The sequence below is a fragment of the Loxodonta africana genome, chromosome 3, assembly GCF_030014295.1.
Source record: "Loxodonta africana isolate mLoxAfr1 chromosome 3, mLoxAfr1.hap2, whole genome shotgun sequence".
NCBI lineage: Eukaryota > Metazoa > Chordata > Mammalia > Proboscidea > Elephantidae > Loxodonta > Loxodonta africana.
This window is the reverse complement of record NC_087344.1, coordinates 70,437,953-70,582,131: the sequence shown is the minus strand read 5'-3', so window position 1 is coordinate 70,582,131 and position 144,179 is coordinate 70,437,953.

Genomic DNA, 144,179 nt, shown 5'->3' with positions numbered 1-144,179 from the left:
CAGCTGGTTGACTAGTGGTCAAGTAAATATTTATGCAGTGATTTGCATTTCAAAGTGCCTTCTGTAAAAGGCATAAGGAACCCAAACCCAGGAATGATTATGGCAGAGCTCTGTCTTTTAGAATGCTGAAGTCTAGTGAGAGGGCTAGACCCAGAAATGGGATCCAACACTTTTGAATGGCTTATTCCTTATATATACAGTATTATGATATTTCACGCCTTTGTTCCTTTGCTCATCCCAGTTCTTCTATTTAAAATTGCTTTACCCGCTCTCATCTCCTTCTCTCATCTTCTTTGTCCCTCCTTCCCACTGCAGCCCCACCTTCTCCAGGAATCATCCCCTCACAGTGGGCTTCTCTGTACTGGAGCAGTGCTGTGTACAATGTGATCAGAACCCTTAATCTCAGTGCATGGTAATTTTCTATTTGCCTGACTGTCTCCCCCAATCATTGTGAGCTACCAGGGTGGGGGAATTCTTATGATACATACCTCTGTGCCTCAGTGGTAGAAGGCAGCATTACCTGCCTGGTGAGCTGAACTGCAGCCCACTTTGCTGGGAAGCCCAGCAACTCTAGTCAATGGCCACTTGACCCATTGGAGCAGGCCAAATCAAGCTCTGGCCACCTCGCTACCCAGACACTGTGACCACCCCTCAGGAACCTGCTCAATAGCCATTTCGTGTCCTAGTCTTGGTGTGGCCCCCACAATGGAGTCAGACTGTGGGAATCCAGTAGGGCTGAAAATTTGGCACCCCTTCAAATCAATGTTCTTTAAATGTTTGTTCAGTTTCCAGAGAGAGGAGAGGACGGAGGAGGGTGGAGGAGAAATAGGGGAGTGCCTGGTCTCTCCTGCCTTGTCCTGAGCAGTTCTGCTCTTGCTCAAACTTGCATACTTCACTTAGCAAAACAAAAGTGCTGCAGTTAACCAGACAAAGCCTCCTTAGAAGGCACTGAGGCCTCTACCCATTATTTCTTATTCAAGTGCCTTAAGGCCCCGCCCCATAATGGGCTTATCAAAGTCCCCTTTTCCAAGCACAGAGAATATTCTCTCTGAGAGGAGCTCTGTGAATACCATTTTCCCCATATCATTGCATATCCAATGAGGTCTCCATGTCTGTAATGCATTGGACTAGATGTGATTAGCTACCCACGTCTTCATTTTCCCTTCCTTTGCACCTTGGCATTGATTGAGTCTCTGCTGTTAGTTTTGGCTTCAAGCTGTGTTTTCTATGGAATTGTGCTAAGACAGGAAAAACCAAAAAAAAAAAAAAAAAAAAAACGTTGCTGTTGAGTCGATTCCAACTTATAGTGACCCTGTAGGACAAAACAGAACTGCCCCATAAAGTTTCCAAGGCTGTGATCTTTACAGAAGCAGACTGCCACATCTTTCTCTCGCAGAGCAGTTGGTGGGTTTGAACCATTGACCTTTCAGTTAGCAGTTGAGCACTTAACCACCGCATCACTAAGGCTCCTTAAGAGATAAGACATGCCCATTTTTTGCCCTCAAGATTCCCAATATCTTGCCTAGTGCCAGGAAATAGCAGGTACTCAGTGTATACTTGTGTTTATAATCCAGTTTTGGTATTGGGGAATCAAATCAACAGTTCGAGACGCATTCTAGGGACTGGAAGGCTTTGGAGGGAAAGGATGGAACAGACCCCTGCTTGGGGAAAAAGTGACAAAATGGAACTCAGAACCCTGTGTAAGGCATACTTCAAAAGGAATTGATTACTAGTAGACGAGCTTCTAACTTACCGTGTCCCTAGGCCAACCTTACGAAGGAGAAGTAATTTGTTTTAAAGTCTTTGCTTTTGCCATTTTCCTTAGCCTGCAGGAACCTTCCCAGAACCCATCCACCTGAGACAGCCATTCAGCTTCACAGCATGAACACAGGGGCTCTCTGGGCCTCAGCTCTCAGCCAGGGATGTCTGCCAGGTGTTGTCATGGCAATGCCAGAGTCAGAAGTCGCTCACCGCAACTCTGGCATGACCGTAAAAAGTAAATTCCTTCTTCACTTGTCCTAAAGTATCAGGCGAAACCTTATTTGCTGTGGGGTGAAGGTAGGGAAAGTACCTTCATTGGTGCAGGTGATTGGACACGAGCCACTTCTGAGCTAGCTCGTGCGGGCTCCCAGGGAGGGAGGTACTCAGAAAGTGTCACCTGCCAGGGCCAGGAAGTAGGGATTCACGCAAGTGACCAATCAGGTCCTGGCCCAAACTGGGGATAGTGCAAATTCTCAGTGCCACAACTAAGTCCCACCTCTGATATGAGGGTGAGTTAGGAACTTATAGAATCAATTTGTCTAGTCTGGGCCAATGAGGGTTTGCTTGGGAGTTCATCGGGAGCCCCTTTTTAACAGCACCACCACCACCAATCAAAAGAAGATGGAAGGAATATACAGAATCACTGTATGAAAAAGAATTGGTCGACGTTCAACCATTTCAGGAGGTAGCTTTTGATCAGGAACTGATGGTAGTGAAGGAACTGGTCCAAGCTGCACTGAAGGCCTTGGTGAAAAATAAGACTCCAGGAATTGACAGAATACCAACTGAGATGTTTCAACAAACAGATGCAAAACTGGAAGTGCTTACTCGCCTATGCCAAGAAATTTGCAAGACAGCTACCTGGCCAACTAACTGGAAGAGGTCCATGTTTATGCCTATTCCCAAGGAAGGCGATCCAGCTGAGTGTGGAAGTTATCGAACAGTATCATTAATACCACATGCAAGTAAAATTTTGCTGAAGATCATTCAAGAGCAGCTGCAGCAGTACATTGACAGGGAGCTGCCAGAAATTGAAGCAAAATTCAGAAGAGAATGTGGAACCAGGGATATCATTGGTGATGTCAGATGGATCCTGTCTGAAAGCAGAGCATACCAGAAAGCTGTTTACCTTTGTTTTATTGACTATGCAAAGGCATTTGGCTGTGTGGATCATAACAAATTATGGATAACATTGCAAAGAGTGGGAATTCCAGAACACTTAATTGTGCCTATGAGGAACCTGTACGTAGATCAAGAGGCACTCGTTCGAAAGAGAGCAATGGGGTGCTGCATGGATTAAAGTCAGGAGAGGTGTGTGTCAGGGCTGTATCCTTGCACCAGACTTACTCAATCTGTATGCTGAGCAAATAATCTGAGAAGCTGCACTATATGAAGAATGGGGCATCAGGACTGGAGGAAGATTCATAAACAACCTGCAATATGCAGATGACATAACCTTACTTGCTGAAAGTGAAGAGGAATTTGAAGCACTTACTGATGAAGATCAAAGACTATAGCTTTCAGTATGGATTATACCTCAACCTAAAGAAAGCAAAAATCCTCACAACTGGACCAATAAGCAACATCATGATAAACAGAGAAAAGACTGAAGTTGTCAAGGATTTCATTTTATTTGGATCCACAATCAACACCCATGGAAGCAGCAGCAAGAAATCAAATCATGTATTGTACTGGGCAGATCTGCTGCAAAAAAAGACCTCTTTAAAGTATTAAAAAGCAAACATGTCAGTGTAAGGGCTAAGGTGCCCCGACCCAAGCCACGTTGTTTTCAATCTCCTCATACGTATGTGAAAGCCGGATGATAAATAAGGAAGGCTGAAGAAGAATTGACACCTTTGAGCTGTGGTGTTGGTGAAGAATATTGAATATTCCGTGGACTGTCAAAAGAATGAACAAATCTGTCTTGGAAGAAGTATAGCCAGAATACTCCTTAGAAGCAAGGATGGTGAGACTATGTCTCACATGCTTTGGACATGTTATCAAGAGAGATCAGCCCCTGAAGAAGGACATCGTGCTTGGTAAAGTAGAGGGTCAGTGAAAAAGAGGAAGACCCTCAATGAGATGGACTGACACAGTGGCTGCAGCAATGGGCTTAAGCGTAACAATGATAGTAAGGATGACACAGGACTGGGCAGTGCTTTGTTCTGTTGTACATAGGGTTGCTATGAGTCAGAACTAACTTAAAGGCACCTAACAACAACAACAACCACCACCACCAATAAAAATGATAATGATAATAACATTTGTTAACACTTGTATCGTGCCTGCCATGTACCAGACACTGCTCCCAGGGACGTGGTGAGGAGTTTGGATTGACTGCAGTTATGCATATAAAATGCCCAGCAGAGCACCTGGTGTACAGAAGTTCTCAATGAATGGAGCTGCTGTTGTTATCATCAGACTCCTCAGACACCAACATCACTTCCTGCTTCTTCCAGTTGGTCTACTTGACTGCTGATGCCATTCCAGTGTGGCTGGAGGTCACCTCAACCCTGTGGATTTAGGATGTAATTATCACTCTGAAGAACCAAGCTGGATGTTTCATTCCTTTATTCCTAGTTCTCCAGAGCCCTGCCCTGGCCCAGCCATCTCTATTCTCTGTGGTGAATGCTCTGAGGAGCTCCTTGGGGGTCAAAGTCCCTGGGTTGGACCACTGTCCTAGTGGCCAGTGTTGCAAGCCTTCATCTCAGAGAAATCCCCAGGTTGCATTTGTGGCCTGCTGCCAGACTCAGATAATGACATTGACAGTTCAAGAAAGCAACTGGCCAATTTCCTTCAGGAACATTTGAAATAAAAAGCAGTTTGTCTGAGTGGAGGAAATTGTGAGAGCCCCAAATGGAATTGCTTAAATTTATTGCTGGAGAGTTTTTACATATTGAGCCAAAGGCATATTTTTTGCCCTCAGTCTTGGGTTTTCAAGAGTGCCGCACTGCACCAGAGATGGAGTGGTCTGGGCTGGTTCCAAAGGTGGCCTGCAGGAGGAGAAGCTTCCATCCCATCACCACCCCCTACCCCTTGAACAGGCCATGGGGTGGGAAAGATTTGAACGCTAGGTTGAGAAATGCTCCAGCTTTTTCCATTGGAAAGCTAAGAGTATTATATGCGTCTCAAAACAGAATGTTGACCAAGACTTTGCACTCATAGCATTAGCCATGACTCTTAGCTGCTGGATGGTCCAAACACTGCAGTTATTATTTGCCATCAGGTTGGCTCTAACTCACGGCAACCTTATGTATAATAGAATGAAACATTGCTGGGTCCTGCATCACCTTCATGACGGTTGTATGTTTTAGTCCATTGTTGTGGCTGTTGTGTAGTGCCTTCTAACTTAGTGGGCTCATATTGGACAATATTCTGTTGTGATCCATAAAGTTTTCATTGGCTAATTTTTGGAAGTAGATAGCCAGGCCTTTCTTCCTAGTCTGTCTTAGTCTGGAAATTCTGCTGAAACCTGTCCACCGTGGGTAACCTTACTGGTATTTGACATACCTGTGGCATAGCTTCCAGCATCATAGCAACACACAAGCCACCACGGTACAGTAAACTGGTAGATGGGTGTGACGGTTAAGATTGTGTGTTGACTTGGCTGGGCCATGATTCTCAGTGTATGTCATCACCCCCATGATGGGATCTGCTGTCACTAGCCAATCAGTTGAAAGGGATTTTCCTTGTGTGTGTGTTCTGCATCCGAATACAAGTGGACTTTTTGGCTTTTGCCCTTGCTGGATCTTGCAGCTGCCTCTTGATTGTCTGACCTCTGGTTCTTGGGACTTACTTGCTGATCGTGGGATTGGCTGATCTTGGGATTCACTGATCTTCACAGCCTGTGAGCAAAAGCGCTGCTGTCCGACGTGGTGATCTTTGGTTCAGCCCCTGTGTCTACATGAATCAGGAGAAGCCTTGTGGTCTTGTCTGTTGATCTTGGGATTCACCATCCTTCAAAGCTCTGAGTAAGAGCCCTGCTTTCCAACTTGCCAATCTTGGGCTTGACAGCCCCTGCGGCTACGTGAATCAGGAGAAGCCTCTATCCTGATTCACGGACTTGGGACGTTCCAGCCTCTACAACTGAGTGAGCTGTTTCCTTGATATAAATCTCTCTCATTATACATATATATTTATACACTTTATGGATTTTGCTTCTCTAGAGAACCAAGCCTAAGACAATAGCAAAGGCTGTAGTGGGCGTGGCTTTTCAAGTGAGGCTTTTAGTCATTGGGTGATGAGATCAGGAGTCAGAAAGTGTAGGAGTTCCAGGGAAGAGCCCCTCCAGCTGTTTCTCCTGACTGGAACAGATAAAGTTTCAATCTCAAGTTTTGGAAGATGCTGGGGATTTTTATGCAAGTTGCCATTAGAATAACAAGTAAATTATTTGCCAAAGAGCAGAGGAATGTAGATGAAGAGCTTGTCCAGGCTGTTATTAGACTTGAGATCTAGCCTGACTTCGCCAATAGTTTACTGTGTGACCATGAGCAAGTCACTTTTCTTCTCTGGACCTCAGATTTCCTATTTGTAAAATGAGGTGGTTAGATTAAACTATCTGAGGTCTTGCCCAGCTCTAACATGCTGTGCTTTGTGCCTCCGTATTGATCACACCCCCCAAAACCTTCCTTGTGTCTATCTCTCTTCAAATATGACTTACGTACTTAACACACAGAATTCCTGGTGATGCAAATGATTAGGCGCTCAGCTACTAATCAAAGCTTGGCAGTTCGAATCTACCCAGAGATGCCTCAGAAGAAAGGCCTGGTGATCTACTTCTGAAAGATCACAGCCACTGAAAACCCTGTGGAGCTCTGTTCTACTCTGAATTGACTCAATGACAACTGCTTTTATTTATTATTTATTTTATTTTATACACGTTGAAGAACTCCTCATTGTAATGCTGAACTCAGTGCATTTAGATATTCTGAGTGGATGTAGTGGTGTAGTGGAAAGAGTATGAAGCTAGGAGTCAGACAGACCTGGAGTCAAGTCCTGGTTCTGCCCCTCACTCACTATGACCTTGGACAAGTTATTTACCCTTTCTGATCCCCAGCCTCTTTATCTAAGTCTGGGAGTAATGTTGGGAGGATGAAATAAGACGGTGTCATAAATCATCAAGGAACTGGCCAACAAACATAGGTGCTCGTCTGGCATGCATTTCCTTCCTCTTCCTGTGCTCAGGTCTATGTAAATCACATCACGTATAGCACCGGCCTTGATTTTATATATGTGTCTGTAACTCTAAAGAGGAAGTGTTACCCTTGATATCATCCTCTTAGCCCCTGGAATGAAAAATTCTTGGACCAAATGAGAGATGTGCTTGGAAGAGCTACTTTGATAAATGGCTTGGGTTGTGAATCGCGTGAGACCCCAGGATTATCCTGAAGTAAAATAGATTGTGGCCAAACTGCCTTCTAAAGAGAGTAGGGGTCCTATTAACTGCAGGACTTCGTGTTGTTGAGCAAAGAGATTGGGTCGGGCATGAGCCTGGGAGTTGAGCTGAACTTAACTGAAAAATAGAGGAGAAAGTATTAGTGCGGATGGAGAGAGAAGAAAGTGTCAAGTGGTGAAACAAGACAGAAGAGACTTTGACGAAAGGGTGGAAGCATTTAATGGGGATTTTAAAGAAGTTATTAACTTACTCATATCGATACATATGCGCAGAGGTGCACCACAACATGGAAATACATGCACCCGCACATGCAGGCACGTAATTGCATAGATACATGTGAAGGAATCCGTGTGTGTGTGCGTGTGTGTGCACGCATGTATGTGTGTGGATGAATGCACGCTTTCTGGCCCTGGAGACAGCTATACTCCGAGCCTTATGGACACATAGCCTGTAGTAATCCTTCCCCCTTTGGCTCCCCATGTCCTCTGAGACCTGCCTGGGGTCAGACTACTCTGTTTCCAGAAGTTGGGCTCAGAACCTTGCACTGGCTTAGCAGAATAAGCAAGATGCTGAGGCACGTAGAAAAAGTGACAGTTCTTGCTCACCTGGATTTGGTGACCTGAATAATAACACCTTTTTTCTGCTTGTAAAAGTAATATGCTCAGTCATCACTATGCACCAGGCTTTGTGCTAGGCACTGGGAATATAATAATGAGAAAAACAGGTGTAGACTCTATCTACCCTCTTCCCTTATGCAGCTTAAGTTCTTATGGAACGTGCCATTGTACCTGTGACGGGTGTCGTGGAAGGGGATGCTTGGTATGTCCTGGGAGTGGATGACAAGGGGATGGACCCCGTACTTGAGGATCTGAAAGAAACTCAGGTTGTTTGAAGCATAGACAAGAAGGTGGAGAACAACAGAAGACAAGGCTGGAAATGGAGACAGACGAGATCACCATGGGCCTGTAAAAGGTGTTCAAGGAGTTGAACATTATCCTGAGGGCCAAAGGGAGCCAATGGAGGGTTTTTAAGTAAAGGGGTGGCACGCTCAGTGTTGCTTTCTAGAAAGATCACTTTGGCTTCAAAATGAATGCTGAGTCCTTCTCTTAAAGCCATTTTAGAGATGAGTGGAAGGAGGAAGAGGCAGGGGATTGACATTGTGACATCCCCATTATATTCTAGGAGCCCTGGTGGCACAGTGGTTAAAGCAATCAACTGCTAGGCAAAAAGTAGGCAGTTTGAACCCACCAGCCACTCCGCGAGAGAAAGATGTGGCAGTCTGCTTCCATAGAGTTTTATAGCCTTGGAAACGCTATGGGGTTATTGTCAGTCAGAATCGACTCGACGGCAGCGGATTTTGGATTTTGGAAGCTTGCCTTGCTTAATCGCAACTAAATATCTATGAGGTAGGAACTCTTATCTTCATTTTAAGATAAGGAAACTAACCTCAGAGGTGAAGCGATTTATTCAAGGGCACCGAGTTAGTGAATGGTACAATTGTAATTTTATTCCAATTCTTAGATTGTAAGTTGAGTTCATTCCATGAGGTCGTTTCCTGAAAACTCAACAGAAAATCTCCTCTTGCCTGGGAGAGTCATCCCAGGACCTGTGCTGCCTGGGAAGACATGATGGAGCTAAGACAGGGGCAACTAGAGTGTCTCAGGGGATCGTCAGGTTGGCAAATGGGGAGGGTGAACTCTCTCCAGACACTCAGGGGTGGCACTGCTTCCCACATCCTTCTGTAGCCCCCAGAGATGGACTTCAGGGCTGGAGGAGACGGGTCGGGAGCTGTGATGTACACAGGCTGCATGAACGGACGTCATCTACGTTATGCCTCTTGGGGTCAGGGTTGAGGGAAAATACAGTCAGGCGGGGGCAAATAGCTGGAGGCGGCATGGTGTAGTGAAAGGGCATGAGTTTTGGAGTTAGCACTCTCTGGAATTTAAACCCAAGCTTCGCTACGTAGGAGCTTTGAGATCCTTGTGCAAGCCCCTTGAGTATAGCATAATGGTAAAGAGCATAACTCTGGAGTAAGGCTGCCTGGGTTGAGATCTCAGCTCTGCTTCTTCCCAAGCTGTGTGACCTTAGGCAAGACTCTTTGCGTCTCCATGTCCTCATCTGTAGAATGGGGATAATAATAGTACTCAGCCAACAGAGGTGTTGTGGAGATTAATAGAATAATGTAATGGATTAGCCCAGTACTTGCATGTTGTAAGTGCTTAATAAATGTTAACTATTATTAGCGATCCTTCACTATGGGCCACACCTGTAAAATAAGGAAAATTATCCCTTTGGGATTAGAAGGCAAGAGACGACAGGAAGGCTTGTAATAGGGAACCCGAGGTCAAGAAGGGAGAGTGTTGACAGGTCGTGAGGTTGTTAACCAATGTCCTAAAACAATATGTGTAGTAACTGTTTAGTGAGAAACTAGTTTGTACTGTAAACATTCATCTAAAGTACAAATAAAAAAAAATTATCTCCTTGGGATTGAATTTGGGGAGAGGTGTGGGAATTAAATGGTAACATGTGTCCAGCATCGCAATGATCAACAGCCCAGTTGGTCCCATTTCATAGACGAGAAAACTGAGCTCAGTGATGCTGAGCAAGGCCACAGGTGGTAAGAAGTACAGTCGGGCCCACCACGATCACCAATGACCACTTCCACCACCTACTTCTTGACTTCTCTCACCTCTCTGTCCACACCCTCTTTCTCATAGCCTCCTCGTGAGCCTGCAGATGACTCCTCTCAGTCTTCCACCTTGGTACTCAGCCTTGTGTCCTCTCCTGCTTCCCTTTTCCTGGATCTGTGTGAGGGAAATCACCAGAAGTTTTCACCACCTGCAAACATTTGCTGGAAATTCTCCAGGCTGGGCCTTTGCTTTGTCAGTCCTGCAGGGAGCAGCTTAGATTGTGTTTTCTGCCACATATCCCTCTGCCTGCACACCGGGCTGCTGGTAGAGCCGTGAAATAATGAAATCATTCCTCTCCGCAGACGGCAGTCCCCCCACCATTACTTCACTTTATCAATTACACATGACTTTTAAGCTGAGTTTTCCCTGTCGTGACCACAAAGGGTAATGAGGGGCTGCGGCCACTTTGCTGTAATAGCAACTACAGAGCCTTCCTCCAATTAGATTTTCAAGTCACTTCGGCAAAGCTGAAGTTCTCGGAGTCCTGCAAGAAACAGTGAGACGGGAGAAAAGGGGACTTCCCATGGCCTTGGCATTCATGCTGCTCCGTGTCCCCAAAGATGACTCCAAGAAAACTGGAGCCGTGCAGTTACTGCGCTGTTGTCAAATCAGGGAGCCTTGGGCTTTGGAGATAAGTTACCGTCTACTCAAATCAAGTCCATTTTGGTTGCCAGAAACTGACCTTGACCTTCATAAAAAAAATTTTAGCCCCCTTTATTTTCCTGTTTCTCTTCTCAGCAAAACTCTTCACAAGTTACCTGTGCTCTGTCTCCACCTCCACTTCCTGTCCTCTCATTCTTTCTTGGACTTGCTCCAGTCAGGCTCTTGTCCCCATCCCTCCACTGAAATAACTTTCTTTGAGGTTACTGTTGTTGTTACCTGTCATGTCACTAGGGGGTACGGAGTTTCAGACTGCACAGGGTGACACTGTCAGAGGGAGTGACTGTCCATAAAATTATTTTGCAGTGTTTCAGCAGAAATTCATTATTTTTTGTAAAAATATCCCAGTAGTTAGTTATAACAACAAAAATATTTTTTGTAAGCCTGGCTTACATGTATCAATATACCTGCAAGGCTAAAACTCTGTGCTAATTTACTGTTTGAACCTTCTAATGCCCTCCGGTCAGAGCTGTCATTATTACGCAATTACAGCGATGCTTCAATTCATATGGTTTCGTCTGCACACACTACAAGGATGCACTGTTTTTGTTGCTGCCGGTGTTTCTATAGTCGCTGATTTTGTGAAATTTTCTGGTATTTTAGCTACAATATTGTGGTAATTAGTATTTTTGAACCTGTATCAACAACTTTTCTGAGAACAAAGTAGTAATTGAAGGAAGAGAGGGAGAAAATGAAAAAGATTAGGCGACATTAGATGTTTTGACATTCATAGCTGAGTGGGGCTTCATAGACTCTCTCCCAACCCTTTCACTAAGCCTAAAATTATTTCTGATGATCTGTATGTCTGTGGCTTCATGTGAGAGCAGATTTTCAAAGCTGAAACATATAAAGAGCTATTTGTGACCTACATGGGACAGTCAAGGCTTTCTGATCTTGTGATATTATCAGTTGAAAGTGAGTTGGTGAAAGGCATTGATTTCGATGAATTGATTCACAAGTTCACAGCTTTGAAGGCCAGGCAAGGAAGGTTCTGACTTAGGCAAAATGTTCACTAGCTGAAATGCTTATGTATTTGTCCCTGTTTATTTTTATGGTATTATTTCATTTATGAATATATTCCCATATGGATTTGTCTGCTACTTCTACATTATTTGGGCTGCTATTGAGTATCCAAATCTAATCCATTAGTGGCAGGTGCCCTGGTGGCACAGTGGGTAAAGTGGTTTGTACCCACCGACCACTCCGCTCCATGGGAGAAAGATGTGGCAGCCTGCCTCCAGGAAGATTTACAGCCTTGGAAGGCCTATGGGTTTTGGTTAATGTCTCTCATGTAATGGGAAAATTTAGCATTAAAATGAACATAATTTTGATGTAGGTCTTAAATGTTTTTACTTTGAATTCTATTGCTTTCTGATAGATTTTTATTTTAACCACATGAAACTATGCAAATGTAAATACATTTAGGCTGTGCATATGATATTGTAACTTAAAGGCGTAATTTAAATTTTGCTAGTTGTTTATTTCACTGCTATTGCCAGCACATTCAGTGATATGCAGGTGTTACGGTTCATGAGTAGCATTAGCGCAAAAAATATTACTAAGGATTCTCTATGGGAGGAGGTCCATGTTGGGGAGGGTGACACCATGAGTTACCGCACTGGGTGACACCAACCCTAGTGACACCCAATTGTTAATCTCAGGAACCATTTTACATGATTTCTCAGCAGCATTTGACATTGCTGATCACTCCTTCTTTCCTGAAACAAGAAACAAGAAAGGCTTGGATTCTCTTGGTTTTCTTCCTACTTCATTGATACCTCCTTTTCAGTCTCTTCAAGATCGCCTCATCCTCACCACCCCAGGAACCTGTTCTTGTTTCTATTACATTCAGCCCCTAAGCGCTCTCAACAGGAGTGTAGCTTTAAATACCACCTCGATACCAATGCCTTTAAAATGTGCATCTTTAATCTTCTCCCCTGAATCCTAGATTCATATGTTTGCCTCCCGACTTGACCTATCTGCATGGATGTCTGATGAGCACCTCAATTTAAACATATTCTACACTAAACTTTGGATTTTTCCCTTCATATTTGTTCTTTCCTCTGTTTTCTCTCTTTCAGGTAATGGAACTTTATTTTTCTACTTACTCAGGCCAAATATCTTTTTATTTTTTATTGTGCTCTAAGTGGAAGTTTACAGCTCAAGTTAGTTTCTCATACAAAAATTTATACACACGTTGTTATGTGACCCTAGTTGCTCTCCCTATAATGTGACAGCACGCTCCTCCTTTCCACCCCGGATTTCCCGCATCCATTCAGCCAGCTCCTGTGCCTTTCTACATTCTCATCTCACCTCCAGACAGGAGCTGCCCATTTAGTCTCATGTGTCTACTTGAATGAAGAAGCACACTCTTCATGAGTATCATTTTATGCATTATAGCCCAGTCTAATCTTTGTCTGAAGAGTTGGCTTTGGGAATGGTTTTAGTTCTGGGCTAACAGAGAGCCCAGGGGCCATGTCTTCCGGGGTTCCTTCAGTCACAGTCAGACCATTAAGTCTGGTCTTTTCACTAGAATTTGCATTCTGCACCCCACGTTTCTCCCGCTCCATCAAGGACTCTCTGTTGGGCCAAGTATCTTGACATCATCCTTGATTCTTTGCTTTCTCTCACACCCCACATTCAATTGATCAATGAAAACTTACTATTTTCAAAATATATCCTAAGTTTTTCTTATTTCTCCCCATCTCTGAAGCTACTACCCTGGTTTAAAGTACTCTTATCTCTTGCCTGAGTGACTACAAAAACCTCCAGCTGGTCTCCCTGCCTCCACACTTGCCGCTTCCTCTCACCTTCTATTCAAAGTGTGATCTCGTTTAAAACAAAAATTAGATTGGTTCACCCATTCCACTCCAATTCTCCAGTGCTCCCCGTCTCAGTCAGAATAAAATACAGAAGTCCTTGTCATGGTCCACAAGCCTCGAAGGGTTTGGCCCCTCTACCCTTTTCACCTCCTTGCCTACCCTACCTCCTTGCTATATCCCTAGTGCCTAGAATAACGTTTATTTGACTTTAAGCGCATTTGACTCAAAACATTTGCTCGAATAAATCAGCACCTTGAGAAAATAGAGACCCACATGAGAGATGGAAAAATACCTAAGTCCAATTAAGAGAATGAAGCAGTAGTCTCTAAGGAAAGTTGTAGCCAGATCAATTATATTGAACCGTGTTTGAAAATGCCGTGTTTTAACTAGCAGGGAGGAGCTAGCAAGTGGTCAGTCAAAGAGCAGGAAATGGCAACAGTTTTTCTGCCCTGCCCTGAGGAGAGAGGCCAGTGCATAATGTAGCCTAAGGTTAAGTGTGAGCCAGCCGGAGTCTAAAAATCTGATCCTCCAGTTCCTGTAACTCTGGGCTAGTTATGTAACCTTTCTGTACGTCTCTTTCCCCACTTACAAAAATGGTAATGATGAGAGTATCTACCTCACAGGGTTGTTGTAAGGATTACACAAGTCATACACGTAAGGCATGTAGAATGGTGACCCACATGGTGACGTGGATTGAATTGTGTCCCCCCAAAATATCTCCAGCTTGGCTAGGTCACGATTCCCAGTATTGTGTGATTGTCCACTGTTTTGTCATTTGATGTGATTTCCTTACGTGTTGTAAATCCTATCGCTATGACGTAATGCGATGGATTAGTGGCAGTTATATTGAAGAGACCTACAAGATTAGTGTCTTAAGCCAACCTCTCTTGAGATATAAAAGAGAGAAGTGAGTAGAGAGACATGGGGATCTCATATCACCAAGAAAGCAGTGCCAGGAGCAGAGCACGTCCTTGGGACCCAGAGTCCCTGGTAGAGAAGCTCCTAGTCTGGGGAAGATTGGTGAGAAGGCCGACAGAGAGAGAAAGCCTTTCCCTGGAGCTGGTGCCCTGAATTTGGACTTTCAGTCTACTTTATTGTGAAGAAATAGATTTCTCTTTGTTAAAGTCATCCACTTGTGATATTTCTGTTATAGCAGCACTAGATGACTAAGACACATGGTTAGTACTTAACTGGAGAGGAAGTATGGTATTGGTGAAGAGTGTGGACTCTGGAGCCAGACTACCTTGGTGTGTATCTCAGCTCTATGACTTATTTGTTGTGTCATCTCGAGCAAATCACTTAATATCTCTGTCCTCATTTTCCTCATTTTCCAATGGAGACAATAACAGTTCCTAACAGTTGTTGTGAGAATTATATGAATTAATATGTGTAAAATGTTTGGAACAGAATCCAGCATGGCATCCAGGCAAAGTCAAGTTTCTATGGAGTGCAAATGGCTTGGTGGTTGTCATGGTCAGTTTAAGTGTTTGACTGAATCACTAAGGACTATAATCTAGCGAAGTTGACATGTAACCTTCATAGTGGTTAAGCCCAGGGCTTGAACTTTCATTTTCTGGTATGTAAATTAGAATTATCTCACGGGGTTTATATTGGGGTCAGGTATTGCTGCAATATTGCTGAGTAATAAAGAACTCCAAAAATTGTAGTGGATTACAACATTTGTATTTCTTGCCCGTGGATCTGTGGGTTGGCAGGGGTGGCTTCATTTGAGACTTGGGATTGGGTTCAGAACTACTTCACATGTCTCTCTTTCTGGGATCAAAATCTACCCATGGCACAAGTGCAAGAGGCAAGGCCAAACCGCACAATAACATTTAAAGGTTCTGTTCATAATCTGAAACCAAAGCAAGTCACATGGCCAGGCCCAATATCAATATACTCCACCTACTCTAGTGGGAGGCACTGCAAAGCCATATGGCAAAGGGGATGAAGATATAATTCTAATGCAGAGAAGGAGTGAAGAATTCAGATCAATAATCCAGTCTAACACAGGGTTAGATTGTCTGTGGAAGTGATGTGAAATATTAAAAGTATCATCTTTTGCTATGTTCTTAGGACTTGGGCAACCTTGAGGAGTGCTGCCTCCCAACCTTAGGGCCAGGATAAGATTTCACTGAGTTGTCTATGAAAGAAGCCTTGGTTCTCATAGGCTGGATGATCCCTGAAATACAAAATGGTAGACCCTACCCCTATTTGCAGAAAAGCATTAAGTTAGTAAAATGTCAGATTTTGATGAGCTTGATTCATTCATTCAACACCAGGCTGTGGGATACAAAGGTGGGTAAGAATACATGTGGCCCCTATTCCAATTGGGCTTACCATCTTGCTGTTGTCCTTGTTGGGTGCCATCAAATCAGTTCCGACTCATAGTGACCCTATGTACAACAAAACAAAATAAAACACTGCCCGGTCCTGCACCATCCTCACAAAGGTTGCTGTGTTTGAGCCCATTGTTGTAGCCACTGTGTCAATTCGTCTTGTCAAGGGTCTTCTAGTAAGGTTAAAAAAAAAAACCAAACCAGTTGTGAGGATTTTTGTTTTCTTTATGTTGAGGCGTAATCCATACTGAAGGCTGTGGTCTTTGATCTTCATCATTAACTCCTTCAAGTCCTCTTCACTTTCAGCAAGCAAGGTTGTGTCATCTGCGTACTGCAGGTTGTTAATGAGTTCTCCTCCAATTCTGATGCCCCGTTCTTCTTCATACAGTTGAGCTTCTCAGATTATTTGCTCATAATACAGATTGATGGTATTCCATCAATTCCTGGAGCCTTGTTTTTTTGCCAATGCCTTCAGTGCAGTTTGGACTTCTTCCTTCAGTACCATCAGTTTCTGATCATATGCTACCTCCTGAAAAGGTTGAACATCCACCAATTCATTTTAGTATAGTGACTCTGTGTATTCCTTCCATCTGCTTTTGATGCTTCCTGCATCTTTTAATATTTTCCCCGTAGAATCCTTCAATATTGCAACTGGAGGCTTGAATTTTTCTTCAGTTCTTTCAGCTTGAGAAATGCCGAGCCTATTCTTCCTTTTTGGTTTTCTATCTCTAGATCTTTGCATATGTCATTATAATACTTAGGCTTCTCGAGACACCCTTTGAAATCTTCTGTTCAGCTCTTTTACTTCATCATTTCTTCCTTTCATTTCAGCTACTTGACATTCAAGAGCAAGCTTCAGAGTCTCTCCTGACATCCATTTTGTTTTTTTCTTTCTTTCCTGTCTTTTTAATGATCTCTTGCTTTCTTCATGTATGATGTCCTTGGTGTCATTCCACAATTCATCTGGTCTTTGGTCACTAGCGTTCAATGCACCAAATCTACTCTTGAGACAGTATCTAAATTCGGGAGGGATATACTCAAGGTCGTACTTTGGCTCTCAGGGACTTGTTCTAATTTTCTTCATTTTCAGCTTGAACTTGCATATGAGCAATTGATGGTCTGTTCCGTAGTCGGTCCCTGGCCTTATTCTGACTAATGATATTGAGCTTTTCCATTGTCTCCTTCCACAGATGTAGTCGATTTGATTCCCTTATATTCCATCTGGTGAGGCCCATGTATACAGTCACTGTTTATGTTGGTGAAAAAAGACATTTGCTATGAAGAAGTTGTTGGTCTTACAAAATTCTATCATGCAACCTTCGACATCATTTCTATCATCAAGTTCATATTTTCCAACTACCATTCCTTGTTTCCAACTTTCGCATTCTAATCACCAGTAATTATCAATGCATCTTGATTGCATGTCCAATCAATTTCAGACTACAGAAATTGGTAAAAATCTTCAGTTTCTTCATCTTTGGCCTTAGTGGTTGGTGCATAAATTTGAATAATATTCATATTAACTTGTCTTCCTTGTAGGTGTATGTATATTATCCTATCACTGACAGTGTTGGATTTCAGGATAGATCTTGAAACGTTCTTTTTGACAATGAATGCAACACCATTCCTCTTCAAGTCGTCATTCCCAGCATAGTAGACCATATGATTGTCCAATTCAAAATGGCCGATACAAGTCTATTTCAGCTCACTAATTAAAAAAAAAAAAAAAAATTTTTTTTTTAATGCCTAGGATATCGATGTTTATGCATTCCATTTCATTTTTGATGATTTCCAGTTTTCCTAGATGCATACTTTGTACATTCCACATTCTGATTATTAACGGATGTTTGCAGCTGTTTCTTCTCATTTTGAGTCATGCCACATCAGCAAATGAAGGTCTCAAAGGCTTGACTCCATCCATGTCATTCAGTTTGACTCTACTTTGAGGAGGCAGCTCTTTCCCAGTCGTCTTTTGTGTGACTTCCAACTTGAGGAGCTCAACTTCTGGCAGTGTATCAGACAATGTTCCTTTGCTAAGGTTTTCACAGGTTAATGCTTTTCAGAAGTAGACTGCCAGGCCCTTCTTCCTAGTCTGTCTTAGTCTGGAAGCTCAGCTGAAACCTGTCCACCATAGGTCACCCTGCTGGAATTTGAATACTGATGGCATAACTTCCAGCATCACAGCAACATGCAAGCCCCCACAGTATGATAAACTGACAGATGACTAAGTGTCTTAGTCTCCTACTGCTGCTATAAAAGAAATACCACTAGTGGGTGTTTTTAATGAACAGAAGTTTATTCTCTCATAGTTTAGAAGGGTAGAAATCTGAATTCAGGGTGCTGGCTCTGGGGAAGGCTCTCTCTCTGTCATGTCTGGGGGAATATATTTTTCAGTTTCTGTAGACCCAGCATTCCTTGATGTCTTAGTGATCTTCACATAGCATGTATCTTTCCCTCTGTGCTTATAACTCTGTGCCCAATATGCTCTTTTTACATCTTGAAAGTGAAGTAGGTTTATAACACATCTGATACTGATGTGGTCTCATTAAAATATCAAAGAAGACCTTATTCTCAAATGGGATAACATACAGGGGTTAGGATTCTGACATATATTTTGGGGGAACACAGTTCAATTCAGAGCAGTGCCTTTAACTAAGACACATTGCATGGAATGCAGACTTTCACCGGATTAGATGTCAAGCTGCTGGAACAGCACGGAATTTGTTGAGCCTAGATGAGCAGTGAAGTCAGCCAGGCTGAGACAGCGCTTGGGACAGAAAGGAAGATCACAGTCCAGGTTCAGAATCCTCCACGGAGGTGAAAGTGTGACTTTGAGGTCAGGTGTGGCTATAGTGGGAAGGGGGTGAAGTGGCTGTGTCCTCATGAAGGTGATCCTATATGAGATGGTAGCTGTGGTGAGGAGCCTTCTCTAATCCTGAAGTCCATGGCGCTTGAGAGAATGATGGAGGAAATCTGATTTTCAGCTACTCCAGGGAGTGGAGGGAGAACCTAAGAAGAGAAGAAGATACTAGTGAGCCTGTTTACTGAGGAATGGGTGTGGGGTGTGTGTATGGTTGGGGGGGATACAGCCCAATCCAAGGGAGAAGCATGGAATGGGGCAATGGTATACCTAGCATTTTGACATCTGGAATAGAACAAATTTTTAAAAATCTCCCTCTTCCATTCAACAAAATTATTTCCGTACTAATCATTAAATGAAACCAGTAATAGTAATGACCAGAAGAGAAACTCAGTTAAAAAAAAAAAAAAACTTCATATCTATAATCACCCCAATAAAAAAAAAAAAAATTCATACCACCACCAAGTTGCTGTCAAATAAATTTCAACTCAAGATGACCCCATGTATGGCATGTTATTGTTATTATTAAGTGCTGACAGGTTAGTTCCACCTCACAGCAGCCCTATGTATGATAGAACAAAACACTGCCTGGTCCCGAACAATCTTCACAATCGTTATGTTTGAGCCCATTGTTGCAGCCACTGTGTCAATCCATCTCCTTCAGGGTCTTCCTCTTTTTCGCTGACCTACTTTACCAATCATGATGTCCTTCTCCAGGGACTGGTTCCTCCTGATAATGTGTCCAAAGTATGTGAGATGAAACCTTGCCATCCTTGCTTCTAAAGAGCATTCTGGCTGTACTTCTTCCAAGACATATTTGTTCATTCTTTTGGCAGTCCATGGTATATTCAATATTCTTCTCCAGCACCATAGTTCAAAGGCATCAATTCTGCCATCTTCCTTATTCATTGTCTAGCTTTTGCGTACATACCGGGAGATTAAAAACACCATGGCTTGGTCAGGGGCACCTTAGTCTTCAAGGTGACATCTTTGCTTTTCAATGCTTTAAAGAGGTCTTTTGCAGATTTGCCCAAAGCAACGTGTCTTTTGATTTCTTGATTGCTGCTTCCATAGGTATTGATTGTGGATCCAAGTGAAATGAAATCCTTGACAGCTTCAGTCTTTTCTCCATTTATCATGGTGTTGCTTATTGGTCCAGTTGTGAGGATTTTTTTCTTTATGTTGAGGTGTAATCTATACTGAAGGCTGTGGTCTTTGATCTTCATCATTAACTCCTTCAAGTTCTCTCCACTTTCAGCCAGCAAGTTTGTGTCATCTGCATATCATAGGTTTTAATGAGTCTTCCTCCAATCCTGATGCCTCATTCTTCTTCATATTATCCAGCTTCTCAGATTGTTTGCTCAGTGTACAGACTGAATAAGCATGGTGAAAGGATACAACCCTGAGGCACAATTTTCTTGACTTTAAACCACTCAGTATCCCCTTGTTCTGCTCAAATGGCTGCCTTTTGGTCTATGTACAGGTTCCTTATGAGCACATTTAAGTGTTCTGGAATTCCCATTCTTTGCAATGTTATCCATAATTTGTTATGATCCACACAGTTGAATGCCTTTGCATAGTCAATAAAACACAGGTAAACATCTTTCTGGTATTCTCTGCTTTCAGCCATGATCCATCTGATGTCGTGTGTGACGTAGTAGAACTATATACTCCGTAGCTTTTTCAATGACTAACATTTCCAAACTAGATCACTAGGTCTTTCAAGGCACTTCCGGGTGGACTAGAACCGCCAGACTTTTTTGGCTAGCAGCCAAACACGTTAACCATTTGTACTACCCAGGGATTCCAAGTAAAATAGTAAAAAAATAAAAAAAGTAGTGGATTAGTACATTTTAGTTATATAATGTATGTTTTGAAAAAAAGGGGAAAACTTATACCTACTTATTGGTCTGTCATAATAGCAAATCATCACATTGCAAATTCTGATTCCTTGATTCATTCTTTAGTTTTAAAACAACCGCCCCATAGGGTTTCCAAGGAGTGGCTGGCGGATTTGAACTGCCGACCGTTTGGTTAGCAGCAGAGCTCTCTTAACAACTGTGCCACCAGGGCTCCCAAGATTTAAAAAATGTTAAAGATATTATTCAAATTCAGTAAAATATTTCAAGTATGAAATAAACTTTGCACTTCCCAAACAAAGAACTATGACACCTTGCAGTTTGCACTCTGTTTTACTGTTTTAAAAATTTTATACACAAGTAAAAATTCCTTGTGGTCACATGGAATGACAGAATTGAAGTAACTCAAGTTCAGTTTCTCTGTTTTTCAAAGACCCTCTTTCCCGTCACTTTGTTATCCTATCATGGTTTATTTAGAATCTTCTGTTCAGACATAAGAATATGTAGTATCAGGGGAGCTGGGGACACAAACTGTACTAAGCCGAGCTTGAATGATTATGAACTGTTGGGATGATCTCAAAATGAACACGTGTAGGGGATTCCGTGTGTGTGGGGCCAACTGGATAACTGGAAGGGATCAGAATAATGTTTATGAAGAATTCAATGTTTGTTAAAAGTTAAACCATAAAAATGGGCTAAGTTGAAGCTTTACATTTTACATTTATATTTATACCAGTGATCATGAAGATGGCGCAGAACGAGGCAACATTTTGTTCTGTTGTACACGGAGTTGCTGACTCAATGAGAACTGACAACAACATATTTATATTTATATTATTATTTCTCAATAGTAGCTATAGCAATTGTTAGACCTACATCATCGAAATAATTTTTTGCGAAGATTATTTTATAGCTGACATTGCTTAGAATTGTGATAATAAAGAGAGACTGACTTTAGCCCCCCCCCCCCTTTTTTTTTTCACTGTTTTAAGAGTCTCTTCTGACAGTGCCTTCCTTTATTTCATTTCCCTCGGGGAGCTGACCTCCCCTGCCGCCCTGCGATAGGTACGCACTGGCAGGTGAGCAAGCCCAGTGCCTTCCTGTATGGGGAGGGCCAAGGCTCGGGAGAGAACAGATGCTGGAGTCAGCCTGGTTTTGGGGGGAATGGCAAAGGATGTCTGGGGAAGAGCAGTCTCCTTCAAGAGACCCTTCTGGAAGCATTGAGAGGGGGATGGGGCTACCCCGGCCGAGTGTCTTCTATGGCCTCTGCAAACAGTTGAGGAGGTTGATCGCCCAGGATTTCTCTTCTCTCTGTCCTCTATCCCCATGTCATTGCTTTGTCAACACTTTTGTCTCTCCTTCCCTGTTTTTTTTTATCTCTGTCTGTCCCCCCCCGCCCCCGTTTTCCACCCCTCCGTATCCTTTTCTGTGTCATTCCCTTTCTTTGTCTGTTTTCTGCCTCTCTGTCTCAGAGTCCCTTCCTACCCTGCTTTGGTTTCTCTCTCTTAGCCTTGCTATCTGTCCTTATCTCTGACCTTCTAGATCTATCTTTCCTGTATCAGATGGGTCTCAGCCTCTCTGTGCAGGACTCTGTCTCTAGTTTCTCTATTGGAGAACTAAGGGGAGCAAGGGGAACGGGGGCGGGGGGGAGGGGTTGAATTCAAGCTGCGCATCCCACTTCCCATTGGGACACCATTCTTCCCCAGTACCTCCCTTGGGGCGGCATTTCTAAAAGTCAGAGAGGTTCCCCACCCTGAGGGTCAGGCCGGGTAATTATTGCCTTTCTCCTATTACACCCGGGGCTGGCTGTGGGCCTGGGCTCAACTACCTCTGGCTGGCCTGAGTTCCCTGGGGCAGAGCTGGGGCCTGCAGAAGCTGTGGTCTCTCTGGGCAGGCAGAGGAGGGATCCGGGATAGATGTGGCACAGGAAAGGCAGGATGCAAGCACAGAGATGAAAGGGAATCGAGCAGAGAGTGGGGACCTTATACCACCAAGAAAGCAGTGCCAGGAGCAGAGTGTGTCCTTTGGACCTGGGATTCCTGCACAAAGAAGCTCCTGGTCCAAGGAAAGATTGATAACAAGGATCTTCCTCCACAGCCAACATACAAATCCTACCCCTGGAGCTGATACCCTGAATTTGGACTTTTAGCCTCCTAGACTGTGAGAAAATAAATTTCTCTTTGTTAAGCCATACACTTGTGGTATTTCTGTTATAGCAGCACTAGATAACTAAGACAGTCCCCTAATGAAGTAAATTCTAGAATTGTTCAGTCCGGTTACCTTCTCATTCCCTCCACTAGATCCTTGATGCTCCCCAAAAACCCAGAATGCATCTGCCTCAGAGTGGCACAAACGATTAAGTACTCCAATTTTGAGGCTCCAGAGGTGCCTCGAAAGACAGGCCTGGCAGTATGCTTCTGAAAGGTCACAGCCTTGAAAACCCCATGGAGAAGTTCTGCTCTGCACACATGGGGTCACCATGAGTTGGAACGAACTCGATGGCAACTAATGACAAGAACAACCTTGTTTCAGAGACATAAAACTTAAGAATTATAGAATTTTGGACTGTAAAATTTTGAAATTATAGAGTAGGGATAATAACATTTGAGAATTATGGATATGCCAGCTTTAGTGTTAGATAACTTTATATTTTAGGGGAATTTACAGCTGAAGACTTCTATACTGCCAGTTGGACTGACAGTTACATTGCCTTTATTTGAATTCCTCCAATGATGGGAAAGTCCCTCCCAGGCAGCTCTTCTCATTGCTGGTAGCCCTGACTGTGAGAGTTTCCTGTTAGGCTCAGGTATTGTTCATCTGGATTCTTGCTCCTCTTTCCCCCGGCCAGTCCCAGAGCAGCAGAGGCTTCTGATTTCTGCATCTTGAAGACAAGCTTTGTTGAGCTCCCTGCCTTTCACCAGATGGACCTGAGGTTGTAGGTGCAATCTGGGCAGCCATGCTGGGGGAGTAGGTATGTTCTGGCAGTGGCAGCATTCATCTCCACTTCTGAGGGTGGTGAAAAAAAGTCACTGGTCTTGCAAAATTCTATCGTTCCGTCTCCAGCATTGTTTCTATCACCATGGCTATATTTTACAACTGATCCTTCTCCTTTGTTTCCAACTTTCTGATTCCAATCTCCAGTAATTATCAATGCATCCTGATTACATGTTCAATCAATTTGAGACTGCAGAAGTTGGTAAAAATCTTTAGTTTCTTCATCTTTGGCCTTAGTGGTTGGTACGTAAATTTGAATAATAGTTTTACTAACTGGTCTTCCTTGTAGGCATAGGGATATTATCCTATCACTGACAGGGTTGTACTTCAGGATAGATCTTGAAATTTTTTTTTTCTTTTTGATGATGAATGTAATTCCTCTTCAAACTGTCGTTCCTGGCATAGTGGACCATATGACTGTCCTATTCAAAGTGGCCAATACCAGTCTATTTCAGCTCACTAATGCCTAGGACATCAATGTTTATGTGTTCCATTTCATTTTTGTTGACTTCCAATTTTCCCAGATTGATACATCTTACACTCCACATTCGAATTATTAATGGCTGCTTGTAGTGGTTTCTTCTCATTTTGAGTCATGCCAAATCAGCACATGAAGGTCCAGAAAGCTTGACTCTGTCCATGTCGTTAAGGCTGATTCTACTTTGAGGAGGGAGCTCTTCCCCAGTCATCTTCTGAGTGCCTTCCAACCTGGGGGGCTCATCTTCTGACACTAATTCAAACAATGTTCTGCCGCTATTCATGAGGTTTTCAGTGGCTAAGTCTTTTCAGAAGTAGACTGCCGGATCCTTCTTCCTAGTCTGTCTTAGTCTGGAAGCTCAGCTGAAACCTGTCCAACATGGGTGACCCTGCTGGTATTTGAATACCAGTGGCATGGCTTCCAGCATCACAGCAACACATAAGCCCCCACAGTACAACAAACTGACAGACATGTGCAAATACATTTTTCACCAACATAAACATTGACTATACATGTGGACGTCCCCAAATGGAATACACAGGAATGAAATCAACTACATTTGTGGGAAGAGACAATATCAATATCAGTATCATTAGTTAGATCAAGGCCAGGGCCCAACTGTGGAACAGACTGTCAATTGCTCATACGCAAGTTCAAGTTGAAACTGGAAAAAATTAAAACAAGTCCATGGGAGCCAAAGTACAACCTTGAGTATATCCCACATGAATTTAGAGACATCTCAAAAGTAGATTTTGTGCGTTGAACGCTAATGATCGAAGACCAGACAAGTTGTGGCACGACATCAAGGACATCATACATGAAGAAAGCAAGAGATCATTAAAAAGACAGGAAAGAAAGAAAAGACCAAAATGGATGTCAGAAGAGACTCTGAAACTTGCTCTTGGATGTCGACTAGCTAAAGTGAAAGAGAGAAATGATGAAGTAAAAGAGTTGAACAGAAAATTTCAAAGGGTGGCTCAAGAAGACTAAAGTATTATAATGACATGTGCAAAGATTTGGAGATGGAAAATCAAAAGAGAAGAACACGCTTTGCATTTCTCAAGCTGAAAGAACTGAAGGAAAAATTCAAACCTTTAGTTTTAATATTGAAGGATTCTATGGGGAAAATATTAAAAGACTCAGGAAGCATCAAAAGAAGATAGAAGGAATACACAGAATCACTGTACCAAAAAGAATTGGTCAACGTTCAACCATTTCAGGAGGTACCATATGAGCAGGAACCAATGGTACTGAAGGAAAAAGTCCAAGCTGCACTGAAGACATTGGCCAAAAACAAGGCCCCAGGAACTAATGGAATACCAGTCAAGATGTTTAAGCAAACGGACGCAGCTCTGGAAGTACTCGCTTGTCTATGCCAAGAAATATGGAAGACAGCTACCTGGCCAATGGACTGGAAGAGATCTATATTCATGCCTATTTCCAAGAAAGGTGATCCCACCAAATGTAGAAATTATTGAACAATATTAATATCACATGCATGTAAAATTTTGCTGAAGATCTTCAAAAGCAGGTGCCTCAGTACATCGACAGGGAACTGCCAGAAATTCAAGCTAGATTCAGAAGAAGATGCGGAACCAGGGATATCATTGCTGATGTCAGATGGATCCTGGCTCAAAGCACAGAATACCAAAAAGATGTTTACCTGTGTTTTATTGACTATGCAAAGGCATTTGGCTGTGTGGATCATAACAAATTATGAATAACATTGCAAAGAATGAGAATTCCAGAATACTTAATTGTGCTCATGAGGAACCTGTACAGAGATCAAGGGGCAGTTATTCGAACAGAACAAGGGAATACTGCGTGGTTTAAAGTTAGGAAAGGTGTGCATCAGGGTTGTATCCTTTCACCATACCTGTTTAATCTGTATGCTGAGCAAATAATCCAAGAAACTGGACTACATGAAGAAGCACTGTGCCTCAGGATTGGAGGAAGACTCATTAACAAACTGGGTTATACAGATGACACAAACTTGTTTGCTGAAAGTGAAGAGGACTTGAAGCACTTACTGATGAAGATCAAAGACCACAGCCTTCATTATGGATTACACCTCAACATAAAGAAAACAAAAATCCTCACAACTGGACCAATAGGCAACATCATGAAAAACGGAGAAAAGACTGAAGTTGTCAAGGATTTCATTTTGCTTGGATCCACAATCAACAGCCATTGAAGCAGCAGTCAAGAAATCAAAAGATGCATTGCATTGGACAAATCTGCTGCAAAAGACCTCTTTAAAGTGTTGAAAAGCAAAGATGTCACCGTGAAGACTAAGGTACGCCCGATCCAAGCTATGGTGTTTTCAATCAGCTCCTATGCATGTGAAACCTGGATGATAAAGAAGACCAAAGAAGAGTTGATGCCTTTGAATTGTGGTGTTGGAGAAGAATATTGAGTATACCATGGACTGCCAAAAGAACGAATAAATCTGCCTTAGAAGTACAACCAGCATGGTCCTTAGAAGCAAGGATGGCGAGACTGCGTCTTACATACTTTGGACATGCTGTCAGGAGGGACCAGTCCCTGGAGAAGGACATCATGATTGGTAAAGTAGAGGGTCAGTGAAAAAGAGGAAGACCCTCAATGAGATGGATTGACTGAGTGGTTGCAACAATGGCCTGAAGTATGACAGTGATTGTAAGGATGGCCCAGGACAGTGGGTAATGTTTCGTTCTGTTGTACATAGGTTCCCTATCAGGTGGAACCAACTCGATGGCACCTAACCATAACAATAACCTGAGGGTGGGGCAGGCTGTACCCACTTACCACTCACCAAGAGACAAAGATGCCATAATGTCGTGTTCATTTGGGTTTTGTGAGGAGGACCCTGCCTTGACTAGTGTGGGCACCCATGACTAGACCTGGTTGGCCATGGCCACTGCCCTGCAGGCCCCTGGCTGTGAGACTCTGAGCTATGGGCATAGGCAGGGCATGAGCATGGCTGCCTACCCCTGGCCCTAGCCCTGTCATTCCATGTGCTGCTACATGTCTTGTGGAGCTCACAATGAGGACACCATCACCCCATCACCCACACCTGGAGGTGTGCCTTGGTCATCCCGTTGCCTACCTCTTTCAGGGTGCCAGGCCTCTGGTGGGAGACAGAGAACTCCGAGCTGGCCAAGAGGAGTCCCCAGCCTTTGTAGAGGGGTATTTTACCATTTGTGGGAGGTTGGACTTGCCAGCCTTGAACATTCCTTCCAATTCTGAGAACCTTCAGTGGTAGGAACATTTATCCTACCAAAATTTCTTTCTTCAATCTTTTATTATTGCTCTTTGCATTAGAACACAAAAAGCTCAGGTTTTATGTGCTCAGAGGCAAGTTTCTTCTCCTTCTCTAGTGCCCCATGGAGCCTGGGGAGGAACACCTGGTCAGCCATGGGCAGCCGGCTGCTCAGAACATAGATAAATCAAAGGCAGTTTGTGTGGAGGAGAAAAGTGGACTCTGGTGTGTACTCAGCCAATTAGCAAAATGCCCAGCAGTCCTTCTCAACTGAGCATTTTCTCTTTAATGATCTTGTGAGTGTGGAACCACCAAATGCATTCATTTGGAGATTATTTTCTTTGATTCATTCAATACCATGTATGGAGCATCTGCTCGGCCAGGTGCTAGGCTGGACGCTGAGCGTACAGTGTGTACAGGACCAGACACAGAGCCAGCCCAATGGACGCTTGCAATCTAAGGGGGAGAGACAGACATTTTCCCCAGTAGGAATTATAGTCCTTTGGAGAAATGGCAGTCAGCTGCCCACCTAGACAGGGCCAAAGATAGGCCTGTGTCCCAATCAGGGGTTAATGAACCCAAGAATCAGTAGCCCACTCAAGCAGATCAACCACGGGGATTTGTTTTAAGGAAACTCACAGACTCTAAGCCTTCTGAGTCCTGTAAAGTCATTAGGCAGCTACTCCCCTTTTGACTTTCTCTGCAGCCATATGGTTCTGCTTCTACAAGGCCATCATAATGGCCCCCAAACTGTGACCTCCAGACATTGCATCTATGAGCCTTTCCAGTTTATCATCAGGGATGCAGTAGGACATGATGGTCTGCTCAAAGGAGATGATCAAAGAGAGTTTAAGGAAGGGATTCTTTACCAGTGCAGGATTCAGGGAAACCAAAAAAGGACAGTGAAGCACCCCAGACTTCATGGGAAACCATTTCCTCCTGAAGGGCACAGGAGGGAGTGGTGTTACTGGGACTGGAAAGGCTGTAGTGATGGAAGAAGGGCTGTACAACAGGAGTCATGGCTTTGGTGGAGGAACTCAGCCATTGCCAAGTCATAGCCTGGTAGGGAGGAGGTATTAGAAATAAAATCCCCTACCTCTCTCTCCTTCCACTCTTTGATCTCCTGTTGGTGCCTCATGTTGGTCAAATCCAACCAGGATCCAGAAGGTAAGGGAAGCCAGTTGATGTGATTCATGGATAGAGGTCAGGCACCCAGGGCACAGAGCAAGGCAGAGAAGGGTGAGAGTGGACCTGGATGGGGCAAATGGAGAATAAACCAAAACCAAACCCAGTGCTGTTGAGTCGATTCCGACTCATAGAGACCCTACAGGACAGAGTAGAACTGCCTCATAGAGTTTCCAAGGAGCACCTGGCAGATTTGAACTGCCGACCCTTTGATTAGCAGCCGTAGCACTTAACCACTAGCCCTGGCTAACTTAAATGTTCTCTCCATGGATAAGCTTAGACTGAGGCAGCAGTAGAAGGAGCTTCTGCCAGATAAGCATCATCATTCCTGTTTTCAAGATGAATAAACTGAGGTTCATAGATGGGAAGATGCATGCAAGATGACACAGAGAATGAGTGGTAGTGCCACCGTTCCATAAATGACCAAGAACCATGAACTCAAGTGTGCTGCCCTCCACTGGCTTTCTCTCAGGGGCATTCCTGGCCTGGGCTTAGGCTGCTGGGTCTCTCCTCCCAGGTGTTTCCAGTAGGTGCTGAATTCAGGTATCTCTTTAAAAACCATAAGAGTTTTTTTTTTTTTTTTCCTTTAAGGAGATAAGTATGGGGTTTTGTGCACCCTTCAGAATATGTTCCATCCCAGCAGAACACTGTTCCTGACATTCTTCTGACCCACTGTGCACTCCCTGGTCTAGCACTCTTCAATCCCACGATGCCCCTTTCCACCTGCAACCTGGCTCCAGTGATCACATTTCCTGGGCTTGACTAGAGCGATTTTGGACAATGCAGCCTCCACACCAGTCACTACCTTCACAAGCCCAGACTTCCTAGAGCCCTTGCTCTTGCTGTAGGCTTGGAACTTGCTTTTGATGTTGCTGTGGCTGGGTCAGCACTGATACCCTGAGAGGACCCATTTCCTTCCAAGCACAGTTCAAAGGGGCCCCAAGAAACCTCTGAGTAGAACTCACACCATCTGAGAAACCTGTCGGTGCTTTCCATTCTGGGAATCTCAAAAAAAAAAAAAAAAAAGTCCCTTGTGGTAGTATCTTACAACTCTTTTGGTTAGAGAGCTCTTCTAGGTGTCCACCTAGCTCCCTCTCACTATAACTTAAGCTGGTTTTGTTTAGTGAGGACTGAATAGTCATTTGATGTGTGTTCAGAAGTCAGCATGAACTCCTTTGTAAAGAAGAAAGAATAGTGAGAAGAACCTTCCCAGCTGTTGCAGCAGCCATTCTGGGTTGCAAGCTGTGTGGACTGTATTATCAGCTAGCTGTTGAACTGGGTTGACAACAAGCTGTACAGATTAGTCAGCTGTGCGAAGTGGGATTCCAGTTGTGTGAACTGGGTTGTTAGACAGCTGTACAGATTAAGAGCCAGCCAGCTGTACAGATTCAGGTACCAGACAGCTGTGTGAACCTGAGTGCCTCAAATGCCAGCTGTTTGAAGTGGGTTCTAGCTTGTGAACTGGATTATCAGCTAGCTGTGTGGATGAGAGTGCCAACTGTTAGAACAGCGGGGCCAGCATTGGCCAAGGTTGAGACTGGACCCTGTATCAGCTGCTGGTTTACTGTACGTGCTTTTGTTTATGGCACTAATGTTTTCCTCCAGCAATTTCAGTAAGTCAAGACCACCGAATCAAATCGTCTTTACCCAGTGAATTTTGTTGCAGAATTGAAGATGTATTTCTCTGGTGGGAAAAAAGAAAATGGCTTTAAGAATAACAACATCATCATTAGGAATGGAATAGATCTTTCGGAATTGTATTTTCAAGGAAAACAAAGGACGATTTATGCGAAGATGTTTATTTGTTCAACAAACATTTCTTGAATGCCTGCTATGTGCCAGACATCGTATAAATAATCATACTTAAAATGGGTGACCAGGGGTCAAGATAAAATACTTGGAGTTATTTTTTTATTTTAATTTTTATTGTGCTTTAAGTGAAAGTTTACAAATCAAGTCAGTCTCTCACACAAAAACTTATATACATACTCCCAATTACTCTCCCCCTAATGAGACAGCCCACTCTCTCCCTCCAATCTCTCTTTTCGTGTCCATTTCACCAGCTTCTAACCCCCTCTACCCTCTCATCTCCCCTCCAGACAGGAGATACAACATAGTCTCAAGTGTCCGCCTTATCCAAGAAGCTCACTCCTCACCAGCATCCCTCTCCAACCCATTGTCCAGTCCAATCCATGTCTGAAGAGTTGGCTTTGGGAATGGTTCCTGTCCTGGGCCAACACAAGGTCTGGGGGCCATGACCACTGGGGACCTTCTAGTCTCAGTCAGACCGTTAAGTCTGGTCTTTTTATGACAATTTGGGGTCTGCATCCCACTGCTCTCCTGCTCCCTCAGGCATTCTCTGTTGTGTTCCCTGTCAGGGCAGCCATCGGTTGTAGCCAGGCACAATCTATTTCTTCTGGTCTCAGGATGATGTAGTCTCTGGTTCATGTGGCCCTTTCTGTCTCATGGGCTCGTAATTACCTTGTGTCCTTGGTGTTCTTCATTCTCCTTTGCTCCAGGTGGTTTGAGAGCAATTGATGCATCTTAGATGGCTGCTTGCTTGTGTTTAAGACCGCAGATGCCACACTTCAAAGTGGGATGCAGAATGTTTTCTTAATAGATTTTATTATGCCCATTGACTTAGATGTCCCCGGAAACCATGGTCCCCAAACCCCTACCTCTGCTACACTGGCCTTCGTAGCATTCAGTTTATTCAGGAAACTTCTTTGCTTATGGTTTAGTCCAGTTGTGCTGACCTCCCTGTATTGCATGTTGTCTTTCCCTTCACCTAAAGTAGTTCTTATCTAGTATCTAATTAGGGGATACCCCTCTTCCACCCTCCCTCCCTCCCCCCTCTCGTAACCACAAAAGAATGTTTTCTTCTCAGTTTAAACTATTTCTCAAGTTCTTATAATAGTGGTCTTATACGATATTTGTCCTTTTGCAACTGACTAATTTCACTCAGCATAATGCCTTCCAGGTTCCTCCATGTTATGAAATGTTTCACAGACTCATCACTGTTCTTTATCAATGTATAGTATTCCATTGTGTGAATATACCATAATTTATTTATCCATTCATCCGTTAATGGGCACCTTGGTTGCTTTCATCTTTTTGCTATTGTAAAAAGAAAAAAAAAATTTTTTTTTAAACAGTGCTGCAGTAAACATGGGTGTGCGTATATCTGTTTGTGTAAAGGCTCTTATTTCTCTAGGATATATTCCGAGGAGTGGGATTGCTGGATTGTATGGTAGTTCTATCTATAGCTTTTTAAGGAAGCGCCAATTGATTTCCAAAGTGGTTGTACCATTTTACATTTCCACCAGCAGTGTATAAGTGTTCCAATCTCTACTTGGAGTTCTTTTTATATTTTTATGTTCTACAGGTGATTACTCCTTGGCTGAGGCCAGGAGGGGTTGGGGATGTTCTTGCCTTTATCCTTTCTTCTCATGGGAAACTCTTCAACCTCAATCTGTAGGATCCAGGTGTCCTCAGAGCTGGGTCCATTCAGGAGCAACCGTGAAGGACCACAATAGGGGCACCAACTGCAGACACACTGAGGATTGGAGCCATGGGGTACTTAGAGGTGCTGTTTGTGAGGAGAGGAGAGAGATGCAGCCCACAGCTGAGAGGACCTCAAGAGTTCTACAAAGGAGGCAGTTCCCAGACTTATCTTCTCAACCAGCTTGATTATTTCCACACATTGTACATCACTCCTCCCTCCTTTCAACCACATCCTAGAATTTTAGAATTTTACCAGGTCACCTTTGGGGAAGTATATTTGATGGTTGTTTTGGAGAAAAAAAAAAAATCAACAAAGGGGGACCAGTTCCTATACATAGAGAGAAAGAGAGAGTGTGTATATGTTTTTATATATATTTTCACTAACCCTCTACTTTACCAAGCATGATGTCCTTCTCCAGGCACTGGTCTCTCTTAATAACATGTCCAAAGTACTTAAGACCAAGTCTTGCCATTCTCTCTTTTAAAGAAGATTCTGGCTGTTCTTCTTCCAAGACAGATTTATTCATTCTTCTGGCAGTCTATAATATACTCAATATTTTTCGCCAGCACCATAATTCAAAAGCATCAATTCTTCTTTGGTCTTCCTTATTCATTATTCAACCTTTGCATGCATATGAGGCAACTGAAAACACCATGGCCTGGGTCAGGCGTATCTTAGTCCTCAAAGTGACATCTTTGGTTTTTAACACTTCAAAGAGGTCTTTTGTAGTAGATTTGCCCAGTGCAATATGTTGTTTGATTTCTTGACTGCTGCTTCCATGGGTGTTGATTGTGGATCCAAGTAAAATGAAATCCTTGACAACTTCAATCTTTTCTCTGTTTATCATATGTTGCTTATTGGTCCAGTCATGAGGATTTTTGTTTTCTCTAATATCTGTGTACACACACACATACACATATATATATACACACAGGTACACACACACATAAATGATATTTTACTATGAGACTGGGGACTCCACCCAGAGGCAGGAGCCACTAATTAGAAATGACCTGGTACTTTTCCTCTGAACAGAGACATGTAAAGATAAGCTCTTCTGAGATATCTCTATGAGTTCCTTTATTTAAGCATCTATAAGTGACCCAGGGTGTGGGGGTGCACACTGGATTTTCTAAATCTGCAGTTCTACAGTTCTACCGAGTTTTTTAGGAGTTGAATTGTTGTTTAGGACAGACTTTGGGAGGACCTTACAACTTTTCTCAAATGGGCAGAAAACAGTAACATGAACTAGGGTCAGATATAAATGTAACACATTTAGAAATGAATAGGCACAAAAAACAAGTTCCAGGCTTTGGATGGCTCTGGGTTGGGAAGTCAGTGTAGACTTTTACACAACTCTGGTGCAATAAAGATTAAGGTGGCCAGCCCTGGTCTGGGCAACATCCTATCACCCACTGAGATCCCTCAATTCAGACACCTGAGAGGTACCCTCAACTACCCCTCTGTCTTAGTTACCTAGTGCTGCTGTAGCACACATACCACAAGTGGGTGCTTTAAATGAACAGACATTTATTTTCTCACAGTTCTGGAGGCTAAAAGTCCAAGCCAGGGTCTCAGCCTTGTTGAGTCCTTCTTTGTCAGTAGCCCCAAGAATTCTTGGTTCCTTAGCGTTTGTCTTAGTTATCTAGGGCTACTATAACAGAAATAGCTCAAGTGGATGGCTTTAACATGCAGAAATTTTTTCTCTCACAGTCTAGGAGGCTGAAAGTCTGAATTTAGGGTGCCAGCTCCAGGGGAAGTCTTTATATCTCTGTTGGTTCTGGAGAAAAGTCCTTGTCATCAGTCTTCCTTTGGTCTAGGAGCTTCTCAGTGCAGGCGCCCCAGGTCTAGTGGCTGTGCTCCTTACTGGTTCTTCATGCTTGGTGGTAGGAGGTCCTCTTATCTGTCTGCTCGATTTTCTCTTTTATATCTCAAAAGAGATTAACTCAAAAATACAACCTAATCTTGTAGATTGAGTCCTGCCTGATTAACATAACTGCCTCTAATCTGGAGCCATGATGATGCAGTAGGTTAAGAGCTCTAACCAAAAGCTGCTAACCGAAAGGTCCATAGCTCAAATCCACTTTGGAAACCCTATGGGGCATTTCTACTCTGTCTTATAGGGTCACAATGAGCCGGAAATCGACTCAATGGCAATGGGTTATGGGCCTCTAATCCTGCCTCGTTAACATCATAGAAGTAGGGTTTACAACACTTACGAAAATTACATCAGATGACAAAATGGTGGACAATTCCATAATACTAGGAATCATGGCCTAGCCAAGTTGACACACTTTTTGGGGGACACAGTACAACCCATGACTGATTCTTTGGCTTGTAGACAATCGTTACATGGGGGTCTATCTCACCCTGTGTTGTGCATCTCTGTGTCTATTCACGCCTTTTTATAACTCAGAAGTGATTACATTTAGGATCCACCATACAATGGCATGACCTCATTAGTATAATGAAAATCCCTATTTCCAAACAAGATCACATCCATAGGTACAAGGGCCAGAAATTCAACATACATTTTGTGGGGACACAATTGTTTTCTTTATCTCTTTAACCATGCCATTGGCTACTCTCTGGACCACAGCAAACCAGAGGTGACCAGAACTGTCACCTTGGTGTGGACCATAAGCAATATGTAAGAGAGATAAGCATTTTTGCCTACGTTTCTGGTGCTACACATAGGGCCCTAGGCTCTGAATGGGTGGGTGAATAAAATGGCAGAGTAAAAATTTGTCTTTTGTTGATATATTTTCCTATCATAACCCAGGTTTGGATAAACATCAGTGGTCTATTACTGTCTTATATTATCTTATCAGTTAAACTGGACCACTTGGTGAGAAATGATGATGATGATAAAAATGATAGCTAACATTTTTTTTGAGTGCTCCAATATGTCAGGCGTTGGGCCAAGTGTGTTATTTTTAAATTTAAACTTTTATCAGAGTAATATATTACTTAGTTTTCCTAACTTTTTATTTTGAAAAAAATACTTAAACTATAGAAAAGTTGAAAGAGAAGTACAATGAGCACCTATATACCCTTCATCCAGATTCACAAATTAACATTTCGCCACATTTGCTTTATTTTCTTTTCTCTCTCTTTCATTCTTTTTTTTTTTTAAATTGGATGATTTGAAAGTAAATGACAGACATTGTGAAACTTTATCCCTAAATAGTTCATCATGTATTTTCCAAGAATTAAAGACATTCTTCTATATAAACAAAATGCTATTATCGTAACTAAGAAAGCTAAGTTTAAGTCAATGCTATCATTTAATATGTAGTCTGTATTTAAATTTCATGTATTTAGTTGAAAAATATTTACATAAGGTTTTGAAGGTAAGGCAGCACTCTTCCCTTCTCCTGATTCTTTCTACCCCAAGGCGACTATTTCCAACTGTTTTAGCTGTTTCTTCCAATATCAACTCCATATTGCTAAACAACATGCTTATATTCCTGTTTTTTTTTTTTTTTAATTTACTTATTTATTAACTTCCTTCTGTGTAAGAACAGGAGTTAACTCTCTTATCCAATACAAACATATTTCCCTCCCATCCTTTCAATAGGATTATATTATTATATTTTGGTTATATTAGTATTTACATTACTCGACGGCGGTGGGTGGTGGGTATACGTTATTATGATTGTATTATTCTCAACTGGAATTGCACAGTGCATCATGATTATATTTCTTTTCTTGCCCAACTTTGTTGTTTTCTTTGGGTTAGAACCCAAAACCAAACCCACTGTCATCAAGTCGATTTCGACTCAATGCAACTGTGTAGGACAGAGTAGAATTGCCCGTATGGTTTCCAAGGCTATTATCTTTCTGCGACATCTTTCTCCCACAGAGCAGCTGATGGGTTCGAGCCACTGACTTTTTGCTTAGCACCCAAGCACTTTAACCACTGGTTTTCTATATACCTATCACTATTTCAGGAAACCCTGGTGGCATAGTGGTTAAGAGCTATGGCTGCTAACCATTAAGGTCGGCATTTCAAATCCATCAGGTGCTCCTTGGAAACCGTATGGGGCAGTTCTACACTGTCCTATAGGGTTGTTATAGTGAAAATCGACTCGTCAACAACTGGTTTAGTTTTTTTGGTATCACTATTTCATTCCTGAGCTTTCTGGCAGAGTTATATTTTTCTTTTAAATATGTTGAAATATATCGAATGATGATTATTTTATATTTTTCCAACCTGGCCAGCCACTCATCTGTCATCCTGGGACTTCCCTTCTTCATCAATCTGGGAATTCTCCTAGACCCACTCCTGTGTTAAACTTCTTGTTTCCTGGACCCTGGGCTTTCTCTTTCTTGGTTTACTTGCTCGTCTTGTTGGGGTAAGTCCTTCCATAGCTTTCTGAGTAAGGGCTCATGGGAGGCAGTATTTTCTAGAGCTTGTATGTGTGTGGTGTTTTTGCATTATACCCTGACAGTTAATAGCTTGGCTGAATATAAAATTTTAGAATGGAAATAATTTTCCCTTATCAGGATTTTGAAAGTATTTCCCCATTGTTTCTAGCACTCATTGTTGATGTTGAGAAGTCTGATGCTATTCTGGTTCCTGATTCTTTGAATGTCAGTGAGCGGGGGATGTTTTTCACCTATTGTTCTAGCACTTGGTTGCCCTTTCTTTCAATCTGGAAACTCTTGATTTATTGTTTCAATAGTTTTCCCTCTTGGTTTCTCTCCTTCTGGAACTTCTGCTATTCAAATATTGGCTATCCTCATTGGTTTTACAATCTTCTTACACTTTTTCCCATTTTTCATCTCTTTGGAATTTTGTTCTCCTCTTTGGAGATTTCCTTAATTTGTCCTTACAGCCATTTCCACTGAGTTGCTGATTTCTGCTATTACATATTTTTATTTTTAAGAGCTTCTTTTATACAGTGAAAACTGTGAGAGCCAGAACTTGATGGGGACTGCCTTGTTTTTCCAGGCCTCGCAAGTTTTCCTCCTTAGACTGGGTGTAAAAAAGTTTTTTATTGCTTGTTTTAGTAGAAAATATTTGAGTTTTCCTTTTCTGACAGGTTTCCACGTTACATAGGTTCTGGCTTTTGCAGCTTTTACTCTACTAATATTTCTTCTTTAATAGTTGTTTTTTCTTGTTTCGAGGATACAATATTTTCCCTTATATCTCTGAGGATATTTGTTTTTTTTTTTTCCTTCTTCTTCCTGCATTGCTTCCATTTCCTCTGAATTTCTTTTTTTTGTTTGCTTTTGTAGTCCTTGCTTTTCACAATAGAAATGTTCCTCAAACATCTGGTGAACCTTGACTGCCCTTCATACTTAGAGAAAGAGGCTCTAAAATGCTCAATGAAAGTTCCACATATGAATGCTTATGGATGAGCGAGTTTCTCTAGGATGATTGGGCAGCGACCCAGCTGTTCAAATGGGAACCCATAAATGCTGGTACCTTAAGATGTCTTCTCTTTGATAGATCAGTTGCTGCCCTCTCCAGCCATATCCTCTCCTGCCCACCATTTCCCCACCCAAGCACACATGCAGTCCTCTAGCCGTGGTGCTACTCCATATTGACCCCTGAAAGTGAGCAGTTATAAGTCTCTGCAGATCTGCAGCCTTGAATATCTTTTCTCACTTCCCAACTCCTCCATGGAATAAACTCTTACTTACCTAATAGGGCCCTGCTTGAATCACTTCTCTTACTTTCACATTTCCCTAACACCTCCCATTCCAACACAGAGCTAGCTTCTCCCACACACCTCCCATTGGTTCTCAGTGGGCATACCACTGTGTAATATCATGATTTCCTGCTTGTTTTTCTCTCCCACTAATGTGAATGTTTTTTGAGAGCAGGAGTTCTGGTATTCTGTTACTGATCCAGCCTGTTCCTTTAGCAGTAGTGGCGTCTTGGCATTTTTGGGGTAATAAAAAGAAAACAGAGACACTGTGGTTGACAGACATCTAGGAAGTTTTATGGATCTGCTACCATCACAAGCATATAAGCCCAACTCAAGGGGGCTACACTTACTTTGGACACAGCATCAGGAAAGACCAGTCACTAGAAAAGGACATCATGTTTGGTAAAGTAGACAGTCAGCAAAAATGAAGGGAACCCTCGGTGAGACAGACTGATACAATAGCTGCAACAATAGATCAAGCATAGCAAAAATCATGAAGATGGTGCAGGATCAGGTAACGTTTTGTTTTGTTATACATAAAGTTGTCATGGATCAGAGCCTACTTGATGGCAAGTAATAACAAACAACAACAACATATTAACCAAGACTTAGAAAAAATTAAAAAACCCCACAAAGCTTTCACGCTTTCCCAAAACCCCTTTCAGGACAGTATGGATACGCTCATATTGCCATTCACTACCACACTCCGTGACCAGGGTGGACCTGTTATCTGGAGGAAACAGGAAGAAAACACCCATGGTAAAGACCTTTAACCCCTTTCTGAAGACATCTGTCTCTGGAAGTCTCAATCTATGGTGAGTACAAAGTTCCAGATGGATTTGGGTCCTACCAGAGTCTTTACACCTGGAATACCCATCACCAACATCTCAATAAAATAGCATCACATGAATACATATTAACTCCATATTAACTAGGGCAGTTACATTTCATCTCCAGTGTAACTCCACCTGGTGAGGAGTGGCTGCCTAAAGTGGTTGTTGAGGGTTCTGAGGCCTTAACCAGGTTCAGTGTGAAAGAGTCCTATGATAAATTAGTGATGTCTGCCATGGTCAGTTATTCACCATCCCAGAAGCAGGGAGAGAGATGAAAGTAAAATGTTCTAAGACAGTTTTCCCCAAACTTGGTTGATGATAAGAATTACCTGAAGGTGCTTTTCTAAAATAGATTCCAGAGTCCTCCCCTGGAAATTTGGATTCAAGAGGTTTGGAGTGAGGCCTGGAAATCTGTACTTAACAAGCCCTCATGTGACTCCTACTGTCAAGTGAGTCTGGAAACACAACTCTAAGATAAGGGAGGATAGGCTTGCAGGAATCCCTGCTTAACAGATGAGGAAATGTGGGAAGATGGAGTAATAGAACCCAATTCTGAGGAAAAAAAAGGAAGAAAGGTTAACCCAGGCAGACAGGACTCCAGACCTCTACACATAAGTGAGAGCTCTGCATAGATTCTTAAATCCTAACCAAGTCCCTTGAACATATATTCGATGTTGAACCTCGGGAGCTAGTTCAGCGCCTGGCATGCCGTAAGTATAGATTAACTATTGCTGAATAAACAAATCACCAACTTTTGGAAACACATGTCTCAGCATCTTATTTCACTTCCACGTGCCCACATCTAAAGCCCTGTGTGTTGCTCTGGGCCCCATATTTTGAGATGGTCTAGAGACGCACCAGAGGAATGGTAGAAAGGATCCATAGGAAGAAGTTGCAAAGATCTGTGTTTGTCAGTCAGGAAAACCAAAGGCAGAGTAGGAATTCGATCTCTCCCTGTGTGACAAAAATGTCTTCAGAAGGGGCTCATAGAGTTCTTGATATGGTGAGCCCTTTGAACATTAGAAACAGTCAGTTTAGACAAACTTCAATAAATCCCATCTCACCAGTGGGTGATCAGTTCCTGAAACTAGTCCATTCCCTCTCAAAAAAAGAAGAGCTCCCATAAACAGACAGGTCTGATGTGGACCAGTAGCCTCTTCCCCAATCTGTTTTTGTAAAGATTAAAACTAAGAAAGCCCTATGGAGCAATTCTACTCTGTAACACATGGGGTCACCATGAGTCAGACTCAACTTGATGGCAACAGGTTTGGTGTATTTGGTTTTATGGTAACTCTATATTTAACATTTTGTGGAACTGGCAAACTGTTTTTCAAAGTGCACCATTTTACAATCCCATCAGCAATATATGAGGGTTCCAACTTCTCCATGTCCTCACCAACACTTGTTATTGTCTGTCTAATTTATTATAGCTATTCTAACCCATTACCCAAACTCATTGCCATCGAGTTGATTCTGACTCATAGCAACCCTATAGGACAGAACAGAACTGCCTCATAGGGTTTCTAAGGAGAGGCTGGTGGATTTGAACTGCCGACCTTTTGGTTGGGAGCCTATGCTTTTAGCCACTGCACCACCAGGGTCCTGGGATAACTATTCTAGTGAGTGTGAATAAGGGATCCCTGGTGGTGCAGTGGTTAAAGTACTTGGCTGTGAATCAAAAAGTTGGTGGTTCGAACCCACCAGCTGTTCCTCAGGGGAAAGTTGTAGCAGTTTGCTTCCACAAAGATTACAGCCTTGGAAACCCTGTGGAGTATTTCTACTCTGTCTTATAGGGTCGCTATGAGTCGGAATCTACACGACGGTGGTGGGTAATGGGTAGTAGGTGTGAATAAGGGTATGGGTAGTGGCTCAGATGTCCTAGAATCTCACTGTTCTTTCCAAGATTTAGTAGATTTTATTGAATGAATGTTTCTGGGTGTGAATGAAAGTATGGGTAGTGGCTCAAATGCCATAGACTCTTGCTGTTTTTTCCAAGATAATAGATTTTATTAAATGAATGTTTCCTTAGCACCACTTCCGGAGACTTCAAGTAATTTTTTAAAATAACTTTTAACAGTTAAATAAATTTCAACGGTTAAGTTGTTGTTTTGTTGGAGAGAGTCTCCCAGGAGCTTTACCTCCACAGGAAATCCTGTCCTCCATGATAAGTTTTGAAAAGAATGAATAGGACCAGGTGGAGGCTGCTGAGGTAGAACATTACCTAGAAATTCCAGACTGCTGACGTTGCCATGACCAGTGAGGAGAAACAAGGCAGAGTCCTTGGCAGCACCAAATTATAAAGAAATAAGAGTTGGCTGCTGAGTGGTCACATATTTGCCTTTTACTTCTCTGAGAGATCAATCTCATTACTCAGCAACTCAAAATTATGGTCGCAATAAAAGTGCAATTGCATTTATGTGAAGGCCTAACCCAGCCAGTGCTTCAGTTTGCTTTTAAGCTCTGTGAGCAAACCCCAGGGCAGGAAGCTGATTAACAACAGGCCATAGATTAAATCAACAACATCAATGAATTAAGTAGACAAAAGGCAAAGTGGAAAGGTGAAGAAGTGCCACTCCTAAACTGGGTGACTCTTGTCAAAGGAGGACCTGGCTGGTGGTGGGCTGGAGTAGACCTGGAAGGTCTCAAATCCAGAGGTTAGACGTGTTTACTGGGCAGGGATATTTGCTTTGTGGCAGAACTGTCAGAAGCCTGAGGGTGTCTCACCAGCCAGGCAAGAGTGTAGCAGAGAAGGATGATAATGGGGGAGTCTCAGCAGATGGTCAGCTCCCAGGGTATCTGGCTGCAGGACACTTGCAGCCCTGGGGGGAGTAGATACTCAATGGGAGCTGATCTGTTCCAGCTGTGGGCACTGGTGGCCCTTGGGAGCCTAGAACTAGGCAGAATAATATAGCTGTCCTTAGTGGGTAGTCAAGGAGCCCTGGTGCTGCAGTGGTTAAGTGCTTGGCTGCTAACCTAAAGGTTGGCGGTTCAAACCCACCAGCTGCTCCGTGGGAGAAAGATATGTCAGTTTGCTTCAGTAAAGATTTCAGCATTGGAAACCTTATGGGGCAGCTCTATTCTATCTTGCAGGGTCGCTGTAAATCAGAATCGACTGTACAGCAAGGGGTTTGGTTTTTGGTTAGTGGGTACGTCATGTAATCATCATCATCGCAATAGTAGTCATAGTAGTAAATAGTGACAGGGAAAGCAAACACGTATATAGCACTTAAAATGTTCCAGGCTTTCTTCCAAACTCACATTTATCTTTGCAAACCCCCATGAAGTAAGTGCTGTTATTACCCTGTCTTAGAGATGATAAACTAGAGGATAGAACATTTAAGTAACTGGGCCTACAATGCACAGCCAGCAGATGTCAGAGCCAGGGTTCAAACCTAGGCAGTCTGGCTCAAGGGTCCTCATCTTAACCACTGCACTCTACCACATCAAATGCTTTCTGAATCTTTTTGTTCAACCCTAAGTGGGAAGAACAATAGACACCTCATTTGATTGTAAACCCAAAACTAGTGGCTGTCGAGAGTTCATTTCAACTCATGGTGACCTCATGTGTGGTGGAGCAGAACTGTGCTCCATAGGGCATTCGATGGCTGATTGGACGTAGATCAGCAGGACCTTCTTCTGAGGTACCTCTGGGTGGGCTCAAACCTCCAACATTTTGGTTGGCAGCTGAGTGTTAGTCATTTGTACCACCCTGAGTTTTCCGGATGGGATTGTAGGGAAGATTAAATGTCTGTGGGAATACCTGTAAGCCAGAAATTAATCGTACCCAAGTTTGTTATTGTTCATGGTTGTTCCAAATCCTAGGCTGCCTTCAGATATAGTCCCTTCTGCCTGCCTCTTTTAATGAGAATTGAAAATGAGCTGGAGATTTAAGGCTTTATAATAAAATGTTTTATTCCTTAAACTGGATAGGGTACACAGGTGTTCATTGAATTATTCTTTATGTCTTTTTGTATGTGTTAAATAATAAGATAAAAATATGAAATGAGTGTGCATTTGGTGGGCTAAGGAGAACGGACATCAGAATAAGTAACCCTAGAGTTGCTTAAAATCTGTGGATGGTGCAAAGAGTTAACGTGTTCGGCTGTCGTGAGTTGGAATTGCCTTGATGGTAACTGGTAAAAGAGTGGCCTTAAGACAAACTTTGTGGACTTTTGGGCTCTTCCAACCCTCTAAACAGAACTGAAACATATGGAAACAAGTCAAATGTTTCAGGCATAGACATTTCTACTTTTGGAACAAGAGGCCCAGAAAGGGAGGACAGAAATGTAGGAGGAAAACTAGCCAGAGTACCACGTTTGCAAGAAAATGTCAAGGGAGGAGGGATGGGGAAGGGGCCTGCTCAGATGCTTTAAAGAGGCAGAGAGGGATAAGGACCTGGGAAAGGCCACTTGATGAAACAGTTAGGAAGTCCAAGTTGATTTTCTGGAGAACACCTTCAGAATTTGTCAATAATTAATGTGTTGCTTCCTCCCACGGGAGATTTGAGATACATTGTTGTTGTTATATTGTTGTTGTTAGATGCCATCCAGTCAGTTCTGACTCAAAGCGACCCTACATACAACAAAATAAAACACTGCCTCATCCTGCACCATCCTCATGATTTTTGTTGTGGTTGAGCCCATTGCTGCAGTCACTGTGTCAGTCTATCTCATTGAGAATCTTCCACTTTTTCACTAACCCTCTAATTTACCAAGCATTGTGTTTTTTCCTGGGTCTGATCCCTCCTGATCACATGTCCAAAGTATGTGAGATGAAGTATCACCATCCTTACATCCAAGGAGCATTCTGGATGTACTTCTTTCAAGACATATTTGTTCATTCTTTTGGCAGTCCATGGTATATTCAATGTTCTTCACTAACACCGTAACTCAAAGAAATCAATTCTTGGGTCTTCCTTATTCATTGTTCAGCTTTCACATGCATATGAGATGACTGAAAATACCATGGCTTGGGTCAGGTGAACTGTAGTCCTTCAAGGTACATCTTTGCTTTTGAGCACTTTAAAAAAGGTCTTTCGCAGCAGATTTGCCCAACGCAATGCGTCATTTGATTTTTTGACTGCTGCTTCCATGGGTGTTGATTGTGGATCCAAGTAAAATGAAATTCTTGACAACTTCAATCTTTTTTCCATTTATCATGATGTTGCTTATTGGTCCATTTTTGAGGATTTCTGTTTTCTTTATGTTGAGGCGTAATCCGTACTGAGGGCTGTAGTCTTTGATCTTCATCAGTAAGCCATCTTCACTTTCAGCAAGTAACGTTGTGTCATCTGCATAATGCAGGTTGTTAATGCATCTTCCTCAATCCTGATGCCCTGTTCTTCTTCATATAGTCCAGCTTCTCAGATTATTTGCTTAGCATACGGATTGAAAAAGTACGATGAAAGGACAAAACCCTGGCACACACCTTTCCTGACTTTAAACCATGCAATATTCCTTTGTTGTTCAAATGACTGCCTCTTGATCTATGTACACGTTCCTCATGAGCACAATTAAGTGTTCTGAAATTCCCATTCTTCGCAATGGTACATTATCCACAAAATATATATTCAATTGGTTTAATAAAGGATAGATATAAGAAAAAAATGGGACCAAAGATAAGAGGGGAACTAAAGCATGATATGGACCAATAAACGACGACATGATAAATGAAGAAGAAATTGAAGTTGTCAAGAATTTCATTCTACTTTGATCAACAATCAACATCCATGGAAGCAGCAGTCAAGAAATCAAACGACACATTCCATCAGGCAAATCAACTGCAAAAGACCGCTTTAAAGTTCTAAAAAGAAACTTGTCACTTTGATGACTAAAGTGCACCTGACCCAAGCCATGGTGTTTTCAATGGCCTCATATACATGCGAAAGCTGGGCACTGAAAAGGGAAGACAGAAGGAGAATGGCTGCATTTGAATTGTGGTATTGGCGAAAAATGTTGACTATACCATGGACTGCCAGAAGGATGAACAAATCAGTCTTTGAAGAATTACAACCAGAATGCTCCTTAAAAGCAAGAATGGTGAGACATTGCCTTGCTTACTTTGGACATGTCATCAGGAAAGACCAATCGTTGGAAAAGGACACCATGTTTGGTAAAGTGGAGGGTCAGCAAACCTAGGGAAATGCTCAGTGAGACGAATCAACAAAGTAGCCAAAACAATAGACTCAGACATACCCATGATCATGGAAATAGCACAGGACCAGGAAAAGTTTTATCCTGTTATACGTAAGGTCTCCATTAGTCAGAGACAACTCAAAGGCAACTAACGACAACAAAGCATGATAGTGGCAAAGTTTAACTCAGCTTATTGAAACTCCAGGCAAAAAGTGAAATATGGAAGTTACAAGGCTCAGATAATCAGAAAGGAGGTCACGGGCCGATTCCTCATTTTTCCCCTAGTTAAAAGAGTTGGCCTTTGATTCCTTGGGATATTTGGAAGTAGAAAAGGCTACATTAAATTGCCCTGAAGAAAGGGACCAAAACTTCACAGTGAGCACTGAATGCATCTTGAAAAAAAAAAAAAAAAAACCCCAAATTATTAAAATAAGTTGATTTTATTTTACACTTAAAAAAATTGAAGCCACACATGCAACTCTACACCCACTCTTCGAATGAACACAGAACAAATCATGGGTTGACTTCTTTGGAGGCATTTTCCCAACTAGAAGTATATGATAGAAAGAAATAACATTTTCGGATTCATGTTTGACTTCTGCAGCATGATCACAAAAAGGGTTATTTTTTGCAAAAACTCTTTGAGCACTTTATCAATTTTTCAAGAGCCTCTCTTATTCCTTTGATATTCAAACCATTTTCTTTCAAAGTTTTCATGGTAGCAATGTCCTTGCTGTTTTCTCCTCTTCAGTTGCTAACTGCTCTAACTCTCCCAAATACTTGTCAAAGACTTTGCACACGATTCCAGCAGTTCTCCAACTTCACTTTCATGGACTTCATGAAATCCTGTCCCCCTCTTCTCTGCAAAATCTGCAATTATACTTTGCAATCAGTTTGCATTGTGTTCCCAGTGTATTGATCATTTGCCAACCGGTGAGAGGTTGAGCAACAAAGACGTTGATGAGACAGGCAGGAATAGATCCCAGTGTTCACGTGGGAGGGATGTGAAGGAGTGAGGGCTAACGTTATATGTGGAGACTTTGCTTCTCTACGTAACCTAGTTAACTGTGGGGGCTCAGATAAAGAATACTTGAATTAAGGCAAACCCTGCACCAAACTCTTAAAAGTGTTTTTCCCATGGCCCCTTACAAAAGGAACCACAAAGTTAGTGAAGCAGTAAGCAGAATGCTTAAAAGCAGGTTTATAGCAAAACTGATGGCACACTTTACATGGCCGTTTCTTGTAACCACCTCTAATAAATGTTGGGGCAGAATATTTAAGCACAGTTCAGTAGAGGTGATTCTGTGAGGGGTTGACCTGTTTTGGCCCATCCTGTAGTCTGCCTGTATTAGTTATCTATTGCTGCATAACAAATTACCCTAAACTTATCGGCTTGAAACAGCAAACATTTATTATCTCAGTTCCTGTGGGTCAGAAATCCAGGAGCGGCTTAGCTGCGGGTCAGCCTGGGCTGCAGTTAGCTGACAATTGCCTAGGTCTGGAGGATCCTGCTTTCAAGCTCACTCATACAGCTGTGGGCAGGAACCTCCAATTTCTTGCTCTATGAATCTTACCCTAGAGCTTCTCATGACTTGGCTCCCCCCAGAGCAAATGATATAACAGAGAGGGAGTAGCCAAGATGGAGGCCGCAGGGTCTTTTGTAATCTAATTTTGGGAGTGACATCCACCTTTTCTGCTGTATTCTATCAGTCACTCTAGTACAACATGGGAGGTGACTACACAAGGATGTGAATACCAGGGGGTGGGAGTCATCGGGGGCTATTTTGAAGATTGGCTACCACACTGCCACTTGGTTGAATTGCTGTAAAGGAGAAGCAGTTTTAATATAGCAAAGCACTGGGAAGGGATTGAGAGGAAGGGAAAGAGGTGAATGGACTGAAAGAATTTATGGAGTAAGGGGTGTGGAGGTTGTTGCAGGGCCACCGATACAGTTGTGTTGGTTGTGCCCTGCCCTACTTTGCAGGGTGGGGAGGGGGTTCCCATTTACATTGATCACACATCAGAGCCCTGAGTGGAGGCAAGCACAGCTTTATCTCTTCAGAAGTTTGACATGAAAGGGTCCTCACCATAGTTACCTCTTCATCACGCAGAAATAACACAGATCCTCTGGAGGCTGGGTTTGTGGAAGTCCATTTCTGTGGACACTAGGTGGAAGGTGATCACTTAGTGAGGGGGTCTAAGTGGCATCTGTGAGCTCTTGACTCTGGTACAGCCCTCTCTTCTTCTGCTGAAAGAACCAGTGGAAGGCTTTATTGGGCATAGCAACACGAAATCGTCAAGCAGGAGAACTGTGGTAGAACGGTTTTTTTCTTCTTAGTGTATGCAATTCCATTTACACCTCTGACAAAAAAAAGGGTTGATGAGGACACAGTGACTCTGAAATAAGCCCTGCAGTTTCGTAGAAGGGCAATCAGACAATATCAAGTTCTATTTCTGGAACCATCAACGCCTTTCTGTAATACCCTGGGCAAGCCTTGACCCTCTCTGTGTCCTGGCCTTGCATTGCTTAAAATGATGATAACATTGGTGTTTGCATATAGCAAATATCATAACACGTGCAACACACATAGCTGCAGCTAACCCACTTTTTGTCCAAATTAAGAAAAGGTGCCGCTTCTCCCAGTCAGACACAGCCCTGCATCAGGTATTTGGCTTGGGGAGAGGAGTGTGGGCTGGATTTCAACACTCCCTCACCCCTAGGTTGATGCACTTGTGCAGGGCACAGCTTGAAGTCTCTGCATGGTGACCCGTGCATGCAAGACACTCTGGGTCCCCAGGAAGCAGGGTGGGCTGCCTGTACTGGCCATCCATGCTGCTCTTCTCAAGGGGAATTGTTGAGATGATGTCTCTTTCTCTTCATTGCCCTTTCTTAGTGCAAACTCAGTGGAAAACTTCTGCAAATGATGCGTTAAACTTTTAAATTTACAACGTACTTTGCAAGTCTACTGTACCTTAATAACATAACACACCAAAAGGTTGGAGAGAGCTCCTTTTAAACATTTTGTGAATTCATGACTCTGTGCTCACTGTCTCATTCTCATTCTCAACCATAGATACTTACAAACCCAGAAATTTACATATTCATATATATATATAGAAATGCCACCTAGCTCTCTATATAAATACATTTTAATACCACTTTGAGGAAATTTGTAGACCTGGCTACCTTGTCACAGATTAACGAATATTTGGTTGGATAAAACTGCCTCTTCCTTGACAAATTTTCTCCACCTAAGCCAAAAGCTCAGGAGATGCTGTAATTCTCATCATATTACATGGTTCCCTCAAGGCAGCCCAGGGAAGCTGAAAAAGCTCAGGAAGTGGAGTCAAGCAGACTGAACTCAGGCCTTGGTGCAGCTGCTGGAGGCTGAAGCAAAATGCTGAGACCCGTTTGTGCCCTTCTCCCACATACCCTCTGTAAGCAGAGGGTGCTCCTGACTGTTTTTAGTTGCCAGTATCTTTGGCTTTGTTCCTGGCCTTTCCCAGAACCACAGAAAGCCACTCTGCATGCACTGGAGGATCAGTTATCCCTGGAAGCAGCCCTCAACCAATGATTGATGGGGGTGTGTATATGAAGTACTCTAGCAGCTTTGTCCTAGAGCAACTCTGCCATTCTGGGTTGTAACTCAGATAAAGTCTCAGGTCCTATACAGGGAATTCTGGGGAGTGGGAAGGAGTTAAAATAAGAAGTGGCATGTATTCTGGGTTCCTCATGTGTTCACATTTCCTGGGGAGGGGGGAGTGGAGAGAGCTGGAGCTGCGGGGGGTCTGTGGATAATTTTAAGACACGCGTTTTATACCATTTCCTAGTGTTTCCACATGGGATTATGCTCTGGCTTTGCACTGTAGGAGCTAGGTTAATAACATACACTCTTTGGCAGCCTTCCCTTCTCTGTACCTCTTCAACACTCCTGCACTGGTTTTCTAGCATCCCCCACATAAATTATTGGTACTTCAATCCAGGATCTGCTTCTAGGGGAACCTAAATTATGCCTTCCTCCGTATCATAAAGACCCCGTTTCAAACTTTGGTTAGAGCCAGCTGATTGCTCTGATCCAAAGAGTTTGGCCAGTAGGGATTGGACTGGACAATGGGATAGAAAATGATATTGGTGAAGAATGAGCTTCTTGGATCAAGTGAACATGTGAGACTATGTTGGTATCTCCTATCTAGAGGGGAGATGAGAGTGGTCAGAAGCTGGCGGAATGGTCTCCAAAAGAGAGAGTAGAGCGAAGGTGTGTGCTGTCTTATTAGGGGAGGAGCAACTAGGAGTATATAACAAGGTATATATATATTTTTTTATGAGAGGCTGTCTTGATTTGTAAACTTTCACTTAAAGCACAATAAAATAAAAAAAAAAGACTGGAAGGAGGAAGTGAAAATGGTAACAATGACTGCGTTTGCATGGTGGGATTCCTAACGTAATGTTAAGGGGTTTTTTCCTACTTCTTTTTCTTTGTCTTCTAAATTTTCCACAACTACTTTAGAGGAAAAAGAGAATTTTAAGAAACGCTTACAGTTGCCCTACAAGATAAAGCTTCTTAGCGTAACATACCTAGGCTTTCATGACCTGGCCCAGGTGATTCCTTCAATCTCATCATTTACCACTCTCCCACTCCTTTTGGATGCCAGTATTTCTAGATAATTCTAAATGCCTATGATGTAAGACCTAAAATTAAGGCCCAATATTATGTGCTACTCTGACATCTGGTGGAGCCAGGAGGGCCTCGAAGAGCCTTACCACAAGTTCATTTTTCCACTCTGATTCCATGGATAAATTCCTTTTGCCAAATGACCCTCCTTATCAAAAGGACCAGGTGCAGTTCCTGCTTATCTCCAAGGAGTGGGCTTCAGTTCCCTGACAGCCCATGGAATTATTCAAACAAGCCAATCACATTATCCCATGGGAACCAGAAGCACCCCACACTCTTGATACTACAAAGTCTGCCTCCCAACAGCTCCTTGTTGTTGACTTTCTTCCTTAGTGTAAGCCCTGTGTGGCCCTGGGTGGCATCTTGTGTCCTCTCCCAGGCTGTGAGTCTATGTGACTAATAAACCTCAGTCAATCTCACCTGTCCAGTATTGTGTGTCATGTGTTCAGCCACCCCATAACCCTAGGGTGGGAATCCCTCCCTCACCGATGGGGTGAACAAGAGATGATTAAAACAATGCTCACAGTTGTCAGAGACATTCTGTGCTATTTCACAACACTGAGTCTTGGTACATCCAAAGAAACACCCACAAATGCCTTCCCCCTCCCTTGTCCATTTTGGTTTTTTGGGGGTGTTTCCTTTTTCCTTCAAAACCTAGCTGAAATATGTTTCTTGGGAAATCTTCCTGACCCCACAAAACCTCCCTCCAGAATTCACCACTCTCCCCTCACTGGTATACACACATTTCTGTCAGTGACTTACTACACTGGTTAATATTGATCTGTCTGCAAGTTTAGCCAGACTTTGAGATCACTGAGGGCAAGGATGGTGTCTGATGTATCATTGCATCCCCAGTACCTAGTACAGTGCCTGGTACGTGGAACTTGCTTTTTTGGGTGGATTTATTGAATGGACAATGAGCAGATGTTTGGCTACCCCCAGGAGGGAGGACTGTCCACTTGAAAAAGAAGGACTGACCAAGAGCCAAAGCAGAGATTCAGAGCCAAGCTGGGGAAGTCAGGTCAGAGGGTAGCTATGAGTCAGAACTGACGCGATAGCACCTAACAACAACAACAACAAGGAAAGAGACAGGTGTCCTGTGCTTGCTGCTGAGTTCTGAACACGACAAAGCAACATGTTAGCACTTCCATACATTTCCTTGGAAGGGGGATATCAGGACTGGAGACTGAAGAATGACTAATGTTTGTAGTTATGGGGAACAAACGGTAAATCCGTGGGTCCAAGATCGAGTTTCTATTTCCACCATAGTGGTTAATGAGGGAGGTCATGTAGTAGAAAGCACATTATGTTAGGAGGCAAGAAGCATGGATTCTGGGAATGGCACTGCCACAAATATGTTATGGGCCTTTGGGCAACTTAAACCCTCTAGCTTGATTTTTCTTTTTTTGGATTTTCCATTTTACCTATTCTGGAGGTTATATAGAGCAGGGTTCAACAAGCTATGGTCTGCAGGCCAAATCCAACTATCACCTGTTTTTATAAATAAAGTTTTATTGCGACACAGAAAACAACAATAACAAAAAGAGTTTGGCCAGAGTGGTCACTAGAACTAATTTGCTGTTATAAGGAAAAATTTAAGGCTCGCATCCAGAAACATGGTCCAGTATGTTTAAAAACAACCCTATGAGGTGGATATTATTATTTCTAGTTTATAAATTATTGAGGTAAATAGAGAAGTCAAGATTCAGGAAGTGGAGGGATGAAAAGGGAATTCATAGCTATTGCACACCTATTACATTCTAGATGTGTTATATACTTTAAAAAAACTTTTTATTTTGAGCTAATTTTAGATTTACAAAAACAGGAGAAAGCATTTTCTTATATTTCTCACCTTCCTTCTCCTAATGTTAACTTCTTACAGAATCACAACATAATAAGTACATGTAGAAATATAGCTATGCATATATGTGTGAATTGGTGTACGTACATGCATTTCCTAGCTCTATTTGGTGAGAGAATCTAAAAGAAATGACACGCAGTTAAAATGAGCATACCTAAAGCCCAAATCTTGGTCTCTAAATACCATTCTCCCTTAAGGGAAACCAGGGTTCCTAGAAGAAGCGGTTGACTCCAGGGCAGGGGAGAGAAAATACAAGATGAGCTGGGAATATCTGGAGGTTTGTTGAAAGAACACAGGAGCCAACCTGGTGCAGCTCCTAATAGCCAATCCTGGAACAATGAGAGCAACAAAATAAATAATGTTAGTATTAGATTTTAAACTAGGAAATGAAATATACACATTAATTTTTATTTTTTCAACTATCCTCTTAGGAGTTTTATAAATTCTTGAAATAAATGGAAGAGTCAAGATTCAAACCTTGGTTCATATCATTCCAAAGCTTCCTAGGGTGGCAAAGCAAAGAAAATCACTCTGCGATTAAAGCTCTCCCTTCTGCTTTGAGTTGAACAATGCACAAGCCCTCACCCAAATGAGAGAGGCTAGTGTTTTCTTTCTCAACCTTTCAATATTCCCAGCAAAACTTTAAGTCCTACAGCCCTCACGCCGACCTTGTAATTGAGTCATTGTTTTGTTCACTGCTTGGCTTAACTGAGGTCACTTGGTATGGGAATTACAAGAATCTCCCTTTTCAAACTCCACTGACTCCTGAGTTGTTTTAGAGCAACTCTTCCATTCTGGGCCATAACTCAGATAAAGTCTCAGGTCCTATCAGGGGACTTCTGGGGCAAGGGAGGGAGTTAAAACAAGAAGTAGGGAGGGCAGAGAGGGTGGAAACTTGACATCCCATTCTTAATCACCCCTCTGTGCCTCGATGCCTTTCTTGATAGCATGAATTCTGGGTTCCTCATTTGTTCACATTTCTGGGAGGGGCGGTAGGAGAGCTGGAGCACTCCACACTGCTATAAAAATAAAGAAGGTGATGAATGGTCCCAAACAACAAGGAAGGGAAGAAACGGCATTTTTTTCCTCTTTCCCTCGGCAGTAGATAAATTGCATCTGTCATGGCTGGGGCCGTGGAGCTTTCGCTGTGATGAGGTTGGGGTGGCTCTGTTCCAGACTCCCCCTACCCCGGAAAAGAAACTGACCCTGCTGGCTGATTTTACAGAGAAAAAAGAAAGCAGAGGTGCAGCCCTCTTGACAACTAAAAAGCCTTGAATCTCTAGGGCCTGGAGACCTCTACCTTCACGTGGGGGCGGCTTTCTCACTGAAGGCAGAACAAACTTGTGTGCACATGGAGTGTCTGTCCTGCACTGCCTCTGTGGCTGACCTGTTCACATAGGTTGAATGCAGCATAGACCAGAGGCAGAGGGACGGATGAGATGACCTCTGACAGACTCCATCTTGCCACAGGTTTGGATTGCACAATGGTTTTTGAGCTCTGTCCCAGAATCAGGCTGTGATAAAGCTCTGTTCATTCATAACTAAAAAGGCAAGTGGTGATGCCAACCAACTTTCCAGGTCATTGTTTCTCCAGAACATTATTTCAGTTATGCCAAGCCTGGGAGTCACCTTGACTTCTCCCGCCTTCTCATTCCCTAGGTTCACTAGGGTTCCATTTCTTGTTGATTCAATCTCTTTGACATCTCCTGCTTATTTTATCCTCCCTGCTTTCTCAGATCTCCTGCCTTAGGGCAGCCTGCTTCTCCCAGTGCGAGCTGGTGCAAGGGCTCCCCGATGGTCCCCTGCCTCCACTCTCGTTGTCTTTAGTCCATCCCTCTACAGAGCAGCTGGAGTAAGCACACATCTAGGTACACACCTACCCCAGTTAAAACCTTTCCATGCCCCCCATTGTCATGGAGATAAAATCCACATTCTACTGCATGGAATACTTAGTCTTGCATGAGCTGGCCTATGCTTATCTTTCCAGCCTTATCTTTCCTTGGTTGTTCTGCTACAAACTCTAATCTCTGGAAGTACTGAACCTCCCTGTGAGTTCCTAAAAAGGCTTGCTTTCTCTCGCCTTCGATAAGATGCTTGAACATGCTTCTGTCTTCTCCCTGTGGGTGACTCCTATTCACCATCACAGCCTCAGCTCCAGTGTCACCTCCCCTGGGGATCCCTCCTAAGGCTAGATTGAGAGGCCTTCCCCTGCCATCAAATGGAAGCTCCCTGACATTATCACCTAGCAATCTCATAGACTTTTTAATGATAAGGCTTATACCACCTACTAGACTGTTCTAAGCATGTGAACTAAATCATTGAATTGTCATACTAACGCTATGTTTAGCATTCCAATTTTACAGATAGTGACACTGAGGCACAGAGCAGATAAGTAAATTTTCCAAAGTCACAGAGCTTGTAGGTGACAAAACCAGGCTTAAGCTAGCGCCTGTATTAACCACTGTGCTGGACCATGTGTGTTTAGTGAGTAGCAGAGAATCTTGCTTACTCACAATTTTGCAGTTTTGCAGTTTTCCTTTGAGCAGCTGAGCTGAGCTGAGCTCCTGGGGTGGTAATCAGAATTTTGAGAGTTGCACCTGAATTGGGAAGACTAAGGGGTTTGGGGAGTCCCTGGGTGGTAAAAGCAGTTAACACACTCGGCTGCTAACCCGTTTGGATGTTAAAGGTTGGAGGTCCACCCAGAGGTTCGTCGGAAGAAAGGCATGGCAATCTACTGCCAAGAAATCAGCCTTCGAAAATACTATGGAGCACAGTTCTACTCTGACACACATGGGGTCTCCATGAGTCAGAGTTGACTTGATGGTGACAGGGTTTTTTAAGAGCTTGGCAAGCTGTGCTGTCAGCATCAGCCACCTGTTTTTGTAAATAAAGTGTTGTTGGAACACAGCCATGCCCATTTGTTCACTTATTATCTATTGCTGCTCTCATGCTACAATGGCAGTCATTGTGACAGAGACTTTATGGCTTACAAAGCCTAAAATATTTACTATTTGCCCCTTTAAGAAAAAGTTTGCCAACCCTCAGCAGAAAAGTCCCTTTAGCTGGTAAGTGGCAGAGCTGGGACAGGGATGAAAACCTTCCAAACTCCAAAACCTGCTAACAAGTTCCCGGTGTGTCTCCCTGTGCAACAGGTGCTGGGATTGATAACACAGAGGGGTGGTGTCATGGACTGAATTATGCCCTTCCAAAAATGTGTGTATTAACTTGGTTGGGCCTTGATTCCCAGTATTCTGTGGTTGTCCTCCATTTTGTGATTGTAATTTTATGTTAAAGAGGATTAGGGTGGGATTGTAACACCCTTACCAGGTCACATTCCTGATCCAATGTAAAGGGAGTTTCCCTGGGGTGTGGCCTGCACCACATTTTATCTCTCAAGAGATGGAAAGGGAACCTAGCAGAGTGAGGGACCTCATACTGCCAAGAAAGCAGTGCCAGGAGCAGAGCACATCCTTCTGGGGTTTCTGCACTGAGATGCTCTCAGGCCAAGGGAAGACTGATGCATCACAAGGACCTTCCTCCAGAGCTGACAGAGAAAGAGAGCTTTCCTCTGGAGCTGGTGCCCTGAATTCGGACTTCTAGCCTACTGGACAGTGAGAGGATAAACTTCTCTTTGTTAAAGCCATCCACTTGTGGTATTTCTGTTATAGCAGCACTAGATGATTAAGACAGGTGATATAAATACAAAATAAGATGGTCAGGGCCGTAGCAGGAGCTTGGTCAGCTGTCATCACCTCTTCTTCCCAACCCACGTCTCTTGTGTTTTTGCCACTCCATGTGGTGTCTTAGCTGAGGCTGTTTGTCTCTGTATCCAAGACTCCACCACCTCATAAAGCCTGGCTCCTCCCAGAACATCTGGTCAACCTCTTCCTGTCCAGTGCCAGCTCACTCCCTCTAGGCAGGTGCCAACAATTAAAGTCCGCATCTCCTCCAGCCAGCTTCCTCTAGCAGGCCTGATCACGCTGGCTTCAGTGCCACAGATGGAGTTGATCCTAAAAATACATCAATAAACGGAATGGAAGAAAGATAAAATCCCCAGAGTGGACAAGAGCTCGTGTGTGTGCATGTGCGTGGGCGTGCACGTATGTGTGTCTAGGGGGCTCTGAAGGTGGGAGGAAGGGGAGGGCTTTTCAGAGAGGGACAGAGGGCAAAGGCTCCAGGAAGAGAGGATTGTGTGGGGCTGTCAGCAACAAGAAGTGAGATTTAAAATCAATTTCCTGGCCAAGAAGAATCGCTCTTGCCAGGGTGAAATACAATGTCAAATAGGAAAGAAAGGCAAGCTCGAGTCCTGCCACAATGTGCCTCAGGCCGTCCCGCTTATGAAGCAAATAAATACCTTTCTCCATGTGGCAGCCAGGCTGACTCATTATCATACCGAAGGCAGAGGCTAGGCGCAACCAGCTGTGGTCACCAGCCCAGGGGTGTGAGCTCAAGAGGGACAAGAGGCCCTGGAGGCTGCCCTGGCTCTGTGTGTGAATGGGTTTAGCATCAAGCCATCTTGGGTACTAGACTGACTGTGTACCCACCCTTTGGTGTACACTTGTGATATAGCCAGAAGTTTTTGGTTGTAAATGACAGAAACCCAATTCAATTTAGCTTAGGTTCAAAGGGGCTGTATTGACTCAAGTTACCAAATCTCAGGCTAGGCAGGGGCAGAACTGAGTGTCAGGCACTCGAATGCTGCCAAGACATCATCACTGTCTCTCTGAATGTCAGTTGAATTCTCCCAGATGGGCTTTCTCCACAAGGCTGGGGCACCATGGCCATCAGCCCAGGTGTTACCGCCATTATCGTTAGCTGCTATGGAGTAGGCCTTTGACTCGTGGTGACGCTATTCACAACAGAATAAAATGCTGCGCAGTCCCATGGGTCGGACCATTGTGAGCCATAGGATTTTCATTTGTTGATTTTTAGACGTAGATTGCTGGGCTTTTCTTCCTGGTCTGTCTAGTCTGGAAGCTCTGCTGAAACCTGTTCAGAGTTGTAGCAACACAGAAGCCACCAGTGACAGAAGAGAAGTGGCTGTGCATGAGGTGCGTTGGCTGGGAATCAAACCTGGGTCTCCTGCATGGAACGTGAGAATCTACCACTGAAACACCAACCTCCTCGTTTTCTCACATGAGAGGAAAAATACTCTATTCCCTTGGTTCCGATTTGAGAAATCCCAAGGAAGAGCTCTGACTGGTCTAGCTTGGACTGTTACCCTCTTCTAGAGCAAAACCAAACACCAAACTTAGTGCCATAGAAATAATTCTGATTCATAGTGGCCTTAGAGCACAGAGTAGCACTGCCCCATAGGGCTTTCAAGGCTTTCAAGATGTAGCAGTTTACGGAACCAAACTGCTACATCTTTCTCCTGTGGAACGGCTGGTAGGTTTGAACTTCTCACACTTTGGCTAGCAGCTGAGCACATAACCACTGTGCTACCAGGGCTCCTCTTCTGGAGTAAGGCTCCACTCAAACTAAATGGTTGAAGTTGGGGAGAAATATGACCCCAAAAGAAGTAGTCATGCAGTTCCTAGGAGAAGGAAGGGTTTTGGACATACAAACTACAGATGTCCACCATAGTGCCTGAATTCTTGCCTTAGCCCCCAGCCCTACCCCAGCCTCCCGGCAACAAAGTCCCGTCCTTGGACTTGGAAGAGTTCCCCACACTTTCCCACCCTTTATTCTTTCCTCTGCCCCTTGCCATCTGACTTCTGGTCCCGCCATGCCACAAAAAATCTTCTTGAAGGTTACGGTGAACAGAATCATTAGACACAGGCCAAGGTCTATTCCCGTTCTACTGGCCTCTCTGAAGGGTCCATGTGGTAATTAGAGACTGCAGCTTTGGGATATTCCCCTGTCATCCTTGTATATAGAAAAATGTGCTTCCCTGGTTCTCCACCTTCCTCTCTACTTCTCTGTTCCCTTCTTATTTAGCCCATCCCATAATTCATAGGTTTCCTCCAAAGTGTTACCCTTTTTTTTCTTCAGCTAAGTGCTCTCTTTTGGTAAATTTAATTAATCTCAGAGCTACATTAATATAAACCTATTGTTGTTAGGTGTCATTGAGTCAGTTCCTACTCAGCTACCCTATGTACAACAGAACAAAACACTGCCTGGTCCTGCGCCTGGTAAATAGAAAAAGGGAGGTGATTTTCCTGCTCTTAGGACAGACACCGTCTATGGTAATATTTTCTGTTCTGGGTGACATATTGTTAAGGAGCACTGAAAATTTAGTATACGTCCACAGGGGCATACAAGACAGCAAAGAAACTCAGTACTGGGTCATATTGGGAAAAATGTGGGGACTAGAAATATTTAACCTGGACAGAAGAACCACTTTGGGGCATGAGAGGGTGCTTTTAGGGAACTATTGGCTTCATAATTCCAGCTGTGGGGTGGGCGTGGGTCTTGGTGCAATGCCTAGAGATTGCAGGGTGGCCAGTCTCATCTCTGTGTCCTCAGGGCTAGCCCAGGCTTCAGCATCGGAATTGGGGCCTTGACTAGACGACTGGGCTGTGCTACGAGAGAGCGCCCATCTGGGGAAACATGCATGCGAGACTGGGCAGCATGACCCGGGACACTCTGGAGGGACTTTTCCCTCAGTGAGAGGTTAGACCTCCTGGTACCTATAGGTCCTTCCCATTTCTAAGTCACTCTGACTCTCTGACTAAGTGACAGGATGTCACAAGAGGTCTGGGTCCTCTCATACTTAAAGGACTTGGGTAGAATCAGTGAGTCACTTCTTCCCTGGACTTACTTCGGCCTCATTCTATGGCCTGGGAGAGATACCTATGTTCAATCCAAATTCTCCACTCAACTTGCAGGGTGCCTTACTTCTCTGTTTATTCAATTGTTCAAATAATGTTTATTCAGCATCTATTATAGGCCAGGCAGTGTTTTCGGTGCTAGGGACATGGGGATGAATAATAATAATAACAACAATAACAACACTCATATCGTGCCTACCACGTGCTAGGAACATTGAAGTAAATAAGCCATACAGAGCCCCTGCCTCATGGAGCTTATATTCTACTGAGGGAGACAGACCTTAGCAAGTAAAGATACTTTCAGGGGGTGATAAATGCTAAGATGAGAATAAAATTAGGTAACGGGAAGGAGATGGGATGGAGGTTAAAAAAAAACAAAAAACAAAAAACCAAGCCCATTGTCATCGAGTTGACTCTGACTCATAGTGACCCTGTAGGTCAGAGTAGAGCTGCCCTATAGGGTTTCCAAGGAGCGCCTGGTGGATCCAAACTACCGACCTTTTGGTTAGCAGCCGCAGCACTTGACCACTAAGCCGTCAGGGTTTCCGGGATGGGGGTTAGGGAGGCGCATTTGGAAGAGGTTAACACCTCTGAAGAGACAGTTTGAACTGAGACCTACACAATGAGGACAACCATGCAAAGACGTGAAAGAAAAACACTCTAGGTGGGAAAACAGCAAGTGCAAAGGTGCTGAGGAGGGGGAAAGTTTGGCTTATTCACAGAGCAGAGAGGAGGTGAGAGTGGCTGCAGTGGAGTGAACAGGAGTAGGTGGTATGAGATGAGTCAAAGGCTGCGCAGGCCATGGGAAAGGGGAAGAAGGGAAGGATGGAGGCTGGAGCACCAGCCAGGAGGCCATCACAATAATACAGGTGGAAAGAGTTGACGGCTTGGACTACGGTGGTAGTGGTAGAGATGGACAGAAGTGGCTGGATTTGGGCTATGTCTGAGAGGTAAAGCCACAGAACTTGCTAATGGATTAGATGTAGGAAGAGAAAGAGAAGAATCAAAAATGCTTCTACGGTTTGGGGCCTGAGTAGTAGAATTACCAAAAAGGGAAATTCTGCAGGGCAGAGAAGGATGGGATGTGAGGGGAAATGAGGGCCAAGAGGTAGGTTTTGGCCCATTGTGCTGTTGCCCAATCAGGTAACCAGTAACTAGGTGCTAATTAATGTATGGTGTTCAGAAAGACTCCTGAACTCCAGCTCTGGGACTCACAGGAAGAATTCCAAAGCTGCCCCAGGAGCCCAGGATCATTCTCTGTAAGACAGAGTCCAAGGTCTTTCCCATGCTACTCAAGGCTTCTGATCCGGCCTCTGCTTTCCCCTCTGCCATCTCCTTTTGTCTTCCCCAAGTACGCAGTTCTGTGACCATCTCTAGAACCTACTGTCTTTTCTGTTGAGTGCGGGCCAATACAGCTTTGAGTACCAGGTGGAGGCAGTGGCGGTTCAGTGGTAGAATTCTCGCCTTCCATGTGGGAGACCTGGCTTGGATTCTAACCAATGGACCTCATGTGCGGCCACCACCCATCTGTCAGTGAAGGCTTACATGTTGCTTGATGCTGAACAAATTTCATCAGACCTTCCAGACTAAGAAGGAGCAGAAAGCAAGCTCTATCTATTCCCAACAATCAGGCAATGAAAACCCTATGGGTCACAATGGTCCAATCTGCAACTGATTGTGGGTATGGCGCAGAGCCAGGCAGCGTTTCATTTAGTTCTGCATGAATTGGGGTTGCAGTGTGTTGGGCCAGACTCGATGGCAGCTAACAACCGCAATGCAGCAACTGTGTACCAGACACTGTGGTGGCTAGAAGACGTAGAGAGTGCGGGAAAAAAAGAAGATGGTCCTTTCCCTAAAGACCTCATCATCTGGGGATAGATCCAAAAAAACAAACCTGTTGCCATCAAGTAAATTCCGACTCCTTTAGAGACCCTATAGATAGATAATTACTAAACAGCGTGGTGAGGGCCAAGATAGAGATATACTCAGGGCAACAATGGAGCAAAGAAGAGTGGCAATGGCCCAGGGCGGTGGTGGTGGTGGGGGTGTGGTGTGCACAAACTGCTTCCTCTTCCTTGTCATCTTCAAGAGCATGCTCTCTGGGGAGCCCATCTTGACATCTCTGCCTCTTCAGTCTGCTCCCTGAGCCTGACAGCTGCTCCTCCTGCCTCTGGCTGCCTGAAGAACTCAGCTTGCTGTAAAAAGGGGCCAGACTCCCCACTGAGGCCAATAAATAGGAAATTAGTTGAAAATATCTATACACACAGAAAACACTCAAAGACATAATATCCAGAGAGCATGATGGGTTTTATTTGACTTTTTTTGTACTGGGAGGATGTTTACTTAAGTCTGTGTGCATTAGCTGGGGAGAGGGGGTTGCAAACCATTGCAGGCTCATCCCTGTTCTTCTCAGTTTCTCATCCCTCCTCACTCACTGACTCGGGGCCCTTCTGAGCTCCAAAGGACTAGGACTCCTTCTGGAGGAGATTCATGTGAAGTGTGAATGGTTGCAGAGGGGATGTGGAAGGCTGCACTGGAGAATTCCTGAAATTGCCTCTCTGCATTTAAAATGCGAGTTTATGGGCTTTGTCTCTTTAGCCCTCGGTTTCCTTGTTGTGAAGCTTACATTTTTATTTGCAGGAATAAAAGTCAGTGGCGGCTGATGTGGCCCTCTGGAGTCGGAGGCAATAACCATTGCGGGCAATGCAGCCTGGAAAATAATAATAATAATAATAAGCAGCAAAAGGGGAGACAAGCTCTTTGGAGGTGGTTGATGAATGGCTGTAGAGGCTATAGCTCCATACGCCCCCTCCCCAAACACACACACCCAGCTTTCTGGCAGCTTGGAGTGAATCCCAACCAAAAATGCGGTTCAGAAAGAGACTGGTACAAAGGAAGGAAACTGATGCAGCTTCTCCTAGGGTTCCTGCAACCTGGGAGGCTAAAGCAGCCACTGGGATAAACAGATAATTTCACCTGGAATGGGGAGGGAAAGGAGATGACGCTCTCAGAGCCTCAGTTTCCTCATGCATATTATGGGATGATAGACATAACCGCCTCAAAGATTGTTGAATGATTTAAATGAGACAGCGTATGCAAAGCATCTAGCACAGGACCTGGAACAGAGAGAGAGAAAAAAAACGTTGCCTTCCAGTTGATTCCGGCAACTCCTGGCAACCTCGTGTGTGTCAGAGTAGAACTGTGCTCTATAAGATTTTTTTTTATAATGGCCGATTTTCCAGAAGTAGATTGCCAGGATTTTCTTCTGACATGCCCCTGGATGGATTTGAACTGCCAACCTTTTAGTTAGCAGCTGAGTGCTTAACTGTTTTTACGCCCCAGGGACTCCTTGGTACATAGCAGACCCTCCATAAGTGGTAGTTCTATACCCTTTCTCCACTGCAAGGCTGAAGATGAACCAGTAATGCTTTTTCAAGAGAAGAAGGAGAAGAAGCCCAAAGGGGAAGCACATGGGCTTGATCAGGCCCCTTGACCATGCCCACCAGAAAAGATTTTGAAGGTGCCACCAGGAGCTAGTTGAATTCTGCCCTCCCAACCTGGAATGCTCCCTGAATCCTGGTTCTTGAGCTTTTACTCTCTGCATCCCTCCTGTCATCCTTGCCTTATCCTGCCTTGCTCCTGCCTGTGTCCTGTGTCCCCTGCCCTGCCATGTGCAGGGCCTTGTGCTAGACTATGACGTGGGCTCTACAAAGATGACTGGATCCACTATTTCTTTTTTGCAAGGGTGGGAGGACTTAACCTTTTTTGAGCTCCTATCATGTGCTGGCTACTGTGTTGTTAGGTGCTGTCCAGTTGGTTTCAACTCATAGCGACCCTATGTACAACAGAACGCAACACTGCTGCTGTGTAAGTCAAGTTGTGTTATTTTTTTCTAATCCATAAAACAACCCTAGGAGGTAGGCATTATGCTCTCCATCTTAGAGGAGAAGACTGTGGTTGAATGATTTGCCAATGGTTGTGCTATGAGTGAGTGATGGGTCAGATCCCAGAGCCAATGCTCTTTCTATGGCACCAGGTTGCCTCCAAAGGAGGTGAAGAGACCTAGGCCCTCGTGGACATTCTGCTAATAGGCTGAACTAAGCCCCCCTGCTCCAAGAGGGTCCTGGCACCCTTCCCTCTGAGTGCCCAGACTCTGAGAGCCTCTTGGCGGGAAGGCACCGTAAAGAGCATCTGGTCGAATCCACCCTTCTGCCACCTCTGCAACCAATGGCCATCCAGCCTCTGCTGGAACACTTGCAAAAGCAGGGCACTCACTCCTCCCAGCGGGCAGCATATTGTGGTGCAGTGGTTCTCAAAGTGTGGTCCCCGCAACGGCAGCCTCCACATCACTGGGAAGCTTGTTAGAGCCACAGATTTTCAGGCCCCACCCCAGACCTACTGAATCAGAAACTCAGAAACCCGTAGGAAGGATTAAATGAGTTATTTATTATTTTATCAACCCCTTTAATCATCACAACAACCCGATCATGTGAATACGATTATTAACCCCTTTTTACAGATGAGGAACTGAGGCAGAGGGAGGTCAAGTCACTTGCTCAAGGTCATATAGCTAGCAAGTGGCTCAGTCTGCTGGATTTGCCATCTGGCTCCCGGCTTGTCTCCCATGGTTGAATTCACTCTTTACTGTACCAGGACTGCCTCTGAGCATTTCACCTGCCTGCTCCTTCTCCATTCTCAGCAGAGATCCTTCCTTGTGGCTGTTCTATCCCAGCAGCAAAGCTCTGCCTGATGCTGGGGCAACACTGTCCAAGCCAAAGACTTGAATTCCTTTAAATAGCCCTGTGCTCCTTTCTAACCTTTTTACTCCTTTCCAACCTGGAGGAACGTTGCTTTGGGGCCTTTTTCCAGAGCTGGGCTAGCCTCCCCGAGGTCCCAGCTGTGCCCTTCTTGCCTGCCGTAGAAGGAACCCCCGCTTTTCTGTGACCCTGGGCTTGGGGAGCTGAGGAGGAGCACAGAGGCCAGCCACGAGAGTTTTCCGGAAGCTATGCCCAACCAGAATACCCTTCCTGGTGAGGCTCCAGGGCTCTCTCTGAGGTTCCCATCCACCCTGTAGTGAGAACTACATTCTGGCTCTTGTTGCAATGTATACATGCTTGTGGCTGTGTTTCATTCAAGCCAGAATCTGACACATAGGCAGAATTTTTGTAGCAAGCATATGGCTGGGAACCCTTCGATAACCTGCTCAGTTGGGACCCATTTTGAACCAAGATTTTGAGTGGAAACATAAGTCAGCAAAGAAAAGAAGGCTGGGGTATGCATGGAAAAGTCCTTAGCTTTCAAATGTAGAACGTCCTGTGTGTGCAAGAGTGAGCAATGCATGCTTGGCTGGGTATGTTGGAATATATCTGAGTGTGGGACCACATGTAAATTTCATTACCACTTGTGTGTTGTGAGGTGTGTAAAGTCTGAGGGCCATTGTGATCCTGTGAGTGGGTGAAGGGTTTCAGAGTGTGCTTGTGTGCCTGAGTGGGTCTGGGTGTCTGTATGTAAGTGTGTACGTGCGTGTTCTCATAAAGGCAGATGAGCTTGTGAATGTAGTGTGAGAATAGTGAGGTGGGGTAAAGGTGTGTGCATCTGGGAGTGAGAGCACGCGTGTGAGTGGTGACAAGGTTGATGTGATCGGGCATGCCTGAGTGTGAGCTTGGATGTGTGTGCAAATGGTGGCGTGAGTGTGTGGGTGTGCATGCATTTCCACGTCTCTGTGAATGCTCTGGCTAAAAGGACTCAAGGTTGCCTTCTCTGTTCCTGTTTGCAAAGCCTGGTGTTTTATGACTGAGCCTCCCAGGCCCAGTTGAGATGATGCCCAAACAACCAGGCTGTTCAGCAAAAGATCCTGACAGATGGGCCACAAGTTCCTTCTATCCCAGCTGCACTGTTGTGTGTCTGCATTTAGACCCTTCACTTGGCCATGGTGCTATCAGCAGTACTCTACCAAGGCCTGGGGTCTTGGAAGCCACTGTGTACACCAGAGCCACGAAAACTGCTCCATCTCAGCAAACAAGGGCACAGGGTCTGTGTAAATTCACTGCGGATTTGCTCATCAGAGGCTGAGCCTGAGCTCCTGTCCTTCTGTCACTGCTGTCTTAAGCTGCAACTTTTTGCAACATAGCAAACCTCTCCAGGCCATGGGTCATGCATTTTCCAAATAGGAGTGATTTTCTCCTTTCTGTAAATCTAATGGAGAGGCTGGAAATCAAAGCGGAGGGTGAGTCTGAGAGATCCAGAGAGAGAGTGAGAGTGTGGGGTGGAAGGAGTGATGGAGAGGAAAAAGCGCTATGTGTCCACGGGAGAAGCTAGGCAGTGGTTGTTCCCAAAGCTGTGGCTATAGTTTATGAAGTGTTTTTTTTTTTTTTTTCAGATAAATCATCAAATTTTATTCTCAGAAAAATCCTGGGAGGTAGTATTGTTGACACTTTGTAGGTATGAAAAATCTGAGACTCAGAGAGGTTAAGTGACTTGTCCAAGGTCACACAGCCATAAAATGCTGGAGCTGGGTCAGAATTTGGGCGAACAAAGCTCTGCCTTTGCATTAAACACATAATATCCGAGTTAAGAGTTGCAGCCTTAGGCAGCTTTCAAAAAGTTGTGGGTAACTTGTCATGTCACCTTATCTCTCCTGCACAGACACATCCACACTCAAGCCCTGGTCTTTCCTGTCCCGTTATGTATTGTCCTTGGTGATTGCTCCTTAGTTGTGGTGCGTTAGACTCCAATTCAGGGCAAACGAATCAAGACAAAAAAATCAAGTCAAGAGCTATTAATGGAATAGCTGCTGTGGGCCTATTCTGTGCCAGGTATTGTGAGGGCGACGTAAAAGAAACTGAAAGGTGCTTAGGATCTGCTACAGAAGACAAACCTCCAGGGCCTGTCACTTTCTTGCTGGGTGACAGTGGGTACATCATTTGTTCATTTACTTGCTCACTGATGTGGACATCTGTTACTTTGGCTCTCCAGCATCAACCCTCCCAACCACTGGTAACTGTGTACCCCAGGTTTCCGGGGGCATCACTACTCCCTCGCCATGTTCTCTATGGTGCTTCATCCCGTGGTATTTGGGGTAGAGCATTCAACTCAGGCGTGGTTAGTCAGAACATTATGTCCTCCTGGCCATAGTGACTGGCTCAAGGATGGGCATGTGACCCAGTTAAAGCCAGTGAGATACAATGATACTTTGGCTGAAACTTTTGGGAGGGATGTACTTTCTTCCAGACCGGACATGGACTTTGAGAGAATGGAAGGCTGGGGATGCACAAGCAGTTTGCCTCTAGATGGAGCCCGAGAATGGAGCCAATGTATGGCGAAGGGCAAAGTCAGGCTAGAGACAGCTCCAGTCCTGGTGACATTGTTTGAGCCTCTGAAACCAGTTATGCCTAAAGTTGTCATATTAATTCATGCGAAGACTAAGCTGCTGTGACTGAAATTCAGATGGCTTAAACAAAATACATTTCCTCCCTCATGTAACAACGCAGAGGTAAGTGGTCCCGGGATGGCAGAGCTGTCCTCAAGTCATGGCTTCTATCTCAAGGAGTTCCTTGGTGGCTCAAATGGCTAAATGGTTGACTACTAACCAAAAGGTTGACAGTCCAAAACCACCCACAGGTGCCTCAGAAAGGCCGAGTGATCTGCCTCCACAAAGTCACAGTCTTGAAAACCCTATGGAGCACCGTTCTACTCTGACACTCATGAGGTCTCCATGAGCTGAAATCTACTGGAGGGCAGCTAGTTAACTGGTTTATCTTTAGGTTCAAGGCAGCTGCTCTAGTACTTGCCTTCTCCCTAGTGGGAGGAAGAACAGGAGAAAGAGACTTTTTTTTTTTTTAAATAACCAGTTTTATTGAGGTATAATTTATATCAAATAAAATTAACCTGTTTTAAGTGTACAGTCCTATGACATTTGAAAATGTACGGTGTGTGTAACCACCACTACAAGCTAGACATAGAACTTCCTACCTCATCCCAGCCCCAAGTAACCGCTGGCCACTTTCTATAACTATAATTTTGTCTTTTCTAGGATTTCATATAAGTAGAATCATATAGTATGCAGTACTTTTGTCTGGCTTCTTTGACTTAGAATTTTGAGATTTGTTTCTGCGATTCAACCGTGCTGTTGCATGTATCATTGTTCCCTTTTATTGTTGAGAAATATTCCACTGTATGAATATATTATAAATTGTTTTTCCATTCACCAGTTGATGTTCATTCTGGTAGTCTCCAGTTTCTGTCTAATATGAATAAAGCTTCTGTGAACAGTTGAGCATAAGTCTTAATGTGGATATTTGTTTTCATTTCTCTCAGGCAAATACTTAGTGTCTTGGACTGAATTGTGTTCCCCCAAAGTATCTGTCAACTTGGCTAGGTCATGATTCTCATATTATATGATTGTCTACCATTTTGTCGTCTGATGTGATTTCCCTGTGTGTTGTAAATCCTATCACTATGATGTAATGAGATGGATTAGTGGCAGTTATATTGATGAGATTTCCAAGATTAGTGTTTTAAGCCAATCTCTTTAGAGATATAAAAAAGAGAAGCAAACAGAGAGACATGGGGACCTCACATCACCAAGAAAAAGCAGTGCTGGGAGCGGAGCTTGTCCTTTGGACCTGAGGCTTCTGTGCAGAGAAGCTTCTAGGCCAAGGGAGGATTGATGACAGGAGCCTTCCTTCAGAGCCGACAGAGAAAGCCTTCCCCTGGAGCTGATGCCCTGAATTTGGACTTGTAGCCTACTAGACTGTGAGAGAACAAATTTCTCTTTGTTAAAGCCATCCACTTGTGGTATTTGTGTTATAACAGCACTAGATGACTACGACACCTAGGAATGGAATTGCTTGATCGTATGTTAAACGTATGTTTCGTTTTGTAGGATACTGTCATACTGTGTTTGAAAACAACCGTGTAATTTTGCGTTCCCATCATTAGTATATGAGAGGTCCAGTTGCTCCACATCTTTGCCAGCACATGATATTTTCAGGTTTTATTATTATTATAATGATCATCTTTAGCCATTTTAATAGGTATATAGCAGCGTCTCATTGTGGTTTTAATTTCCATTTTCCTAAGACAAATTATACTGAGCATCTTTTCATGTGCTTATTTGCCATATATCTGTGGTGTTCAAATGTTTTTCCATACGCCAAAAATAAAGCTTCATTTATACCTCATATTTTTTTTTTTATGATATACAAAAATTAACTCAAGATGGATCATACGTATTTTCAGTTGTTCGAGCACTATTTGTTGAAAAGACTATCTTGTCTCCACTGAATTTCCTTGGCACTTTTGTTGAAAATACATTGACAGTGTACGTGAGGCCCTCTTCTGGACTCTATAGTCTTATCGATCTATTTGTCTATTGTTTACATACTATACGTCTTGAGCCCTGAAGCTTTATAGTCAGTTTGCTGTACTGTGGTGGCTTGCATGTTGCTATTTCAAATACCAGCAGAGTCACCCCTGGTGGACGGGTTTCAGAGGAGCTTCTAGACTAAAACACACTAGGAAGAAAGGCCTGGTGATCTACCTCAGAAATTAGCCAATGAAAACCCTATTGATCACAGAATATTGTCTGAGACTTCAACTTGCTCACTTTGAATGTGTCGTCATGAGGGACTCTTTCCTGGAAAAGAGCGTTATGTTTGGTAAAGTAGAGGGCCAGCAAAGCCAAGGGAAACCCTCAATGAGATGGATTGACACAATGGTTGCAACAATGATCTCAAACATACCAGTGATCACGAAGATGACACAGAGCTGGGGCAACATTTAATTCTGTTATACAGGGGGTCACCATGTTGTTGTTGTTGTTAGGTGCCGTCGAATCTGTTCTGACTCATAGCCACTCTGTGTACAGTAGAGGGAAACCCTGCCTGGTCCTGCACCATCCTTACCATCGTAGTTATGCTTGAGCCCACTGTTGCAGCCACTGTGTCAATTCATCTCATTGAGGTTCTTCCTCTTCTGCCTGTTTTATAATTTTCAGCATATATATTTTGCATATATTTTGTTAGATTTATACCTAAATATTTCAGGCTTTATGATGCTATGGTAAATGGTACTTTAAAAATTTAATTTACACTGTTCATTACTATAATATAGAAATATGATTGATTTTGCATATTTTCCTTGCTAAACTTGCTTATTAGTTCTACTTAGCTTTTGTTGTAAATTTTTACCTTGGGGTTTTCTACATAGACAACAATCTGCGAACAGTTTTATTTCTTCCTCTCCAGTTATTATTCCTTTTGTTTCCCGTTCTCTATCCCTCCCTTCCTTTCTTCCTCCCTCCGTTCCTCCCTTCCTTCTTTTGTCCCTTCCTTCTTTCCTTTCTCTGTGTCTCTCTCCCGTCTCACTTTATTCCTTCTTTCTTTTCTTCATTCACCTGGTTGTACTGTCTAGAATCTCTGCTATAAATGTTGAATAGAAATTGTGAGAATGGCTATCCTTGCCTCATCACTAATGTGAGGGACACAGTATTCAGTTTTTCAATGTTAAGTATTATGTTAATTTTTCATTTTTCATAGATCTCCTGGAGCCCTGGTGGGGCAGTGGTTAAGAGCTACAGCTGCTCACCAAAAGGTCAGCAGTTTGAATCCACCAGCCACTCCTTGAAAACCCTACGGGGCAGTTCCACTCTCTGCCCTATAGGGTCACTATGAGTCAGAATTGACTCGACGGCAGTGGGTTTGGGTTTTTTTGTTATCAGGCTGAGGAAGTTCTCTAGTTTGTTGAAAATTTTGATCAGGAATGGATGTTTAATTTTGGCAAATGTGTATCTGTATCTATCATGATGATCATACAGCGCTTCTTTAGTCTGTTAATATGATGAGTTATATTTACTGAATATTAAGCTAATCTTGCATTTTTGAGATCAATCCCACTTGGTCATGATTTATTATCCTTTTGTATATTGCTGAATGAGATTCATTAATACTTTGTTAAGGATTTTTACATGTATAATTATGAAAGATATTGTTCTGTAGTTTTCTAGTAATATCTTTGTTAGATTTTGGTATAGGGCAATGTTTGCCTCATAGAACGAGTTAGGAAGTATTTCTACCTTTTATATTTTTTGAAGGAGTAGAGTTGGTATTATTTCTTTATAAAATGTTAGAACTCAACAGTGAAGTAATTAGCCCTGGAATTCTCTTTCTGATAATGTTTTTTAACTACAGATTCAAATTCTTTAAAAGATAGAGGACTTTCAGAACACACATTTTCTTTTGAGTGGACTTTTTGAAGTTTGTGTCTTACAATGAATTTGTTCATTTCATTCAGGTTGATCAATTTATTACATAAAGTTTTTATTATATTCTATTATCTTTTTAATGTCTCTGTTCTTTGTTCTTTCATTCTTGATATTGGTGATTTGTTACTTCACTATGTTTCTCTTTCTTAGTGTAGCCAGAGTTTATCAATTGTATTGATCTTTTAACCAAACAGATTATGGTTATATTGATTTTTTCTATTTTATTTTTCATTGATTTTGGTTCTTAAAATTTTTGTTCTGTTTCTGCTAACTTGAGGTAGAGGCTTAGATCATTGGTTTTAGGCCTTTCTCCTTTTCTAATATAAATTTCTTCTGTGTGTACTACTTTAGCTGCGTGCTGCACATTTTGATATACTGTGTTTTCTTTTTCATTCAGTTCAAATAATTTCTAATATGCCTTGTGATTTCTTCTTTGACTCAAGAGTTATTTGGATGTGTTGTTTAATTTCCGAGTAGTTGGGGTTTTACAGACATCTTTCTGTTATTGATTTTTAGTTTAATTTCATTGTGGTCAGAGATTTCAACCTTTTAAAATTTATTACAGGTTGTTTTATGTCCCAAATTATGTTCTATATTTGTGAATATTCGTTGTTCACTTAAAAAGAATTTGTATGTAGCTGTTGTTGAGCTGAATGGTCAATAAATGTCAATTAAGTCAAGTTCAATATTGTGGTTCAAGTCTTACTGAGTTTGTTTTTGTGTGTGTGTGTGTGTATGTGTGTGATTTGCTTGTTTTTACATTACTCAGATTAGTTTGTTGAAATCTCCAACTATAGTGGTGAATTTGTTTCTCCTTTGGTTATATCAGTTTTTGCTTTGTATATTTTCAAGCACTGCCAATAGGTACATGCACATTCAATATTGTTATATTAATAAATTGACCGTTTTACTACTATGAATATTGTCAGTCTTTTCCCCTGGAATATTCTTTGTTCTGAGATATTCTTTATTTGGTATCCATATACAGGCATATCTTGTTCTTTTGCACATCTCTTTATTACTCTTCGCGGATACTGTGTTTTTTACAAATTGAAGGTTTGTGCAACCCTGCATCGAGCAAGTCTATCGGCATCATTTTTCAAATAGCATGTGCTCACTTCGTGTCTTTGTGCCACATTTTAGTAATATTCGCAATATTTCAAACTTTTTCATTATTATATCTGTTACGGTAATCTGTGAACAATTACTATTGTAATTGTTTTGGGGTGCCACAAATTGCACCCATATAAGATGGTGAACTTAAACAATAAATGTGTATGTTTTGACTGCTCCAACACCCTGTTGCTCCCCCGTCTCTCTTCTTCTCCTTAGGCCTCCCTATTCTTGGAGACATGACGATATTGAAACTAGGCCAATTAATACCCTGCAATGACTTCTAAGTCTTCAAGTGAAAGGAAGAGTTGCGTGTCTCTCACTTTAAACCAAAAACTAGAAATGATTAAACTTAGTGAGGAAGGCATGTCAAAAGCTAAGACAGGCCAAAATCTAGGCCTCTTGTGCCAAACAGTTAAGCAAGTTGTGAACACAAAGGAAAAGTTCTTGAAGGAAATTGAAAGTGCTACTTCAGTGAACACGCAAATGATAAGAAAGTGAAACGGCCTTATTGGTGATAGGGAGGACGTTTTAGCGGTCTGGATAGAAGATCAAACCAGCCACAACATTCCCTTAATCCAAAGCCTAATCCAGAGCGAGGCCTTAACTCTCTTCAATTCTGTGAAGTCTGAGAGAGGTGAGGAAGCTGCAGAAGAAAAGTTTGAAGCTAGCAGAGCTTGGTTCATGAGGCTTAAGAAAAGAAGGCATCTCCATAACGTAGAAGTGCAGGGTGGAGCTGCAAGTGCTGATGTTGAAGCTGCACAAGTTACCCAGAAGGTCTAGCTAATCGATGAAGGTGGCCACACTAAACAATAGGGATTTTCAATGTAGGTGAAACAGCCTTACATTGGAAGAAGATGCTATCTAGGACTTTCGGAGCTAGAGAGAAGTCAATGACTGGCTTTAAAGCCTCAAAGGACAGGCTGACTTTCTTGTTATCGGCTAACGCAGCTGGTGACTTTAAGTTGAAGCCCATGATCATTTATCATTCTGAAAATCCTAGAGCCCTTAAGAATTATGCTACATGTACTGTGCCTGTGCTCTATAAATGAAACAACAAATCCTGGATGACAGCACATCTGTTTACAACATGCTTTACTGAATATTTTAAGCCCGCTGTTGAGACCTACTGCTCAGGAAAAAAAAAAAAATTCCATTCAAAATATTACTGCTCATTGGTAATGCACCTGGTCACCTAAGAGTTCTGATGGAGATGTATAAGGAAATTATTGTTGTTATCATGCCTGCTACCACAACATCCATTCTGCAGTCTATGGATCAAGGAGTAATTTTGACTTTCAAGCCTTGTTATCTAGGAAATACATTTTGTAAAGCTATAACTGCCATAGACAGTGATTTCTCTGATGAATCTGGGCAAAGTAAATTGAAAACCTTCTGGAAAGGATTTACCATTCTAGGTGCCATTAAGAACATTGATGATTCGTGGGAGGAAGTCAAAATATCAACATTAACAGGAGTTAGGAAGAAGTCGATTCCAACGCTCATGGATGACTTTGACGGGTTCAAGACTTTAGTGGAGGAGGTAACTGCAGGTGTGGTAGAAATAGCAAGAGAACTCGAATTAGAAGTGGGGCCTGAAGATGTGACTGAATTGCTGCAATCTCCTGATAAAACTTTAGTGGATAAGGAGTTGCTTCTTATAGATAAGCAAAGAAAATGGTTTCTTGAGATGGAATCTACTCCTGGTGAAGATGCTGTGAACATTGTTGAAATGACAACAAAAGGTTTAAAATATTATATAAACTTAGCTGATAAAGCAGCAGCAGGGTTTGAGAGAACTCACTCCAATTTTGAAAGGAGTTCTACTGTGAGTAAAATGCTATCAAACAGCATCACATGCTACAGAGAAATTTTTCATGAAGAATCAATCAACGTGGCAAGCTTCATTGTTGTCTTATTTTAGAAAATTGCCACAGCCACCCCAGCCTTCAGCAGCCACCAGTCTGATCAGTCAGCAGCCAGCAACATTGAGGCAAGATGGTTCACCAGTACAAAGATTATGACTCACTGACGACTCAGATGATGGTCAGCATTTTTTAGCAATAAAGTATTTTTTAATTAAGGTTATGTTCTTTTTTTTAGACATAGTGCTATTGCTCAGTTGATAGACTACAGTATAGTGTAAACATAACTTCTGTATGTACTGGGAAACCAAAGAATCCACGTGACTCACTTTATTTCGATATTCGCTTTATTGCAGTGGTCTGGAACCAAACCTGCAATATTTCCAAGGTACGTCTACAGCCACAATAGCTTACCTTTGATTAAAGTTTCCAATGCCTATCTTTCCTTTTTCCATCTGTTTGTTTTCAAATTAAAGTGGGTTTCTTTTAGGCAGCATGTAGTTGGGTCTTAATTTTTTATTCAAGGTGACAACCCTCTGCCTTTTAATTGGAATGTTGAGGCAATTTAAATTTAATGGAATTTAAACCTGCCATTTTGTTATTTTTTGTCTATATGTCCCATCTGTTTTTTGTTTCTTTTTTATTCTTTTCCTGCCTTTTTTTGGATTGAATAATTTTTATTATTCCATTTTATTTTTAATCTTGGCTTATTAACTATATATCGATGTGCTGTTTTGGTATATTGATCACTTTAAGAGTACATATTTTCTTATCATAGGTTACCCTTAAGTGATATTATACCATTTACATAATGTAAGAACTCTTGGCCTTTGTGCTACTGTTGTCATGCATTTTATTACTTCTATATGTGCTGTAGGAAACCGTGCAGGCGTAGTGGTTAAGTGCTACAGCTGCTAACCAAAAGGTCAGCAGTTTGAATCTACCAAGTGCTCCTTGGAAACTCTGTAGGGCAGTTCTGCTTTGTCCTGTAGGGTTGCTATCAGTTGGAATTGACTTGATGGCAACGGGTTCTTTGTATGTGCTGAATTCAGACAATTTATTGTTTTGCTTTAAACAGTTCTTTTACAGTGATTTAAAAAAATTTTTTTAAAGTTTTTTAAAATTTTTGTCCATATATTTACCATTTCTGGGGTTCTTTATTCTTTTATGTTGATTCAAATTTACATCTGTTATTATTTTCCTTCTGCCCAAAGGGCTTTCCTTAATATTTCTCACAGTGGCCATCTGCTGCTGATGAATTTTTTATGTCTGAAAAAAACATTATTTTGCCTTCATTTTGAAAGCCATGTTCATTGGGCGTAGTTACATATTTTTTGTTTCAGTATTTTAAAGATGTCTGGGTTGGTTTAGTGTCTTATATCTTGCATTGTTTTGGTTGAGAAGTTTGCTGCATTCCTATTTTTTTCTAGTTACATAATCTTTTTTTTTTTTTCTGGTTGCCTTTATGATTTTCTCTTTTTCACTGATTTTAAGCATTTTTGTTATACACTTTGATATCATTTTCTTCACATCTCTTAGTATTCTTTGAGCTTCTTGGATTTATGGTTTTATACTTTGCACCAAATTTGGAAAAAAATAGGCTAATGTTTTTCATATATTTTTTCTGTTCCTACCCTTTTTGGAGGACTAAAGAATTTTATACTGTTTCCTATTGTCTTACAGTTCACTAAGGTCTGTTCTTTTTTTTTCGTCCTGTCTCCCTCCCCCCTGCCCCGTGCTTTATTTGAGATAGTTTTTATTGGTATATCTTCAAGTTTATTGATTTTTTTTCTTCTGCAGTGTGTAATTTGCTGTTGATCCTATCCAATTTACTTTTTATTTCAGATACTGTACTTTTTGTCTACAGAAGTTCCACTTTAATCTTTTTTATATATTCTTCGTCTCTCCTTTTATGTGCATTTTCTGTTTATATCTCTGAGCATATTTCTAAGATTTATAATAGGTATTTTATTGTCTTTTCCTAACTTCATAACATCATGTCATTTCTGGCTGTATTCCTATTGACTGATATTTCTCCTGATTATGAGTTAAATTTACCTCCTTCTTTTCATGTCTGGATTTTTTGCCTGGATTCCGAATGTGGGGTATCTTTTATTCTTGAGTGCCAGATTTTGTTGTTTTCCTTTAAAGAGTGTTGAACTTTTTCTGATAACAAATTTAACTTAGTAAGGATCTGTTTGATATTTGCAGGCTTGCTTTCAAGCTTTATTATTGAAAGTCCAGAGGAGCCTTTACTCTAGGACTCATTCAACCTCACAGTGAAGGCTTGGGCCTTCAGAGGATTCTACTCCATGATTTCTCCACTCTTGCTTTTGGAAATGTGAATTATATCTAGCCTTGTGTGAGACCTGAGCAATGTTTTGCCTGATGATTACTGGTGGCTATTTCTATGGCCTAAGGAGTCTCACCCCATGCATTCATAGATTGGGACTCAGTCAAACACTTAAAGGGACCCTTTTGAGTATCTCTGGAGTTCTCTCTGAGTGCAGCTTCTTCTTTCCAGAACTCTGCCCTACAAACTCTAGCTTCCTCAGCTTCTCCAATCTCTGCCCTGTATCCTCAACTCAGCAAGACCACTGGGCTTTGTTTTGATTGCTACTCCCTACTCTCTATTCTAGAGACTGCCTCCAGGCAGTAACCAAAGGCCATCATAGGGGTATTCTTGCTTATTTCTCTTTTGCCAGGGATCACGGTTCTGTGCTATCTGTTGTCCAATGTCTTATAAAAGTTGTTTCATATATTTTGTCTATTTTTCTAGTTGTTCATGGTGAGAGGGCAATTCATGTAGCATTTAGTTCTTTATGATCAGAAATAAAAATCCTCAAGTGGAAAGACTTTTAAGGACAAGACTCAAAATTTGCACACCTCCCTCCTGTTAACATTTCATTGTCAAACTTGGTCTTACAGCAACATCTACCTTAATGAAGGCTGAGTAATGAAGCCTAGCTGGGTGGCCACGTTCTCAGCTAAAATGGCATTATTATGCAGGAAGAGGGAAATGTATGTTGTTGTTACTCCTAATCTTTTAATTTTTTCCATGATGTACATCAGTTTGGGTTGAGGTTTCTGACCCTTATAATCTAGAGTCCTGGCTGATAGAGTTAGTCAGTAGGTAGAGGGAAACATATGTTTAAAGATAAGGGGACATGTAAACTTTTATTTAACCCATTTGAAACTTAGTTTTCCTAATTGTAAAATTGGGATACATTATTATTTTTCTCTCAAGTTTGTTTTTAAGTTTAATGATTTCATGAAGGAGAAAGCCCTTTGTAAGCTGTCTAGTACTATATGACCATAAATTATATTTACTGATCTTTTCCTAGCCCTCGAGGTAAGGTTTTTTTTTTTTTCCCTCCACCTATTACACACTCTTGAGACACGTGGTACTTGTTCCTATAGTTTATCTCAATTTTAATAAATATTCATTTGAGTAATTATTTGTCTCCAGGCTGTATTTCCCGATAGAGTACAAGACACACAGGATGCTCAGAGAGTTGCTATTTCTCTTGTTCACAGCTGTACCCCCAGGCCACCACACAGTAACTGACATTCATTAAGCTCCCAATGAGTATTTGTAAGTGAATGAATGGGAGAAACATATTTTATTGTCTGACCTCTAGGGGGAACCCAAGACTCCTCTACAGTACTTATGCTGGTTCCAAAGAAAGACCAGGATAGAAGAAGGTGCAGCCATTTACTGGAATAGGGTGCTTGGGATCCTTTCCATGACAGTAGATAAAGACTAAAAGTTGTTGCATGTGTATAGCACACTTTCTGTGAATGTGACCTCTCTTTAGTTTGCACCATTGGGCTGGTGTACTAAGATAGGCCTAGGGCTGCCTCCTGCTTGACTGCTGAAAGGTGCACCCATCCTGGGAAAGCCTCTGTGCTTCAGATATTAGAGAGAAAGCCATCTTTCTCCTTAGTCCATCTGAGTGATAAGACTGTGAGGACTGCAGTCAGTGTGAAGCTTCACATATGGGTTGTGAGATGATTTTAGGAGTATGCCCTTACTAACTGAATTATGAGTTTCTCCCTCTCTAGCTCATATCACCTATTTACAAAACTATCCTTTAACTCCACATCTGCCTCTAGTTATTGCTCCATTTATCTGCTTCCTTTTGTAGCAAGCTTCTTGAAGGAATTGATTCTAATCTACATCCTCTCCACCCTCATTTTTACTTCCTTTTAATCTCCTTCCACCAGCATTCTGTTCCCACCACTCAGCTGCCTTCCACCAGCATTCTGTTCCCACCACTCAACTGCCTTCCACCAGCATTCTGTTCCCACCACTCAGCTGCCTTCCACCAGCATTCTGTTCCCACCGCTCAACTGCAATGGCTCTTGTCAAGACCACCAACAGAGTTCAATGGTCATTCCTTGTTCTTTCTAACCTGCACTCTAAGCAACATTTGATACGGTCATTCCTTCTTCTTCCTTGCATAACTTTTTTCCTCCTTCTATGATACTACATTCTCTTTGTTTTCCTCCTACTTCAATATCAAAACCAAAAAACATACTGCTGTAGAGTTGATTTTGACTCATAGCGACCCTATAGGACAGAGTAGAAGTGCCTCATAGGGTTTCCAAGGCTGTGAATCTTTATGGAAGCAGACTGCCACATCTTTCTCCTGCAGAGCAGCTATTGGTTTCAAACTGCCAACCTTTCTGTTAGCAGCTGAGTGCTTCAACCACTGTGCCACCAGGGATCTCCTACTCCATAACTTCTCATTTTTAGTCTTTTTGGTTGATTCCTCATTCTCTATCTTGTTGGAACACCCCAGAGTTATGCTTTTTCATTTCTCTATTTTCACACTGTCCCTAGGTGACTTCGTCTAGTTCCATAGATCTAAAATTTACCTATATGCTAACGACTCACAAATCTTTAGTTGTAGCTCTGTTCTTTCACTGGAACTCCAGACTCCTAGATCCAACTGTCTACATATAGACTTGGATGTCTAATAAACAAACTTAACATTAAAGGTGGTCCACATAAACCTTCTGTTTTGTCCCTCAAACCTGCCCTCTCTTCCCCATCTCAGCAAATGGCAGCATATACCTAGTTGTTCATGTCTCAAATCTAGATGTTAACCTTGACTCCTCTCTTTTACCTTGGAAATCCAATTAATCAGCAAATTCCACAGACTCTACCATTCACCTGTTTCTTTCCACTTTCCGCTGTACCTCCCCCTAGTTCTATTCTCTTTCATCTCTTGCCTGAACTATAGCGATGGTCTCAAAAATGGTCCTTTTGATAGCCAGAGTTATATTTTTAAAACACAAAAATTTGATCATGTTGATCCTTCTTTTAAAGATTCTTCTACATATTCCCTTAAATTGAGAACAACACCCAACATTGTATCCTGACTTTCAAATTTTCACGTGGTTTGGACCCTGCTTACCGCTCTCCTCTCAAATTTCCACTATGCTCCAGTCATACTGGTCTGATTTTTGTTCCTCATGCATGCCAAGCTGGTTCCCACTTGGGGCATTTTCACTAGCTGTTCCCTCTGCCTGGAACAATTTCCCCCCTGATCTTATCATGGTAGGCTCCATCTTCCTTTCTTATCTTAGCTTAAATATCAACAACAGAATCACCAGATCTAAATTAGCCATCTAGTTTCTATCACATCACCCTATTTTCCCTGTCTGCATAGCATCTTTTTACTATCTGATACAGTTTCTGCTTTTTTTGTTTTCTGCCTCCTTCCCTCTCCTTACTAGATGGCGAGTTTGAGAGTAGGGACATTATCTCTCTTGTTCACTGCTATAACTTCAGTACTTAGAATAGCTCCTGGCACATAGTCGGCACTCATTAAGTATCTGCTGAGTGTATTGACATAAGACCACTCACTTTTTTTAGTATGAGTTTCCCAAGTCTGCCTCCACCTAGCCGAAAGGGCTTCTCATAACAACCCATGGTCTAGACAAACTCATCAAAAGATCACAGTGGGGTCAAGGCATTAATCAAGACATAGTATTTGCTGACCTCTGACCTTTCTTTACCTCCCTTTCCAATCTACGGCAGCACTAGGTGTCTTGTAGAAGATTTGGGGCTCAGGACAAATATAGAATCCCATCTTTTTTTTTTTTTAATAATGTTTTTTGTGCTTGAAGTGAAAGTTTACAAATCAAGTCAGCCTGTCACACGTAAGCCTATATACACCTTACTACATACTCCCATTTACTGTCCCCCAATGAGTCAGCCCACTCCCTCACTCCAGTCTCTCCTTTCGTGACCATTTTACCAGTTTCTAACCCTCTCTACGCTCCCATCTCCCCTCCAGACAGGAGACGCCAACACAGTCTCAAGTGTCCACCTGATACAAGTAGCTCACTCTTCATCAGCATCTCTCTCCAACCCATTGTCCAGTCCCTTCCATGTCTGATGAGTTGTCTTTGGGAATGGTTCTTGTCCTGGGCCAACAGAAGGTTTGGGGACCATGACCGCCAAATTCTTCTAGTCTCAGTCAGACCATTAAGTCTGGTCTTTTTATGAGAGTTTAAGGTCTGCATCCCACTGTTCTCCTGCTCCCTCAGGGGTTCTCTGTTGTGCTCCCTGTCAGGGAAGTCATCGGTTGTGGTCGGGCACCATCTAGTTCTTCTGGTCTCAGGATGATGTAAGTCTCTAGTTCATGTGGCCCTTTCTATCTCTTGGGCTCATAGTTGTCGTGTGACCTTGGTGTTCTTCATTCTCCTTTGATCCAGATGGGTTGAGACCAATTGATGCATCTTAGATGGACGCTTGTTAGCATTTAAGACCCCAGACGCCACACTTCAAAGTGGGATGCAGAATGTTTTCATAATAGAATTTATTTTGCCAATTGACTTAGAAGTCCCCTTAAGCCATAGTCCCCAAAACCCCGCCCTTGCTCCGCTGACCTTCAAAGCATTCAGTTTATCCTGGAAACTTCTTTGCATTTGGTCCAGTCCAGTTGAGCTGACCTTCCCTGTATTAAGTATTGTCCTTTCCTTCACCTAAAGTAGTTCTTATCTACTAACTAATCAGTAAATAACCCTCTCCCACCCTCCTTCCCTTCCCCATCTCGTAACCACAAAAGAATGCGTTCTTCTCAGTTTATACTGTTCCTCAAGATCTTATAATAGTGGTCTTATACAATATTTGTCCTTTTGCCTCTGACTAATTTCTCTCAGCATAATGCCTTCCAGGTTCCTTCATGTTATGAAATGTCTCACAGATTCGTCATTGTTCTTTATCGATGCGTAGTATTCCATTGTGTGAATATACCATAATTTATTTAACCATTCATCCGTTGATGGACACTTTGGTTGCTTCCAGCTTTTTGCTATTGTAAACGGTGCTGCAATAAACATGGGTGTGCATATATCTGTTCGTGTAAAGGCTCTTATTTCTCTAGGGTATATTCCGAGGAGTGGGATTTCTGGGCTGTATGGTAGTTCTATTTCTAACTTTTTAAGAAAATGCCAGATAGATTTCCAAAGTGGTTGTACCATTTTACATTCCCACCAGCAGTGTATAAGAGTTCCAATCTCTCCGCAGCCTCTCCAACATTTCTTATTTTGTGTTTTTTGGATTAATGCCAGCCTTGTTGGAGTGAGATGGAATCTCATCGTAGTTTTGATTTGCATTTCTCTAATGGCTAATGATCGGGAGCATTTTCTCATGTATCTGTTAGCTGCCTGAATATCTTCTTTAGTGAAGTACGTGTTCATATCCTTTGCCTACTTTTTGATTGGGTTGTTTGTCTTTTTGTGGTTGAGTTTTGACAGAATCATATAGATTTTAGAGATCAGGCGCTGGTCGGAGATGTCATAGCTGAAAATTTTTTCCCAATCTGTAGGTGGTCTTTTTATTCTTTTGGTGAAGTCTTTAGATGAGCATAGGTGTTTGATTTTTAGGAGCACCCAGTTATCTGGTTATAGAATCCCATCTTAACATCTGGCAGAGTCAGCAAGGCGTAGCAATCCTGGTTCCTTGCCATCCCCCTACAATCCCTAACTACCTCAGTGACTGTACTCACCTGTTAGAATTGGCCACATTAATAGTGTTGGAAGTGCAGTAGGTGACCAGAAAAGGGAAATATTAGCCTAGCTTGCAATTCTCAAGGACTGTAGCTGGGACATGGTAGGATTACTATAGAAGGATTCAAGGGAGAAGAGTGCGGACAAAGGTTTAGTAATGGGAAAAAGTAGAGCATTTCTGTGGGAGGGTGAGGAAATACCTGGAAACAATTTTAAAGAGTTTTGGGTGTGGGATTTGGAAATCTAGGATAATACTGAACCATGTGCAATGCTTATTTCTCTGAATGCCCTCTACAAATCTAAAAAAGTCTTGATTATTCTAGGTATCACAGAACTTGATGGACCCAGGGGACCCAGAAACCCATTTCATTAACTTTCTTTCCCTGGTCAGGAATGCCCTCTACCATGACACTGAAAGGTGGCCATGTGGTTTCTTCTGAAATACTAAGTGATGGAGACCTCATTCTCACACAAGGTAACCCATTTAAATTTTTAAAAGACTGACTATCGAAAGCTCTTCCTTATATTGAGCACAAATTGCCTTAAATTAGCCATTTTAAGGTCCTTGTTTGGCTCTCTGGAGCATCACAGAGTGAGCCTAAAACTACCTCCCACCTGACAGTTCTTGTGCACCTCAGGTAAGTGAAAACTGTGAACTTCGCTTACTCAAGTGACATGACTTTTGCTTCTTTAGTTGGTCTTCTGTAGAGTAGAAATGTCCACTAGATGAAGGTCTTTCTTAAAGGATAATGACAAGAACAGATCATAATACCACAGTGGTGCATGATGGTTGCTGGCCAGGGCAGTAAGACTATTGCCTTACTTGTTCTATAGATGCTATTTTCATAACAATATGACTGAAGACAACTATTATGGCAGCTATTGACTAAGATTAACTTCCTAGGCAACTGAACCAACTCCTTCATAGGTTTTGCTACAAGTCCGTTGGCTTTTTGCACTAAATGCCTAATATTGGTATGGTTAGATTTCATCATGTTAGATTTCTCTCATTTTTCAAGCCATCCAGATACACTCACTGTCTGCCCCAAAATTCTTATTATCAGAAAAATCAATGCCCTTCTTCAGACATTTCATAAAAATGTTGAGTGGGAAGGGATCAAGAACCGAACCTGGTATTATGAATGATAATAATAACAACTTACATCTGTGTAGAATTTTACAGGTTATAGAGCTTTCTACCAGTTTAGGAATGCTGGCAAAATAGGAAATGAGTTTCATCTTTTTTATGACCTTTTCTTTATGAATTGCTCACTATGGGGAAAAGGGACTGGGAATCAGGAGTGATAATCTTAGCTTTGAAGGCACATTAACTCTCTCAGCTTTGGTGTCTACCTATGAATGAAGGGAAAGGCTTGATGATTTCCAAGGCCCTGTGTTTTCATAGCTACCCAGCGTAAACCTATGCTTCATATGACAGACCTACAGATAAATGAAGCCCTCCTTCTCATGACAAACATTCCTGATTCCCAGGTTACTTGCTGCATCTCCCAACTGTTCATAAAACTCCTCATTCATTAAGAGTTTAAAGAATCCACCTTTTTTATAATCATATTTCTCTATCTTCAGCCATCAGTACCTCACCCGTTCTTGATACGGCATTAAAAAAAAAAAAAAACTAACGGTGGCTTAGTACCTGCATCTGCACGACTTCCCAGGACTGTGGGGTGCAGTTCCTCCAGCGGCATCTTTTTGGCTTTGCAAGAGCAGCCAGGTGCTCTTTTGCTCCCTGTTCACCCATTGTGAGTTCTCCTCTCAGCTCTTTCATCTGCACATTTGATATTCATGTCTGCCATATCTTTATTCAAGGTGCCAATAAAAATGCATTATGTATGACTTGGTTTGCTCAGAAAATGATCATGTTTTGTATATTTAAGGATGTAAGAGCCTGTAAAGAAGCAAAAATTTGGGGAGAAAATGTGTTATTTCCTGACAAACAAAAAATCCTCAGAAAAATAATATTTTGGTTTCACTCCTCTCTCTCCTCCTCCTCCCCATCCAAGTCTCCACTTCTCAATCTGGAGCACCTGGTGTCTGTGGGGAAGAGAAGGGTTTAAACCTTCCAGAAGTAGCCTGGAAAATCAGGCCAAGCTGTCCCGTTAAATACAGTGGGCAATAGGTAACCACTTCCAATTTTTAAGCAGGGAAGGCATTTAATGGTACCGCGTTTTCTATTTGTCTTTAAATGGCTCTGATTGGACTAAGGGACTGCTCTCCTGGATTCCCACAGTCAAAACAGATGTACATTTGGCACTTGCTGTTTCTTTACTGACCAACAGAAGCTTTAAAAGCACTTTTCTTTTTTTCAAACTCTAACGTGCGTGTCTTTCTCTCTCCGTCTCCCTCCCTTCCTCTCTCGCTCCCCGCCCCCCCATATATATGTAGTCCCAGACTTATGACATATTCAAGTTATGATGAGCTCCACTTACAAATGTCAGTTTTTTGTTTTTCTTTGTGTGTGTGTGTGTGTGTGTACATCTTATCATTAGTACTATGTACTACATACAATGTTGCAGCATGTAAAATGACCATACAGACAACTGTCGCTAATTTCCTAACTAGAAAGGGCATCCTCATTCCCAGGGATAATCCAGATGATACAGAACCTTCCACAAGTAGAATTATTACTGCAACTGACAAAATGCAGATGTCACCCGTTTTTTATGGACGTGTGTTTTTTATGTATGTCTTGGAATATATCTATAAGTTTATATGTACTATTTTCAACTCCCAAAGACAAATAAAGATTGGATTTGTAAAGATACTTATAATAAAAGGCATTAATAATGAAAACTTAAAAAAAATGAGGTATTCAACTTATGTCAGAACAAACTTAAGCAACGGAGTGGTTAGAAGGGAACCCCGTCATAATTGGGGACTACTTGTATATATACATATGTATGCTTGTATGTATGTATGTGTGTGTGTATATATATATATATACACACACACACATCAGAGTTCCTGGGAGGTGCAAATGTTTAAGTGCTCAGCTACTAACCAAAATATTGGAGGCTCAAATCTATCCAGATCCACCTCAGAAGAAAGGTGTGGCGATCTGCTTCCAAAATCAGCCATTGAAAACCCTATGGAGCACGGTTCTACTCTGACTCACGTGGAGGTCATCGTGAGTTGGAATCAACTTGACAGCAACTGTTTGGTTTTATGTATCTACCCATCTGTCTAGAGAGATATATTCAAACACAGATTAATGGAATCCACCCCTGGAGTTCCTGATTTAGTAGGTCTCAGGTGGGGCCCAAGAATGATGCTGAAGATGTTGGTCCTGAGACTATACTTCAAGAACAACTGCTTTAGGGACACTGCGCATGGATCTTACCCTGAGCTTGCTTTATGAATGAGAGGCAAGTAGCAGATGGGGCCCATGAGGGGCCACTGAGAATAACTACATCTTTGTAGCCTATGGTGGGACGCAAAGCTTCATTTTAGCACTTACCCCAGGTATTTTTCCCTGGGCGGCCTGCCTGGGCTTTTACAGCTAAAAACAGTGGCAATTTGAGGTTGTGATACATCTACAAAAGACTGTAATTCCCCTTCTCAACTGAATAGACTGGCTTATAGATGTAACGCTCATCAGCTCATTTCCATCTTCCCAGGATGCTGAAATTATTCTGGGAATGATTTAGATTAGGTACCGAGAAAGATCTACTGGCAATGAAAGCTACAAAATACAAGCAAGGGACATGATAGAAGTTATGACATCCCTTGTCCGAGAGATAACTGGAAACAAGTTAGATTTTCCTCAGTGCATACAAAGTTCAGGTGTTAGAATCAGAGAGTTCATGGTTTGAATAATTTTTCTACCTCTTTTTTAGGTGGTTTGCCTTGGATGAGCCACTTAACCTGTCTGAGATTCTGCTGCTATATATATATATATAAAAATACTACATACTATATTCTGCTGTAATATACATCAGAACTTTTGTAAAGCTTAAGCAAGATAGTGTTAAGTAGTTAGCACTTTGGTTCAGAATAGATGCTCAATTAATAACAATATCCCTTCTAATGTCTCCTCTGTATTACAGGCCATATTACCATTGGACGTTATAATTATTTTGAAATATATTAGGAAGGAAAACAAAACAAAAAACCAGGACTGGAAGGGGAGAGTCATTTTCAGAGTCAGCACCACTGCTGCCAATTTGGAGATTAAATTTTCTTGGTGGTTTGAGAACATCTGCATGGTAAGGGATTTACCTACAGACTGCAGAGAGAAATTGACTCTACAGGGGTCCAGCTCACTCAGTGCTGGGTGCTTCTGGGAATCTGCTTCCTGCTGACAGAGGCGAGCCAGCAACAAGCAGGCTGGGTTTCAGCACCTTTGACAAGGTATCAGAAGCACATGTATGTCAGCCGGCCTGGATGAGGATCCGTGGCAGCCTTATTAATGACCTTAGGGTTTCACATATTTCTGTAATTATTCCATCATTTGGAAGTTTTGAGTTTCTAATTATTAGGCCTGAGTTAAATTGTCCTCTGTGATTCAGCTTCCTCCAGGCCTTGAACCGGCGGTGCTGGGTTCCTGCCAGCTTATCCTTCTGGTGAATGGTGGATGATCACAGCTGCCATAACCTTTCTCATCATTTCTCTATATATCTTACCTCCAGGGCTGCTTCTTTGCCACCAGGTGTCTAAATCATCACACTGATGTGCCTGGTGATGAATGCCAGGTCCTCCTCCTTCTAAGCCCTGCCCCTTTAGGATAAGACTCTCAACCCTGGCTGCATATTAAAATCATCCCCAGGAGTTCTTAAGATGCCTTTGCAAGACCCCAACCCCAGAGAATATGATTATATTGCTCTTGGGTGAGGCATGAGCAGCAGTATTTCTTAAAAGCTCCCCAGATGATTCTAACGTGCAGCCAGGGCTGAGAATCATTGGTCTAGAGACAGGGCTTTGTATCTCCTAATGTCCTCCTGGAGCCAACCTCAACTTCTTATCCATGACTGTTTGGGGACACAGACTAAGCCCCAATTTCTAGCTTACTGATTTCTAGCATAGACATTGCCAACCCCAGCGTCGCCACCTCATTTTCCCCAAATGGAGAGTGGAGACACTAGCTGCCCAATTTATCTTTAAAAGTTTATCACAGTAATTAAACAAAATAATGTGAGAATTGAAAAACTTATGCAAATAAAAAGACTTAGCATTCATATAGAGTTGGAGGGGCCTGGAGAAGTCAAAGAGAGGGCCTTAATTCTGTAACAGTCATTCTAGAATTCATTCGGTGAAATTAAATATGCACTGCCCTGTGGCCTCACACTCTCACTCTTGTATTATCCTTGAAAGCTTCAGGCATAGGTTCCTCTTTGGGCGTGGACAAAGATATTCATAGCGGCATTGTTGGTGATGGCAGAGAGTCTTAGGAAACTAGGATAGTCATCACTAAAAAGGGATAAGCAACAAGTAGAGGATGCTTTCTCTATAAATAATAAATTTCTTTATAGAGGATGCTTTTATGGAAAACAGTATAGAAGCTGTTGTTGTGTTGCGTGCCATCGAGTCGACTTGGACTCATAGCGACCCTATAGGACAGAGGAGAACTGCCCTATAGTGTTTCCAAGGCAGTAATCTTTAGGGAAATGGACTACCACATCTCTCTCTCTCCCATGGAGTGGTTGGTGGGTTTGAATAGCCAACATTTTGGTTAGCAGCTGAGCGCTTAACCACTGTACCAGCAGGGCTCCTTATGCAGATATTAGAACAACAAAATGGGAGTGTACCCAGCAACATGACTAGAACTGCAAAAGAGAGTGATGAAAGAAGACAAGAAGGAGTGTGGGATCTGTAACACGCTGCCACTTATGTACATTTAAAACAAGTTCATTCACAAAGCAATTTTACAGATTTCTCGTGGATACGTTTATATCCAAGGGCATTTACCAAACACCACGTTGTAAGTGCTTATGGGAAATGGGGCTGGGGAGCGGGGATGAAAGGGAAAAATAATGAAACAAAATTTAACGAGAGCAGAACCTGGAAGAGGCAGATGCTGATGGTATGTGCCATGAACTGAGGAGTAAGACTAGCTCAGCTCTCTGCTCCTTCTAGAGAGGGAACAAGAAATTAAGAGAGAGGGAGAGGGAGCAAACTCTGGCTGGTTTACAAGTAGGTGCAGGGGAATCTAGAAGAAAAATGAGACCTGGGGAATCAAGAAAGAGAACCAGGAACCTGCATTGGGTTGGAAAGAGAACCTGGCTTTATTGCTCCCTATAACGGATTGGGGAAGATAGGGAAAGAGGCTTGCCAACTTGGAAATAAAGGCTTTGCAAAAGACCCAAGACAGAGGGGAGCAATTTAGAGCAAAGAATCGCATTTCTAGACCAGGAAGAGAGTTTTATGTTAGAGGCTCAGAGATGTAGGCTGGGCTCTGTTCCTCCTAACACCCTGGGCATATCTGAGTTTCAGAACAAAAGAGTTTCCAGAATAAGAATGATGTTTCCACTATGATACACTGACCCCATGACTAAAATCTCCTTTTCAGGCTTCTCCAGATACTGACCTAGTCACTGAAGCATCCAACTAAGGTCTGTGAAAGAGCCTCTACCATGTGCTGGGCAATGAGCATCCTGAGAAAAGTGAGGGCAGCCCCCAGCTTCAGACAGGGAGGAGGTATATTCCGGAGCTGTGCAGAATTTATCTGGGCCCTGACAGAAGGGAACCATCTACCTATACAATAGAAGCCCCGGTGATGTAGTCACTGTCGACCCAGAGAAACACACGCCTGAACAGGAGGCCTTTCCATCTGTGCTAATGATAAAAAACAATGAATACATTAATATATTAAGGCACTGTGTTTTGAGCTTGTTTTCTATTTGGAGTCTGCAAAGAACAATACAAATACCATCCACTTACAGGTGGGACATCAGACTTGTGTAACAGCTGTATCACATCATGCTGTAGGAGGCTGAATTTTGCAGTTGTAGGGACCAAGGAGCTGTGATGCCAAATTTAGACCCCAAAAGGTAGGGCAGGGCAGCTGGTGCTTGGTGGGGTGGGGTGCACCCTGGCTGGCCCCCTAAAGTCAGACTGGAGTGGCTTTGAGAGCAATTATCCTGGTGGTGCTGCTCTTATTTTACATTTAAGATTGTCCTCCTGAAAAGGTCATGTGTAAATCAAATTTAATAAATCAAATTCTACACTTCATACCTTGGGGAGGCTTTCTCTTCAAAGGAAGCTGTGAGTGAATCCCTTTTTAATAGAAGTAATCAGCTCTTCATTTATCTGATTTGTAAGGTAAGATTTTTTTAGATATCAGCTTTTCTTAAAGTGATAAGAAGAGCCTTCCTTTCATCAGTGACAGAAAACCCAGCACAAAATGGTGTAAGTAAAAAAAAAAAGGCAAATGATTGGCTCGTGTAATGAGAAGTTGCATGACTGGATTCAGGACCCAAACAATGACGATAGGATTTTGTTCTTTCCCCAGCTCTCAGATCTGCCGTTTCTTGGCTTTACTCGCAGACTCTACCTGGGTACAGCAGCTGCAACATCTTATCCTGCCAGATTCAAGGCCAACAAGAATGATTACTTGGTTCTCTTCCCAAGAGTCTCAGAAATTGGCTCTGATTGAGGAACCTGCCCATCCCTGAATGGGTTAAGGAGGGAGGGACTGATAGCCTAGGCCTGGGGGCATGGGGCCCTATCCGAATCTGTGGACTGAGACTGGGGAAAAAGACACACCTCATAGGATAATCAGGAGCAGTTATCAGAAGAGGAATGACGCCTGAGGAGGAGATAAACTCAACCCTCCCCTCTCCTTCTCCCTCATGCCCAGCCAGTCATCCTGGAAGTATCTCACAAGGGGTTGTTCACACACCGCTTGCATCAGAATCACCTGGGATGCTTGGTAAAACCCAGGTTTTAGAGTCCTACTCTAGATGTACCAAATTCTAGAATCTTGGGTTGGGTCTCAGAATGTTTAGTTTTAGGCCATTTCTGTTGATGTTTTTGTGTACCCTGACATTTAGGAACCGCTTCCCAAAGTCATTCCATCCTTTCCATCTCCACAGTTGCTACCTTAGTTCAGGGCTCCCCATTGCCCACCTGGACTATTCCAGTTGCCTCCTTACTGGTCTTGCCTCTTCACTCTCTTCTCTGCATCCACAGTGCCCTCCCCAACTATGTCTGCTTATGCTAAATATCTACTAAAAACTGCCAACTCTAACTCAGTTTATCTCTCCAGTCTCTGTCTTATGAGATCTCCTCATTCATGCTGTATTCCAGCCATTCTGGATGCCCCCTCTCATCCATCCTCTGGGTGGTCCAGGGTCTTTTCCCACACTCAGCTGTACTGCACATGATTTCCCCTTTGCCTCCAATGCTGTTCCCTTTATTACTCACCTTGTGTCTTAGTTTCTTAATTAGTGCTGCTCTAACAGAAATGCTACAAGTGGGTGGCTTTAATGGATAGAATTAATGTTCTCACAGTTCAGCAGGCTAGAAGTCCAAAATTCAGGGTACCATCTCTTGGAAAAGAATCTCTCTCTGTTAGCTCTGGGGAAAGACCCTTGTCTCAGCTTCTGGGGCCCCTGCATTCCTTGGTTTCTTGGTGATCTTCACATGGCATCTATCTTCACCCCATTGGTGCTTGTTTGTCTTGGTGTCTAACCTGCTCTTTTTATAGCTTGGAAGTGATTAGATTTAGGATGTACTCTACACTGGTGGGAAACCCTGGTGGGCGTAGTGATTAAGAGCTGTGGCTGTTAACCAAAAGGTCAGCAGTTCAAATCCACCAGGTGCTCTTTGGGAACTCCGTGTGGCAGTTCTACTCTGTCCTATAGGGTCGCTTTGAGTAATGGGTTTGTTTTGGTTTTTCTACACTGGTATGGCCTCATTAGTGTAGCAGTAGCTTGCATTATGGAAGGGGATCACATTACATCCAGAGGAGTTAGGATTCTAGCACATACTTTAGGGGGGACACAATTCAACCCATAACAGCTGGCAAACTCAAAATCCTGAAAGCTCATCTCAGCTGTCACCTCCTCTGTGAATCCTCCCCATTCCCTCCCTCTAGAACGAATTGGTTGCCACCATTCCCCAACCCTCACTCTCTCACACAATGCTCTTTCACAGCATTTATACTATATGAAACTTATGAATTTATGTTTCTGTCTTCCCCTCTGGCCCTACTGAGGGCTCAATAATATTTGTTAAATGTTAAAAGCAAGTGTTTGGAGAAAGACAAACTGGCTTCTCACCTAGCTTGGGATACTTACAAGACGCGTGACCTTGTGCAAATCACTTTACTTTCTGGAGCCTTAGTTTCCTAATTTGCAAATGGGAATATTTATACCTACTTCATAGATTTGTTGAGGGGATTAATCAAGATGACAAACAGAAATCTCTTAGCATAGTGCCTTGCAACATAATTAGCGCCCCTGAATGCAAAATTTTAAAAATTAACCTTCGAGCCAAGGAAGAATCTCCAATATTATACTTAAATTCCTATTTATATAATGCTAAGTAAAGTAAAGATTTCTAAAATCACTTACTCAGACTAATCCTGTAATATTGTGTGGGTCAAATCAGGAATGGCAGTGATGGTCTCTAGGCCTTAGACCATTTTCTCCTGTTCCTGAGAACTCACCCTCCTCCTTTATCTTCTCCTGGGCTTTGAGCAGATTTAAGTCCATCCCTCTGAAATAATCACTCTCAGTACATGGAATGCTGACACAAGAGTAATACAGTTCCCCACAGCGCAATTTCTCTGGACTGTAGAAATGTTTTGGCTTCGTGAGAATGAGGGAGGCTGGGGTACCTGGTGGTGGACGGCTAGTTCAGGAATGGAAACACTGAGCTCACATAAATGAAAGCCATTAAAGCTGCCTGAAGTGGCCGGATTGGTCCAGGAATCCAAATGAACTGATGATAAGTGTGGGAGAGATAAACATTTCATTTAAGTGAGCAGCGGGATGAATTTTAAGAAATTTAGCCTTTCTTCTGGTGACTACTTCCCACCTGTTTTATAATCTGCCTAAAATTATCACTCCCCTTTATGATCATGCATCTTGCACTTGGTGTGCAAGACGCTATGCAACAGGATCATAAATGGAAGTTGGGAAAAGCATACAGACAGTCCAAGAAAGAATAACTGCAAATTCCTAGTTATGGGCAATGCCACTGCAACGTGGCAGTCATGGGGAATATTTACATGTTCCGTATTTGATATGTAAAAAGTACTCTGGACAGTAGCTGGTGCTTTGTAGCTTTTCGACAATGTTAATTTCCTTTCATCCGTTGTGGAGTTCAGTGCGTGGGGGATGGTGGGCGTGTATGTGTGTGCCTGCACACACACATACACATGCACACTCACAAGGGAATACAAGAAAATGACTTTCTGTGTTTTCATGGATTGTTCAAGATTTACAGCATAGATCATAGCACTAACCTGATAATGTTTGTCTAGCTAACACGTTAGATACTATTCTGAACACAACCCTAGTGCAGGGAATGTGAAGTTTAACAAGAAAACACAGGACAAAATCCTTGCCTTCCAGAAGCTCACGGTTAGAACATAAAAATAGACAGGTAAACAAACTACAAGATTAGGCTCCCTTGAAGCCAGAGATTAGATTTTATAAATCTGTGATTCCCTAGCACCTCTAGGTGGTTTCATGACCTTCATCAGCCCTAAATACTCTTCATTTTAGAGGCCTGCCTTATTTAAAATCAAACATACTAAAATGCCACTCTCACATTAAATATAATTTCTATATGAGTTGTGTTGAAAGGCGGTTGACAGGTTGACATAAGGTTATGTTTTGTAGATACTCAAATAGATGTTTGTTGATTTAATTTTGTAGTTTTTGTATTTTGGAGCTAATATGAAATTATTTTCAGGTCTCAAATCCTTTTTATAAACCCTTGAAAAGCTCGTGGGTCCTGGGAACTGCTCTGATAGTGCCTAATAGATTACATGGTCCTAGAAACCTCACACAGTGCCTGGCACGTAGTGGGTTCTTTGTTAATATTTGATGAATGAATAAATGCATTCAGGAAGTCAGATAATGAATGAATACTATGTATTATAGAGTCCCTCCGACATACACACGTTGGTCATTTTTGTTGGACTGTGGGAGCTTGCATGTTGCTGTGATGCTGGAAACTATGCCACTGGTATTCAAAAACCAGCAAGGTCACCCATGGCAGACAGGTTTCAGCTGAGCTTCCAGATCAAGACAGACTAATAAGAAGGACCTGGCGGTCTACTTCTGAAAGGAATTAGCTGGTGAAAACCTTATGAATAGCAGAGAACATTGTGTGATATAGTGCCAGAAGATGAGCCCCTAAGGTTGGAAGGCACTCAAAATACGACTGGGGAAAAGCGACCTTATCAAAGCAGAGTCAACCTTAATATGTGGATGAAGTCAAACTTTGGGACCTTCTTTTGCTGATGTGGCATGACTCAAGATGAGAAAACACAGATGCAAACATCCATTAATAATTGGAACCTGGAATGTATGAAGTATGAGTCTAGGAAAATTGGAAATAGTCAAAAATGAAACAGAATGCATAAATATCAATATCCTAGGCATTAGTGAGATGAAATGGACTGGTATTGGCCATTTTGGCCAATCATATGGTCTACTATGCTGGGAATGACAACTTGAAGAGGAATGGCATTGCATTCATCAACAAAAAGAACATTTCAAGATCTATCCTGAAGTACAGAGCTGTCAGTGATAGGATAGTGTCCATATGCCTACAAAGAAGACCAGTTAATATGACTATTACTCAAATTTACACACAAATCACTAAGGCCAAAGATGAAGAAATTGAAGATTTTTACCAACTTCTACAGTCTGAAATTGATCAAACATGCAATCAGAATGAATTGTAATAACTGATGATTGGAATGTGAAAGTTGAAAACAAAGGATTAGTAGTTGGAAAATACGACCTTGGTAATAGAGATGCCAGAGATTGAGTGATTGAATTTTGCAAGACCCACGACTTATTCATTGCAAATACCTTTTTCAAAAACATAAACAGCAACTATACGCGTGGACCTCACCAGATGGAATACACAGGAATCAGATCGACTACATCTGTGGAAAGAGACAATGGAAAAGCTCAATATCATTGGTCAGAAAAAGGCCAGGGGCCAACTCCACAACAGACCATCAATTGCTCATATGCAGTTCAAGTTGAAACTGAAGAAAATTAGAACAAGTCCACGAAAGCCAAAATGTGACCCTTAAGTACGTTGCTGTTGTTAGGTGCCATTGAGTTGGTTCTGATTCGTAGCGACCTTATGTACAACAGAACAAAATACTGCCCGGTCTTGCGCCATCCTCATGATCCTTGTTATGCTTAAGTCCATTGTTGCAGTCACTGTGTCAATCCAACTCATTGAGAGTCTTCCTTCTTCTTCGCTGAGCCTCTACTTTACCAAGCATGATGTCCTTTTCAAGGGACTGATCCCTCCTGACAACATGTCCAAAGTATGTGGGACATAGTCTTGCCATCTTTGCTTCTAAGGAGCATTCTGGTTGTACTTCTTCCAAGACAGATTTGTTCATTCTTTTGGAAGTCCATGGTATATTCAATATTCTTCTCTAACACCACAATTCAAAGCCATCAATTCTTCTTTGGTCTTTTTATTCCTTGTCCAGCTTTCAAGTGCATACGAGGCAACTGAAAACACCATGGCTTCGGTCAGGCTCACCTTAGCCTTCAGGGCGACGTCTTTGCTTTTCAACGCTTTAAAGAGGTCTTTTGCAGCATATTTGCCCAATGCAATGCATCTTTTGGTTTCTTGACTGCTGCTTCCGTGGGTGTTGATTGTGGATCCAAGTAAAATGAAATCTTTGACGACTTCAATTTTTCCCTGTTTATCATGATGTTGCCTATTGGTCTTGTTGGGAGAATTTTTGTTTTCTTTATGTTGAGGTGCAATCCATACTGAAGGCTGTAGTCTTTGATCTTCATCTGTAACTGCTTCAAGTCCTCTTCGCTTTCAGCAAGCAAGGTTGTGTCATCTGCATAATGCAGGTTTTTAATGAGTCTTCCACCGATCCTGATGCCCTGTTCTTCATATAGTCTACCTTCTCAGATTATTTGCTCAGCGTACAGATAGAATAGTTGTGGTGAAAGCATTCAACCTTGACACATACCTTTCCTGACTTTAAACTACAGGGTATCCCCTTGTTCTCTTCGAATGACTGCCTCTTGATCTATGTACATATTCCTCAAGAGCACAATTAAGGTTTCTGGAATTCCCATTCTTCACTATGTTATCCATAATTTATTATGATCCACACAGTCAAATGCCTTTGCAGAGTCAGCAAAACACAGGGAAACATCTCTCTGGTATTCTCTGCTTTCAGCCAGGATTCATCTGATATTAGCAATGATATCCCTGGTTCCACATCCTCTTCTGAATCTGGCTTGAATTTCTGGCAGTTCCCTGTCAATATACAGCTGCAGCCACTTTTGGATGACCTTCAGCAAAATTTTACTTTTACTTGATATTAATGATATTGTTCAATAGTGTCCAAACTCGGTTGGATCACGTTTCTTGGAAATAGGCATAAATATGGATCTCTTCCTGTAGGTTGGCCAGGTAGCTGTTTTCCAAATTTCTTGGCATAGATGAGTGACCACTTCCAGCACTGCATCCATTTGTTGAGACGTCTCAGTTGGTATTCTGTCAATTCCTGGAGCCTTGTTTTTTGCCAATGCCTTCAGTGCAGTTTGGGCTTCTTCAGTACCATCGTTTCCTGATCATGTTACCTCCTGAAATGGTTGAACAATGACCAATTCTTTTTGGTAGAGCGATTCTGTGTATTCCTTCCATCTTCTTTTTATGCTTCCTGTGTCGTTTAATACTTTCACATTAGAATCCTTCAGTACTGCATCTTGAGGCTTGAGTTTTTTCTTCAGTTCTTTCAGTTTGAGAAGCGCTGAGTGTATTCTTTCCTTTTGGTTTTCCATCTCCAGGTCTTTGCACATGCCATCATAATACTGTACTTTGTGTTCTCAAGCTGCCATTTGAAATCTTTTGTTCAGCTCTTTTACGTCATAATTTTTTCCTTTTGTTTTAGCTACTCGATGTTCAAGAGCAAGTTTGACATCCAGTTAGGTCTTTTCTTTCTCTCCTGTCTTTTTAATGACCTCTTGCTTTCTTCATGTGTGATGTTCTTGATGTCATTCTACAACTCATCTGGTCTTTAGTCATTAGTGTTCAATGGGTCAAATTTGTTCTTGAGATGGTCTCTAAATTCAGGTGGGATGTACTGAAGGTCATACTTGAGCTCTTGTGGACTTGTTCTAATTTTCTTCAGTTTCAGCTTGAACTTGCATGTGAACAGTTGATGGTGTGATCTACCTTCAGCCCCTGGCCTTGTTCTGACTGATGATGTTGAGCTTTTCCATCATCTCTTTCCACAGATGTAGTCTATTTGATTCTTGGTTATTCCATCTGGCAAGATCCATGGGTATAGTCAACGTTTATGTTGGTGAAAAAAGCTATTCGCAATGAAGAAGTGGTTGGTCTTGCAAAATTCAATCATGCAATCTCTGGTATCGTTTCTATCACCAAGGCCAAATTTTACAAGTACCAATCCTTCTCCTTTGTTTCCAACTTTCAAATTCTAATAGCTAGTAATTATCAGTGTGTCCTGATTGCATGTTTGATCAATTTCAGACTGCAGAATTGGGTAAAAAAACTCCAGTTCTTTCAGCTTGAGAAATGCAGAGCTTGTTTTTGCCTTTTGATTTTCCATCTCCAGGTCTTTTCACATGTCATTTTAGTACTTTACTTTGTCTTTCTGAGCCTCCCCTTGAAATTTATTGTTCAACTCTTTTACTTAATCATTTCTTCCATTTGCCATTTATGTTCAGGTGAGTATATCCCATCTGAATTTAGAGATCAGCTCAAGAATAGATTTGACATGTTGAACACTAATGACCAAAGATCGGACGAGTTGTGGCATGACATCGGTGACATCATACATGAGGAAAGCAAGAGATCATTAAAAAGGAGCTAAAGCCAAAGGAAGAAACGATGAAGTAAAAGAGCTAAACAGAAGGTTTCAAAGGGTGGCTCAGGAAGAAAAAGTAAAGTATTATATTGAAATGTGCAAAGACCTGGAAATAGAAAACCAAAAGGAAAGAACATGCTCGGCATTTCTCAAGCTGAAAGAACTGAAGAAAAAAATTCAGACCTCAAGTTGCAATGTTGAAGGATTCTACCTGGAAAATGTTAAACGACGCAAGAAGCATCCAAAGAAGATGGAAGGAATACACACAGTCACTGTACCAAAACGAATTGATCGATGTTCAACCATTTCATGAGGTGGCATATGATCAGGAACTGATGGTACTGATGGAAAAAGTCCAAGCTGTGCTGAAGGCATTGGCAAAAAACAAATCTCCATGAATTGACGGAATACCAATTGTGACGTTTCAGCAAACGGATGCAGAGCTGGAGGTGCTCACTCATCTATGCCAAGAAATTTGGAAGACAGCCACCTGGCCAACTGACTGGAAGAGATCCATATTTATGCCTATCCCAAGAAAGATGATCCAACTGAATGTGGAAATTATCAAACGGTATCATTAATATCACATGCAAGTAAAATTTCGAAGATCATTCAAAAGTGGCTGCAACAGTACATTGGCAGGGAACTGCCAGAAATCCAAGCTAGATTCAGAAGAGGATGTGGAACCAGGGATATCATTGCTGATGACACATAGACCTTGGCTGAAAGCAGAGAATACCAGAAAGATGTTTACCTGTGTTTTATTGACTATGGAAAGGCATTTGACTGTGTGGATCATAACAAATTAAGGATAACCTTTCAAAGATTGGGAATTCCAGAACTGTTAATTGTGCTCTTTAGGAACCTGTTCTTAGATCAAGAGGCAGTCACTTGAACAGAACAAGGGGACACTGTGTGGTTTAAAGTCAGGAAAGGTGTGCATCAGAGTTATATCCTTTCACTAATTCAATCTGTATGCTAAGAAAATAATTCAAGAAACTGGGCTATATGAAGAAGAACAGGGCATCAGGATTGGAGGAAGATTCATTAACAACCTGTGTTATGCAGAGAACAGAACCTTGTTTGCTGAAAGTGAAGAGGACTTGAAGCACTTACTGATGAAGAACAAAGAACACAGCCTTCAGTATGGATTAAACCCGAACATAAAGAAGACAAAAATCCTCACAACTGGATCAGTAAGCAACATCATCACAAACGGAGAGAAGATTGAAGTTGTCAAGGATTTCATTTTACAACACCCATGGAAGCAGCAGTCAAGAAATCAAAAGATGAATTGCATTGGGCAGATCTGGTGCAAAACACCTCTTTAAGGTGTTCAAAAGTAAAGATGTCATCTTGAAGATTAGGTGCACCTGACCTAAGCCATGGTGTTTTCAGTTGCTTCATATGCATGCTAAAGCTGGATGAGGAATGAGGAAGACTGAAGAAGAACTGATGCCTTTGAATTGTGGTGTTGGTGAAGAATATTGAATATACCATGGGCTGCCAAAAGAATGAACAAATCTGTCTTGGAAGATAAACAACTAGAATGCTACCTAGAAGCAAGGATGGGGGGACTAAGTCTTGCATATTTTGGACATGTAATCAGGAGGGATCAGTACCTGGAAAAGGACATCGTGCTTGGTAAAGTAGAGGGTGAACAAAAATAGGGAAACCCTCAACAAGATGGATTGACACAGTGGCTGCAACAATGGCCTCAAGCATAACAACAATTGTGAGGATGCAGCAGGACATAGCAGTGTTTTGTTCTGTTGTACCTAGTGTCGCTATGAGTTGAAACTGACTCGACAGCACCCTACAACAACAACAACATTAGAGAGTTCAGTACCATGAAACAGGAGCTGTCCGATGGCTCCAGATTCCATTCCAGATTCCATTTCTGAGCCTCTCGGAAAGCAGAAACCTTTGGCTGCTCAGGGAATTTGATGGCTTGGAGCAAATACCTCCTGACCATTGGAAAACAATCTAAAAACCTTCATCCTCGTGGGTTTCTAGGAAAAGACACGGAATGATCCAGTATGCATAGAATGAAGTTAAGCATTGTGGAAGTAAGCAGGTATTTTTGTCTCAGCTTGTTAATGAAGGGAGTAATGGCATGGTGCAGTTGGAAAACCCAAGTCAGAAAACTGGAGGTACTAGAGATAATGGCTGAGGCAATAGTGGTTCAGTAGTAGAATTTTCACCTTCCATGTGAGAGACCCATGTTTGATTTTCAGCCAGTGCATCTCATGTGCAGCCTCCGCCCATTTGTCGGTGGTTGATGGGGTCACCATGAGTCGGGGCTGACTAGAAGGCAGCTAACAACAAAAATAACAGAGATGATGGCTCAGAACACGAGCCTTCGGGGAAAGACTGCCTGAGTTGGGTCCTGGCTCCAGCACTCCTTGGTCGTGTGCCCTTAAGAAAATTTCTCAACTTCTCTCTCTCTTTTTTTTTTTTTTTTGGTTTTGTTTTAATCTAGAAAGGGGGAATCATTATAGAACCTATTTTTTAAGGTTGTGGTGAGAATTAAATGAGTTGTGTAAAATGCTTATCGACATGCCTGACATATGGTAGCCATGTCCAAATTTTAGCTATTATTTTTATTAGCCCCAGTGTGGTCAGAAATTGGTGTTGTGTTGTTAGCTCCCATTGAGTTGGCCTCCAACTCATGGCGACCCCAAACACAACAGAATGAAATGCTGCCTAGTTCTGCACCATCCCCATGATGGATTTCGGATCAGGCTATTGTGCTACATAGGATTTTCTTTGGCTGATTTTTTTTGGAAGTAGATCACCAGGTCTTTCTTCCTACTTAGTCTGGAATTAAGTCTGGAAGCTTCACTGACATCTATTTAGTGTCACAGCAACACACATGTCTCCACTGATGGACAGTGGTGGCTGTGCACGAGGTGCACAGTCTGGAAAGTGAACCCAGGTTAACAGTATGATATTGGATAAGTCTCTCATCTACTTAGAATCTCTGTTTTCCTTTCTTTAGTACAAGGGGGTAAATACTTTTCCTGACAAATCAGAACCAGGTTGTGAAGACTAGATAGGTCAGTATAGCTGGCATAGAGTCACTGGTATGCTGGAGCTGACTCATGACACCTCAAAAGAGCCTATCGTTAAATTTTTCAGGAATTCTGTAAGCTGGTTTTTAAACAGAGCCGTTATTAAAAATGAAATTATATAAATTTACAATTAATGATCTTTGAAAACAGAGGTAGTAAATACTCAAAACTCATTACTTTCTATTTTATTATGTTTTACTATTACCAATGTCTATTCTTGGAGCCCTGGTGGTGCAGTGGTTAAGAGCTTGGCTGCCAACCAAAGGGTCAGCAGTTCAAATCCACAAGCTGCTCCTTGGAAACCCTATGGGGGAGTTCGACTCTGTCCTATAGGGTCGCTATGAGTCAGAATTGACTCGATGCCAATTTTTTTTTTTTTTAATGTCTATTCTTAAGGAGCCCTGGTGGTGCAGTGGTTAAGCTGTCGATACTAACCGAAAGGTCAGCAGTTCAAATTCACCAGCCACTCCATGGGAGAAAGCTGTGGCAGCCTGTTTCCATAAAGATTATGGCCTTGGAAACCTTATGGGGCAATTGTAGTCTGTCCTATAGGGTCGCTATGAGTCAGAAATCAACTGGACGGAAAGCGAGTTTTGTGTCTATTGTATCTGCGTGGTGGAAATACTATATAATGGTGTGCCACTTGCATATTTCTTCTCAACTGCCCATGCAGAGTTGTTACAGTGGTCGCTTGAAATCAGCCATGGTGAGCGTATTTACAATATGGAAATTGGCAAATGTGACAAATCATAGTCTCCCCCTGCCCCAAAAAGCCAGTTGTTAAATATTTACCATTCCACCACTGTACCAAGTTATCCATCAAATAGTCCTTTCTGTCTTGCATAAATAGATCCTGGTTGTATCCAAAAGCACTGAGCATAGGGGGCTGTACACTGAGTGCAGCAGGAAGATCCCAATACTCACCCAGCTGCTTAGTAATTCAGTGGCCTTACACCAGCCCGCTCTTAAGGACAACACCAATGACCTTGTCACAGGCCCTGCTGAGTTACAGATACAACTATCTATACTCCTTTGCTGTACTAGCCTCAGGACCCTGTTAGGAAGTGAGAAGAGATTGGTCTTGTTGGACTTGTTCTTAATGTGAATTTTGAAGAAAAAATAATTCTATATTTTCTCTACTGAGGGTGAAAACACTGTCTTCGCTGCATGTGTAGTTGACCAGTACCTCCTGAACATCTCTTCTGTGTCAGCCTAGGCACTCTACTAAGAGATAGGAATGAATGAGTCTGTGTTCTTGCCCTCAAATGGTTCACAATCTAGTGGAAAGACACTATAAATACAGAACACATGTAAATAAACAACTACAGGACAACTGCTAAAATGTTCCTAAGAGAGAAGGCAGCACAGGGTGCTATGAGAGCCAAGAAATGGTAATAAATTTTAGTCTGTGTGTGCGTAGAGAAATGATTGGTGGGAGATGGCAGAAAGGAGGAGATATGAGAATATTTCAGGGCAGGGCATCAGTTAGAGTTAGTTGCAAACAACATAAAATCTGGGCTAATTAACAGGAAAGGAATTTAAGGGAGGTTGTTAGATAGCTTGAAGAATCTCTAAGGAGGGCCAGATAATAATGCCCAGGCATTATGCATTCAGGAACAGCACTCAAAATCATATTGCAGAAGTGATTAAATGGAAATGTCATGGCTGCCTATCCAGGCCTGGACATGGCAGTTCGTGTGATCAGTTCTGCTGAGGCTGGACATTGGACATTACCATTATATATTCCCTGTTGCTGATGGCTCTGGTAAATGGGTGTAGCTACTGCCACTCACCACCAAAGTAGATTCCATGCAGTGCCTGAGGGTACAGGCTACAAGTTTCTTATTCAAAGCCTGGTTGGATTGGTGACGCCTGTGCCCTAGCTGCAAGGGAAGCTGAGAGATATGGCTTCTGTAAGAGTTCTTAGAAAATGGGTAACTCTACAAGCATAGGAAAGGTGTTCAAAGATCTAGTCAGCCCAAATAATGAAAAATGTCCATTATGGTGTGACCTTTCGGTTGAGTTTTGTATGAAGTTTATATGTGTCAGAGAGAAAGATTTTGATAGGGCATGCTTAACAGAGGAGACTATGTATAAAGGTCTGGCAGCTGGAGAAGTTGGCACAGATAGGTAATTTCAAATATTTCAGTCTGGCTTAGATGGAAGTCTTATGGGTGTATGTGTGTATGTGTTCATGTACCTGTGCGTGGATGTGTGTGTGTGTGTGTGTGTATCAGAGGTGGTGGCCAGTGGTAAGTCTGCATACAGAAGATGAATCTCAAAATGAAGAGCCTTGAACCCATTGGTAAGTGTTAGGACTATAAGACTTTATTTTTTTTAGATGATGATGAACCACTGAAGAGTGTAAAAAGGAAAAACAAAAAACTTGGTCATATTTTTTTGGTAGCTCAGCATCTGTGAAGGATGGACAGAGAAAGAGCCCGTATATAAATGTTTATAGAAATTAAGAAAAACAAAAATCGTCTTTTGTATTTACTCACATATTTAACATTTCCAGAGCTCTTTATTCTGAATTTCCATCTGGTATATTTTCCCTTCAGTCTGAAAAATTTCCTTTAACATTTATTTTAGCGTAGGCTTGCTGGTGATGAATTTTATCAGCTTTTATTTGTATATAAATGTCTTTATTTTACCTTTGGGAACCCTAGTGGTGTAGTGGTTAAGTGCTACGGCTGCGAACCAAAGGGTCAGCAGTTCGAATCCATCAGGTGCTCCTTGGAAACTCTATGGGGCAGTTCTACTCTGTTCATAAGGTTGCTATGAGTCAGAATCGGCTCTACAGCCTTGGGTTATATATATATATATACATACATATTCACACACACATATATGTGTATATATGTATATAAAATTGTCAAACTAGAATTGCATATCTAGGGATAATACTCTTCAAAAACGAAGGTAAAATGCCAAGCCAAACCAAATGCAGTGCCATCGAGTTGATTCTGACTCATAGCAACCCTATAGGACAGAGTAGAACTGCCCCATAGAGTTTCCAAGGAGCACCTGGTGGATTCGAACTGCCAACCTTTTGGTTAGCAGCTGTAACACCTAACCACTACACCACCACGGTTTCCATATATATATATGTAGTACTTAGTAGGTGCTCTTCTATTCTCTTCTGGCTTTCATTGTGTCTGATGAAAAGTCACCTAAAATTCTCTCTCTCTCTGTATTTTTTCTGACTGTTTAAAGACTTTCTCTTTATTTTTGGTTTTCACTATGACGTGCTTAGGTGTGGTTTTCTTTATATTTGTTCTGTTTGAGGTTTGCGGGGTTTCTTGAATTGTGTGTTGGTGTTTATTATAAAATTTGAAAAAAATCAGCCATATGTTCTCAAAAAAATTTTTTTTTCTATTTCATTTTTTCTCTTCTAGCTTTCTGGGACTCCAATTAAATGTATGTTAGATCATTTTATTTTATCCCAGAGGTCACTGATGATCTGTTCAGCTTTTTTCTCTCTCTGTTTTCTCTCCATGTCTCAGTTTGGGTAATTCTATTGACTTGATTTCAAATTTATAGTTCCTTTTCTGTCATGTCCAATCTGCTGTTAAGCTCATAAAGCTACCTTTTATTTCAATTAAAAATTTCAACTTTACGATTTCCACTTTTTTTAGTTTCCGTTTATAGATACGAATATCCTTCTTCTCTTCATGCATTCTGTTCATCTTTTTCTACAAATTCCCTAACAGGTTTGTAATAGTTATTTTAAAATCCTCGACTGTTAATTCTTATACTCGAGTCTTCTCTGAGCCTGCTTATACTGTCTGTCTCTTGATTATGGATCACATTGTCCTACATTTTTACATGTGTTGTACTTTCCTGTTGTGTGCTAGATATCACATATAAAAACAGTGGACACTGAAGTGTATTTTCTTGTTTTGTTTTATTTTGGTTTTTGCAAAGAGCAAAGGTATTTTCCTCTGTCATGGGACTATCAGGTTATTGCTGCAAAGCCCTGGGTATCTCACTTGTAGCATTTGCCACAATAATAACTTTATTTATGTGATTATTTACTTATCTTCTTTCAGGTAGCATTCGTGTTTCACTAAAAATTGAATTGAACTGGGAACAGGCCATAGCTCTAACTAGATTGAATTCACTCCTGGATTCAAATGGGACCAAGGACATCTCCCTTTGCCTCTCAGCTGAAATCTGGCCTCCCAAGGTATTGCTGATCTTTTCAATGTTTCACATTCTTTGCTGAGAGGGTGTTGGGTTACAACTTCAATGATTTTGGATTGCTTTTGGATTCAACTCCATCAGGGGCCCCAAATTCCACAAGATTACATCAGAGTACACAAACTTGCCTACTTTCCAGTTGCATTTCCACTGATGGCTACTCAGCAAAACTCTAGGGAGTGGAGAGTGGGAGAATTGTGGGGCCAAATCATTTAATGTTGTGTTTGGAGCTCTTTAAGCTTACAGTATTTTCTGCCTTCTCACACTGTCCTTTGAAAGTTGGCTGGTTTCTCCCTATTCCTGAAGATTTTCTTTCTCTATGGCAGACCTAGTCCTCTACCTGCTTGCATCAGTACAAGGTACTTGGCCCAGGTAGGGAAGCTGCCATTAATTTTTGCTCATTCCTCTCTGGAATTCAGTTTCTCTAGGCTTTCTTGCATTCACGCTCTTTGGTAGCTCCATAGTTCCTTTTTGTGTGTGTGTTTTCATTGTTGTTACTATGGGAGTAAAGGTCATTTACACATACTTTTACTTATTAACAGAAACAAAAAATGATCCTCTATTCCTCTCCCCATCTCCCAGAGTGTTATCGTCCCTAGATAATACTCTTTGGGCCCCTGCTTTTAGATGGAAGGAAGACCTATGCTCCTGAACAACCAGAGATCACTTAATTCCCATCTAGCAGTCACCCAGGAAAACCCTCACTTCCTTGCTCTTTCTCTCTTCCTTCAAAGGCTGCTCTACCTTGGAGGCAGGTGCTATGATACAGGCTTGGGAAGATTCCCAAACTCTTGGTGACTTGGGAGCATCCATTCTGTACCCTTTCAGATACTTCCCCTCCATATCCAAATTACATAGTTTGTAATTCCCCATTTTGTGTTTGAGTTAGTTGTTAAATGCACTACGCAAGTTTTCTATTTAAAGGAAACCTGTGGTTAATCCTTTCATAATATAAATAATGAGGGTAACAAGTCCCATCCCACTCTTACATACCCATCTCTATCCCAGCTTTTGAGTATAATGTAAAGAGCTTGGGTAGTGCAGTCAGACAGATCTGATTTGAAACCCTCTTCCTACTACTGAATATGTGTGTGACCTAAACACTGTTTGCCTGTTTCATCACTTAGGTGTACTAATTGCTTTAAATATACTTCCTTTCCATCTTTCCTAGTTAGGTTTGACTCCCATTTCTGATTTCAAAAGAAGTGCCACTTTCACAGGAAATCCTCCCCTGACCTTGACTAGGTCAAGTCTACCTATTTTACATGCTCAAAGCCCCAGGTATCTCTCACCTGTAGCATTTGGCACAATAATAACTTTATATTTATTTATGTGATTATTTGTTTAACATCTTTTTTTCAACTTAGGAATCATATATGCACTCCCAGTGCCTAGCATGGCTGTTAGTAAAGAGTAGATATTCACTGAATGAATTCTAATACTGACAATAATGAGCTTACCTCTACAAGGTTGTCATGAGTGTTAAACGAGCTGTTGTAAGGGTGTCTTAGTTAGGGTTAACCCAGTGCCGTCAAGTCGATTCCGACTCATGGTTAGGGTTACCTTTGAAATAAGTTTATTTGGCTGTTTATCTCAATTAGCACAGCGAAGAAGTGTGTGTGTGTGTGTTGGGGGCAGTGAGATAAGAAGGGACAAACACCAATAAAACGTAAGTTTATGAGGAAGTTACCATTGTAGGTAACTAGTGTTCAATCCTGCTGGGGACTGTGTGAGAAACATGAAAAAAAAGTAAAACAAAACAAACAACAACAAAAACCAGTTGCTGTTGACTCAATTCCAAGTCATTAAAACACATATTAAAATTTTCTAACCAAGGGGTGAGAAACCTGGGTCACTTATTCCCTGACTTCTGTGCCTCATTGTTTGAGGGTCACTCCTGGGGCTTTACCTCCTAGGCGCTCACACTTCACCTCCAGAGAACATCCTCAGACAGAAATGGCAGGAAATCAGAAGCTGTATGGCAGGCAACCTCCAGGGTGGGTGGGTGACCCACCTTCGTGACTGCTGCAAAAACTCTCTGTACAAGGCCAAAGCATATTAAAGCCACTGCCAGAAATTCTGGCCTCCTTGCCGTCTCTTACAGCTGCATTGACCCCAGCAGAACTAGGCACAATGACAAGGTGGGTGCCAGGGCCACCAAGTATGGCTGTTTTACCACTGACCACAGAAATCGGGATAGGTGGATAAGCTTGTCCTGGGTCCAGGCCCTATCCTACCCTTGAGAAGCTCACCTCTCAGGCTGACCTTGGAGACAGTTGGAGAACAGAAGCTGTCTCCAAGGTGTGGGTTATATAGAGAGCAGTGGGGAATTGATCCAGCCTTTGCTTGGGAAATGGTTACATAGCATGTAGCCAGAACGAGACCTCCTGCAGCCCAGTTCGAGTCCAGCTCCTACACCAAGTAGGTGCTTAATAAATGACCTTTGGACAAACACTGAATCCTCCCTAATGGACAAACACTGAATCCCCCCAACGGAGGCCATACCAGAAGCAGGACTGTCAGGGTAAAAATGCACCAATATTTTAGAAGGCTAGCAGTAATAGGAGTGATTTGTGACAGGAAACAGCCTGTTTCTTTGAGAGATGAGATGGCATGGTTCTAATTCCCAGAATGTGAAATTAAGGTTTCTCTATTTTCACAATGAGACGAGGACTTCGCAAACATTTGTGCTGCCAAATTTTAGCTCTGATTTAAAACACCTTTATCACAAATTCTGGCTGAGGATAGCCTTTTCAGAATGTAGAGAGCTGATTCAGCTCTCCCTCCAAAAAAGGAGTAGAGAAGTAAAGGAGAGAGACAGAGACAGAGGTCTTTTTCCTAGCTTGCAAGCAATAATATTGTATTTTCATAACCACATAACCACGTGGATGTCTCCAATCATGGTGTTCACGCGTGCTTCTCTTTTTACAGTAAGAAGAAGGTTTTGTCTCCTGTGTGTATCCTCTCTTTCCTCTGGTGTCTCTGCCTCTTTACCTCTGTGTGTCTCTGCTTCCCTGGCCATCTTTCTCGTATGTTTTCTGTCACTGTCTGTTTACCTCCCTGTCACTCCCTTTCTGCCTCTCTTTATTTCTCTCCTTCTTTTCCTCTGGCATTGTTGTTCTCTCCTCTCATGTCTTTTGACATCTGTCTTTTTGCCTGTTTCTGCAGTTCATCTGTCTCTCTACTTCTGTCTCCTTTATCCTTCTCTTTTCCTTCCCCCTCCTCCTCAGTCTCTCTCTTTTACACACACACACGCACATACACAATTTCTTAAAAAGCAAATGCAAAGGTTTTTTAAATTTTATCAGAAAGGGAGTGAAACAGCATCAGTTTTCACCCTCTTAAAAAAAAGAAAGGGAAAAATATCTGAATTACCTTGCTTCCTCCTTCTGCAGCTCTGGGGGAGGCCTTCTACGGACCCGTAGCCCTCAGTAGAAAAAAAGCTCTCTGTGCAGAGATATTCCTTGTCCGGCCTTGACTGGTTGGTGATTTCAGTCAATGATTTTTCAGGAGTGTCCACTTCATACCAGGCTCTGGACCCAGCTGTTGGAGGTCCCTGAGTCTGACATCCCAAAGAAGCCTGCTTCGTGGTTGAGATTTGGCCAGATGTCCTAGGAGCGGCCTCATGTGGATCCGATTCCCCAAAGGCCGAGGGCTGTTCCCTCCACTCCGCCCTGCAGCACCACAGAGCCCACCAGAAATGTTGGTTTGGGGCAGCAGTGCTGAGCTCAATGAGTTGTTTCAAATTAGTTGTGTTGCCTCTGCTTGTCATTGTGCATTGAAGTCCAAGTTCCAACACCTACTAGCGAGTGGCAGGCACATTCCTGGACTCCTTGGTGCCTTAGTTTTCTCAACTGTAAAATGAGGATGCTATCTACCTTGAAGAGTTGTTTTTAGAATTAGGCGTAGTAATGGATGCAAAATGCTTAGCGCGGTGCTTATAGCTAAACCTCGGGTGCAATAAAGAAAATAATACTGCCCTGTCTGCTGCACACAGTTGTTTTGAGTGTTAAATGAGGTGGCAATGGAGAATGTGCTTTGAAAAAAGCACCAGGCACTACATAAAATGTTTATTCTTATGATTAAGAAAATAATTTTAATGGCTAACATTCATTGAACACTTAAAAGGATACATTTTAAAAGCCCTCTAAAATGGGGATTATCTCTATTTTACAGATGGGAAAATGGAGGTGCAGAGAGGTTAAATAATGACCAAGTCACACATAAAAAATAATAAAACTTATCACTTACTAAATGCTTGCCATATGCTGGGCGTTGTGCTAAGGCCCTTACGTGCATATTTTATTTAATTTGTACAACTATGCAGGGCAATTATTATCTCTGTTTTTCTTTTAGATGAGAAAACTAAAGCTTAGAGAAGTTAAATAATTTGCCCAAACTCATGCCCCAATGGGTGGAGGCACAGTCATAAATTATCAAAGCTTGTTCTTAAAACTTCTTGCTGTCCCACCTCATAGCCAAGGGGTTGTCCTCGAGGTGTTACTGCCCTCGAGTTGATTCCGACTCATGGTGACTCCATGTGTGTCAGTGTAGAACTGTGTTCAATAGGGTTTCCAATGGCTGATTTTTTGAAGTAGATCACCAGGCATTTCTTCTGAGGCTCCTTTAGTTGGACTCGAACCTCCAACCTTTCAGTTAGCAGCTGAGCATTTTAAACATTTGCACCACTCTGGGACCCTATCTCACAGCTACTAAATGGTAGAGCCTGACTCAAGCCCAGGTCTTTTAGGAATGTGTTGTGCACATTCTTACCATGTCATGCAGGTCTCGAATGGTGTGGAGCCTGGTTCAGTTAGCAGCTGAGTGTGTTAAACATTTGCACCGCTGTGGAACCTTGTCTCACAGCTTCTAAATGGTAGAGCCTGACTCAAGCCCAGGCCTTTTAGGGCTGTGTTCTGTTCATTCTACACCATGTCATGCAGGTCTAGAATGGTGTGGAGATTGGTTAATGGTGCCCAAGAGAATGGGCACCCTCACCTCAAGAGTAGGAAATACAAGTGGTTTTCTTCTTCCTTTCATTCTCCTCCCCTATTCTTTTTCTCCTTCCCTTTCTTCCTCTCCATATGCCTCCTCTTATTCCTCCTCCACTTCTTTCCTCCCCCTTCCCCTTCTTCACATCCTCTGACTTCTCCTCTCTCCCTCCTTCTCCACCTCTCCCTTCCCTTCCTCTGACTTTTCCTTTCCCATTCCTCTTTATTTTCTTTCTCCCTTCCATCACCCCTTCTCTTCTCCACTCCTGGCTTCTTCCTGCCCTCCTCTCCCTGCCTTGCCTTTTCCTTCTCCCCCACCCCTCTCCCACTCCTCCTCTAACTTGATGCCTAAAGAGCAGCTCTGCCTGCTGTTGCCATGGAAACACCTCAGCCGGCGTTGCAGCCTTTTCCTGGATCTCAGCTGGCCTAAGACCAATATGAAAGGCCTAATGAAGTAGCCCTAGCATTTTCTTCCTCTCCATTCCCTCTCAGGGACTCTAGGAAGCCCCTGAACTCTTCCAAAGGCCTGAGCCACCTGTCCCTGGAAGTGTTAATGGCAGAAATACAAAGGGTTATCAAGAGCTCAAGGCACACTTGGGCAAGGGTGTGGGCAGCACTCATCCCACTAACACTATCATCCCACCCTCAGAATACCCCACTGAGCAAATCTGGACACAATTCAGTGTAAAAAGAGTCACTTCCAGCACCCAACTGTGTGTAGGGTTCTCCAAAAGCCAGTCTGTGCCAGCGCCCACCTAAGTATTAAGTTGAGGCCAAATGCTTTATTTGCTGGGCACTTTAACTTGGTGGAAGAGGTCCTAGACAGAATTCAGGGAATCTATGCTTGGTCTCTGCTCTTGGTGGGTGTCCAAGAGCTTTATGGCTTTGTCTTTCATGCAGGGACGTTCCATTTACCCTATGAGCCTCAAGGACCCCATGGAAGCCAACTCCACAGGGCTGTGGGCTCTGATGGCTTCTCCCTTCTGCCTCCCTGCAGAAAGCTTTTCACACCGGCCCCCTCTTCTCCAGGGAAAAACAGTGTCTACTCGGGCTTGTTCATGTATCTTCTGGAGCCACCCACCATCTTTTCCCACTGTGGAAGGGAAACTCAGAAGACCTTGGTCATTTTCTCCTCCCTCCCTCATACCCCTGAGTCCTTTGTGGCTTCATTATTTTGATTTCAATTTAGAGAACATATTTGAATCTACCAATTATGTACACAAATGTGTTGGGCTGGTGCAAAGCCCATCTTTACAACCACATGCATTATTATTTTGCAGAGCAGCAAATGTGGATTATGCTCTCTTCGCTTATTCCATCAGAGTGGAGATTACCTGCCCTATTTCCCTGCCCGTGGGACCGTGTCTGTATTATCCACCCTTTGCTGTGGCAACAACCTTCACCCCTTCCTGCCAAATCTCAATGGCTTACAACAGCAAATACTGATTTTCTGCTCACATTATGAGAGGGGTGGCTGGTCAGCAGTAGTTGTACTGGGTTCTTCTGGGTTCTGCTGGGCTTGGTTCAATTCTTCAGGTCTCCTCTTATTCTGGGACCCCAGCTGAAGGGGCAGCCCCCATCTGTGGCCTGCCATTCTCATGGCAGAAGACTCAGGGTGGGAAGAGCCAAACCACAGAAGCACATTGAAAGATCCTGCTCAGATGTGGAGTAAGTCATGTCTGTTTGCACAACACTGGGCAAAGCAAGTCACATGGCCCAGACCAAAGTCCAAGGGGAAGGAGGTGTATGCTGCCTCTAGGGAAGCATGGTGAGGACAGGGAGGGAACAAACAACTACTAACAAAGAACAGAAGCTACTACAATGTCTAAAACAATCCCAGGTGGAATCAACCTCTTTCTAGGACACTATTCACTTTACCTTTAAACTATTACCTAAAAGAACAAAAGTGTGTGCAAGTTTGGAGTCAGCCAGATACAGAGTGAAATTTAAGTCCTTTTGTTTACCAGCTGTGTGACCTTGAACCAGTTAGTTAACCACTCTGAGCCTGAGGTTCTGCATCTGTAAAGTAGGGATAATGACATGGTTTTCACGTGGTTGTTATAGGGATTCAATGTAAGTCCCTTTATATAGTGCTTGGCATGTAATAGGCACTCAGTGGTTCATAGCTATTACCATTATCAGCAGTTAAAAATGAATAAATTATTTTTGGCCAAAATAGATAACTGAGTAAGAAACCAGCTGTCTTTTGTTTGTTCCTACTTGTCCTATGTGGGTCATGGCACTTGGCCAGATGATGAGAATGAACAACAATAATAGCGAATATGTGAGGTGGTATCCATGGGTGGCGCAAATGGTGAACATGCTTGGTTGCTAACCGAAAGGTTAGAGGCTCGAGTCTAGCCAGAGGCTCCTCAGAAGATAGTCCTGGTGCTCTACTTCCAGAAAATCAGCAAGTGAAAACCCTGTGGAGCACGGGACTACTCTGACACACATGGGGTCGCCATGAGTTGAAATTGCCTCAACAGCAGCTGGTTTGGTTATGTGTGAGGTATTATTTAAAGGACTTTACATATACTAACTCCTCTAATCTTCACAAACCTAAGAAGTATTGCTACTATTATTCACATTTTGTCCGTGGTCACAGAACTTCCTAGTGGCACAGCCAGGATTTGAACTCAGGTATTTCAGCTAAAAGTCCATTCCCTTAACCATTACACTATGTGCTTCTTAGCTCAGCTGACAGCCAATGGTTAGATAGGGGTGGTAAAAAACCTGTGTGACTGTGGATGTGCTACTGACATCTAGCTTTCAGGCTGAAAGAAAAATCTGGTAGTAATCTGGATTTAATATCTATTTGAACATAAAAGAATCACTGAGGGCAAGAGCAAGATGCAGAATCTATGGGGCAGCCCCTAGTCAGCTGACGTGGAATTTGATTGCATGTGGATTTCTTGGGCTGGAGGATGACTGTTTGCCTTGCCTCCATTCAAAAGCCACAGGCCTTGCTCTCCAGCTAGATCAGCTATCCTTTGGAAGGCAGGTCTTTGTAGTTCCAGGGTGTGACAATTCTGTGGCTCCCCAGCCCACTTCTGCACACAAAGATGGCAGATGGAAAATTCTCTGGGATGCATCCTCACTGCCCTTTTCCAAGACAGGTGAGAGCATCATCATTCCAATCAACCCAGGGTGGTTTCCACATCTGCAGCAAACGGGAGAGGCCTTTGATGACAACATAGGAGATGATACATCAGCAGATGAAGTCACTCATCACCTTCTCCATTATAGCCAAGAGTTGACCACCGACTTGTAGCCTCAGAGACTGATGATAAGAACTGCAGCAAACATCTGCCTGAGTCTGGGCCTTTAACACAGGCCAGCCCATACCATCCCCATGCACCGCATGGTATCAACACCCTGCTAAAGGGTGCTCTGGGCATCCAGCCTTGTTGACAGTGAAAGTTCTTAACCCACTGGCATCAACTCACTAATTGTTTCTTGTCTCTTGCTCTGCTTCTTTTGGACAGCTCCTGAACTTTCGGTTTCAGCTCCCAAACCCCACATCCACCACTTCAGTGTAAAGACTTCTTGGGCTTCATTTGATTTGATTCATGGATGTGGTTTTGGAATCACTTCTAGATTAAGCCCCTAAGCATCATCCTACTTGGCTAGCATTCCTGGGCTGGCTTTGGCTCCTTGTGAGTCAAATACTGTCCTACCCCAAGGCAGATATTATCCATGGATTTCCCTGAGGTCACTTTGGTCATATGGTAATGGGGGAATAGGGCCTGGATTCATGCCAGTAAATGTGGGAATAGCATTAGCTCAAATTCATTCCTTTCAGAACCTGGACTCTCCATCCTTGACCTGTGAGTAATGCATTGCTGTGCCCACCCTCACTCCCACTCCCAAATCCAAACAGGACTTGGCCAAAATGAATCATTTACATGTTTTCTGGAGAAAGTATCTCCTTGCTCAGTAGGCCAGTTGTCAAGAGTACAGTCCATATCTGTTCCTGCTCCACCATCTGCCCAGCCCTTTAGCCCATGAGGGCCTAGCCCACTAGTCACTAGGGTCATCAAATTGTCAGCTGCTCTTACATTTGGTGTGCCCAGTGCACAGGGGGATTTAGCCCCCTGGGTGCTTAGGGAGCATCAGGCTGCAGCTTCATCAGCCTGCAGTTTGAATCTCACTGATCTCTGTCCAGTCTCTGGCTCTGGATTTTCCCCTGGAGCTTGTTGTATAGCCCCATATGCCAGCCCAGTTGTTCAGGCCCCTTATATTTCTATTTTATATACCTTATATCTTATGTATGGAGTCTGTGAGTGGTGCAGGAGCTCAGGTTGCTAACCAAATGTTGACAGTTTGAATTCACCAGCCATTCCTTGGAAACCCTGTGGGGCAGTTCTACTCTGTCCTATAGGGTTGCTATGAGTTGGAATCAACTCAACAGCAATGGGTTTGCTTTTTGGTGGTGCAATAGTTAATGCTCTTGGTGGCTAACCAAAGGCTGAAGGTTCGAGTCCACCTAGAGGCACTTTGGAAGAAAGACTTGGTGACCTGCTTCTGAAAAATCAGCCATTGGAAACCCTATGAAACATAATTCTACTGACACTCATGGGGCTGCCATGAGTTAGAATCCACTCAATAACAACTTGTTTTTATATCTTATGTATACAACACACCATCTCTGTGACCTTTACATTGTTTACTCTACCCCTCTCATTGACTCAGATGGTCCTCTCAGATTTATGACTTACAAGCATATTGGATGCGAAAAAAGCAGTGTCATCTAGAAACTTCCATCCAGACCCACTGGGTACAATATTACATGAATCAGACTACATTCAACTGTACCACCTGGGTATAATGGTTTGAACTGCTAGCCTCTTCCTTCAGGGACTTAGCTCTCTTGTCCTGGATGATTTCTTCAAGAAAAGTCTCAGCAAGTTCTTCTCTCTCCACATGGGTTTTTGTAATTTCTCATAGCCCTGCTAAGATATGTAGTTATATTATCTCCTTAGATGGGTACTTTCTTGGATTATTAAACTGTCAAGTTTAACAAGAATGAGACATCAAGTTTTACGTATCAGATTGGCAAAAATGAACATGATTGACAATGCTTAGAAAAGGTGTAGAGAAACAGATACTCTCAGACAGCATTTTTAGGAGTGTAAATTAGCATACTTTTTTTCTTTTTTTGTAGGGAAGCTTGAAAATATGTATGAAATATTTGACCTCTACAATTTTCTTTCTAGAAATTTATTAGGGAGTTAATTAGACACATTTTCAAAGCCAAATGTGTAAGAAAATGCTTCTTTCAATGATATTTCCAATAGCAGAAAAATGTATGGGATTTGTTAAATAATTTATATTATATCCATACAAAGAAATAAAATGAAGCTGTTAAAGAGCTTGTTATAGAGAAAGATGCATTGATATGGAAAGATGTCCACACCATATTGCTCAGTAAAGAAGCAATTTATACAATAGCTTGTCAACGATAGTCCCAGTAAATGTATTTCATATATATGTATATATATATATGTATATATACGTATATATGTGTATATATATATATATATATATATATATATACACATGCTTCAGGGGGAGCCCTGGTGACATAGTGGTTAAGAGCTTGGCTGTCAACCAAAAGGTTGGCAGTTCAAATCTACCAGCCGCTTCTTGGAAACCTTGTGAGGCAGTTCTACTCTGTCCTATAGTGTCACCGTGAGCCTGAATTGACTCAACGGCACCTAACAACAACAACATGCTTCAGGGAACTCACATATAGCAGGGATGGCAGACACATATAAAAAAGATAATTATGGATTTGCATGGTAAGTATTATAGGTCATTAGAGAAACAAAGGGAGGAACACCTGAGGGAAACTGATGAATGAGTAGGAGTTGGTAGAGGAAGATGCACAAATTCAAGCGTGTCTAGTAAATGATCAGGTCTATGGGCCTTGGAAAGGAACCCTGGTGGTACAGTGGTTAAGTGCTTGGCTGCTAACCAAAAGGTCAGTTGTTCGAACCCACCAGTCACTCCCTGGGAGAAAGATGTGGCAGTCTGCTTCCATAAAGATTACAGCCTTGGGAACCATGTGGGGCAGTTCTACTCTGTCCTGTAGGGTTGCTACGAGTCAGAATCGACTTGAAGGTAATGGATTTGGTTTTTGGTTTTTATAGGTCTTGGGTGGGGCAAACAGTCTGCACTGGACTGCTAACCTACAGGTTGGTGGTTTGGATCCAACATGGTCACCACAGAAGAAAGGCCTGGCAATCTGCTTCTGTAAAAATTACAGCCAAAAATATCCTATGGAGCAGTTCTACTCCGTAACACATGAGGTCATCATGAATCAGAATCAACTAGATGGCAACAGGTTGGGTGGTTTTCTTGTGATGGGCCTTGAATCGTTGCAATGATCTAGGACTAGTCACCCTTATTCTTCAACCGCTGATATCATTGGCCACAAACCACAGAGGATGCAGAAAACATCACTGAAATGAGTCACATAGATGGACTACTGGGGAAAAGGTAGACTTGGATGGAAGCATTGAATGTTTGCCCTCTGCTCATTGTCTGGGGCCAGAGAGATGCTCCTCATTTCTAAGTGACTTTCCAAGTCTTCCTTCCCTTGCCTGCCCTGCTGTGCCCTACAGCAAAATGACACTTGGTCACACAATCCATTCCATACTTAAACTTGCACTTTATTAAAATTGCTTGGAATAACTCTGGGGGGAGAATTGTCTCAGTCTCCATTCATCTTCAATGGCTTTTACACCTCACTCGACACGACTGTCTCCTTTGATTAAATCTCCATTAGGACTCTGTTCCATATTCAGAAGCTCTGTAAGCCAATTAACCCACTGTTCCATAGGTTAGGACAAAGACCAGTGCTTCTTCAAAGGGAGAGAAGCGAGAGGGAGGGAGGAGGGATGAAGAGTGAGATAGGAAAGAGACTTATCTTCCCTGCTATGGCTAAAGTTAATCAGTGTTCATTATCATACTCTCGTTTTCCCACATTTAATCTGAACAAAACGGCAGGGACATTGTCAGGAAGATGCAGTGTTGTGCCTGGAAAGTACAAGCTTTGCTCATCCATATGCCAGACCCCATAGAGGAGATGCTGATTTCCTAAACTGAGTGGTGCCCGGGAGTGTTCATGTGCCTGTCAACCCCTTCCTTTCCTTGCTCATCCAGAGTTTCCAAGGATGCTCACCCACAGGCTCAGCCCATCCAGACCCTGCCCAGGTCTGTATGTTAGAAGCCCAATCTCCATTATTGTAAGTCTAGTTTCATCGCCCTAGGCCAGGGCCCATTGGGTTTGGGGCTGGGGCCCTTGTTGTCCATGAATCACTGAGCTCTCCCTCTCATGCCCACCTTACTGAAGCAGATCTTAAGACTGGCTTCTGTATGGTAATCTGCCCAACACTCTAACCCTCCTTGAGGGATGGATCTCTTACAATTCCCTAATTGTCAGACTGGTTGTCAAGGATCTAATCACCTATCTGATTCTGCTCATTTCTTTCCCTGGGGGTAGACCCAGTTCCCTGCTCCAGGGATGGAGTACTGCCCTGAAGAGACAGTGCCTGTCCACATTTTGGTATTAAACTGAAGCTGAAGAATCCAATTGATTCTTAGTACCCCACTGATGACATAAATGCCACTCATATGGGAATCCTTAAATGTCTCAAAAACCTGGACACATGACTGGGCTGAATAAAGTGATCTTTAACAAGAATTCATGTCAGGTCTTGCACTGAGGCCAAATGCCCATAAGCAGGAAGGGGTGGCTTAGAGTCAAAAGACAAAGGTGGGATTGGAGGTCAATCCAAGCCCAGGTGGAAAGAACAAACTGATTCAGACCCAAATTCATGTAGCTACTAAGAATGAATCCACCAGCCCCAGGCTCTCCCCACCTCACACCAGGAATAAGAGGAGCAGAAGCCACCTCCTAGGCTGTCCAAATCTCATCTTCTAGTTAGTGGCCTTGGGAAGATACTTTCAGCTGTTGTTTTATAGGGGTGAGACTCAAAGGAAGCATAAGATCTGAGGGTTAGTGGCGGCACCTGGAATCCTTCAGCCTAGTCCTATGACTCCTGTGGTCTCAGAGCCACCAAGCATTTTCCCAGATCTCTCTTGATTTACAAACTTCCCAGTTCCTGGTTTGTTAGTTGCCTCTGCTCTGCCCCCAGTTTCTACTTCTGGATCAGGACTTTTCAAACACTGAACTTGCTCATAGTTAGAGGCTTGTGTATGCCCTTCTCCTTGGGACTTGGATATTTTTGTCCTCTAACTGGAATGTCATGGAGGAATTCTTTTTCTAGTTCAGTGTTTTCCCTTCTTCCCTCACTCCCCACTTTCTGTCCTGATGGACCGTAGATAACACCTACTAGACCACCATGCTTAAGTCAAAAACATCCTACTGGAACTCATTCTGTCTGCTGTGGCTACCCATGAAATTAATGATCTCAGGGGCTGCATTAGTAGTAGTAAAGCGTCTTGAAAGAAGGAGCTAACTCACTCCCAGCTGAGCCTTCATATCTACATGTGAGGATATATGACATTCACTTTTGGGGACCAGCAAAGAAAGAAAATGTAGACAAGCTGGACCACACGTGAGTTGAATTGCTCAATGTTAAAAAGATGGGCTTTGCGGTCAAATGTCTCTTCTCTGCTCTGCTGCACACCAACTGTGTGATCTTGGGAAAATTACTTCATGCCTCCAGGCCTCAGTTTCCCAAGCCATAAAATGAGAAGAACAATATCTACTTCACAGAGTTGTAGTGAAGATCAAATGAGATCATGTACATTATCTGGTGCTCCGTAAGTGTTTAATAAATGATAGCCATTTTAGTGAGGATGGCAGAAAGACTCAGAACCATTTTTACTAGGAATGTTTGGGAGGACTGAGACGATCAACCTACAAACGTTCAGGGAGAACATGATGGAGATTTTCAAATACTGGGACTGCACTCAGAGAAAGGGATTAAAGTCAGTGGCATGCATAGCGTCATCAATATCAAGAAGGAGTAATTTTTTAACAAGCCATCCCCTATACATGCTCCATGCCTCTGTCAGTTTGTCATACTGTGGGGGCTTATGTGTTGTTGCGATGCTGGAAGCTATGTTACTGGTATTCAAATACCAGCAGGGTCACTCATGACAGACAGGTTTCAGTTGAGCTTCTAGGTTAAGACAGACTAGGAAGAAGGACCCAGTGATCTACTTCTGAAAACAAGTAGCCAGTGAAAACCTTATGAATAGCAGGAGGATATTGTCTGATATAGTGCCAGAAGATGAGCCTCTCAGGTTGGAAGGCATTCAAAATATGACTGTGGAAGAGATACCTCCTCAAAATAGAGTCAACCTTAGTGATGTAGATGGAGTCAAGCTTTCAGGACCTTCATTTGCTGATGTGGCACAACTCAAAATGAGAAGAAACAACTGCAAATGTCCATTATTAATTGGAACCTGGAATGTAGGAAGTATGAATCTAGGAAAATTGGAAATCATCAAAAATGAAATGGAATGCATAAACATTGATATCCTAGGCATTAAAAAAAGAAAACTTGAAGAGGAATGGCATTATATTCATTGTCAAAAAGAACATTTCAAGATCTATCCTGACATCTAACGCTGTCAGTGATAGGATAATATCCATACGCCTACAAGGAAGACCAGTTAATACAACTATCAAATTTATCCACCAGCCATTAAGGCCAAAGAGGAAGACATTGAAGATTTTTACCAACTTCTGCAGTCTGAAATTGATTGAACATGCAATCAGGATACATTGATAATTGCTGGTGATTGGAATGATAAAGTTGGAAACAAAGAAGAAGGATTGGTAGTTGGAAAATATGGCCTTGGTGATAGAAATGATGCCAGAGGTCACGTGACAGAATTTTGGAAGACCAATGACTTCTTCATTGCAAATACGTTTTTTTTAAACAACATAAACAGTGGCTATACACATGGACCTCTTCAGATGGAAAACACAAGAATCAAATCAACTACATCTGTGGAAATAGACAATGGAAAACTCAATGTTATCAGTCAGGACAAGGCCAGGCATTGACTGCAGAACAGACCATCAATTGCTCATATGAAAATTCAAGTTGAAATGGAGAAAATTAGAAGAAGCCCACAAGAGCCAAAGTAAGACCATGAATATATCCCCACCTATATTTAGAGACCATTTCAAGAATAGATTTGATGCATTGAACATTAATGACCAAAGACCAGACAAGTTGTGGAAGGACATCAAGGACATCATGTATGAAGAAAGCAGGAACTCATTAAAAAGTCAGGAAAGAAAAGAAGAAAACAGATGTCAGAAGAGACTGACACTTCCTCTTGAATGTCGAGTAGCTAAATCAAAAGAAAGAAATGATGAAGTAAAAGAGCTGAACAAAAGATTCCAAAGGCCAACTTGAGAAGACTAAGTAAAATATTATAACGACATGTGCAAAGACCTGGAGATAGAAAACTAAAAGGGAAGAACATGCTTGGTATTTCTCAACCTGAAAGAACTGGAAAAAAAAAAAAAATCAAGCCTCAAGTTGCAATATTGAAGAATTCTACAGGATAAATATTAAACAACATAGGAAGCATCAAAAGAAGATGGAAGGAATACACACAGTCACTATACCAAAAAGAACTGATCGATGTTCAACCATTTCAGGAGGAAGCATATGATCAGGAACCAATGGTACTGAAGGAAGAAGTCCAATCTGCACTGAAGGTGTTGGAAAAAACAAGGCTCCAGGAATTGATGGAATACCAATTAAGTTGCTTCAGCAAATGGATGCAGCACTGGAGGTGCTCACTCATCTATGCCAATAGATTTGGAAGACAGCTACCTGGCCAACCGACTGGAAGAGATCCATAGCTGTGTGTCAGGGTTGTATCCTTTCACCATACGTATTCAATCTGGATGCTGATCATATAATCTGAGAAGCTGGACTGTGTGAAGGAGAACATGGCATCAGAATTGGAGGAAGACTCATTACAACATTTGATATGCAGATGGCACAACCTGGCTTGCTGAAAATGAACAGGACTTGAAGCACTTACTGATGGAGATCAAAGACCACTGCCTTCAGTATGGATTACCCCTCAACATAAAAAAAAAGAAAAAAAAGTATTTGCAACTGGACCAAAAAGCAGCATCATGATAAATGGAGAAAAGATTGAAGTTGTCAAGGATTTCATTTTACTTGGATCCACAATCAGCACTCATGGAAGCAGCAGTCAAGCAATCAAAAGATGCATCGCATTGGGCAAATCTGCTGCAAAAGGCCTCTTTAAAGTGTCGAAAAGCTAAGACATCACCTTGAAGACTGAGGTGCGCCTTACCCAAGCCATGGTGTTTTCAGTTGCCTTATATGCATGAGAAGCTGGATGATGAATAAGGAAGATCAAAGAAGAAATGACAATTATGAATTGTGGTGTTGGAGAAGAATACTGAATATACCGTGGACTGCCAAGACAATGAACAAATCTGTCTTGGAAGAAGACTGGAACGCTCTGTAGAAGCAATGGATAGTGAGACTATGTCTCACATACTTTGGACATGTTATCAGGAGGAATCAGTCCCTGGAGAAGGACATCATGCTTGGTAAAGTAGAGGGTCAATGAAAAAGAGGAAAACCCTCAATGAGATAGACTGACACAGTGGATGCAACAATGGGCTTAAGCATATCACCGATTGTGCAGACGGCACAGGACAGGGCAGTGTTTCGTTCTGTTCTACATGTGGTCGGTATGAGTTGGAATTCACTTGACTGTTCCTAACAACAACAACAACCACTATACAGCAAAATTAGTTTTAGTAATAAACATAAAATGAAACAAATAATAATGACCACAAAAAAAAGCACACGGTGAAACTTTTGTTTTATTAAATGGTATGCCCTCTACTTTACTAAGCATGATATCCTTCTCCAGGGATTTGTCCCTCTGATAACATGCCTGTCATGAGCTGAATTATGTCCTCCCCCCACCCCCCCATGTGTGTATCAGTTTGGCTGGGCCATGATTCCTGGTATTGTGTGATTTTCCTATATGTTGTAAATCCTGCCTCTATGATGTTAATGAGGGAGGATGGTGGCAGTTGTGTTAGTGAGGCAGGACTCAATCTACAAGATTGGATTGTGTTTTAAGGCAATCTCTTGAGATATAAAAGAGAGAAGTGAGCAGAGAGACAGGGGGACCTCATACCACCAAGAAAGCAGCACCAGGAGTAGAGTACATCCCTTGGACCTGGGGTCTCTGCGCCTGAGAAGCTCCTAATCTGGGGAAGATTGATGAGAAGGACAAAGACAGAAAGCCTTCTCCTGGAGCTGATGCCCTGAATTTGGGTTTTTAGCCTACTTTACTGTGAAGAAATAAATTTCTCTTTGTTAAAGCCATCCACTCGTGGTATTTCTGTTATAGTAGCACTAGATGACTAATACAACGTCCAAAGTACATGAGACAAAGTCTTACCATTATCGCTTCTAAGGAGCGTTCTGGATGTACTTCCTCCGAGACAGATTTGTTGGGTTCTTCTGGTATATTCCAAGGCATATTTAATATTCTCCACCAACACCATAATTCAAAGTCATCAATTCTTCTTCAACCTTCCTTATTCCTTGTCCAGCTTTCACATGCATATCAGGCAACTGAAAATACTATGGTTTGGGTGAGGTGCACCTTAGTCCTCAAAGTGACGTCTTTGCTTTTTAACACTTTAAAGAAGTCTTCTGTAGCAGATTTGCCCAATGCAATATGTCCTTCCATTTCTCGACTGCTGTTTCCATGGGCATATGTAGTGGATCCAAATGAAATGAAATCCTTGACAACTTCAATATTTTCCCTGTTTATCATGATGTTGCTTATTGGTCCAGTTGTGAGAATTTTTGTTTTCTTTACGTTGAGGTATAATCCATACTGAAGGTTGTAGTATTGGATCTTCATCAGTAAGTGCTTCAAGTCCCGTTCACTTTCAGCAAGCCAGGTGCCATCGGCATATTGCAGGTTGTAATGAGTCTTCCCCAGTCCTGATGCCCGGATGTTCTTCATATAGTCCAGCTTCTCAAATTATTTGCTCAGCATACAAACTGAATAAGTATGGTGAAAGGATACAACTGTGCCACACAGTCCTGACCTTAAACCAAGTGCTATCCCCTTGTTCTGTTGGAACGACTGCCTCTTAGTCTACGAATAGGTTCTGCATGATCACAGTCAAGTGCTCTGGAATTCCGATCATTTGTAATGTTATCCATAATCTGTTATGATGCATATAGTCCAATACCTTTGCATAGTTAATGAAACAAAGGTAAACATCTTTCTGTATTCTCTGCTTTCAGACAAGATCCATCTGACATCAGCAATGATATCTCTTGTTCCATGCCCGCTTCTGATTCTGGCTGGAATTTCTGGCATTTCACTGTCAATGTACTGCTGCAACCATTTTTGAATGATCTTCAGCAAAATCTTACTTGTGTGTGATATTAATTATATTGTTCAATAATTTTCTAGTTCTATTGGATTGCATGTCTTTGGAACAGGCACAAATATGAATCTCGTCTAGTCGGTTGCCGTCTTCCAAATTTCTTGGCACAGATGACTAAATGTTTCCAGCACTGCATCCGTTTGTTGAAACATCCAAATTGGCATTACATCAAATCCTGAAGCCTTGTTTTTTGCAATGCCTTCAGTGCAGCTTGGACTTCTTCCTTCTATACGAGGGATTCTTGATCATTCAAAAATGATCTGCCTACTTGGGTTCGTCAGCCCTGTGTCTATGTGAGTCAGGAAAACCTCCAGCCTGACCCACAGACTTGGAACTTTCCAGCCTCTACAATCATGTAAGCCATTTCCTTTACGTAAATCTTGATATATATTCATAAATTTTACTGGTTTTGTTTCTCTAGAGAACCAAGCCTAAGACATTTGGTACTGGGAGTGGTTCTAGAGAAACGAAATTGTAAGGATGAGTTTTCGAAATTGGTACTCAATTCTGGTTAGTGTTAAAGATGTTGATAACTCTGTTTCCAGTAGTAAAGAGGTCTCTGCTAATCCATGGTGCGAGGTCACAACATAAATTTGCAAAATATCACCACCAATAGATTAGGTGTTGGTGAGGGGCAAGGCTCTGGGTGATCGAATGTTTGATACCTTTCTACAGTTTTGTCATAATCAAAAGTATAAGGAAGTGGCTGCTGGTCTTACTTTCACTAGACAAAACGGTGAAAGAAAGAGATGAGCACAGGGCTTCAGAGTCAAAGCTCAAAACTGCGCTGATGGTAAGGACCTTCCCCCAGAGCCAACAAAGAGAGAAAGCCTACTCCTGGAAATGATGCCCTGAATTTGAACTTCTAGCCTACTGGACTGTGAGAAAATAAGCTTCTGTTTGTTGAAGCCATCCACTGGTGGTACTTCTGTTATAGCAGCACTAGATAACTAAGACAGTCATTGAAGCGTGGATTATGAGGTGGCCTGCACTAAATCAAGTTGAAGTACCAGACCTGCCTGGTGTACTGTAGAAGAAGGTATCCAAAGGCTTAGGGAAATTGACATGTTAGAGTGGATTTATCAAATTAGGCCCACAGACCCACGCATGGAATGCCCAGAGGACACACCCTTTACCACAACTGTGAGGAACAAATTTGTGAAGGAAGCCCTAGCTTGAAAGCTGCTGTGATGGCTATTTTATGTAAGTCAGATTTGACAGTGGGAACTGCCCTAACTGAATTAGGACACCTAACTACTATGGGTCTGATTAGGTCCATGGTGGTGGGGGCCAAGAGGTGGGACTCAATCAACAAAGCCAGGGTAGGTGAGGTTACCGTAATGTACAAAGGAGTCAAAGCAGTTATCAGAATAATATGACTTTCATGGACTTATGGCATAAGCTACTTAGTCATGGAATTTCTAAGAGTGAAATATATGGGAAATCTACTAAATATTTACTAGATCTGTACAAGTGGAAAAATTCTGGGTCAAGTGAATGGCAGTCTAGCTCTAACCATCAGAATAGAGTCACAGCCCCTCAGTGAAATCCCGGACTTGAGCCAGCTTACAGGCCCACAACCTTTGAACCAAGGGGAGGCGGGGTCCCCTTAAGGAAGGGCCCCACTAAACTGTCAAAAATTTATACTGTTAATCTTTTTCCTAGTCTTCCCCAAAGGGATCTATGGCCTTTTATGAGAGTGACAGATCATTGCGGAAAAGGAAATAATCAGACTTTTCAAGGATTACTGAGTACTGGCTCTGAATTGACCCTAATTAAAAGAAACCCCAAAATGTCACTGTGGCCCACCAATCAGAGTGGGGGCATATGGAGGTACAGTTATTAAAGGAGCCTTAGCTCGTGTCCATCTCACAGTAAGTCCAATGATTCCCCAAACCCATCCTGTAATGACTGCCCCAGTTCCAGAATGCATAACTGGAATAGATATACACAACAACTGGTAGAACCCTCACATGGGTCAATGACAAGTGGAGTAAGGGCTACTACAGTAGGAAAAGCCAAGTGGAAGCCATTAGAACTGCCACTACCTGTGAAAATAGTAAATCGAAAGCAATATCACATTCCTGGAGGGATTGCAGAGATTACTGCCACCATCAAGGACTTAATGGGTTCAGGGGTGGTAATTACAACCATAACCCCACTCAACTTGCTTATTTGGCCTGTGTAAAAAACAGATGAATGTTGGAGAATGACAGCGGGTTATTGAAAACTTAACCGGGTGGTGACTCCAACTGCAGCTGCTGTACATGAGGACTATAATTGTTATAAGTATTTCTTCCTTGTATGTGTGCATCAAATATTTTTGTTTTCTTCACTTATGAAATATAAAGATTTAAACAGGGCTAGTACATTTTTGGTTGTACACGTGTTAGTTGTATCACATTAGGTGCAATTATGACTTTATAATTGTCTTTATTCAGAGATTATGTATGGTTTAAGGAGATGTGCACAGGTGCCAACTGACAAGGGGTGGGCTATGATCATTAAAGTTTTGTGTCAACTTGACTGGGCCATGATTCTCAGTGGTTTGGCAGTTATGGTGTAGTTTGGCAGTCATATAATGATGTAATCACCTCCATTATGAGATCTAATATAATGTGATCCATGGTGGAATCTGCTGTGAGTAGCCAATCAGTTGGAAGGGAGCTTCCTTGGGAGTGTGGACTCCATCCAATATAGGTGGACATTCTGCCAAGGCTTTTTTTTGCTTTGGATCCTGCATCTGGGCCCTGTTCATCTGACCTCTTGTTCCTGGGACTTGAGCTAGCAGCTTACCTGCCGTCTTGCCTGCCAATCTTGGAATTTGTCGGTCTCACAGCCTGTGAGCCAGGGGCCTGCTGTTTAACCTGCCAATCTTGGATTCATCAGTCCCTGCACATATGTGAGTCAGGAGAAGCTTCCAGCCTGACCCATGGACTTGGAATTTTCCAGTCTGTACAACCATGTGAGCCATCTCCTTGATATAAATCTCTCTCTATATATATTTATACACTTTACTGGTTTTGCTTCTCTACAGAACCCAGGGTAAATGGACAGTCTATTCCACAGTTGGCCCCTGGCCTTGTTCTGAGTGATGATATTGAGCTTCTCTGTGGTTTCTTCCTAGTCAATTTGATTCCTGAATATTTTATCCAACAAGGTCCATGTGTATAGTTGCCATTTATTTTGTTGAAAAAGAGTATTTGCAATGAATAAGTCATTGGTCCTGCAAAATTCTATCATGTCATCTCCAGCATTGTTTCTATCACCAAGGCCATATTTTCCAACTACTGATCCATCTTCTTTGTTTCCAACTTTTGCATTCCAATCACCAGTAATTATCAATGCATCTTGATTGCATGTTTGATCAATTTCAGATGGTAGAAGTTGATAAAAATATTTACTTTCTTCATCTCTGGCATTAGTGGTTGGTGCTTAAGTTTGAATAGTAGTCGTATTAACTGGTCTTCATTGTAGGCATATGGATATTATCCTGCCACTGACATTCAAAATGGCCTATAACAGTCCATTTCGGCTCAATAATGTCTAGCATATAATGTGCCTGACCCAAGTCATTGTGTTTTCAATTGCCTCATATGCATGTGAAAGCTGGACAATGAATAAGCAAGACTGAAAAAGAATTGATTCCTTTGATTATGGTGTTGCTAAAGAATATTGAATATACCACGGACTGCCAAAGAATGAACGAATCTGTCTTGGAAGAAGTACAGCCAGAATGCTCCTTAGAAGCAAGAATGGTGAGACTTTGTCTTGTGTACTTTGGACATGTTGTCAGGAGGGATCAGCCCCTGGAAAAGGACATCATGCTTGGTAAAGTAGAGGGTCAGTGAAAAAGAGGAAGACCCTCAAGGAGATGGATTGACACAGTGGCTGCAATAATGAGCGCAAACGTAACAGTGATCGTGAGGATGGTGCAGGACCAGGCAGTGTTTTATTCTGTTGCACATATGGTTGCTATTAGTCAGAATCAACTCGATGGCACCTAACAACAACGATGCCTAGGTTATTGATCTTCAAGTGTTCCATTTCATTTTTGACAACTTCCAATTTTCATTGATTCATATTTCGTACACTCTACATTTCAATTACCAATTGGCATTTGCAGCTGTTTCTTCTCATTTTGAGTTGTGCCACATCAGCAAATGAAGGTTCTAAAAGCTTAACTCCACTTAGGCGAGTAAGGTCAACTCTACTTTACAGAGGCAACTCTTCCCCATTCATATTTTGAGTGTCTTCCAACCTGGGAGTCTCGTCCTATGGCACTATAACAATGTTCCACCGCTATTCATAAGGTTTTCACTGGCCAGTTTTTTAAGATGTAGTTCGTCAGGTCCTTCTTTCTAGTCTGTCTTAGTCTGGAAGCTCCACTGAAACGTGTCCACCATGGGACCATGCTGGTATTTGAAATACTGGTGGCATAGCTGGCAGCATCACAGCAACTTGCAAGCTACCGCAGTACAACAAACTGACAGATGGGTAGTGAATTTATATAAAATAAAATATAAAACATGGAGACATGAACTGTGCTTGAAGCAAGCTGATAGGAGTCCAAACCTTAACAAATCTATTGTTGTTGTTGTGCCATAAGTTGATTCTGACTCATAGTGACCCTATAGGACGGAATAGAACTGCCCCATAGTGTTTTCAATGCTGTAACCTTTACAAAAGTAGATTGCCAGGTCTTTTCTGCAGCAGAGCAGCTGGTGGGTTCAAACAGCCAATCTTTTAGTTAGCAGCCAAGCACTTACCCACTGCCCCACCAGGGTTCTTTGGCTGATGAATTTACTCTTGAAATAAACATGTTAAGCTCAGTTCATGTGTATTGGTGGTGAATTATATAGCTGGGACTTCTCCAAATTAGCATCTATGTAGATGGGTGCAAATGGTTAATGTGTTTGTCTGCTAACCACAAGGTTGGCAGTTTGAGCCTGCCCAGAGGTGCCTCGGAAGAAAGGCCTGTCAATCTATTTCTGAAAAAATTAGCTGTTGAAAATATTATGGAGCACAGTTCTACTCTGAATACATGGGGTCACCATGAGTCAGAGCTGACTTGACAGAAACTAGTTGTTTTGGTTGGTAGAACACAGTGCTTGTTAAAGGATAAATAATAAATATGTACCAAATGGAAGCTTACATATATCTCATTAATATTAAAACTCAAGAGTAACTGTAACAATTGTTTAGAACTTGACCAACAAAAGGTATTGTCATGGGGTATTTTATCGTTAACAGTGTTTAGAATTGCCAGGCATGGTGATAATAAAAAGCAGGCTAATTTTTAGTTGGTTTTATTATTGTTTACACATTTTCTACAAACAGTGCTCCCTCTTATTGTCCACACCTGGGGCGGACGGCTCTTACCACTCTGCTGTTGATATTCTCTGATTAGAGTGGTGGCCCTGGTGAAAAGAAAAGCTCAATTTGGACTCAGTGTAAGGAAAAGTGTTTTAACTGTCAGAACTCTCCAAGATGGAGTGACCTGCCTCAGGAAGTACTAAATCTCCTGTCACAAAATGTGCTCAAGCATAATATGATCTTTAAGGTCTTTCCAACCTGGAGACACAGTGACTCCATGAATCAGGAACGACGGAGCCTCCTGCAGTCAATAGGAGAGAGTTGGGGACTTAGCTGAGCCTGAGGCTTGTGTGCCAGGCATAGGTACAGCCCAAAACTCTAAAGCCAGCTTCACCCACACACCTCCGCTTTCATCAATAACTGGCAACACTACCCATGATCTCTGTTCAGAAAATTCCTGACTCAAATAGGAATAGAAGGGAAATTCCTCAACAAAATAAAACCAACAGCCAACATTATTCTCCATGGAGAGAGACTGAAAGCATTCCCCTTGAGAACGGAAACCAGAAAAGGATGCCCTTTATCATCGCTCTTATTCAGCATTGTACTGGAAGTCCTAGCTACAGCAAAAAGGAAAGAAAAGGAAATGAAGGGCATCCAAATTGGTAAAGAAGAAGTAAAACTATCCCTATTCGCAGATGACATGATCCTACACATAGAAAATCCAAAAGATTCCACAAGGTAGCTACTGGAAAAATTAGAACGAAAGGAAGTGGAGAAGCCAGAGCAGAAATCGGGAGAGTGCTGACATATTGTGGGGACTGAAACCAAGACCATGAAACACTTTATGTATAAACTATCGAAAGAAATCTAATTTTCTCTGTAAACTTTTACCTAATGCACAATTTAAAAAAAAAAGTAGGATTTACTCTGGTACAGAGATGGAATTTAAAAGCAAGAATTTTCTGTAGCTGCTGTTTAGTTCCAGATCTGAGGAATATTCACTCCCATTGACATTTGGTACTGGATTTAAAAGTAGTAGAAATTATTTAATTGGAGTATGTTCTGCTGTATATATTCTCAACAACAACAAAAATAAATTATACATTTTAAAAAAGCCACTGGAACTAAGAGAAGGATTCAGCAAACTAGCAGGGTACAAGATCAACATACAAAAATCAGTTGGATTCCTCTACACCAACAGAGAAAACTTTACAAAGGAAATCAGGAAAACAACACCATTTACAATAACCTACTGGCGTCGAGTTGATTCCGACTCATGGCAACCCTATAGGACAGAGTAGAACTGCCCCACAGGGTTTCCATGGAGCCCCTGGTGGATTCAAACTGCTGACCTTTTGGTTAACAGCTGTAGCTCTTAACCACTATGCCACCAGGCTTTCCACCATTTACAATAGCTCACCAAAAGACAAAATACTTAGGAATAAATCTAACCAAGGGTGCAAAAGGCCTATACAAAGAAATTAGCAGGAGATGGGGTGGTGGGTTTCCTGGCCCGAGGAGTGAGAAAGCTGAGTGCCTTTGGGCAGGAGGCTTGCTGGAAGAGTAGGATGTATCTGTACACTTATCAGCAGAGCTGAAGGAGCTTTGTAACACTTACCTGAGTAGGGAACAGGCCAAGGGCCAGAGAGGTGTGCCTATGAGCACGGCTGAGAAGAGGCTGGCCTGATGGAAGAACTGTATCCGGAGTGTTCCTCAACCTGAATTGTAAGCTGTTACTTCCCTAAAAATATCCATAATAGCAAGTATTGTCTGTGAGTTCTATGTGGTCATTGCAATAAGTTATAGAATCCAGCAGAGAAATAGAGAGTGCTGTGGGAGGCATAGCTGGTATCAGAATTGGTAAAGATGTGGAGAGAGGGGGCATGTCTGACCCATGCCTCATAGGAATCAGCCTTGGGCTGTTGATCTTGGTTCTCCTTCCCCCTCGTGAAGTTAGAGGAGATCAGGCACTTCCTCCACACCATTTTTACAGTGCTTTTTAGTATACTAGACCGAATGGGCAACACCTGCCCAAAAGCAAAGACTAGAAGATGGGAAGGGACAGAAAAACTGGATGAATGGACGTGGAGAACCCAGGGTGGAAAGGGAATGGGGCAGGCTGCTGACACATTGTAGGGATTGCAACCAATGTCACAAAACAATTTGTGTATAAATTTTTGAATGAAAAACTAATTTGCACTGTGAACTTTCACCTAAAACACAATAAAAAAAAAAAAAAGGGCAAATAATATGAACAGACACTTCATCAAAGAATACGTTCAGGTGCCTAACAAACACGTGAAGAAGTTCTTGTGACCATTAGCCTTCAGAAAGATGCAAATCAAAACTATAATGAGATACCATCTCACTCCTGACAATAATGGCACTAATCAGAAGAAAAAGCAGAAAATAACAAATGTTGGTGAGGCTGTGGGGAGATTGGAGTACTTATACACTGCTTGTGGGAATTTAAAAAGGCACAACCACTATGGAAAGCAGTATGGCACTTCCTTAAAAAGCTAGAAATACCATATATCCAGCAATCCCACTCCTAGGTATACACCCTAAATAATTAAGAGCCATGACATGAAGAGACATATGCACACCCATGTTCATTGCAGCGTTATTCACAATAGCAAAAAGATGGAAACAACCTAAGTTCCCATCAACAGTTGAATGGTTGAATAAACTGTGGTACATACACCCAGTGTGTGTATGTAAAGATAAAGAATAACACATAATGGAATACTACACAATGGATGATAAAGAACAATGATGGATCTGTGAAACATCTCACAGCATAGATGAATTTGGAGGGCATTTTGCTAAGTGGAATAAGTCAATCACAAAAGGACAAATATTGTATAAGATCACTATTATAAAACAACAACAACAAAAAACAAGAAAAGTTTTACGTGGAGAAAAAAAAAAATTCTTTGATGGTTACCCGGGATGGAAGGAGGAGGGAGGGAAAATTACTAACTAGACAGAAAATACATGTTAATATTGGTTGAAGGAAAGGCAATACACAACATGGGAGAAGTCAGCACAACGTGACCAAAGCAAAGGAAGACACTGAGAGGAACTCAAAAATAAAGGGCAACTACAGTAATTACTATAGCATAGACAATCCTGCAACAACAGTACTAACAAAGAATAATTTACAAATGGATACACAGGTAGATAGGTATGCTAAAGAGGTGTTTGAGGGTATAAGGCTTGGTTGTGGATATTTCTACATACATATTTATAGACGTTGCATGTGTATTAATACAGACAACAGAGCACACAAGGGGTACAGTCATGAAAACTTCTTAGACATAATCAAACACCTCTTGGCACAATGTTCTAGGCTCAAAGGTGAAGGACCATAGACTTGAGGACATCTGTGTCAATTGGCGCAACATTGTTCATAAAGAAGGTGTTCTGCGTCCTACTTTGGAGAGTAGTGTCTGGGGTTTTAAAATCTTGCAAGTGGCCATCGAAGATACAACTGTTGGTCTCCGCATCAGGAGCAAAGGAGAGTAAAGAAAACCAAAGACTCAAGGGAGCAATTAGTCCAAAGGACTAAGGGACCACACAAAACCACAGCCAACATGACTCCGACCCAAGAAAAACTAGAGGGTACCTGGCTACCAACACCAACCTGAGATCACAGCAGAGTGTCCAGGACAGAGCAGGAGTAAAATGTAGAACAAAAAATAAATTCACGAAAAAGAGCAGACTTACTGGTCTGACAGAGACTAGAGGAACCCCCAAGACTATGGTCCTAAGGCATCCTCCTGACTCAGAATTGAAGCCATTCCTGGAGAACACCGGTCAGCGAAACAATAGACACACCCATAAAATAAACAATAACACCCAAGAGGAACGTGCTGTTTAGAACACTCAATTATAGAGATCGAAAGGGGAGCATTTGTCCAAAAACAAAGATAAGAAAGCAGGAAGGGGTAGAAAATCTGGACAAAAGGGAATGGGAAACCCAGGGCAGAAATGGGGAGACTGCTGACACATTGTTGGGAATGCAAACAATGTCATGGAGGACTTTACTTAAACTATCTAATGGGAAAATCTTTACTCTTTAAACTTTCACCTCAAGCACAATAAAAAAAAAGAAAGGAAGAAAGAAAGAAAATTCCTGACTCCTGGGACGGGCTGTGTGATACTGCTGCTAACTGAAAGGTTGGAGGTTCGAGTGCACCCAGAAGTGCCTCAAAAGAAAATCCCGGTGATCTACTTGTGAAAAATCAGCCATTGAAAACCCTATGGAGCCAGTTCTCCTCTGACACACATGGGGTCGCCATGAGTCAGGGTTGACTTCTTGGCTACTGTTTTTTTTAAGAGCGTTGGCAAGCTATGCTCTAAGTGTCAGGTGCCTGTTTTTCTAAATAAAGTTTTGTTGGAACACAGCCACGTTGGATATTTTACATATTGCCTATTGCTGCTCTCGTGCTACAATGGCAGAGCTGAGTTGTTGTGACAGAGAACTTATGGCTGGCAAAGCCTAAAATGTTTACCATTTGCACCTTTAATAAAAAGTTTGCGAAGCTCCATCAGAAAAGCCTATTCACCTAGGAAGTGGCAGAACAGGGCTGGAGACTCCAAAGCTTGCTCACCAGTTCTCAAGGAATCTCCCTGTGCAAGAGGTGCTGGGATCGGTGACACACAGTGGCAATATAAGGTGAGCAGGGCTGTTGCAGGAGCTCGCTCGGTCATCTAGCATCGCCCCTTCCTCCTGATACACCTCTCTGTGTGTCCCCCTCTCCACGCAGTGTCCTAGCTCAGCCTTCATCTCTGCATCCGAGTCTCCACCACCTCATAAAACCTGGCTCCTTTCACAATATCTGGTCAGCCTCCTCCTGCCCAGTGCCAGCTTATTTCCTCTAGGCAGGTGGCAAGAATTAAGTCAGAATCAATCCCAGGACAACTTTTTTTTTTTGCACATGGACTATGTGCAAAACTTGGTGTAGCTCTATACAAAAGGAGCTGTCATAGCACAGTGCTTAAGAGTGTAGACTCTGGAGCAAATTGCCTGGGTTTGAAACCTGGCTGGAGCCTCCTGCAGGACTGTCATAATGAGGATGGTAGATGGACTTGTATGGGTGGGGCCTCTCCTGACAAGTCCTTTCCTCCATCTAGCATTCTTCCTCCCAGCCTCAGGAGGGCTGGTGTTGCCTGCTGTTTGCACTCCCAAGGGATAAAGCAATTTTGGAGGAGTATCGACCCTAAATTCCCACCATTCTTTAATCCCCCTGTGGGAGGCTCGCATTATCTCTCTGATACAAGGTACATTATTAACAGATTATGCTTTCAGCAGTTAAAGGTCATTCTTTAATGGTTTTAATGATTCCAATCTGGATTTTCTTCCTAGAGACAGTGTTTTCAAGGCTCTGGCTGTGAACACCGAGCACACTGAGAAGGGGTCACAACCAAGGGAGGCATCCAAATGAACCTGCCTCATCTTAGAGAAACGCCCTTCTGTGTACTCACTTAGTAGGCTTTCACTGATACCCGCTCTGGGTCATGGGCAGTGCTGGCACTGGAAGCCCAGAGACTCAGAAGCAGCCGGTGCACTCAAGGTATTCAGCCTGCTTGGGCAATCAGACCTGCAGACAAGAGACCACAGTGCACAGTGATAAATAAAAGCACCGATGGGGATATGGGGAAAAGTGTTGCAGGAGCTCAGCAGATTGGTTAAGTTTGTTCTATTCCTTTATGCCAATTGAAGTGTGATAGATCACTTTTGTGTATGGCCTTTCTAGCCATGGTCCTACCCAGGTGATTGGGTGAGACTGTGCAGATGTGGTAATTGTGGCCCACCAAAGGAATTGGTCAGTTTTTGCCATCCCATTGGGTTTGAGGTGAGCCATCTCAGAGGGAAAAGAGAGAATCCCACCACCACAGCCAGGAGCCAGCACATCTTTGGACCCAGGATCCCTGCACTGAGATGCCCCTGGAAGAAGGAGACTGAGAGAGAAAGAGAGAGAGAGAGAATGAGAGAGCTGTAACCCTGAAGACTGTGAGAAGCGGTGGCAGAGAGATCTGGCTGCAGGAGATGTCTCAGTGGGCTTCCCAGCCCCAGCCCACCAAGAGAAAAGCTGAGTGTCCTTAGGCAGAGGCCTAGGGCCAAGAAGAGGTGTGCCTCACAGCATGGCTGGGAAGAGGCTGTCCTGATGGAAGAACTGTATCCTTGAGTGTTATTGAGCCTGAATTATAACCTGTTACTTCCCTAATAAACTTCATAATTGTGAGTATGGTCTGTGAGTTCTGTGTGGCCATTGCAAGGAATTATTGAACCCAGAAGAAAAGGAGAGAGTTCTGTGGGAAGGACGGTTGGAGTTAGAATTGGTAAAGATGGTAAAGAGAGTAGGCGTGTCTGAACTCTGCCTCATAGGAATCAGCCTTGGGCTGTTGATCTTGATTCTCCTTCCTCTTGTGAAGTTAGAGGAGGTCAGACACTGCCCCTGTGCCTTTTTACACCAATGAAAATGATGAAAAAAGATAACGATGGCACATATCACATAGAATTGTCGTGGAGGTTGAATTAATTAATCATGTGTCTTAGTTATATAAACCTGCTATAACAGAAATACTGCAAGTGGATGGCTTTAACAAACAAATTTATTCACTTACAGTCTAGAAGGCTAGAAATACAAATTCAAGGTGCCAGCTCTAGGAGAAGCCTTTCTCTCTCTGTTGGCTCTGGGGAAAGGTCCTCGTCATCAATCTTTCCCTGGTCTAGAAGCTTCTCAGTGCAGGGACCCGGGGTCCAAAGGACGTGCTCTACTACCAGCACTTCTTTCTTGGTGGTATGAGGTCCCTCTCCTCTCTGCTCACTTCTGTATTTTATGTCTCAAAAGAGATTGACTCAAGATACAACCTAATCCTGTAGATTACATCCTCCCTTATCAGCATAACTGCCTCTAATCCTGCTTCATGAACATCATCCAAACCCAAACCCATTGCGGTCAAGTTGATTCTGACTCATAGCAACCCTATAGGACAGAGTAGAACTGCCCCAAAGTTTTCAAGGCTTGACTGGTGGATTCAAACTGCCCACTTTTGGCTAGCAGCCAAGCAATTCACAATACATAGGATAAGTACATCAGGTCACAAAATGGTGGACAACCACACAATACTGGGAATGATGGCTTAGCCAAATTGACACACAATTTTGGATAACACAATTCAATCCATAGCACCATGTAAAGCATGTGGATCATTGCCTGGTACATATCAAGCATTCAATGAATGTTAGTTATCAGCATTACGGCGGGAGCGTTAGGTGGGAGAGAGAGGGCTGGTGAGGAAGGTTGGCTAATAGTTAGAACTTAATCGCTGCAGGCCAGTTCTCTCCAAAGTGCCAGATGGCTACTGGGTGTGGGACGAAAATAACAGAACTTTTGTCTTTAGTTCTCATTTTACAAATGACAAAAAAATTCAGCTTTACTTGTATTTAATAATAATACTTTACCTTGTATATTCAAGCCGCCCTTTGAAATCTTCTGTTCAGCTCTTTTACCTCATCATTTCTTCCATTTGCTTTAGCTACTCTACATTCAAGAGCAAGTTTCAGAGTCTCTTCTGACATCCATTCTGGTCTTTTCTTTCTTTCCTGTCTTTTTAATGACCTCTTGCTTCATGTATGATGTCCTTGATGTCATTTCATGACTCGTCTGGTCTTTGGCCATTAGTGTTCAATGTATCAAATCTATTCTTGAGATGGTCTTTAAATTCATGTGGGATATACTCAAGGTGGTACTTTGGCTCTTGTGGGCTTTTTCTAATTTTCTTCAGTTTCAAATTGAATTTGCATACGAGCAATTGATGATCTGTTCCTCATTTGGCCCCTGGCTTTGTTCTGACTGATGATATTGAGCTTTCCATCATCTCTTCCCACAGACGTAGTCAATATGATACTTGTATATTCCACCTGGTGAGGTCCACCTGTGTAGTCACTGTTTATGTCAGTGAAAAAAGGTATTTGCAATGAAGAAGTCATTGGTCTTGGAAAATTCTGTCATGCAATCTCTGGTGTCATTTCCATCAATATCATTAATATCACAAGCAAGTAGAATTTTGCTGAAGATCATTCAAAGGTGGCTGGAGCAGTATACGGACAGGGAATTGCCAGAAATTCAAGCCAGATTCAGAAGAGGATGTAGGACCAGGGGTATCATAGCTGATGTCAGATGGATCCTGGCTGAAAGCAGAGAATACCAGAAAGGTGTTTACCTCTGTTTTATTGACTATGCAAAGGCATTCAACTGTGAGGATCATAACAAATTATGGATAAGATTGAGAAGAATGGGGATTCCAGAACTCTTAATTATGCTCATGAGGAACCTCTACATAGATCAAGAGGCAGTCATTGGAACAGAACAAGGGGATACTACGTGGTTTAAAGTCAGGAAAGATGTGCACCAGAGTTGTATCATTTCGTCATACTTTTTCAATCTGTATGCTGAAGAAATAATCTGAGAAGCTGGACTATATGGAGAAGAACAGGGCTTCAGGATTGGAGGAAGACTCATTAACAACCTGCGTTACACAGATGACACAACCTTGCTTGCTGAAAGTGAAGAGGACTTGAAGAACTTATTGATGAAGATCAAAGACCACAGCCTTCAGTATGGATTAAGCCTCAACATAAAGAAAACAAAAATCTTCACAACTGGACCAATAAGCAATGTCATGATAAATGAAGAAAAGACTGAATTTGTCAAGGATTTTATTTTATTTGGATCTACAATCAACGCCCATGTAAGCAGCAGTCAAGAAATCAAAAGATGCGTTACATTGGGCAAATCTGCTGCAAAAAACCTCTTTAAAGTGTTCAAAAGCAAAGATATCACCTTGAAGACTAAGGTGCTTCTGACCCAAGTCATGTGTGCAAAAGCTGGACAATGAATAAGGAAGATGGAAGAAGAACTGACACCTTTGAATAGTGGTGCTGGCGAAGAATATTGAATATACAATGAACTGCTGAAAAAACAAACAAATCTATCTTGGAAGAAGTACAGCCAGAATGCTCCTTAGAAGCAAGGATGGGGAGACTACGTCTCACATACTTTGAGCATGTTATTAGGAGGGACCAGTCCCTGGAGAAGAACATCATGCTTGGTAAAGCAGAGGGTCAGCAAAAAAAAAGGAAGACCCTCAATGAGATGGATTGACACAGTGGCTGCAGCAATGGACTCTAGCATTACAGCAATTATGAGGATGGTGCAGGACTGATCAGTGTTTTGTTCTGTTGTGCATACTGTTGCTAGGAGTTGGAACCGGCTCCATGGCACCTAACAATGACAACAGTATTTAATAAAAGATTCCTGGGTGGTACAAATGGTTCGCGCTCAACTGCTAACCTAAAGGTTGGCGGTTCAAATTCACCCAGTGGCACCTTGGAAGAAAGCCCTGGCGATCTTCTTCTGTAAAGGTTATAGCCAAGAAAACCCTATAGAGCAGTTATACTCTGTAACACATGGGGTCACTGTAATTCAAAATCTACTCAATGGCAATGGGTGTAGTATTTAATGGTGGAGCGATGCTGGTAGCGAGGATGCATGAGAATTCCCAAGAGAAGAGTGGAGTTCCTCTACACAGAAGGGCACAAAGGCAGCATCTCGTATTCACTTTGAACTTGATGAGCTTCACTGCAGTTTACATAAGCTGGCAGATGATAATATTTTAAGTGGCAGAACCCTTCAATATTTCATCACGAGAAGGGGAGTGACCATGGATCTCACCCAGGGTTTCTGGCTATCTTGTTGAACTTAACAATGAGAAAGATACTTTTCTTTTACAAAAAGACAAGTTTTCCTAGTTTGCTGACCTTTCCAGTGCTGTCAAGTAACTGTTGCTATTAGACATTTTTAAAAAAGTAAGCACCTGTAGTCTGCCCCTTTAAGGTAAAGGGGACATTTTTAACCATGAGTGAGAAAGGAAGTATTTTTTGAAAGGAGTTTATGCTAAAGAAAGAGCATTTTAAAATAGATGTTTGGAAGTATTTCCACCATTATGTGATTTTGTTGCCTACAATATTGTCAGTGTGTCACTTACAAGAACTGTCATATCTGTATACTATAGAAACTTGGAAACAGAATTTTCTAAAGTGTTAAAAAAAAAATCTTCCAAATAAAGAATTCTAAAGAATTTTGATCACATTTCTTCAAAATATAAAAATACCGTACCTTTCGATTTATTTTCAAAAACAACTGTTTGGAATGTGAAATATGGAAATTTACTAGCCAAATGACCACAAAATCCTCTGTCTATTTGGTAGATGGGATTGAAAAGCTAATATAATATTTAGAAAGTGCAGCCAATAACATACTTCTCCCATTTTGATCTCCATGTCTTCATATTACCCCTTTTTTCAGTCTGTGAAATCACTAAAACCACATACGAAATAAACTGTGCTTTCAATCTGACCTTCAAATGATTATATTAAAAAGTGCTACACTAAGATTCTAAAAAGTAATGAAGCATTTACAGTTACATTGCTCTCATTACTTTAATTAATGGTACAAATTTTTAAAATATAAATTTACAATTTTCAACTTTCTATCTCCTCCTTTAAAATTTTCTTATTGTGCAAAATGTCCATAATATATCACCATACTATAGGTATATAATTTATAAATACAAATGTATGTAATTAAAATATAATTTATAAATATGAATTTATGGTGAAGTTGCCCTCTCAAAAAGTTTTAACTGATGGGGTGTTGATCAGGATATTTGGAGATTCCTTCTGTAGGTAATGAGGGCACCCTAGAGGAAATTAACGTGCAAAAGTGATGCGGTCGTATTTATGTTTTCAAGAGGTGAGTCTGGCAGCAGTGCACAGAATGATTGGAATCAGGGAGACCAGTGAAAAGGCTGCAGCAATAACTCGAGTGTGAAATGAGGAAGATCTGAGCTAGGGCTGAGAAAGTGGTACTGGAAAAGGACTGGGTTTGGAATGGTCCAATTGTTGAAGTCCTGGACAGTATTCTGTAATCCATAGTGTTTTTATTGGCTAATTTTTGGACATAGATCACCAGGCCTTTCTTTCTAGCCTGCCTTCCTCAATAAATCAGTCTGCTCTGCCTGCCTACGTCAAACACAGTCAAATTTCAGTTCTTGTTCAGTACACCAGGGAGCCTTTGCTGAATTCCCAGGCTGGCTTGGGTGCTTCTCCTCTGTGTTCTATGTTTCTTCTTCCTAATCTATCTTAGTCTGGAAGCGCCACTGAAATCAGTCCACCATGGGTGATGGTCTTAGTCATCTAGTGCTGCTATAACAGAAATACCACAAGTGGATGGCTTTAACAAAGAGAAATTTATTCTCTCACAGTCTAGTAGGCTTCTAGTCCAAGTTCAGGACGTCAGCTCCAGGGGAAGGCTTTCTCTTTCTGTCGTCTCTGGGGGAAGGTCCTTGTGATGCATCAGTGTTCACTTGGTCTGGGAGCATCTCAGAGCAGGAACTTCAGGTCCAAAGGATGAGCTCTGCTCCCGAAGTTGCTTTCTTGGTGGTGTGAGGTCCCCATTCTCTGCTTGTTTCTCTTTTATCTCTTGAGAGATAAAAGGTGGTGCAGGCCACACCCCAGGGAAGCTCCCTTTATATTGGATCAGGAATGTGACCTGGGTAAGGGTGGTTTTACAATCCCACCCTAATCCTCTTTAACATAAAATTACAATCACATAATGGAGGACAACCACAGAACACTGGGGAATCATGGCCTAACCAAATTGACACATATTTTTGGGGGGACACAATTCAATACATGAAAGTGACCCTGCTGGTATTTAAAATACTGGTGGCATAGCTTCCGCATCACAGCAACGCACAAACCACCACAGTGTGACAAACTGCTGTGCTCCCGCAGCTCCCCATGTTTTTCACAATATAGCTTCTTGTACAAATAACTTCAAATATAAGAATGAGCACAAAGCCAATTCCTGAGGCAGAGGTCAAATATATCCCAGATTTCCACCATCTCCAAGCTGCAGTACCACTCCATTTCTGACATTGGTCACTCCCACTCCCCTTAGCACTCTTCCCTCTCCCATTTGGGTTTGGTGATTTGCTGCAGTGCCTCACAGAGCTCAAACTGTACTTACAGTTGTAATTTATTAAGGAACAAGATGCAACTTGGGATCAGGATCAACAGGCTACAATTTAGGATCAGGATCAGGAAGCGCGTAGGCAAAGTTTCCCCTCTTCAGTGCAGGACAGCTCTCTCAGCTCCTCTCAACCATGCAGGCCTCCTCGAGAGGACAGTCTCCTCTTGGCCCTGTCATCTGTTGCTGCTGGCTCTGCCACTGGGGCCTTTCTGGGCCTCTTACTGTCTTCAGTGTTACAGCCCTTGACCCATGTTATAGGAGATTCTTTGCTTCCTCTCTCTCTGCTTCTTTCTTCCTTTTGCTGCTTCCTGCTTCTTTCTGAATGGATAACCTCTATAGGCCTGGCTACTTAAATACACAAATTCTTTGTCAATTTCAAGACATGGCATGCCCACTAGAGCCATGAACTGACCAATCCCCTCTCAGTAGGCCACAGACACTTCATTTGCATAGTAGGCTACAACTCACCTTATTTGCATAGTCAATTGACCAATCCCTGCAAGGTGTATACCAATCACAAGATAGGTTGCAGCCCAGGATCAGACAAAAAGTATCAAAACCAAGTTCTTTAGAGCTTACCCAGAAAATGTCAATCAACCTGGGGTAAAAACTGGGGCAAATGTACTCCTCAAGATGTTTTTCCGAAGAACCATGGCTAAAAGATCACATAAAGGAACTCCTTTAACCACACTCCTTGTCTCTTTACTTGTCTGTGTGCTACTTTCTTCACGCTGGTAGCCACCAGAAAATGGTGATTCATAGTAGGTACTCTATCAAACTTCTGAATGAACAATGCAGAATTTGATAGGACTGATTGGATGTAAGGTAGTAAAAAGAAGTTGGGAATTTCCGAAATAGCTGTTGTATAGGAGCCACAGACACATTTTCTTTGCTTCATGGTATTCTCAAAAATGTTTAGTCACCCAAACCCATTACCATTGAGTTGATTCTGACTCATAGTGGCCCTATATGACAGAGTAGAACTGCCCCTTACGGTTTCCAATGAGTGGCTAGTGGATTCAAGCTGCTGACCTTTTGGTTAACAGTCGTAGCTCTTAACCACTGTGCCACCAGGGCTCCACCCGTTTTTAAGAATTTGGATATTTGATATTAACATCTGTATTTTCAACTTCTTTTGAAGATTCAGAAAAGCAGGCGATGCTGTATAGAAGCATTAGCTGGAGTTGTTGAGCTACTGCCCTCGTTAGCTGGGGCATGCATACTCCAGTTCAACACCCAGCACTCCTTATTCATTTGAGTTACTTGCCTGGTCTCATCAGGCATTTTAGTTTGTGACATCTTCATCACATGGGTGCATATTTAAAACTACTACAGGGGGCATTTCAGGCACCAGGAGAGAAAAAATATAGATACGGAAAAGGAAACCTTCTGGTCCCTAAAAGAATCACCATAGAGATGATTACTTGTGGTTCAGAACCCACTGGATCCTCTGGGAGAGAGACTTAAGTGAGAGCTCCATTGATACCTGCTCCCTCCTGGTTCCAACTTTAAATGGAGGGCCATGATAGTGTTTCAGATCATGTGTTATGAGCAACACCTCAGTCTTCATACCCAAATAGTCATCTAAGACTGGACCTTAGTAATAGGGCCAGAAGCAATGCAGGGTAGAAGGGGCAGATCTTGAGGAGCACAGGTTTTATTTTGTGAAAACCTGCCTCAGGTGAAGTTACTGGAGAAGCTTTTGTTCTCAGATAAAGGGAAAGGGGATACTTCTTTCAACCTAGAGCATTCAGGAGAATCTGGAGATCGAAGATTCTCAGATTTGTTCTCACCCCACATCTCAAGATTCCATTCTTTTGCTAACAAGGTTTGCTATCATGATTTTGACATGTTGTTGTTAGGCGCCCTTGAGATGGTTCCAACTCATAGAAACACTGCCCAGTCCTGCGCACCATCCTTATAATCATTGGTATGTGTGAGCCCATTGTCGCATCCACTGTGGCAATCCAGCTCCTTGAGGGTGTTCCTCTTTTCACTGACTCTTCTACATTACCAAGCATGATGTTCTTCTCCAGGGATTGGTCCTCCCTGATAGCATTTCCAGAGTATATGAGATGAAGTCTCGCCATCCTTGCTTCTAAAGAACATTCTGACTGTACTTTTTCCAAGACAGATTTGTACGTTCTTCTGGCAGACCATGGTATATGCAATATTCTTTGCCAACATCATAATTTAAAGACATCAATTTTTCTTTGGTCTTCCTTACTTATTGTTGAGCTTTGCTTGCATATGAGGCTATTGAAAATACTATGGCTAGGGTAAGGCACACCTTAGTCCTCAAAGTGACATCTTTGATTTTCAACACTTTAGAGAGGTCTTTTGCAGCAGGTTTTTCCAATGCAATATGTTGTTTGATTTCTTGAGCGCCATTTCCATGTGGATTGATGATGGATCTAAGTAAAATGAAATCCTTGACAACTCCAATATTTTCTCCATTTATCATGATGTTGCTTATTGGTCCAGTTGTGAGGATTTTTATTTCCTTTATGTTGAGGTATAATCCATACTAAACGCTGTAGTCTTTGATCTTCATCAGTGTTATGGATTGAATTCTGTCCATAAAAAAATGTATGTCAACTTGGCTAGGCCATGATTCCCAGTATTGTGTGGTAGTCCTCCATTTTGCGATCTGATGTATTTATCCTATGTGTTGGAAATCCTAACCTCTATGAGTTAACAAGGCAAGATTAGAGGCATTTATGTTAATGAGGCAGGACTCAACCTATAAGATTAGGTTGTATCTTGAGTCAATCTCTTTTGAGATATAAAAGAGAGAAGTGAGCAGAGAGAAGAGGGACCTTATACGACCAAGAAAGGAGCACCAGGAGTGGAGCACGTCCCTTGGACTTGGGGTCTCTGCACTGAGAAGCTCCTAGATGAGGGGAAGATTGATCACAAAGAACTTTACCTGGAGCCAGCAGAGCCAGAAAACCTTCTTCTAGAGCTGGTGCCCTGAATTTGGACTTCTAGCCTCCTGGACTGTGAAAGAATAAACTTCTGTTTGTTAAAGCCACCTACTTGTGGTACTTCTGTTACAGCAGCACTAGATAACTAAGACAATCAGTAAGTACTTCAAGTCCTCTTCACTTTCAGAAAGAAATGTTGTGTCATCTGTGTATCACAGGTTGCTGAAGAGTGTTTCTCCAATCCTGATGCCACATTGTTCTTCATATAGTCCAGCTTCTCAGATTATTTGCTCAGCATACAGATTGAATAAGTATGATGAAAGGATACAGCCCTGATGCACACATTTCCTGATTTTAAACCATGCAATATCCCCTTGTTCTGTTCAGACAACTGCCTCCGGTCTATGTACAATTTCTACATGAGCACAACTAAGCGTTCTGGACTTCCTATTTTTTGAAATGTTATCTGTAATTTGTTATGATTCACACAGTTGTATGCCTTTGCATAGTCAATAAAACACAGGTGAACATCTTCCTGGTATTCACTGCTTTCAGCCAAGATCCACCTGACATCAACAATGATACTTCTCATTCCTCGTCCTCTTCTGAATCCAGCTCGAAGTTCTGGCAGTTCCCTGTCAATGTACTGCTGCAACCGTTTTGTAATTATTTTCAACAAAATTTTACTTGTACAAGATATTTACCATATAGTTTGATATTTTCCTTATTCTGGTGGATCACCTTCTTTGAAAGAGGCACAAATATAAATCTCTTCCTGTTGAATGGCCAGGTAGCTGTCTTCCAAATTTCTTGGCATAGACTAGTGAGCACCTCCAGTGTTGCATCCATTTGTTGAAACATCTCAGTTGATATTCCATGAATTCCTGGAGTCTAGTTTTTCTCCAATGCCTTTAGTCAGCTTGGATTTCTTCCTTTGATATGATAGGTTCTTGATCATATGCTACCCCCTGAAATGGTTGAATGTCAATCAGTTCTTTTTGGTGCAGCTCATATTTTGACATAGGAGACCTATTAAGGCTATGCATTCAGTGTCCTTTATGAAACTGTCACTCTTTCAATTAGATCTTGGGCCAGGCTTTTGGCCCAATCTGCCTCATGGCTACATTAGGTGGAAGCGTCTTCAAAGCTTCTACAGAGGCCTTCTGGTTTTTACAGTGTAGCTTGAAGGGACAGTTGGCTGTCTCGATCCTTTTACTCTCTTTTACCAAGGTGTTCAATGCAGTTCACAAAAGGCCACACCACTCTACAACCTGCATGGTTATCATTTTCTGCCTATACATTGAAGGCCACCACGCCACCATATCCCACACCACTTTCTCACTGACTGCTCATCTCAATCAGCCTTAGGTGGAAGGTATAGCTATTGTAATGCCAGTGCATGTCACGGGTTATCACCCCTCCACTTTCTACTGACAATGGAGTCCTTATAAGCTTGTGGCTGGTGAGTGATCTAGTCTAAAATCCCATCCCGAGTATTTGTGTTCCAAGTCACTGTGGAAAATAACTGTCTTAGCCAGGGACCCCTGAAAACAGAGCCAGAGACAAGGGCTTATGTACAAGCACTTTGTTGAAAATATGACCCCAAGGAGTAGAAGTGAAAGACATAGGGGTGAAGCAAGACAAGAGAGGGACAGTACAACGATTCATTATCTTGGCTATAGCCATGAGGAAATGGTCACTCAATCCCATAAGACCATCAGAAAAGCCCTATGAAATGTGCCCCAGTCCTGTGCACCTAGGGGGTAAAAGAGGGACCTATGTCTATTGATTTCTGTCACGCATTGGTCAAATGTTTGCCTCATGGGGTATTAATTCCCCTGAACTCCAGGTTGTACATGTGTAGGATGGTGAGCATGTTCCCACAGTATCCTACACTGAGGTGTCACAGAGAAGGGAGGCGGTTTAGAGGTTAATGCTGTGGCCTGAGGAAAGCACTGTCAATTTGTACCTGCATAAAAGCTGGTTGAAGCCTGTCCATACTGGTTGCGGCTGCAGGGTCTGGAATCAGAGACAGGTAAGGCCAGAAGTATCTGAAGTAGTACATGAGTGTGTCCACTACAGTCAGCTCACAGGAGCTTTCATTAACCGAATGTCATCTAGGGTTGGCGGTGGTACATTAGGGAAGGAGTGTCTATCTACCAGACTGTGAGAATCACCTTGAAAGAAAACGTGCAAGGAAGCTGTCTGTGTTGTGTGTGATGTGCGTATGTGTATGTGTGTGTGTGTGTACGTGTGTGTGTATACATGCACATGCAGCAGGAAAGGTATAGGCAGATGCAGAGGCCTTTGAAGATGCACTTGCCATGTGTCTGAAAGTCCAATTGGAAAGACACCTACAGAGGATGTTCATTAAGGGAGCCCCATCTCCTAGTAATGGGATCACCCAGCCAAAGGCCAGCAAAGGGAGAACCAACCCTTGTCCAGTATTGCTGCTGCAGCAACTGCCTTAAAAAAAAAACAAACAAAAAAAAAAAACTGAGTGATACTTCAGCAGTTTGCATCCTGCCCAAAGCAATTAATGATAGTTGGGAACAGGACCTTGCTGGAGAGAATGGACAGAAGGTGGTTAGATGTTGATGCTGCATTCTTTGAAATGAATTTTCTGGAAGGGTCTTTGGAAAGTCACGAGATCCATTTCCCTACCTTCAACCAGACAGACACTCAAGATGGACAGTGGACCTCTCCTATTTGTTGTATATAATGCTGGGTGCTGTGGGGGAGAGAAGAAGGTGGGATGTGATAGAAAAGCAAGGCACAGTCTGATGGGAGGTATAAGCACAGGACTAAGGATTAGGAGGCATCCGTTGAACTCGAACATATTCTTGTTCTGGCTCAACCACTCATTCATCATGGGACCATAGGTACATCATTCTCAAATTGCAGCTGCAGTTTTCTCATCTACAAAATGAGGGGCTGGGCTGTGATAGGGGTTTTTCACCCTTTCTTCTAGTGCCACATGAGACACAAGTTCTCAACATTCGCATACTACTACTACTACTACTAGAGCTACCAGTTGTTGAGCACTTTGCCCGAGGCATGTGCTGAGAGAAACTTGAAC